We start from the raw sequence: 144,179 nt of genomic DNA, 5'->3' as shown, positions 1-144,179 counted from the left end.
GATGCACAGGCTGTAGTAGGAAATATAAACTGGAATATGCAGGTTGAGACAGAAAAGTACACTAGTGTTAGATAGGATTGAGCACCAAACTGAAGCAGGATGCAACAGAATACAAATCTTCTCACCTGGGAGCTGACGAGCACACAAGCACTTGTAGGAGAAACAGAAGGCAGAGCTGCTGAAGCTGGAACCAGGAACAAATAAGAACTCAATGCAAACTGGCAATTACCAGGTGATAAGTGAAGGTTTTTAATTTGGCGATGAGCGGGTTCGGATTTCTGAAATTCGAACCCCCCTGAGCCCTCCCGATTCGAGCCGGGAACCGAGTCCGGCTTGGGTTTTCCACCTGACTCGGAACTGAAATCAAGGCAAAACATCATCATTCTGCCTTCCGCATCTCGCAGGTTTTGGATTCTTTAAAAGGTCCCTGCGTCTGCACCATTTCTCACTCCAGCTGTGGACAGTGAAAATGGAGGGTGGGAACTAGGGCTTGCTGGGCTGTGTTGTGCTGCTGTTGTCCATAGGGGCTGTGTTCATAGGAGCTGACTGGGCTGTGTTGTGCTGCTGTTGTCCATAGGGGCTGTGTCCACACCAAAGTCTATAGGGGCTGGCTGGACTATGTTGTGCAGTGTCCCATGAAGGCTATAGTCCTAAAGGGGTGCTGTAGTGTTGTCCAGGGGGTGATCTGTCAATCAGGGGTGCTCCCCCAAACTGCACTCCAAAAAAAAAAATGTTTTCTGTGTTTGTGAATCGTGTGCGCAGTAGCCGCACGTGCATCAACAAAGTAACGCCAAGTGTGTGCCTGTGTCATAAATCAAGGGCCGGCTGGCTTGTCCATGAAAGGGTTCTGTAACCCCCAAAGTGCACTCCACAAAAAATAAAAAATATATTTTTTGTGTGTCTGTGAATTGTGTGCAGTAGCCGCACGTGCACCAACAAAGTAGCGCCAAGCGTGCTCCTATTTCATAAGTAAAGGGCCAGCTAGCTTGACCGTTAAAGGGTGCTGTAACCCCCAAAGTGCACTCCAAACAAAATAAAAAATTATTTTCTGTGTTTGTGAATTGTGTGCACTGTGGCTGCACGTGCATCAACAAAGGAGCAGTGCCAAGCGTGCACCTGTGTCTATAAGTAAAGGGCCGGCTGGCTCATCTCATAAAGGGTGGTGTAACCCCCAAAGTGCGCTCCACAAAAAATAAAAAAATCCTTTTTTTTTTGTGTTTGTGTGCGAAATGTATGTGCAGTAGCCGCACGTGCATCAACAAAGGAGCAGCGCCAAGCGTGCGCCTGTGTCCCATAAGTCTGTTAAAGGGTGGTGTAACCCCCAAAGTGCACTCCAGAAAAAATAAACAATTCTTTTTTTTCTGTGTTTGTGTGCGAAATGTATGCGCAGAAGCTGCACATGAATCAACACAGCAGCAGCACCAAGCGTGCACCTGTGTCATAAGTCAAGGGCCCGTTTGGACATCTGGTCCGGACTGAAAGACGTGCCAACAATTTCTGACATGTCTACTGTCACAGCATATGATACTGTCAACACTGACAGAATGGTGGAGGATTACATTGGTGACAGCATCCAAGTAGGGATGTCAGACAGTCCATATCTGTACTGGCAGGAAAAAGAGGCACAAACTGGCTCTATTTTACCTGAGTTGCCCCCCCCTCCAGTGTGTACTCCGAAAGAGTGTTTAATGCAGCTGGGAACCTTGTCAGCGAAAGGCGTAGGAGGTTGCTTCCACAAAATGTGGAGGAGATGATGTTCATAAAAATGAATTATCAACTCTTCCAGGGAGACCAGCCTCCAGAACGTACAGAGGGACCTGTGGTGGTGGATTCCAGCGGGGATGAATTAATATTCTGTGAGGATGAGGATGTACACCACACTGAAGAGGGAGAGGAATCGTGGATGAGGAGGATGAGGATGACATCTTGCCTCCATAGAGCCAGTTTGTGCAAGGACAGATTAATTGCCAGCTTGTTTTGTGAGGGCCCAAACGAACCAATCATTTCAGCCACAGTCGTGTGGCAGACCCTGGCGCTGAACTGTTTGGTTTGTTAAAGTGTGCATGTCCTGTTTATACAACATAAGGGTGGGTGGGAGGGCCCAAGGGCAATTCCATCTTGCACCTCTTTTTTTCTTTGCATTATGTACTGTTTGGGGCCTAGTTTTTCAAACTGCCATCCTGTCTGCCACTGCAGTGTCACTCCTAGATGGGCCAACGTGTTTGTGCCGCCCAATCGTGTCGCTTAGCATAGTCATCCAGCTACATCGGTGCAATTTTTTTGACTAAAAACAATATTGTGAGGTGTGAGGTGTTCAGAATAGACTGGAAATGAGTAGAAATTAATGTTATTGAGGTTAATAATAGCATAGGAGCAGAAAATCCCACAAATTCTGTGATTTTAGCTGTTTTTATGCTTTTTTTCCAAAAAATACAGATCCAAAACACAAAACCCAGAACCCAAAACACGGAAGGGTGGTTTTGGCAAAACCAATCCAGATCCAAAACACGAAGAAAAATCCAGATCCAAAACCAAAACACAAAACACAAAAAGTGGCCGGTGCACACCCCTAGTTTAAATAGGGAGCTCTTGACAGTCATGGGTAACACAAGTCATGTGGAAATTAATTCCTTAGTGATAGAACAAATCCAGATTCAGCTGGCCAAAGCAAGATGGCGACACCCATGCTGCATTGGCCTCAGGAAATATGGCAATACACAGATACTAGGTTGTTAGAGCATGTGCACTTTGGGAAGACTGGCCAGTGGGGATATGTCAGCTGATGAACTGGCAGTGCAGGGTGCGGTAACAGGGTCTGAGAGCCTGTTGTGTGACATTTGCTATGGGCAAAATATCTCCTTATTTCCACTGTATGATGACATTGGCGAAAATGGCAAATAAGTATATTCCAATCTATAATGGTTTCTGATCCTTAAAATGATTTGCATTAAAATATATTTTTTTATATGAGTTATCATATAATTGTGAGAAATGATTATGAACCATAAAAATATTATTCAAAGCTATAATATTAAAATTATATTAATACATGTACTGTATTCCTATTACACTTTTTAATTTTTGTTACATACTGTATATATACAGACCGTATAATGTTTCACTTGCTATATTAAGACCTGTTTAGTCCCAGTAACTACCTACCAACAGTTACAACTTTGTGAAGTTTTTTTTTCTATAAGTAATAACAAAAAATTGAGTTCATGGAGGTTATTGTAGCTATGGAAACTGAAGCTCTTTATCTGAAACTGCAGAAAACAAAGTGAAACCATTGCAAAGCTCTGGTGCTCATATAGTGCCCTAACTATGACCTCAGCTTTTCTGAAAATTCTCCGATCTCCAGATAAATCAGTTAGGATTTTTTAAGAAGGTTTAATACTAGTCTTGCAGACTTGCTTTTAATCTAAAAGTTAGACTCACACATTCTCATCTTGTAACTAATATTCTGTACATTACGCTGTAATTAGCTAGAGCATTTTATGAAAAATGAGCTGTACATAAGAATACATCAGGAACTTGGATGGAATTTTAAAATCCAAGACTGTTTTAGAAGTTTATTTGTTTAGCTGTAAAATGACTCCATTATATGAAATATGTGAATAAATGTAATTTTGCAAGAAAAATATAAATAATATATGAGGTATCTATAGCAGTATCTGCATTTTATGTAGCTTATGTACCCTGAAAAAAAAATTATACAAAAACTATCCATCACAGAAAACCCATAATTCCCTTTAGGGAATTCATATTTATCTAGACAAACACATTTGGCCACATTTTTTGATGTCCAAGTGTATCGTGTCTAAGCTTTGATTTGATCATGCTCGGCATAAATGTTTAGTTGCAGATAAAGGTCTTATTCATTTGTCAGATACTTGAGGTCACACATTGTATCACCATGCATGGTTCATATTTTTCTTTTGATGTGTCAGACATTCAGAAACAAGTCACTGTATACACAATCTTTATTTTTATGGGGGTCCATAGGCATACCTCCCAACTGTACTGATTTAGGTGAGGCAATGTTGGTTTGAGGGAACTACTGTATTTTGTCTTTTGTCCTGGTAAGCTGGGTGGCCTGTCTGCATGTCATCAGAGAGGATATCTCCACTTGCATGGCCCCATGGTTTGTACAGGTGCAAACTACTCCTCTTTTGCCTTTTTTTAAATTTGATCTCAACGGGATGTAGTCTGGATCCTGGCGTGCGAGATGCCAATGGTCAAAATACCAGCACCGGAATCCTGTAGGTTAGTATTGGGGTTTAGGGGAGGGTTAGGTTTAGGGTGCAGGATTATGGTTAGGCACTAGGGGAAGGGTTAGGGCTAGGCACAAAGGGGGAAGGGTTAGGTTTAGGGTGAGGGGATGGGGAGGTTAGGTTCAGGCACTAGGGGGGAAGGTTAGGTTTAGGCACCAAAAAGGGAGGGTTAGTGTTATTTGCACCAGCCCTAACTTTTGTGCCTGAGATCCAACTGAATCTGATGATTAACTATATATTTGCATCTAAGAATGGAATGCAACCCTGCGTACATGCCCACAATGCACCCACAGCAAATTTATTCTACATGTGAATGCCTCATTGTCACCCAGTTACATCCATCCAGCTACAAGTGAGATGTGACCAAGATTCATATGATTTAGAATTGCTCATAAGTACTTTGCTTATGCTGTCTGTCTACAACATATGCTCAGGATTGCAGTTCAGAACAAGATGCACACATATACTGCAGCGTTTTACAGAGATTATTCAGTTTTTCACAGCACTCAATGCTCCAGTGGAGCTTACACTCTACAGTAAATTCCATACTACATCTGCACACATATATGCTAGGGCAGCAGTGGTTCCCAAACTTTCTTGAATCACAGCACCCTAAAGTATCAGCATTTTTTTCACAGCACCCCTAGATCAAAAGTTTCTTATTGAGAAATTTAGCAAAAAATATTACATTAAATTGTAATAAAGTAAATTGTTCTTACCTGCCATCCTTAGGATCAGTTATGTGGTGGTGGACAAGGTTGTGCTTCTGTTTGTTCACATATTTTATGACTGGCAGCCACCGGCATTGGTTTTGCCTACCACATTGACCATGACTAACCTGTTTTGGTTCTGGACTACCAACCAGTGGCATCCCTGCAATTGCCTCAAGACACCCAGTTTGGGAACCACTGTATTACATTTTTGAAAATATACTGCAATCAATACAGTTTTCTATAATAAGGTGTAAAGAAACAAATAACAAATACGAATAATATATACAACAGAAATGAGGAAGACCAAACAGGGCTGTACTTAACTAAAATATGGAGTCAATAAAATCATGTAGAAGTAACTGTTTCCCTTTGTAACATATAAAGTTCCAATTTTTTAAAAAAGCTCTCAGGACTCTTCCTCTGGTAGATGAAGTTAAAACACTTGCTCATTCAGGGCATGATTTAGACCCGCTCGCTAGGAAGCGTTCACATGCAGAATGCCAATGTTTGCATTGTGCGCATGCGTATGCATCGCAGTGTGCATGTGCGAACCTGTCCATACGATCGCCCCTTGTGCATAGACACCTAGCTAGCTTGAGTGATAGTATGAGCTATTTGTGGGTGGTAACAGGGGTTGGTTGATGAAAACGGGGGTGTGGTGGTGCGAACGCAGGCGTGCCTGAGCATCTCAATGCCATTTCAGAGGCATGCATAATTAAGACGCAGAGTCATAGTACACATCACATTGCTGAATATTACACTGAAGCACTCGCAGTGCTTGTGGTACGGTATGGTTGACCACAAGTGCTGCGTTTGCTTCCGATTTGTACTCAATGTTACCGATGGTTGCATACACATCCTGGAGATGATGTGCATATGTGGGCATCTTAAGACAGGCTGGTGAGCATTTGCATAAACAGCATGATTGCATGTCAAGACATAGTGGGCGTGCTAATGACCTGCCGTGCAATCGCCTGCCTTGCTGTGGGTTTGCCGGATTTGCATACTCTGGCTGCGTGTGAATGCATCTATGGAGCGGGTCTGACTCGAGCCCTCAGTCAAATACCAGGTGCACCTCAAAGATAACAAATGAGAAAAATACACAATAGTATATATCATAAAAAGTACATCAAATGTATTCCAATACTTTACAAGATAAACACCACAAGTTTACCCCCAAATGGAAGCCTTGTCCAGGTAAGCAGATGAGGTCACTGCACACCAGACCAATGCGTTTCAGATACAATTCTTTGTTAGTTGTGGGGTAGGTTTGTAGGAATGCTCTTATACAGTGATGCTTGAAAGTTTGTGAACCCTTCAGAATTTTTTAAATTTCAGCTGAAATTTGGTCTAAAACTACCTCACACAAGTCCTAACAGTAGATAAAGAGAACCAAATCAAACAAATGAGACAAAAAATTAGACACGCTAATTTTTTTATTGAGGAAAATGATCCAATAGCATATCTGTGAGTGGCAAAAGTATGTGATCTTCAGGCTTAGCAGAAATTTTGAAGATGAAATCAGAGTCAGACATTTTCAATCTATGGGATGACAATCAGGTCTGAGTGGAAACCTGTATATTTAGAAGAAAAGGGATCTATCAAAGTCTGATGTTCACAACATGTTTGTGGAAGTGTATCATGCCACTAACAAAGGAGATTTCTGAGGACCTCATAAGAAGAGTTGTTGATGTTCATCAGGCTAGAAAAGGTTACAAAACCATCTCTAAAGAGTTTGAACTCCACCAGTCAACAGTCAGACAGATTGTGTACCAATGGAGGAAATTCCAGACCATTATTACCCACCCCGGGAGTGATCGACCAACAAAGATCACACCAAAAGCAAGGTGTCTAGTAGTTTGCAAGGTCACAAAGGAACCCAAGGTAACCTTTAAGCAACTGAAGGCCTTTCTCACATTAGCTAATGGAGGACACTTAACACCAATGTGTTTAATGGTAGGATTGCAAGTAGAAAGCCACTGCTCTCCAAAAACAACATTGCTTCCCATCTGCAGTTTGCTAAAGATCACTTGGACAAGCCAGAAGACTACTAGAACAATGGTTTGTGGACAGATGACTCCAAAATAGAGCCTTTTGGTTTAAATGAGAAGCATTATGTTTGAAGAAAGGAGAATACTGCATTCCAGCATAAAAACCTCATACCATCTGTGAAACACATGGTATCATGTATTGGTCTTGTTTTTCTGCATCTGGGCCAGGATGACTTGCCATCATTGATGGGACAATGAATTCTGAATTATACCAGAATATTCTAAAGGAAAATGTGAGGACATCTGTTCATGAGTTGTATCTAAAGAGAACGTGGGTCATGCAGCAAGATAATGACCCAAAGCACACAAGTCATTCTAGCAAAGAATGGTTAAATAAGAATAAATGTAAAGTTTTGGAATGGTTAAGTCAAAGTCCTGACCTTAATCCAATCAAAATGTTGTGGAAGGTCCTGAAGTGAGTAGTTTATGGGAGGAAATTCACCAGTTGAAGCTGTTTTGTATGGAGGAATGTGAAAAAAATCCTCCAAGCCGATGTTCAGTACTAATCATCAATCACCAGAAACGTTTAGAAGCAGTTATTGCTGCACAAGGCAGTCATACCAGATACTGAAAGCAAAGGTTCACATACTTTTGCAACTCACAGATATGTGATAGTGGATCATTTTCCTCAATACAAAAATGAGCATGTCTCATTTTTTTGTCTCATTTGTTTGATTTGGTTCTCTTTATCTACTTTTAGGACTTGTGTGAAAATCTGAGGTAGTTTTAGGCCAAATTTCAGCAGAAATATAAAAAATTCTGAAGAGTTCACAAACTTTCAAGCACCACTGTATAACCATATGAAGATCACATGATTCTGAACAGGTTGGATTGGGTTCAGTCCTGATACCTGTAACTTCCATATGGTGATTATTTTAACGAATGAATCTATCTAATACTGTACAAGGAAGGATCCTATCTCACTATACAGTGGCAAACATACTAAAATAAAATACTTAAAACTGGAAAAGAAATAATAAAATTAATGTTCCCTGGTAACTAGTAGCCTGATAAACGTGTGTAGAACACTTCCCTTGATACGTTCTTAATGGGGGAAAAGAAATAAAGAATATAAAGGCTTGTAACAGGTTAAATTTTATTTTCTTTCATATGGGTACCGGAAATTATGTCTAGCAGAACACAGCTCCATCATTCTGTTACTAGAGGTTAAGGATGCTGATAAAAATCTTCAAAGTAAAAAGTCCATTTGTCCTTGAAGTTAGATTTGAACATCTTTGTATAGCCTTATAGGATATTTGGTTCAGATGAGAATGGAGTTCATCTAGTTAAATGCATGGTACTTTCCGAATTGGTGGTACTCAGATGGTCTGATACATAAGAAATAAGAGACAAAAAGTGCAATAAAACAATGAACGCCCACCCAATATAAATATCTAACAGTAACTCAAAAGTAGTCATATAACACCAAAAGCCACTTTGTTTCAAAATCTGCATTTTTTCCTTTTGGAATCAAGGTGCGTAATTCATAGATCTTTCTCATCTCTAATCTTGCTAGCTCTCCCTCCAAATTTTGGTTTGTGACAATGTGTATTATGTTATTTTACTCACTGTACTTTTACATTGATCGCACATGGTATAGGTGCCACAGTGGTAAAAACCGTCAACATCTACTAAAGCTGGTGATCAAGGGCATAGAGGGTATAAGACAGGGCACCTAAAATAAAAAAAAAACATTTCACAATAAGAAAAAAACATCACCTCTAATAATAAAGGGAAAGTTTACTGCTAAAAAACATAAAAATATTTGAGAGTGGTGGTTCTAGAACTGCTTTCAGTCAGGCATTTTCTTCTGTAATCTCACATGATGATGCAACTCTCACTCAGAGCCTAGAAGTGGTGTCAAATGTAAAACCGACAAAGCAGTGCAGAAAATACCCACTAAGGCAGAAGAAAAAACTGTGTGTACAGAAACTTCACAAATCCCTGAGGGGAGCCTAAAGGTGTCCACGAGTGCTATCTGTGAGTCTGGCCTATAAAATGCATTTGTACTCAATATCCACTTATTCACAGATATGTGGACAAGTGGTACAGGTCAATCAAAAGATTACATGACTGTGACAGCCCACTGGGTAGGTGTATCATCTTCATCAGCAGTATCCAACACACATCTCCAGCTCATTCATAGGCAGGCTACACTCTGTATCATCGGCTTCACAAAGAGGGGCCAGCCAATGTTATTTTTTTTTCTGTGGGGGCCAGTCTATGTGTGTTTTTTTTTCTCTGGAGCCAAAGTATGTGCATTTTTTTCCTGTGGGGGCCAATGTATGTATGTTTTATTTGTTTGGGGCCAATGTATGTGTGTTTTTTTCCTGTGGAGGCCAATGTATGTGTGTGTTATTTCTTTGAGGCCAATGTATGTGGGGTTTATTCCTGCAGAGGCCAATGTAGTGTGATTTATTCCTTCGGAGGCCAACATGTGTTTTTTTATGTGGGAGCCACTATGTATGTTTTTTCATAGATCGCACATGCCACATCACCGGTTGGAGTGCCTTGCTAATTTTCAAATCTTGTGTGCCTTGAGTTGAAAGAGGTTGAAAATCACTGCTCTAACATATTACTAATTTGCAACACATTTTTAACCAAAAATAATGTATCTCACAAAATATAAAAAAAAATAGTAATATGTAAAGAGAATTATGGAGCATATTTTGTATTACTTAGTAATCTGAACAAAAAAACTACAAGGCCACATCTCAATATTCATTTTTTTATGAATCAATTGATCAATCTTTTTTACCTTCCACTACATACTCTACCTCTTTTCCCTGTACTGCCCTCGAGCCTATTGAGCATTTCCCTTCATACATGTAGTTCAGGGCTTGTTACCCAATTTGAAAAGAGGGGGAGGGTAATATGGCCAGCCTCTCTCGCAATCCTTATCAGGAATCCTTGGTTATATTAACATTGTATTCTATTATGGACTTTTTTTCTTTTCAGTTGCTGAAAGACAGATCTCACAAGGCCATGTCTCAAATTTTCTTAATCAATCAATCAATCAATCAATCAAACAACCAATACTTTACCTGACTTCCACTACATACCTCAATTTCCCTGCACTGCACATGGGCCTCTGATCTAGTTCTTGATTAATGAAAAAAAAATGATGGGGTTTATAGTTGATTAAACTGCCATCCAGTCTGCCACTGCTGTGGCACAATATTTAATAGATGTGCTATATTCTTTTAAACTGCCATGTGTTTGTGCTTCTGTCCTGTCCTGTTGCTTAGTTTAGCCAGCCTATGGCCAATATGGCTGTAAACAATATTGGAAGCTGTGATGTGGTCAAAAATGTCTGGAAATTACTGCAAATTAATTTTATTGAGGTTATTCATACTGTAGGAACAAAAACAGGCACACATTAAATGATGTTAGCTGTTTTTATCATTTTTTTAAAAACAAATCCAGATCCAAAACCAAAACATGTCAGGGTGGTTTTGGCAAAACCAAAACACGATGATGAATTAGAAGCAAAACCAAAACACGAGTGTCCTTGTACATCTCAAGTTTTTATTATACTGTATGATACAGCACTACCAGAATTTTTGGGAATAAAGACCTGGGGCCAAATGTAATAGGGTGAGAGTTTAGAAAAAGTGAGAGTTTAGCAGTAAAGTCTCACATTGGTTGAGTTTTATTTTCAAAAACACCTGGATGAGAATTTAAACCATGAGTTTAATGCGAGTTTACATGTCCTCGGACACTTTTATATTGGCCGAGTTTAAAAAGTGTGAGAGTTTACTGCTAATCTCTTACATTTTCTAAACTCTCACCCTGTTACCTTTGGCCCCTGGTGACTAACACACCATATATGATTCTTAACTTATTTTAAGGGTATAGAAATAAAAGTTATGTTTTATCATCAATAAACATTTTATAATATAAGTTTAAGTGTGACCCACATATGGCTCTGTTTCTTTTGCCTCTAGCAAAAATGTTGGTATATAAAGAGTCTATTTGTTCTCAATTAAAGTACTGCCTAGAACAAATTTTGTAAGTCTAAGTTGTAATAAAGAAAAATCTCTTTTTAGTCAATTGGTCAATGAGTTGCACCAGTTTCTCCTGTTTATTACCCATCAGTTCAAGTTGCCTGAATCAATCCTGTTCCTAGCTACCAGTTTTGCTTCCAGGCTATTCAGAGTCTGCAGTCCATTACAGCTTCACACTGCCTCACATGCCAGTCTGCACCCTTGCAATCCATGTTCCTCCTGTGGTTGTTTTCATTAGCACTTCTAGTGCTTGTCATGTTACAGGACTTTGCCTTATTACCACGGTTTACTGAATTTCAATTAAAGTCTGTTACCTTATGTATTACATTGCGAGCTATCCTGTTATATTATATTGCAAGTCAAGTCTGCTAACTTTTTATCCTGCATTATAAGTTATTCCTGCTCAGCTATTAACCCCTGGACCTATCATATTGTGCTGTTTCTGTCATCATTATCTTGTGTAAACCCTGGTATCTGTCTTACCCACAAGTGTATAATAAACCAGCTTCTGTTTTATTCCACATCTGCATCACTTCTTTGAAATACACACCTGTAAGGGTAATCCAAGATGACTCATGACCAAGTGAGTCCTAACATTATGATCTGATCAGTAAATGGTAACAGAGACCAGGTATTTAACACTCAAGCTGCTGAATCTTCTGGTTTCACAAATTCTGCTCAGCTTAAGAGATTCAGAGGAATGCTGGCTCAGTTGCAAGTTCATCTATCCATTATATTTTACATACTACCTGAGGTTTTAGAGGGGTGTCCAGAACCCATCTAGAAATATGTAGGAGTTCCTGCTGTCAGGATGTCCTCAGGGGAGAAAATTGTTTTGTATTCAGAGGCTGTGAGTTACAAGTACTTGCAGATTCCAGAGCTTTTCGTGAGCTAGGCTTTCTGAGGCCAAACATCAATATCAAAGGGACCACCAACTCTGCCTATACTGTGGAGGTCTGGGACATTTTATTCAGACCTGTCCTGTCTTTAAACTCAGGAATAATGTCCAACATCTAACAGGGGGTCTTGCTGCAGCTCACACTGGTCTCCTTGGGGTAGATGTTTTAAGTGTTGAGGTACAATCGTAAGTCCCATGTGCCAGCAGTCAGATCATTCTGGTGTCCGCCCCAGGAGAGGGCTCTGAGTTTTCATCCCCAAGAATGGACTTTAAAGCCTTTATCCCATAGAGGGGTTCTGAGTCTACCACCCCAGAAATGGGTTCTGAGAGTCCTGCCTAACCTGATTTGCCTAACAAGAATGCCAAAGCGCCAAGAGGGGTAGCTAAAGCCACAGCCCCAGGAAGGGTTGCTAGTGTTATATCCCCAGGTGGGGTTTTCAGTGTGCCAGATCCATGAGGGGGCTCCGAGTATTCAGCACCATGACTGGGCTCCGTGTTCAGCCTCAGAAGGGGTCTCAAAGTGTCCAGCCCCAGGAGGGGGCTCTGAGTGTCCAGTCCCAGTAGGGTACTCCAGCCACGCTGTCCAACTGGGGGACTCCAGCTATGCTATCCCAGCTATGCAAGTTCCTTAGTGTGAAAGGGGCAGTGTCATCCTCCACAGATTCCAAATTAGATGGATCATGGATGGAATCTGGTTTACAATTTTAGATCCAGGAGGTGGTTTGTGCTTTATCAAGTAGAGAATGAGGTATCCCCCTTAAAATGTCTTCCCCTAAAGAATGTTATGGAGAGACAGACTAGATGAGACATGGAGTTTCTGGGTGAGTAGATGAGATTTACTTCACATGCCTGCTGTGGGCAGAGAAGGGAGGAAAAAAAGGTGAGTATTAAGTTATAGTCCACATGTTGTGTTAGTAAATGAAATGAATAGATGGCAGCAGAAAGTGACCATCACTTGGCTCAGCAGGTTAATGCAAAAGAACTATAGGGGCTGCTTGTATTAAGGCAATCCTAATGGAAATACAGCAGCTCACAGTAAAGGAGTACAGAGTATAGAAATAGGCTCTGGAGAGGATGGGATGCTGTGGCTGCTCAGCAGACCTGGATTGCAGAATGGTCATCTACTCTTCCAGGAATCCATGGGACTGCTTAAAAATTCAGGAGTCTCCTGGATGTTCACGGAAAGCAGGTAAGTAAGGCTCATAGTGCTATCAAAATAGAAATGCCCGCTTGAATTTGTCATGCCAATGTGAACAGTGGCCAGTTGAGAGAGAGAGAGAGAGAGAGAGAGAGGAGAGAGAAAGAAATTCCTATACTACACTGAAACTTGTGACTGACACTCAGCAGAACACATGATGAGGGAGGGGGTGAGTACAAGTTCTGTATGTACTGTATAATATATATTTTGTAGTACATACAGAAACAATTAGTGATAATATACCCTACTTAATTTCAGAGTTTATTGTACTGTATTTAACTAACTTTTTATGGGCTTGTCCTCATTTGACATAACGAGCTAATAATTTTGGTAGAAGGTCTTCATCGGCTGAATGAACTGTTATTCCAGTAATAGAGGTATTACTTATTACTGCAATGTTAATTTATTTTACATTTTTGAAAGTTTATTAGGCTAATCAAGCAAAGAGGTTTATACTGGTGCTGCATTCACAATATGTCAGCCGAGATCAGTAAACATCTCATAAAATTATGTCTAGAGATTTATTTTCCTTTCAATCATTTTTTCAATTCATTTTTTATTTAGAAGAAGATCTAATTACCTTTCTATACTTGACACATAATATTAAACACACCCACATGTGTGCTCTTCTGAAAAACACTTTAGCAATTTTATGACTTCTAAGCATAGAATTTGATCCATATATCAATATTGATAGAGGAATAATTTATGTTTATTAAATTACCTTTGTGAACATTATGTCAATCAAGGCCTAACTGAATTCTTGTCAGTCTAGACTACAAAGCATGTATTTACTGCAAATGGATGAGTCATTCTACTGTCAGAAATTAATAACATGACTATCCAAAATGTGCTAGATTAACTGGATTTAAATAATCTAATACTTCATACTGAAATCTCATTATTGCATGTAGGCACTCTCCTAAGGACAAGGCACACTGCAGCTATCGCCATCTGGCCTGCAAATCCATGCATTTCCCTATAAAACTGCAATGGCCTGAAATGAACAAGTAAAGTCACAATATAATATTTGTGACTGTGGATTTGCAGTTTTGCATTTTTCCAGTTTGTGCATGACCCTAGAAAGATCTATCTATGTAAACAATTGTCACAATGATGTATTGTAAACAACTCACGTTCAACACCAGGCAAACAGTACAGATGTGTCCTGCTACATTGTTGCTGTGTACATAGCAAATTGCTCCACGCCGGCGCGAGGCGTGCACCCGTGAGTGGATACACGCACTGCGTTCGCACCCGCGCCTCCATAGAATTGCATGGTGCAATTGTAGTGCATCCCATACCATGCCTTTTCATATACTGCTGCGGGTAATCACATGGCACGATGCGTACGCATGTTTGTAGCGTGATAGGCAAAGATGTAGCAGGACACATCTGTATTTGTCCTAGAAGCTTGAGTTGTGGATGGAGCTCTTGTTGTTTTGTCATCTTATTGATCCAGTACCAGTCACACCAATATATTATCATCAGAGCTGGAGCAAGGTTTCAAAGAACCCTTCAGCCTACTGCCCCCGCCAATACCCACAGGTGAAAGTGTGGAGGCGGCATCTTCTAAATTCCACAACCACTACCTGTGTTAAATACAACAAGGATGACTATTTTAACTTTATAACAATAGTTGTGTAGAGATTGGAATCTGTAAATATATGCAATAAATTTTTGGAATACAGCCAATAAGACAACAATAAGAAGTTTCTCCTCACTTCTTTAATATTGGAATCTTTATACAGTATATGAATTGTCCCACACTGGCACCTTCAGTGATACCATGCATTCTTAATAGTTTATTGTTGGAAAAAACAACTTAGCTTAAACGCTATTAATCCATACAATAAGTAAAATAATCTACACATAATGATAAGTACTCAAAGTACAAACATCCAATTATACAATTGAAAATAGTAACACCCATAAGTGAATATCTATATAAACAGGTGGTGATCCCTCTTCCTTAAAATTAATGAATATGGTAATATACAGTATACCCTTTAGATAAGTATCCTTATGAACTGATGATGTAGAACACAAAGTAGAAATGCCACTGTTGTCAATCATTGTAGGTGGATATTATGTATTAGAAGCAAAGTAGATGTGGATCACCTCACATTTCTTGCCTCGGGAATTCAGCACTAATCGCTTAATTGGTGTACCTGTTTTATTCATAAAACAAAAAAGGAACAGAGAAAACAAAAGCAGTAGTGCAACACCTCCTGACAATAAAAAGAATTTAATGATAAAAAATACAATATAAAAACAGTAAATAGCATTTCAATACAAATACTGTACATTGGAAATCCCCCTGGAAGTGCTTTCTTATGGTGCAGATCAGACACCTGGTGGTGATAGCACAACATGAAACAAGCAAAGTCCCAGGGACCAGCAGTCTCAGTAAAAGTAGGAGTCCACAGTTCATAGATCAGCAACAATATCAGAGTCACTGTCACTTTGCTTAACGTGTTTCATACTTTGCAATTCTTCATCAGAATCATGATGAAGTATGTACCTGTTCTCCTTAAATACGCCTGTTCATTTCAAAATACCCACCCCCTGTGTAGGACTCCTGCTTTCTGTATCACAGTAAACATACAGGAATGGATTTGACATTGCTTGACAATACTAGAAGTAATATGGACAATTTTACTTCATTGTTTGTGCTGTAAATGGAAAACGCAGTGTATTCGTAAAAAATATTGTCACACTATAAGTGGAAACCTCACAATTTTACAATTTAATAACACAAAGTTAGCAATAAAAAAATACAACTTTTCACTTCTTTCCTAACATCATGAATAAATTATTAGTCTACATGCCGACTACAAGACCACACCAAAGTACTATATCATGTTACCCATTCTACAAGCTGCATAGTCTAACTAGTGCTTTGCAATCACTCAGATCAGCTGTTTGGATTTTAAAAAGTATGTTACCCATTCCCATCTAGCAAGCAACATATTGCTCTTACATTTCTGCATAATGGAATTTATTTCTGTTAGCAAAGATTTAGATGTAATGACTTGATTGTATTTTGTATTACCTGGGTGGGGGATGTTGTTCAGTGATGCCTAGTTTATGGTAGGATACTGCTTGTGTTTACACAAACCCAGTGCCAAATTTCTTCATTGATTAGTTAGCATTTGTGGTCAGCTGTAGCATGTTTCATTCAGACTTTCTTTAAGTTTAGAATCAGTATAGAGGCAGCCGTGGATGTCGATGGCAGCCGTGTATTATAAGCACTAAGTGTGTTATAACACAAAGTGTAATTATATAACAGTTAAAAAAAACAGTTGAACAAACATTGAACAACATCTATGACAAGGTAATTACAATATCATTCCTTACCAGTAGTTTGTGTGTTGTACATTATTGAATGTATTGCAAAAATGTATCAGAAACATCTATTAATGATCTCACTCCATGGAATCATCTCTAAGACTACTACATCCTTTACTCTCCCTGCAGCTCATCCTTTTGTACATATTGCTGCCTCAGTACTTTCCTCTTCTCTTACAAACACATATGAGCTTTTAACTTATCTAAACACATTAACAATAACATCCACAACCTCTCGCCATAACAAACATTCAGCCAAATCCCACAAATATATTTATATCTCGCTCCTGTTGCTTCTATTAGCTGGTGACATATCTCCAAATCCAGGCCCAACCCACATGCCACACCCACAACGAACTATAAATCCAGCTAACCTCATAAATATTGCATGCCTCCCTTCACCATCCAAGTCACTAAAATGTGCCTTATGGAATGCACGCTCTGTCTGCAACAAACTAACATCCATCCATGACCTCTTTATTTCAACCAACCTCAACCTTCTGGCAATAACAGAAACATGGCTAACACAATCAGACACTGTCTCCCCTGCTGCACTTTCACATGGTAACCTACACTTCTCACACACCTCCAGGCCTGGCAATTGTAAAGGAGGTGGGGTAGGAATATTACTCTCCCAATCTTTCACATTCACAGTTCTCCCACAGGTACCTTCACTCACATTTACATCATTTGAAGTACATTCTAACAGGACTTTCACCCCTTTCTCTCTGCGAGTTGCTGTTATCTATCGCCCGCCTGGGCCACCGCACCAATTTCTGGAACATTTTTCAGCCTGGCTCCCTCACTTCCTATCCTCAGACATCTCCACCATCATTATGGGTGATTTCAATATCCCCATTGACAGTCCACAATCTCCTCATGCCTCCAAACTATTCTCTCTTACCTCCTCTCTTGGCCTCTCCCAATGGACTGACTCCTCTACTCATCAGGAGGGCTACTGCCTTGATCTTGTATTTACGAGACTATGCTCAGTTTCTGATTTCACTAATGCTCCTTTCCCTCTCTCAGATCACAATCTTATCACCTGCACACTTTCCTCCATTACATCAACCTCAATGTCAGTGAAATCAACCAAACCTTCTAAAACCCGCAGAAATATTAATGTGATTAACTTTCAACACCTATCTACCTCTCTACAACAACAACTCTCACCAATTTCTGCACTCACTTCTCCTGAGACTGCTGCATCACAGCTAAACCAGATTTTAGTAAAAGCCCTCGATGAAGTAGCTCCAGCTACCCATCACACTCCGCGTAGACTCAGACGTCAACCGTGGCATTCTAACTTAACAAGGCATCTACAAAAACTCACGTAAAGTAGAACGTCAGTGGCGAAAGTCTCGCACTCCAAGTGACTTCCTCACATATAAGTCTATCTACAACTCTTATCGTACTGCTCTGGACACTGCCAAGCAAATATATTTCCAATCTCTTATCTCTGCTCAAGCCTCTAACCCCAAGTGACTTTTTAATACATTTAAACTGCTTCTTACCCCTCCCTCACCCAAGCCACCTGCTACTATGTGTGCACAAGATCTTGCTTCCTATTTCAAGGACAAGATTGAAAATATCAGAAATGAAATGTTATTCTCTTCCTCAGCTAGTGACCTACTCAATTCCCTACCTGAACCCTCTGGCACATTCTCTTCATTTGACCCCACAAATGAAGATGAAGTATCTACACTCTTCTCATCCTCCTACTCTATTACCTCTCCTCTAGATCCTATACCCTCACCAATTAGTAAAGCTCTGTCTCCTGTGCTCATCCCAACCCTAACTAAAATCTGTAATCTCTCTCTTTCTACTGGCATCTTTCCATCACTGTTCAAGCATGCAGTGATTACTCCCATTCTGAAAAAACAAAATTCTGACCCTAACACTCTCTCTAATTACCGTCCTATCTCCCAGCTCCCATGCCCCTCCAAGCTACTGGAGAGACTTGTCTACACCCGCCTCACACACTTTCTTAACACCCACAACTTATTGGACCCACTTCAGTCTGGCTTCCGTTCCCAGCACTCCACAGAGACAGCACTGACTAAGGTAGTAAATGATTTGGTCACTGCCAAGGCTAAAGGCCATTACTCACTTCTAATTCTTCTAGATCTCTCTGCTGCTTTTGACACTGTTGACCACTCTCTTCTCGTACAAACATTACAATCCCTAGGTCTTAAGGACACAGCCCTTTCTTGGTTCTCTTCCTACCTATCTGATTGCTCTTTTTCTGTTCGTTTTTCTGATTCTGCCTCCTCTTCGCTACCTCTATCAGGGAGTACCGCAAGGCTCTGTCTTAGGTCCTTTGCTATTCTCAATCTATACCACCTCTCTTGGCAAACTAATCCGCTCTTTTGGATTTCAGTACCATCTGTATGCGGATGATACTCAAATCTACCTATCCTCTCCAGATTTATCACCATCTGTATTGGTCCGTGTCACTGAATGTATTTCTGCCATTTCATCTTGGATGTCATCTCGCTACCTGAAACTTAATATTTCTAAAACAGAATTAATTATATTTCCACCGGCCAATAACAGTTACCAATCTGATCTCTTTATCACTGTTGATGACTCAACAATCCACCCCACCCCACAAGCTCGTTGCCTTGGTGTCATCCTTGATTCTGAATTGTTCTTTGTTCCCCACATTCAATCTGTCTCAAAATCATGTTACATACATCTAAAAAACATATACAAAATTCGACCATATCTCACACAAGACACTGCAAAAACTCTAATCCATGCACTCATTATTTCCCGCATTGACTATTGCAATAGTCTCCTTACTGGTCTTCCCAAAAACAGGCTATCGCCATTACAATCCATTATGAATGCAGCTGCGAGGCTTATCTTCCTTGCCAAATGTTCATCGTCTGCTCTCCCGCTCTGTCAGTCCCTCCATTGGTTGCCGGTTTTCTACCGTATTCAATACAAAATACTGTTACTTACACATAAGGCCATTAACCGAATTACACCAACATACATCTCTTCACTCATCTCAAAATATCTCCCAACCCGACCTCTCCGCTCAGCACAAGAACTGCGTCTCTCATCCCCACGCATTACTTGCTCCCATTTACGGTTACAGGACTTTGTTCGGGCTGCACCCACTCTATGGAATGCCTTACCACACACAATAAGACTTACCTCTACTCTTCAATCCTTCAAGCGTTCCCTGAAAACTCACCTCTTCAGACAAGCTTATCAGATTCCAGAACCGACCACATAACCTTCATAGCTTCCATGTCTTATCACAGCTTCTCCCACAGTCCACACATTACCTCACATATTGTCTTTCTTTCACATACTCCTGACATTTTGCCGACATTCCTGTGTGACTGGATCATGCAGCCCACCAAGAAACTCTGCATTCTGGCCAGACCAAATTGCAATATATATAGCACCTATCCTTGTGTATCAATGCCTGTTTCCCTATAGATTGTAAGCTTGCAAGCAGGGCCCTCTTACCTCTATGTCTGTCTGTTATTACCCTGTTTTGTTCTATCAATGTTTCCAATTGTAAAGCGCAACGGAATATGCTGCGCTATATAAGAAACTGTTAATAAATAAATAATAAATAAATGTGCATAATGTATTAAACATAATGACATCACAAATGCCTCAGATGAGATTTATATAAACATATTTATAAAAGGTGAAAGTAGAGGATATGATTTAAAAAATGGAATAAAGCAGCTGAAACTGATTATAGTGTCCCTACTCCCTACCCATGGCCCCTCTACCTGAATTTCAGAGAGTCAGAGGGGCAACTCAATGCAACTGTGTTCTAGAGTGCAACTGCTTCTCCTGTTGCCCAGGTCAGAAGATGTGTAGGGGGTTTGGTAATATGGAGTAAAATGGAGTTCACATCCACTAAAGTGGACATTGCATCCCCAATCTAACAGGGAGCACAGCTGTAATTTATACACAACACATGATGGGATGACGATATAGGCTTGGGTGCTGGGATAATTTGGGGTGATGGTATTGGCTGGGGTAACGATTTAAACTGGGGTTATAGGCTGGGGTGACACCTGGGCACAAGACCAGAAAAGCCACATCTTGGGTGTGGAAGTATTTTAACCCAAATCCTGACAACAGTTGTGAAGGTATCTGTGAAGGCATCTGTACCATTTGTAAAGCCAAAACTAGTAGAGAATCGAGATAGGGACCTTACTCATCTATGAACCTCCACCCTGTTACGTCATCTGCAGCGCATCCATCAGATGTCATCCTCATCATCCCCATCAGTGTGTTCATTCTCTTCTTCACACAATATTAATTGTCCCCGCTGGAATCTACCCCATTACAGACGCCTCTGTTTTTCTTTTTTACTTAATTGCTGGTAAAGGTCTTCCTCGTGGAATTTGTAATTAATTTTGATGAACATCATCTTTTCCACATTTTGGGGAAGTAGCCTGATAGGCTGATCAATGACAAAGTTCCCGGCTGTGCTGAAAACGCTTTCTGAATACACACTGGAGGGTGGGTAGCTCACATAAAGCAAAGCCAGTTTGTGCAAGGGCCTAAAAAATACCTTCATTTTTCCTGCCAGTAGTCAAAGGGACTGTCTGACATGCCTATTTGGATGCTATCATTACAATTTTTTAAATAGCCCTCAACCATTCTTTGAATGGTGACCATATCAGACGGAGTCACATTAGAGGTGTCATTATTTGTAGGCAATTCTGACCCAACCAGATGTCAAAACTTGGTTGTGTTGACTCATCTGCATCACCAGCTACAGCTGCAGAAGTCACCACTGTATTCCACTCCTGTCACCCAAGAACAGGAAATTGAGGCTACAATGAACACAGACTCACCAAAACCTAACAGTTGAAGATTGGAAAAATTACATCTGATGCGAAGAGGTGTTATACAAAATGTTAATATTCAACATGGTCTGAATATGAACATTGATGTTATATCGACATTTCAAATGTTGACATTCATAAATTCAACCTTGACATAATCTTGACATTGTTAATGTTGACAGTTGGCATGTCAACATAACTTTTTCAGGTCATTGTAGCCCTATCCCTACCCTAACTGCAGCTTAAACCTAACCCTAACAGCAGCCCAAACCATAACCGAACCCTAACAGCAGCCCTAACTGAACCCTAACAGCAGCCCAAACCCTAACAGCAGCCTATCCTTATCCCTAACAATAACCGCAGCCTAATCCTAAACTGAACCCTAAAATCAATTGGTAACATTTTTGTCTGTCCATGTTGCCATTGTTAATGTAGACATTTTTAATGTCGACATTCTGAATATCCCCAGAAAGACTACATACCATCTGAAGCATCTTGATTTCTTTAAGTGGCATAGAGATGATGTTGACGTAAACAATATGAACCCATGGATCCATTCTGAACATGAACCCATGGATCAATTCTGTCTTTTGTCAACAATTAAGGCTGGTGGTGGTATGATGGTGTGACAAATTTTTGAGCTTCCAAATTGGAATGGAGAGCCAGTAGAAGGCAGAGTATCCAGATTATTTATTGTCTATTAGCAAGCTTCTGAAGGTAAACCTTAGGTGGTAAGTGTTGTTGACCATAGGGGTATGCGATCTGTTAAAGTAATTAAGTCAATTGACCATGTAATGTACAGAGCAAAACAACAGATTGAGTAGTAAAGTTTATTAAACATGCTAAGGTGAATCTGAAGCAATCAATAGCACAGTAAACTAGATTCTGAATTGTCTTCATTTTGAGCATGTAGTTTGGCAGGATTTACTTATTCATTAATTTATTTCTATACAGTAAACCATATTAGTAACACATTATTAATGTTATGGTATTTAAATGCAAACCAAATGTAGATAATTTGTAAGTATGGAAAACAGTAATTGTCCCATTACAGAGTCTTGAGTAACCCCCCAAAATAACATGTAGGTGGATACAGTTTAATCCAGATCCCAATTGGGATCTTGCATATACAATAAATAGGTGTCAGCCACCTTTACTGCTTGTGTTCATATTACTAAGTACATTTGTTTAGCAGTAGAATGTCATCCATAGTGACAAAAGCTTGAGCAAAATGCAGGAGTAATATATACATCAGCTGAGAGAATTGCCCCTGTCCAACAAACAAACCCAACAAAAAAAGATGTGTCCGGCTCTGCATGACTAGTATATTTACTTATGCCAAACCATCATCATCATCATCATCATCGTCCTCCCCTTCCCATCTCTGTAGCATATGCAAAATATGCTTTCCTTTAACAGGTGTGTCTATATCTGCAGGTCTGCATGAGTTACTGTACATTAGTGTAAGCATACTCTTATTGTACTCTTCCTTTGATTTTGTGGGCATGGGTATTATGAATTTGCACAATTTATGCCACAGTACTGTAATATATTCAACTTAGCACCAGGGTAAGTTTGAAGTGGTAGAAGCTAGACCACAATGTAGCCAATCCAAACATAAAAATGTTAAAATGTTAAAAATAGCACAGAAATGTATGAGGCTCCTGTTAAACTAATGTGGGAAATTAATGGTGTCAAGCTCACCTCTACATAATGGCAAGGTCATACATCTAACTTTGTGTTCCCAAGTACGATGTTCCTATTGTCATTATAACACAATACACTTGAAGAGATTTGCTTATAATATATGCCATACACTTATACAGGTTTTTTTGTTGAACAGAAACGTCGCATCAACTTGCTGTACATATATTTTACTGGTAAATTTCTTCATAATCAGTTGAAATCATGAATCATTTGTCATTGTCCCTTTGCTTTGTAGATGATTCTTAGAAAAACAGCGCACTCATTTTGTGCCAGCATAACTTGTACACAAGGATACATTATGCTGTTGTATTCTGATCAATCTTCTCAATACTTTCCAACAAGAAACACACTGAATAATATTTGATGTTAATGTATTTATGTTCCCTTGTGTAACACTGCGGTGTAGAAATGAAAATGATTTATAATCAGAAGTGTTTTCTTTTAATTTGATAGATCATTGTCTGTTTTTTTCTTGCAATGCTACATTAAATGAAACGTAATGAATTGTTTCAAACTTACAAAAAGAAATTGTTGCATGAAAGCCCCGTCTTAACTTGATAAATGTGTAATCAGCTAAGTGACACAACAATTTTTGTTTTCGTTTGAGCATGGTTGATTTAAACTAACTATACAGTTATAATCAGTCTCTTCTTCTTGCTTGACAATTATTCGTAATTAAGTATGATGTCCTGCTGGCTACAAATATAAATTACTTTTAAAACTTAGATGATATAAAAACAAATGTTTTATCCACATCTGTATTGCAATATGACATGTAAAGGCTAACACTAGGCTTGAGAAGAGTTTGGTTAGCCCAGTGCTGTCACCTAAGGATAAGTGGAGAAATTGGCCATAACAACCAAACAGCTTCTACACCATGTAGACAAAAAGTGACTGGACACCCCCCGTGAAATGCATACCAGGAACACCATTGCATATGAGCTCTAAATGGCCACGAATGTGGGCCGGTTTCGACAGAAACACTTAGTAGGGAGGCCCATGCACTTGCAGTTCTATGGAAACAAGAAATGTTTTTATCTGGATGGCAATGCCACCTGTCATGTTTCCAGGGTGATGCTGAACTGGTATACAGAAAATTCAGCAACCCGGATGGACTGGCCAACTCAGAGTCCAGATCTTAACCCTATTGAACACCTCTGAAACAAATTTGAGGGACAGGTGTGTTCTAGGCTGACTCGACCTTCTTCAGTGTCACAGTTGGTCACTGTACTTTAGGCGTAATGGCAAAACATACCACCTGCTGTTGTCCAGGAACTTGTGGACAGTTTGCCAAGAAGGGTGTCTGTGGTAATCACTGCACGTGGTGGATCCACAAAGTACTGACATCAATAAATCTTGTTAATCTATTTGCTGTCAGTGTCCAATCACTTTTGTCTACATAGTTTAGCTATCATTTGTCTAGTACATTTTTAATGCTTGCCATGGGCAACTTCTTCACCTGTCCACTTAGAAGGTTCAAGATTCACAAAAAGATGAAGAATAGAGACAGATATGTTTATAAACTTGTAAATTCTCTATTAATGGTAAGTGCCTGTGATTGATGCAAATAAATCTTGATAATGATGACGGAGGCTGTCCTTACCAAAGCACTTTTGATTGACTGACTGGCTGATTTCAAATTCATCTCTGAAGTTTTCTTCATTGTGTGTTTTATTTTATGTTAGTGATTTAGCATTTTTGTCATACATGAGATGTAGAGTTGTGCCTGCTGTATTATATAGGCTTTTAAGTTGCACTGAAACTTTGAAAATTAATGAGTATTTCATAAGCAAAACAAATAATTTAAAAAGGGGTGTTAGTGTGCATGACAAATGCTAGATGTATACTGTGTGCATTGCGCTATATACACATGATCACATTGTCAGAAATATAGGATGTTTCTGAATGAGTTTTTTCAGTGCAAACCTTTTAAACAATAATTTTTGTTGGTATCTTTGAACTCTTTTTGTTTTGTCCTCAGGTGCATGTTGTCCCTTCTTTACTTGCCCATATTAAACCTGCCAATTTTATTTGATGCCTTATGAGTGAGAATTGTTTTCTTCAAATTGCTAGAATTGGAACATCTGTCTTCCCATTTGACCAGCACAATAGTAATCTCTAATTATAAAAAAAAATCCTTGGCAGCTTTAACATTATTGTCTAATATCACAGCAGTGCCCACACTCTCTGACCAATCAGCACAGCTTAATTCAGTGCTATAGAGAGTGCCTCCAAGTGACCTGGGAGCAGTAGTGACATTTATTTGTTTTGCTAAGATTCAGTGATATTACATGGACCAGGGAGGATGTGAACCCCTTCATTTTAAGTAAAATATTGGTAAATGATAGTTGTTTGGGATGTATTTATTTAATAAAATACTACAATATTAGGTGTGTGTACTGTCTTTGTGTAAAAATATTTTTTTTACAGGTAAATTACCATTGCCAGATACTGTTGATATCTGGGCATGACGTCACTTGTCATTTGACAAATGTCATCATGCCTGGGCAGGCTTGCTGGGACCTGTAGTCCACCTGTAAAAATTAATATTAGTTAAATGTTAGTTACACTATTACCTTCATACCCAAATATTGGGGAGGGGGGACCATTACTGTGTGCTGGCTGAATCTGAGTCAGACAGAGCTCTGTTCATGTAAAAGGTGAGTTATTCCATACAGCACATGTGCAAATGCGAATTAATACATTTTTGCCTATGTCAATCCTACTATGAGTTGTACAGAACTTGGCTAGATTTGTCTTTCTGTGAAATTGAATACAGGCGGCAACTGGGTGGCAACAATGCAAGCAAATGAAACTGCCCTATCTAGTGTCATGTTAGTGTCATGGGTATATGTCTAATGCTCCATGCGATTCTAAGTTGTGTTACCAGGAAAAGAAGCCTGTTTCAGATGGGTCTCTTGCTCCTAGCATGGGGCTGGTGCAAGTGCAGAAACTAGTGATGGTGGTTGTGGTGACGGGTGTAAAATCAATGGGTGGCAAGGGTTTCTGCTTGTAGATGCATAAAGCACACATTAGCCACATTAGTCTTATTGATTCTTGCAAATCATGGTTCAAAGGATACCAGTGATTTTCAACCTTGGTCCATGAGGCACACTAACAGTCCTGGTTTTAGAATTATCCATGCTTGAGCACAGATGGTTAAATCAAAATAACTGAAGTACTAATTAAAACACCTGTGCTCAAGTATGGTTAGCCTTAAATCCAGGACTGTTAGTGTGCCTTGAGGACCCTGGTTGGGAACCCCTTCTGTATACTGATGCTGGCTGGCATTTCATGTAGCTTCTGTGTGTGAGTCATTGATCTTGGTAAAAAGGTAAAAGACAGAGATGCAATATGAGTGACCTGCACCATGCCTCGTGCCATGCATCGTTAATCTCTACACCAATTTCTTTGTGTCAAGAATACTAATTCTAAGCACCCCGATTCTGAGTTGCATGCAAAGTGGCTGTATTTGCGGGCAGTCATGGAAGCCTGATTCAACGACTTCCCTGGCATTGTTGCATGGGATGCAACCAGAGGCCGCGGCCACATCACATTCAACTGCAGGATTCCGTCCACCCCCAGCCATCTAAGGAGACTCACCGAGTAAGAGGAAATGATTGAATCTTCCTTTAAGGGGCTGAGCTGTGATGTCAGCTGTCAGTGTGACCACCGAGTGATGGGCATACAAAAGTGGCTGGAGAGGACAGAAGTTCCCCTTTGTGAGCACCATATTGCAATCTGTACATTTAGCGCAGGCTGGTGTGTGATTATCAGCCCCTACTAAAGAGCCAGCGAGGACTGATACGTTTCCTCTGAGGTGCATGGTTCATGCTCCACTGCACTCTGCATACAGTATAAGAGAGGGGGTGGGAGAGTGTGGTGATAGAGGGGGAGCATATAGAGGTATCTATGCTCACTGGAGTGGGGTGAGGTGGGGGAATAATACTTCAAGTTGTTAATCAAAGTCTACAGGGGTATTGCGATCATAAAGGGATATTTTAGGCATGCCCACAGGGTGGTGCTAGACACCCTCTAGGAAAACAATTTTCAAAAATTTTATTAAATATGTTTATAGATACATTTTTTGACCTAATTAATTTTTTTTTTTCATTTATAATTTCTGGACCTTTTTGAAAATATTTATCTACCCATTGATACAGACAGCTTAGTTCCTTCTTTGAAACTATGTGTCAACATTGCACAAATAATCTTATTTTTTTAATGATGTTCATTTTATTAAGTATTACAGTTAAACAAAAATATATAATTTGCATTAATGAATTATTTTGTTTATTGTTTTTGTTCCCTAAATTAAGTCGTTAAGTTTGTGAAACAATCCTAATAGATAGCTTCCTTAAATTTGAATGGTATATGTTACAAGGAACTAGACACTTCACTGCCCTACACCAAAAAATCAATAGTAACTTTACTTATAGATATGTAAATAGCGCCACACATAGTTTGTGCATGTGCCTCCATAGGAATGCATGGTGCGATCACAGTGTGCATCATAGCATAGTGCAGCGTATGCAGATGTGGGGAATCACATGGCGCTATCAGCCACAATGTAACTGGGTGCATCTGTATAGATACATTTTTAAAAATCTTCCTGGATTGCATCCCCCATATTGTGTACAGTATAAAAAAACATGAAGGGTGTAAATTACTAGTCAAAGAGGGTAGATTTACTAATTTCTAAATATGAAAAGGGGAGATGTTGCCCATAGCAACTATGAGATTCTATCTATCAATCCTTTTTTACATTCTAAAAAATATGTAGTATCTGATTGATTGCTATGGGCAACACCACCACTTGTCTGTTTTAGAAAGTTTAGTAAATCTATTGAGGGGCTCCGAGTGGGGAGGTAGATTACTTACTCGGGCCTGGGCTTGTTGGTGTGGTCCAGTGGGGGCCCAGGTCAGCTGCTAATGGGGCTCAACATCGGGAGTCAGTCACGCCGGGATCCAGGGATCATGTGACTGAGAGTGAGAATGCGGCAGTCACAAATCCAACGGGGACCCTGGAGAGATTCCACACACCACACTCTGCAGCACTCACAGCATTCCCCTCTAGTGCCTGTGGTGCCCCCCTATAGTGTACACATAGTATTTTAAACATTTTTTGGGGATGGAGCATGGTCACTCTCCCAATTTTTGCCACATCCACATCCAATACCTGGGTCAATCCCACCTGTCTACAAACCTGATTCTATCCCAGGGAGTTGAGATCGTTAAATATTCACTGAGAACTTATTTTTTTCAAAACAGAAGGGCACTTGATTTCTTGTTAGGATTGTGTGTGTCAATAGTGTTGTATTTTTCTACCTGATATTTCTGCTAAATTGTAACTAAATATTAATAATATAAAAGAGAAGGAAAACAGACATAGATTCAGAAAGCTTATTTCCTTCTTTGAAACTGAGTTAATATTGCACAAGGGGTCTTATTTTTTTTAATTATGTTTATTTTATTAAGTTTTACAGTAAAAAAAATATAATTTGTATGATTGAATTCTTTTGTTTATTGTTTTTCTTCCCTAAATGGTGTATTGTTAAAACATAATAATTCACAGTTGTATTATATATTTACAAATATATATACAAGGGGAAAGCACTATAAAATCCCTTAAATCGGCCTATAATTTGGAATGGTCATTTGTAATATTCTTTTCTGTGTTTTTTTGATAATGACATATGATAATTCTGTTTTTGAATAATGTGTTAAAACACCGGTTAGCTGTTTGGAATATTGACCCTGTGACTTTTGGAACATATACATACATTCATGAATTTCTTTTTTGCTTTGTATTTCTTGCTACAGTCTTTATAAATATTGCTTTCATCTTCTGACAAAGCAACTTCCTCATAGTTTTGTTTACTTCATGTCAACAACATCTCAATGAATCCAGTCTACAAATGACTTGTGATCAATAAAAATACATTTTCTTGTGCACTATTTCCTTGGGAGTTCCAAGCTTATGTATTATATGATTATGGTATATTACTGTATGTGCACAATAGAAGGTGTGAGTCATATACCTATGAAAATAGATATGCTAGTACAATGTAGAGTTTAATTCAGGTTCTAGTACAGAGCTCAAACAACATTCAAAGGTGTGACTTAGGAAACTTTTATGAGCCTTCCTATAGACACCATTGAGGTCATCTGGACACATTACAGTAATGTGGTCACTAATATGAGATCGGGGCCATAGAAGATCAGTAAAAAGAAAATAAATCTATGAATCTATCAGGTGAATTTTAACTAAGGCACAGGAAAAGACAAATCACAGGTGCACAACTCAAAATTACTGATTATATATAAATACATTATGCAATAAAATTTTGCAATCAATAGAGGTTTTTAGCATAATCATGGCCAAGGTTATGGGCCTACCCACAATATCCAGGTAACCTCTTTAGGGTAGGTCCCTAACATACTAGGATTCAAATACAGAGCACAGGACACCCCTAAATTGGCGCAGCCGAGCCACCCCAGGGCATCGCCATAATGAGAAAAGTGAAATGTGAAGTAAGAAAGGTAAAAGCAGCTATGGCTGCATGGAAAGGTGAAAATACAAATATAATAAAAACAAACAGTAAAGTGTTAAAATAGTCCAAAAAAGAAAGAATGTGTTATAATGTGATACCCTGAAGCAGACCAACCAAAGCAATCCAGGGGACCCACGCCCCAAAAATCAACCCAAAGTTGAACTATAGTATATAATTTATAGGACTTACCTAAAATTGTGCCTATTACTAGTGTGCATATACAATACCAGACTCCATGCTTTTAAACCAATAAGGGAGGGGTGCTAGTCCAGGCTGAAGGCGTCTCCTTTCCTTCAGGTGTGCAATAAAGCAGATTAAATGGAGTGTATAGGAAAGATTCCAGGACACACATCACAGTAATGTGGTCACTAATATGAGATCTGGACCATAGAAGATCAGTAAAAAGAAAATAAATCTACTAAGAATCTATCAGGTGAATTTTAACTAAGGGCCAGCTAAAATTTGCAAGTTTTTGTCAAAATTTTGAAGGAAGAAGAAGCTGTCTGAATAAGAGCTAAGATATTTAAGAGCCAAAACATAAAATATTTTTACCCACATGGGGTCCGGTTTATTTTTCTTACAATGTGTGCTGCTACAAAATGAAGAAATTAGCTCCATTATCTCATAGTCATACACTAAGTGATCTACTATAAATGGATGCAAAAAGTCCTAGTTACAACACTGAAATACATGACATTGTTATAAGATCTTAAAATGTATTTTCATTGTAGAGTGAATTTACCATTTCTAGGCTAGAAATCATTTTCAGGCTAAAAGGAAACTCATGGCCATTTTATTTTGAAGATCATGAGTTCTTTTGGTTCATACAAGAATTTAACAGAGCTGAAATCTCATTATCTGTGTCAACTATCTAAAATCCTTGACATATGATTTATACTCTTCATACAGTATATACAGAAGGTAAGCACTATATGGGGTTAGGTACATACAATTTTCTTATAGAATAAATGAAGTTACTATTTATATCTTGTGGTAGGGGTGGGTAATTTATCATTGCTTTAAACACATAGCTTTTGAAGGTCTTTCCCTTTTACATTTAATGAAGTTATTTGTAAGCATTTTTTCACAAATCTTCAATGATAATATAATACATATTGATTTATTTACTATAGAATATATGATGAACAGACACATCACCACTTAGGTTACTCTCTCACTCCCTCTTCCAAGACTTCTCATGTGCTGCCCTTAATCTAGGAAACATTTTATCTGTCTCTATCAAATTCTCTTACAGCCTACAATACATTCCTTTGTATGTTCCCTTAAAACTAATTTATTCACTAAAGCCTTACTGACCACCAGGTAATCCCTACTAAGCCCTGTTGCATTACCCAATACATGTCTACCCACTGACAACATTAGCAGGTTTTCATCCAGGATGTCTCTGTACATTGCTGCATTCATCTTTCCCTCTATCCTGACTAGTCTCCTAGTTCCTGCCACTAAAAAACATTCCCACAGCATGATGCTTCCACCACCATGCTTCACTGTAGGGATGGTATTGGCCTGGTGATGAGTGGTGCCTGGTTTACTACAAACATAATGCCTGGCATTCACACCAAAGAGTTCAATCTTTGTCTCATCAGACCAGAGAGTCCTTCAGGTGCATTTTGGCAAACTCCAGGTGGGCTGCCATGTGCTTTTTACTAAGGAGTGGCTTCCGTCTGGCTACTCTACCATACAGGCCTGATTGGTGGATTGCTGCAGAGATGGTTGTCCTTCTGGAAGATTCTCCTTTATTCACAGAGGAATGCTGTAGCTCTGACAGAGTGACCATAGGGTTATTGGTCACCTCCCTGACTAGACCTTTCTCCCCCAATTGCTCAGTTTAGACGTCCAGCCAACTCTAGGAAGAGTCCTGATGGTTCTGAACTTCTTCCATTTATGGATGAAGGAGGCCACTGTTCTCATTGGGATCTTAAAAGCAGCAGATATATTTCTGTACATTTCCCCAGATTGGTGCCTCAAAACAATCCTGTCACAGAGGTCTACAAACAAGCTGTAGGATCATCTGAAGGATGATGAGTGGAAACAGGATGCACCTGAGCTCAATTTTTAGCTTTATGGCAAAGGCCATAAATACTTATGTACATGTGATTTCTTAGTGTTTTTTTTTTTATTAAATTTGCAAAAATCTCAATTTTTTTTTAAACATTGTCATTATGGGGTATTGTGTGAAGAATTTTGAGGACAAAAATGAATTTATTCCATTTTGGAATAAGGCTGTAACATAACAAAATGTGGAAAAGTGAATCATTGGGAATACTTTCCTGAATGCACTGTATATATACATTTATAACTAACCGCTAACCAGTGTAGCTTTAGAAATACCTTTCGCACATGCAAAATAGATAAACATATACTTTGTGTATAGGGTAAATGTTGGTGATTGTTATAAAATGTTGTAGAGAATGTAAAAAAAAATGCAAAATATCTTAATTAGAGCAATAAAAGTATAATATTTCTTGATTATACTTTGTGCGCATTTTATTATTATTATTATTATTATTATTATTATTATGATTATTCAACCATATCCATGCTAACTCAGAGAAAAAAAGCATGTCCTTCATAACTTTGTCTCCACTGCCTTTATTACTGCTTTATACCTTGGAGCAAAACTTTGTGGCACCTTATACATTTATTATTATTATTATTATTATTATTATTATTATTATTATTATTATTATTATTATTATTATTATTTAAACATTTTTTTAATAATGTTACTAGTAACTTTTTCTATCTTTCAAGACGATTTTATAAATGTAATGCTTATAGTAGTTGGTAGATTTGAACCTGTAAGATGTTTTTCTTTACAAACATACTGTGCTATCATATTATCTTATGACTTCTTATACTATATATGTATATTACCATATATGTATTTTTTATTCCATAACTGTGACATAAATTATTGATTATGTATCAAAAAGGGGAAAGAAAATTGACAGCCTTACTACTGTCAGTAGACATGTTATACAGTAAATAATATAAAGTACTGTGAATAAGAGATCCATTTCCTGTTCATGATTTTTTCAATTTCTACTGGCTATTATAGTATAAAGCTTTGCTTTGCCTTTTACAAATATTTTACACAGCTCTGCTAGAAAAGTAACAAATAAGATGCTAATGCAAAAAATTAAGTGCCTGATTCAGAGGCGCTCGTAAGCGGACACTCGTTCGCTATGAGCGATGTTCGCACAACTGCGCATGCATATGGGTCCTAATGTGCATGCGCAAACCAGTCATTCCGGTTGAAAATCGTGCACTCGCAAAATAGCGAGGGCCTGCTTATTTGATTGACAGAATGTACCGTTTGTGGGTGGTAACAGGGGAAGGTGCTTGAAAATGGGGGAGTGGAGATCCGAACGCAGGCGTGCCTAACGGTAAAAAGGCAGTTTAATTAATAATTAGTAAAGGAGCATCATCGACCACGTCACTTGGATGTCTTTTAGCCTGAACTGCTCGCAGTGATAGCGGTAGGAAAATCCTACCACAAGAATTGCGAGCAGTTCAGATGCCTTTCGATGTACCCGATTAATCTAATAAATACCGGAGATGATGTGTGATGCGAACGGCAAAGGGGCATCTTTACAAAATAGCGAGCGCACTTTTCGTTCGCTCGCTCTGACATAGAGGTGTCAACAAACCACAATGAGCGAGCGCTCAATTTAAATAGCCGGCCCCTTTTTTGGAATGACCGTCCGCAAATAGCGTCCGGCTCTGAATCAGGCCCTGAGTCAGGTTGCTACAATTCAAATTGGTTTGCAAACAGAGGGCACAATTTGATTCAGAGAACACATTTACATGTGCTGAATAATAATTTACTGACTAAAAATTTTATAAGAGAAAAACATAACAATTTTTTTATAAAATGCAGTCAAAACTATTGTGCTAAATATATATAGTTAGAAAATTATTATTTTATATTGCATTATTCATTATTATCAAGATGCTTGTGAAGTCACATTGTGTCTGTAATTTTCTTGTTAACTTCTTGTCATATGGCAGCATCAAATTTTGTATTTTCCCAGATAAAGCAGAAGCATTAATCTTAAACTGTGAATTGCTCCTCTAGTAACATATTATTGTCAAAATGGGATGGCAGTCAATGGATAGACAATGAATAGGTCGACACCAACTGGTAGGCAGGCAATAGGTTGACATGGTCAAAAGCTTGACAAACAAAAGGTCGACATGAACGACTATCGCCAGGTACAAAAGATCAACATAATCAAAATGTCGACATTGGAATGATCAACACAAAAATGGTTGACATTTGTTTTTGTTTTTTTAGGGTTAGGCACCTACTTGCAGTAATGGTTTACTTTGTTTATGTGTGTTGTTTTTCTGATTTTGAAACATCAACCAGTATTTATAAACAAGGGTTGCTGTTCGTACACATATATGTAATTTTTTTGTATAATCTTTATCATTATTTTTCAAGTGTGAGTATCTACAAAGGATGCTCACTGTGCCAATTATGTCTTAATATATTTTATTGTAAATGTATAGATTAAAATTACGTTTTAATTCTTTTCCATTTCCACATATCAGTTTTGTATGTTTATTTTGAAGTTATGCACCCACAAAGGGTTCTTCAATTTTTCCTCACAAATCTATATATTTTATTGTAAATGTATAGATTAAAATTACGTTTTAATTCTTTTCCATTTCCACATATCAGTTTTGTATGTTTATTTTGAAGTTATGCCCCCACAAAGGGTTCTTCAATTTTTCCTCACATGTCCCATCTCTCTGTAAGGATATCCCAGGTGTATTTAAAAAAAAACCATGTCAACCATTTTTGTGTTGACCATTTTAATTTCGACCTTTTGACTATGTTTATCTTATGTACCTGTCAATCTTCATCCATGTTGACCTTTGTGTGTTGACCTTTTGACCATATTGACCTTTTTGTACCTGTCGACCTATTACCTGTCTTCCAGTTGGTGTTGATCTTTTCACTGTCTATCTAAACAATGTACTGTAGGTCTTTTAATCCACACTTGTCAAAATTAACTACTGATTCTCTCTCAAATAAGTGTACTGTTGTACCTATTGTACGCCTATTGAAATCAAGGCATTCATTTAGCAACATTAATTTAGTTATATTAGTTTGTTTTTACCAGCAATCCATTAATTGTCACTAACATTCATGCTGAAAAAGTTATTTTCCCAGTACTCCATACACCCCAGTTCCACTTAGACCTGGAACTTTGTCTTTCTATATAGTGCATAATGTGTGGCTACAAATAAGCTTCACATCTGCTGATGTCAGCAGGTGCCAGATGCAAGAGTTTGCTTAGTGTACAGCATTGTTTCTGAACAACAACTTATTTGGGATGTTATATGATAATCTGGATTATTGTCTTCTGATCATCACGGTGTGCATGTGACCTTTACCTTCAAATTGTTTCCAGATATGTTGCATGTGTATTGCTGTCACCTTTGTGCTGTTTCTGACTACAGGTGTGCCTCCTTGATTGCTGATAATAGCTTAGTCAGCAACTACCTGTGGGTTTCCCACTGAAAATGCCATCTCTCTAGAATGGCCTGGTGAAGAATAGACACTTATTTAGCTTCAACTGAACCAAATGCTATTGGCACTGTTGTCACATGTATACAGGACATATTCTATAATCAGTGAATTCTTTTAACATTCTGTTGTGGCTGTACAATACATGAATGGATAGGTAAAAGGCTAAACAAGGACTCATTTTAGTTTCTTCAAAGTATGTCTATCCACCTGATGTCTAATGGAAATGCAGTTACAGTACCATTGCTAATTCTGTTTCTGAATCTGCACACCTGTACTAGTAAAGTCAGCCACTCACCACCTCTCACCACCTACTTACCTGTCACCAGTCACCCATATAAACTGGCCAAATAACCTGGGTTATTGCCATGTCAACCCGGTTTGCAGCTCAATTTAAAGGGGACCAGGGTTGGATTCCTGGGTTGCGTGACCCCGCAATCCAACTCAGGTAGCAATCAGGGTTGAACGTGGGAATTACCCATGTAACCCTGCAGTGTAAACGGGTGACCCAGTCATCCGACTTGGGTCCTATTCACGGCATAGGAAAATGAGGATTCCTGGTGCTCGGAGATTATGTAATCTCCAAACGCCGGCTGGAGAGAACCACTGCACCTGTGTGCAGTCTAAATGACTGGGAAAACATGGAATGGAGCCGCGGTCTGAAAGGGTTCTGTCCCTAGTCTGACCCGTGTAGAAAGCATGTTCCAAATCACAGATCAGACCCAGGACTTTGAAATGATACTCTTACCTCCTGTGAAGTTGGGAACAAACTAGGAGATCAATCCAATTAGGTGTGAGTTGGGTTCTGTGAGCTATTCTCATGGAAAACTAGAACTGTGAATTTCAGTTGCAATCCCATTGCTTTTTCAGAGGAAATTTATGGGCTTTGTTGTGTGCAGCTCCCTGAACAGGCAAAAAGAAAGGTAAAATATTTTTTTAAGGTAAATATGTCAGAAAACAATGCACAAAACCTCTGGTAAACCCCTCCCAAATGAATAATTGCTTACTTGGAAGGGTTTAAATATCACAATTTGGTCAACAAAGGCATGCCAGTTTTCATGTGAATTTCTCTAAAAGGCTCAATAATGGATTAAATGGTGTGGGGCACATAGGCGGATGGGTCATTGATGTGGGTAAGGAATATGGAGGTGTCAATGATGTGGGACAGGTATGTGGAGGTGTAAATGATATGAGACAGGTATGCAGAGGTGTCAATGATATGGGACAGGTATTTGGAGGTGTCAATGATGTGAGACAGGTCAGGTATGTAGAGGTAAAAATTATGTGGGACAGGTATGTGGAAGTGTAAGTGATGTGGGACAGGTATTTGGAGGTGAAAAAGATGTGGGACAGGTATGTGGAGGTGTAAGTCATGTGGGACAGGTATGCGGAGGTGTAAATGATGTGAGACAGGTATGCGGAGGTGTCAATGATATGGGACAGGTATTTGGAGGTGTCAATGATGTGAGACAGGTCAGGTATGTAGAGGTAAAAATTATGTGGGACAGGTATGTGGAGGTGTAAGTGATGTGGGACAGGTGTGTGGAGGTATAAATGATGTGGGACAGGTATGTGGAGATGTAAGTGATGTGGGACAGGTATGTGGAGGTGTCAATGATGTGGGACAGGCATGTGGAGGTATGTGGAGGTATGTGAAGGCGTCAATGATGTGAGACAGGTATGTAGAGGTGTAAATGATGTGGGACAAGTATGTGAAGGTGTCAATGATGTGGGACAAGTATGTAGAGGTGTAAATGATATGGGACAGGTACGTGGAGGTGTAAGTGAAGTGGGACAGGTATTTAGAGGTGTATATGATGTGAGACAGGTATGTTGAGGTGTAAATAATGTGGGACAGGTATGTGGAGGCATAAATGTGTATGTGGAACAGGTATGTGAAGGTGTCAATTATGTGGGACAAGTATTGTGGAGGTGTAAATGATGTGGGACAGGTATGTGGTGGTGTCAATAATGTGGGCAGGTATGAGGAGGTGTCAATGATGGGGGACAGGTATGTAGAGTTGTAAATTATTTAGGATTACAGGTATGTGAATGTGTAAGTGATATGGGACAGGTACATGGAGGTGTAAGTGATATGGGATAGGTATGTGGAGGTGTCAATGATGTGGGACAGGTATGTGGAGGTGTCAACGATGTGGGACAGGTATGTGAAGGTGTAAATAATGTGTGACAGGTATGTGAAGGTGTAAATAATGTGGGACAGGTATGTGATGGTGTCAATGATGTGGGACAGGTATGTGAAGGTGTAAATTATGTGGGACAGGTATGTGAAGGTGTCAATGATGTGGGACAAGTATGTGGAGGTATAAATTATATGGCACAGGTACTTGAAGGTGTAAGTGATGTGGGACAGGTATGTGGAGGTGTAAATGATGTGGGACAGGTATGTGGAGGTGGTGTATTGATGGGAGAGGAGAGGTTAAAGTATTTATTTCAACTTTGTACAAACTTGTACAAAAACTGTAGAAAATCAATCATTTTATACACATTTTTCAGTAACCCAACATGCGATAAAGACTTTAATTTGATTTCAATCATTAATAAAAAGTGCAACCAAACAGGCTTCTATATGGTCCTGCTATCTAAGTTGCCTTTTTTTGGAGTCCAAAGAGGTTCCCCCCCTTTTCATGCATTTCATCCAGGTTGCTATTTTGCAGAAAAGTATCACAATCTTGGCTGTGATTACAGTGAATTGGCATTTCTAATTGGATCTCACAATTCTCGTGTGTGCTCATTCGTGTAATTAATGCAAGTTTCATGACACAAACTTGTATTCGCAAACTTGCATCTAATTGAATTGAGCCCAATATTTATTACCACCCTCAAACCCACCAATTTGTTGTAATTATTATCTAAAAATCCATTCTACTCTTACAGTGGATAAATATACATGGTGTAAATCAAGAATGATACTGGGATTGGTAGCAATTGTTGTCTCAGTATGTAAAAAGTCACTGTGTTGATAAAAGTAGCAATTACAAGTATTCTTTTAATGCCATGTAAGTCAGATGTAACAGCTCAAAAAAGGATACATTCATTACCTGGAATGTAGTTTGTAACAAATTCTTAAATATTGCTCTGTGTGTTATACAGATCATTGCTTCACTATTAAGCCTTTTCATTATTTTATTTACATTTTACTTATTTTTTTTAATCTATATTTGGAATTAATGTCTTATCAACCTTTCTAGCCAATCAAATTAATTTAAGTATTAAGCATTAAAAGGGTCTGTTTAACACAGGATTATTAGCCATTAAGAAAATATAGTTAGTCCAAATGCATCTGTCATATGTGCTGTTGCCCATATATCAACAATACAAGGTGGGGTGATTGACATATACCATCATGCTACCATTTTGTTTAGGCTCTCCTACATTGTTTCATTCCTTTGTTCATAATATTAAAGTTTTACTCTGTAATAGAAAGTAGCACAGAAGGTTCACATTCACAGACTAATCATCCTCCACCATCTGTAACATTGTTTCCTACAAACATTTCTAAGAGAAATGTTTTGGTCTATGGGGCAAGAAGCCTTCATTAATAATAACACAATCGATTTACTATTTTAAAAATGTATTTGCATATACAATAGGTCCTTTTACTCCTACTCAGATGCATAGATCATAAAAGCTTTAGTTCAGACTTTAGTCTAGTGATTCCCAAACTGGGTGCCTTGGCACCCTGGGGTTCCTCAGAGCACTTGCAGGGATGCCTCGGGTTGGTAATCTGGCACAAAATGTTATTATGTATGATCAGTGCGATAGGCAAAATCAGGGCTTGTGGCTGCCAATCAAAAAATATGTGAACAAACAGAAGCACAACCCTGTCCAACACCCCATAACTGAACCTTAGGGTGACAAATAAGCACAATTTCCTAAATTTTTCTGATTTTCTCAATAAGAAATGTTTGGCCTAGGGGTGTTGTGAAAAAAATGTGCCATCATTCAAGAAGGTTTGGGAACCACTGCTTTAGTCCATTGTGTAAAAGTTATAATTGAACTGACTCAGATATAATCTGTTTAATAACTAGTTATATATATATACACAGTATATCTTGTACATTAGCTATTCCATATGTTGGTTGCAAGGTTGCAAGGAATGTACAGAATTTGCACATGTAGTATATTTATATAGCTTTCTTCTAGTGGTAGTTAGATCTTCAAATGATTGGTTGTCATAGGTGTACCAACAAGATAAATGAGAAAGAAGATAGTGTAGACTGTTTCTCAGAGTCTGCTCTACAGTATGTACTGTAATTGAGAAATCTACTCACGCTTTTCAAGTTGGAAACAAACGTTGGACAATATGTTAACATTGCCCATTGGTAGTTGCTCAGCAATGAAAATGTAGATAATCTTTGCTTGTAGGACAACATGGACTTCAGAACTCAAGACAGGGTTACATAAAAACCAATATGGTATGTACCAAGATTGATAGTAGAAGAGTCATCTCAGCATCAACAAATGTGTTACTTCTCTTCCATATGATGTAACTACACATTGGACACTTATTCAATGTCAAATTGGCTAATGGTCACTATGCCTGCAAGTGCTTGATATAGTATTAGTTGGAAACCTTTATTAACCTTCCCGATATATAGATGATGTCCTGGTGGGGAGGAAAGAAACTCTAGAGGAGTTATTCATCAACCTGAATACAAACACTTTTAAAGTGGAAATTTACTTTCAACAGTAGTAAAGAGGTAGTTGATGTCTTGGATGTGTCTATATAGAAGAGGGAAAATTGCACACCAAACACTTTTCAAAAACAACAGAATCCCACAGCTATATCCAGGTGGCTAGTTTCCACCATCCAAACTGGCTGAGCTCCATTCCTCTGAGCCAGAAGGTTAAGACAAAACTAAAATATATTAGGTTTATCAGGATCAAGCTAAAGAGATGCAGGCAACATTTGTTACTTGTGTGGTTATAAGCAGAGTTTGGGGACAAAAGTAGCTGAAGAACTAGAAAAAGTACCCATGGAAGATTTATTGGTACCACAGGAGAAATAAAATTTGGGTAAGGAATGTACCATTGTTGTATGGTCCTTTGTTACTACATACAACACAAACTAAACTAGTTAAAATTAGGGGTGAGCGGGTTCGGTTTTACCCGGATTTACTCGGATCTTTAAACGGCATTTTATTGGCTATCGCCTATCATGTGTTTTGGATAGCCAATATAATAAATCCGAATTTGCGGTAAAGTGGCGATAAGAACCGAGTAAATCCGAGTAAAACCGAACCCGCTCACCCCTAGTTAAAATATCTATCAGGAGAAACTAGGGAATTTAGCAAAAAGACCCAGTTACAGGTCATCTACTTCTATTGAAACATAAATGTATTTAGAGACATGACCTAACATGAGTACTAGACTAGTAAGAAGTATCCTGCCCAAAATACAGCCAGCATAAAGACATGAGTCCAAGGGATTTTATCGATGTGGCCCATGCGTGTACTGTACAGAAATTAGGGCCTGATTCAGACCCACTCGCGAGCGGCTGTCCGCTCGCAAGTGGGTCGATGTTATGGACTGAGCATGCGCACGACGGAGGGAGCTCCGTCGTGCGCATGCGCCAGACGCGACGAGCGAAGGAAAGTCCTTCGCTCGTTGAGTCTGATCAAAGGGGGCATGCTGTCGATGTTGATTGACAGCATGCCCCCTTTGGTAGGCGTGCCAGAATGGCCTGGTGAAGAATAGACACTTATTTAGCTTCAACTGAACCAAATGCTATTGGCACTGTTGTCACATGTATACAGGACATATTCTATAATCAGTGAATTCTTTTAACATTCTGTTGTGGCTGTACAATACATGAATGGATAGGTAAAAGGCTAAACAAGGACTCATTTTAGTTTCTTCAAAGTATGTCTATCCACCTGATGTCTAATGGAAATGCAGTTACAGTACCATTGCTAATTCTGTTTCTGAATCTGCACACCTGTACTAGTAAAGTCAACCACTCACCACCTCTCACCACCTACTTACCTGTCACCAGTCACCCATATAAACTGGCCAAATAACCTGGGTTATTGCCATGTCAACCCGGTTTGCAGCTCAATTTAAAGGGGACCAGGGTTGGATTCCTGGGTTGCGTGACCCCGCAATCCAACTCAGGTAGCAATCAGGGTTGAACGTGGGAATTACCCATGTAACCCTGCAGTGTAAACGGGTGACCCAGTCATCCGACTTGGGTCCTATTCACGGCATAGGAAAATGAGGATTCCTGGTGCTCGGAGATTATGTAATCTCCAAACGCCGGCTGGAGAGAACCACTGCACCTGTGTGCAGTCTAAATGACTGGGAAAACATGGAATGGAGCCGCGGTCTGAAAGGGTTCTGTCCCTAGTCTGACCCGTGTAGAAAGCATGTTCCAAATCACAGATCAGACCCAGGACTTTGAAATGATACTCTTACCTCCTGTGAAGTTGGGAACAAACTAGGAGATCAATCCAATTAGGTGTGAGTTGGGTTCTGTGAGCTATTCTCATGGAAAACTAGAACTGTGAATTTCAGTTGCAATCCCATTGCTTTTTCAGAGGAAATTTATGGGCTTTGTTGTGTGCAGCTCCCTGAACAGGCAAAAAGAAAGGTAAAATATTTTTTTAAGGTAAATATGTCAGAAAACAATGCACAAAACCTCTGGTAAACCCCTCCCAAATGAATAATTGCTTACTTGGAAGGGTTTAAATATCACAATTTGGTCAACAAAGGCATGCCAGTTTTCATGTGAATTTCTCTAAAAGGCTCAATAATGGATTAAATGGTGTGGGGCACATAGGCGGATGGGTCATTGATGTGGGTAAGGAATATGGAGGTGTCAATGATGTGGGACAGGTATGTGGAGGTGTAAATGATATGAGACAGGTATGAAGAGGTGTCAATGATATGGGACAGGTATTTGGAGGTGTCAATGATGTGAGACAGGTCAGGTATGTAGAGGTAAAAATTATGTGGGACAGGTATGTGGAAGTGTAAGTGATGTGGGACAGGTATTTGGAGGTGAAAAAGATGTGGGACAGGTATGTGGAGGTGTAAGTCATGTGGGACAGGTATGCGGAGGTGTAAATGATGTGAGACAGGTATGCGGAGGTGTCAATGATATGGGACAGGTATTTGGAGGTGTCAATGATGTGAGACAGGTCAGGTATGTAGAGGTAAAAATTATGTGGGACAGGTATGTGGAGGTGTAAGTGATGTGGGACAGGTATGTGGAGGTATAAATGATGTGGGACAGGTATGTGGAGATGTAAGTGATGTGGGACAGGTATGTGGAGGTGTCAATGATGTGGGACAGGCATGTGGAGGTATGTGGAGGTATGTGAAGGCGTCAATGATGTGAGACAGGTATGTAGAGGTGTAAATGATGTGGGACAAGTATGTGAAGGTGTCAATGATGTGGGACAGGTACGTGGAGGTGTAAGTGAAGTGGGACAGGTATTTAGAGGTGTATATGATGTGAGACAGGTATGTTGAGGTGTAAATAATGTGGGACAGGTATGTGGAGGCATAAATGTGTATGTGGAACAGGTATGTGAAGGTGTCAATTATGTGGGACAAGTATTGTGGAGGTGTAAATGATGTGGGACAGGTATGTGGTGGTGTCAATAATGTGGGCAGGTATGAGGAGGTGTCAATGATGGGGGACAGGTATGTAGAGTTGTAAATTATTTAGGATTACAGGTATGTGAATGTGTAAGTGATATGGGACAGGTACATGGAGGTGTAAGTGATATGGGATAGGTATGTGGAGGTGTCAATGATGTGGGACAGGTATGTGGAGGTGTCAACGATGTGGGACAGGTATGTGAAGGTGTAAATAATGTGTGACAGGTATGTGAAGGTGTAAATAATGTGGGACAGGTATGTGATGGTGTCAATAATGTGGGACAGGTATGAGGAGGTGTCAATGATGTGGGACAGGTATGTGAAGGTGTAAATTATGTGGGACAGGTATGTGAAGGTGTCAATGATGTGGGACAAGTATGTGGAGGTATAAATTATATGGCACAGGTACTTGAAGGTGTAAGTGATGTGGGACAGGTATGTGGAGGTGTAAATGATGTGGGACAGGTATGTGGAGGTGGTGTATTGATGGGAGAGGAGAGGTTAAAGTATTTATTTCAACTTTGTACAAACTTGTACAAAAACTGTAGAAAATCAATCATTTTATACACATTTTTCAGTAACCCAACATGCGATAAAGACTTTAATTTGATTTCAATCATTAATAAAAAGTGCAACCAAACAGGCTTCTATATGGTCCTGCTATCTAAGTTGCCTTTTTTTGGAGTCCAAAGAGGTTCCCCCCCTTTTCATGCATTTCATCCAGGTTGCTATTTTGCAGAAAAGTCACACAATCTTGGCTGTGATTACAGTGAATTGGTATTTCTAATTGGATCTCACAATTCTCGTGTGTGCTCATTCGTGTAATTAATGCAAGTTTCATTACACAAACTTGTATTTGCAAACTTGCATCTAATTGAATTGAGCCCAATATTTATTACCACCCTCAAACCCACCAATTTGTTGTAATTATTATCTAAAAATCCATTCTACTCTTACAGTGGATAAATATACATGGTGTAAATCAAGAATGATACTGGGATTGGTAGCAATTGTTGTCTCAGTATGTAAAAAGTCACTGTGTTGATAAAAGTAGCAATTACAAGTATTCTTTTAATGCCATGTAAGTCAGATGTAACAGCTCAAAAAAGGATACATTCATTACCTGGAATGTAGTTTGTAACAAATTCTTAAATATTGCTCTGTGTGTTATACAGATCATTGCTTCACTATTAAGCCTTTTCATTATTTTATTTACATTTTACTTATTTTTTTTAATCTATATTTGGAATTAATGTCTTATCAACCTTTCTAGCCAATCAAATTAATTTAAGTATTAAGCATTAAAAGGGTCTGTTTAACACAGGATTATTAGCCATTAAGAAAATATAGTTAGTCCAAATGCATCTGTCATATGTGCTGTTGCCCATATATCAACAATACAAGGTGGGGTGATTGACATATACCATCATGCTACCATTTTGTTTAGGCTCTCCTACATTGTTTCATTCCTTTGTTCATAATATTAAAGTTTTACTCTGTAATAGAAAGTAGCACAGAAGGTTCACATTCACAGACTAATCATCCTCCACCATCTGTAACATTGTTTCCTACAAACATTTCTAAGAGAAATGTTTTGGTCTATGGGGCAAGAAGCCTTCATTAATAATAACACAATCGATTTACTATTTTAAAAATGTATTTGAATATACAATAGGTCCTTTTACTCCTACTCAGATGCATAGATCATAAAAGCTTTAGTTCAGACTTTAGTCTAGTGATTCCCAAACTGGGTGCCTTGGCACCCTGGGGTTCCTCAGAGCACTTGCAGGGATGCCTCGGGTTGGTAATCTGGCACAAAATGTTATTATGTATGATCAGTGCGATAGGCAAAATCAGGGCTTGTGGCTGCCAATCAAAAAATATGTGAACAAACAGAAGCACAACCCTGTCCAACACCCCATAACTGAACCTTAGGGTGACAAATAAGCACAATTTCCTAAATTTTTCTGATTTTCTCAATAAGAAATGTTTGGCCTAGGGGTGTTGTGAAAAAAATGTGCCATCATTCAAGAAGGTTTGGGAACCACTGCTTTAGTCCATTGTGTAAAAGTTATAATTGAACTGAATCAGATATAATCTGTTTAATAACTAGTTATATATATATACACAGTATATCTTGTACATTAGCTATTCCATATGTTGGTTGCAAGGTTGCAAGGAATGTACAGAATTTGCACATGTAGTATATTTATATAGCTTTCTTCTAGTGGTAGTTAGATCTTCAAATGATTGGTTGTCATAGGTGTACCAACAAGATAAATGAGAAAGAAGATAGTGTAGACTGTTTCTCAGAGTCTGCTCTACAGTATGTACTGTAATTGAGAAATCTACTCACGCTTTTCAAGTTGGAAACAAACGTTGGACAATATGTTAACATTGCCCATTGGTAGTTGCTCAGCAATGAAAATGTAGATAATCTTTGCTTGTAGGACAACATGGACTTCAGAACTCAAGACAGGGTTACATAAAAACCAATATGGTATGTACCAAGATTGATAGTAGAAGAGTCATCTCAGCATCAACAAATGTGTTACTTCTCTTCCATATGATGTAACTACACATTGGACACTTATTCAATGTCAAATTGGCTAATGGTCACTATGCCTGCAAGTGCTTGATATAGTATTAGTTGGAAACCTTTATTAACCTTCCCGATATATAGATGATGTCCTGGTGGGGAGGAAAGAAACTCTAGAGGAGTTATTCATCAACCTGAATACAAACACTTTTAAAGTGGAAATTTACTTTCAACAGTAGTAAAGAGGTAGTTGATGTCTTGGATGTGTCTATATAGAAGAGGGAAAGTTGCACACCAAACACTTTTCAAAAACAACAGAATCCCACAGCTATATCCAGGTGGCTAGTTTCCACCATCCAAACTGGCTGAGCTCCATTCCTCTGAGCCAGAAGGTTAAGACAAAACTAAAATATATTAGGTTTATCAGGATCAAGCTAAAGAGATGCAGGCAACATTTGTTACTTGTGTGGTTATAAGCAGAGTTTGGGGACAAAAGTAGCTGAAGAACTAGAAAAAGTACCCATGGAAGATTTATTGGTACCACAGGAGAAATAAAATTTGGGTAAGGAATGTACCATTGTTGTATGGTCCTTTGTTACTACATACAACACAAACTAAACTAGTTAAAATTAGGGGTGAGCGGGTTCGGTTTTACCCGGATTTACTCGGATCTTTAAACGGCATTTTATTGGCTATCGCCTATCATGTGTTTTGGATAGCCAATATAATAAATCCGAATTTGCGGTAAAGTGGCGATAAGAACCGAGTAAATCCGAGTAAAACCGAACCCGCTCACCCCTAGTTAAAATATCTATCAGGAGAAACTAGGGAATTTAGCAAAAAGACCCAGTTACAGGTCATCTACTTCTATTGAAACATAAATGTATTTAGAGACATGACCTAACATGAGTACTAGACTAGTAAGAAGTATCCTGCCCACAATACAGCCAGCATAAAGACATGAGTCCAAGGGATTTTATCGATGTGGCCCATGCGTGTACTGTACAGAAATTAGGGCCTGATTCAGACCCACTCGCGAGCGGCTGTCCGCTCGCAAGTGGGTCGATGTTATGGACTGAGCATGCGCACGACGGAGGGAGCTCCGTCGTGCGCATGCGCCAGACGCGACGAGCGAAGGAAAGTCCTTCGCTCGTTGAGTCTGATCAAAGGGGGCATGCTGTCGATGTTGATTGACAGCATGCCCCCTTTGGTAGGCGTGCCAGAATGGCCTGGTGAAGAATAGACACTTATTTAGCTTCAACTGAACCAAATGCTATTGGCACTGTTGTCACATGTATACAGGACATATTCTATAATCAGTGAATTCTTTTAACATTCTGTTGTGGCTGTACAATACATGAATGGATAGGTAAAAGGCTAAACAAGGACTCATTTTAGTTTCTTCAAAGTATGTCTATCCACCTGATGTCTAATGGAAATGCAGTTACAGTACCATTGCTAATTCTGTTTCTGAATCTGCACACCTGTACTAGTAAAGTCAACCACTCACCACCTTTCACCACCTACTTACCTGTCACCAGTCACCCATATAAACTGGCCAAATAACCTGGGTTATTGCCATGTCAACCCGGTTTGCAGCTCAATTTAAAGGGGACCAGGGTTGGATTCCTGGGTTGCGTGACCCCGCAATCCAACTCAGGTAGCAATCAGGGTTGAACGTGGGAATTACCCATGTAACCCTGCAGTGTAAACGGGTGACCCAGTCATCCGACTTGGGTCCTATTCACGGCATAGGAAAATGAGGATTCCTGGTGCTCGGAGATTATGTAATCTCCAAACGCCGGCTGGAGAGAACCACTGCACCTGTGTGCAGTCTAAATGACTGGGAAAACATGGAATGGAGCCGCGGTCTGAAAGGGTTCTGTCCCTAGTCTGACCCGTGTAGAAAGCATGTTCCAAATCACAGATCAGACCCAGGACTTTGAAATGATACTCTTACCTCCTGTGAAGTTGGGAACAAACTAGGAGATCAATCCAATTAGGTGTGAGTTGGGTTCTGTGAGCTATTCTCATGGAAAACTAGAACTGTGAATTTCAGTTGCAATCCCATTGCTTTTTCAGAGGAAATTTATGGGCTTTGTTGTGTGCAGCTCCCTGAACAGGCAAAAAGAAAGGTATAATATTTTTTTAAGGTAAATATGTCAGAAAACAATGCACAAAACCTCTGGTAAACCCCTCCCAAATGAATAATTGCTTACTTGGAAGGGTTTAAATATCACAATTTGGTCAACAAAGGCATGCCAGTTTTCATGTGAATTTCTCTAAAAGGCTCAATAATGGATTAAATGGTGTGGGGCACATAGGCAGATGGGTCATTGATGTGGGTAAGGAATATGGAGGTGTCAATGATGTGGGACAGGTATGTGGAGGTGTAAATGATATGAGACAGGTATGAAGAGGTGTCAATGATATGGGACAGGTATTTGGAGGTGTCAATGATGTGAGACAGGTCAGGTATGTAGAGGTAAAAATTATGTGGGACAGGTATGTGGAAGTGTAAGTGATGTGGGACAGGTATTTGGAGGTGAAAAAGATGTGGGACAGGTATGTGGAGGTGTAAGTCATGTGGGACAGGTATGCGGAGGTGTAAATGATGTGAGACAGGTATGCGGAGGTGTCAATGATATGGGACAGGTATTTGGAGGTGTCAATGATGTGAGACAGGTCAGGTATGTAGAGGTAAAAATTATGTGGGACAGGTATGTGGAGGTGTAAGTGATGTGGGACAGGTATGTGGAGGTATAAATGATGTGGGACAGGTATGTGGAGATGTAAGTGATGTGGGACAGGTATGTGGAGGTGTCAATGATGTGGGACAGGCATGTGGAGGTATGTGGAGGTATGTGAAGGCGTCAATGATGTGAGACAGGTATGTAGAGGTGTAAATGATGTGGGACAAGTATGTGAAGGTGTCAATGATGTGGGACAAGTATGTAGAGGTGTAAATGATATGGGACAGGTACGTGGAGGTGTAAGTGAAGTGGGACAGGTATTTAGAGGTGTATATGATGTGAGACAGGTATGTTGAGGTGTAAATAATGTGGGACAGGTATGTGGAGGCATAAATGTGTATGTGGAACAGGTATGTGAAGGTGTCAATTATGTGGGACAAGTATTGTGGAGGTGTAAATGATGTGGGACAGGTATGTGGTGGTGTCAATAATGTGGGCAGGTATGAGGAGGTGTCAATGATGGGGGACAGGTATGTAGAGTTGTAAATTATTTAGGATTACAGGTATGTGAATGTGTAAGTGATATGGGACAGGTACATGGAGGTGTAAGTGATATGGGATAGGTATGTGGAGGTGTCAATGATGTGGGACAGGTATGTGGAGGTGTCAACGATGTGGGACAGGTATGTGAAGGTGTAAATAATGTGTGACAGGTATGTGAAGGTGTAAATAATGTGGGACAGGTATGTGATGGTGTCAATAATGTGGGACAGGTATGAGGAGGTGTCAATGATGTGGGACAGGTATGTGAAGGTGTAAATTATGTGGGACAGGTATGTGAAGGTGTCAATGATGTGGGACAAGTATGTGGAGGTATAAATTATATGGCACAGGTACTTGAAGGTGTAAGTGATGTGGGACAGGTATGTGGAGGTGTAAATGATGTGGGACAGGTATGTGGAGGTGGTGTATTGATGGGAGAGGAGAGGTTAAAGTATTTATTTCAACTTTGTACAAACTTGTACAAAAACTGTAGAAAATCAATCATTTTATACACATTTTTCAGTAACCCAACATGCGATAAAGACTTTAATTTGATTTCAATCATTAATAAAAAGTGCAACCAAACAGGCTTCTATATGGTCCTGCTATCTAAGTTGCCTTTTTTTGGAGTCCAAAGAGGTTCCCCCCCTTTTCATGCATTTCATCCAGGTTGCTATTTTGCAGAAAAGTCACACAATCTTGGCTGTGATTACAGTGAATTGGTATTTCTAATTGGATCTCACAATTCTCGTGTGTGCTCATTTGTGTAATTAATGCAAGTTTCATGACACAAACTTGTATTTGCAAACTTGCATCTAATTGAATTGAGCCCAATATTTATTACCACCCTCAAACCCACCAATTTGTTGTAATTATTATCTAAAAATCCATTCTACTCTTACAGTGGATAAATATACATGGTGTAAATCAAGAATGATACTGGGATTGGTAGCAATTGTTGTCTCAGTATGTAAAAAGTCACTGTGTTGATAAAAGTAGCAATTACAAGTATTCTTTTAATGCCATGTAAGTCAGATGTAACAGCTCAAAAAAGGATACATTCATTACCTGGAATGTAGTTTGTAACAAATTCTTAAATATTGCTCTGTGTGTTATACAGATCATTGCTTCACTATTAAGCCTTTTCATTATTTTATTTACATTTTACTTATTTTTTTTAATCTATATTTGGAATTAATGTCTTATCAACCTTTCTAGCCAATCAAATTAATTTAAGTATTAAGCATTAAAAGGGTCTGTTTAACACAGGATTATTAGCCATTAAGAAAATATAGTTAGTCCAAATGCATCTGTCATATGTGCTGTTGCCCATATATCAACAATACAAGGTGGGGTGATTGACATATACCATCATGCTACCATTTTGTTTAGGCTCTCCTACATTGTTTCATTCCTTTGTTCATAATATTAAAGTTTTACTCTGTAATAGAAAGTAGCACAGAAGGTTCACATTCACAGACTAATCATCCTCCACCATCTGTAACATTGTTTCCTACAAACATTTCTAAGAGAAATGTTTTGGTCTATGGGGCAAGAAGCCTTCATTAATAATAACACAATCGATTTACTATTTTAAAAATGTATTTGAATATACAATAGGTCCTTTTACTCCTACTCAGATGCATAGATCATAAAAGCTTTAGTTCAGACTTTAGTCTAGTGATTCCCAAACTGGGTGCCTTGGCACCCTGGGGTTCCTCAGAGCACTTGCAGGGATGCCTCGGGTTGGTAATCTGGCACAAAATGTTATTATGTATGATCAGTGCGATAGGCAAAATCAGGGCTTGTGGCTGCCAATCAAAAAATATGTGAACAAACAGAAGCACAACCCTGTCCAACACCCCATAACTGAACCTTAGGGTGACAAATAAGCACAATTTCCTAAATTTTTCTGATTTTCTCAATAAGAAATGTTTGGCCTAGGGGTGTTGTGAAAAAAATGTGCCATCATTCAAGAAGGTTTGGGAACCACTGCTTTAGTCCATTGTGTAAAAGTTATAATTGAACTGAATCAGATATAATCTGTTTAATAACTAGTTATATATATATACACAGTATATCTTGTACATTAGCTATTCCATATGTTGGTTGCAAGGTTGCAAGGAATGTACAGAATTTGCACATGTAGTATATTTATATAGCTTTCTTCTAGTGGTAGTTAGATCTTCAAATGATTGGTTGTCATAGGTGTACCAACAAGATAAATGAGAAAGAAGATAGTGTAGACTGTTTCTCAGAGTCTGCTCTACAGTATGTACTGTAATTGAGAAATCTACTCACGCTTTTCAAGTTGGAAACAAACGTTGGACAATATGTTAACATTGCCCATTGGTAGTTGCTCAGCAATGAAAATGTAGATAATCTTTGCTTGTAGGACAACATGGACTTCAGAACTCAAGACAGGGTTACATAAAAACCAATATGGTATGTACCAAGATTGATAGTAGAAGAGTCATCTCAGCATCAACAAATGTGTTACTTCTCTTCCATATGATGTAACTACACATTGGACACTTATTCAATGTCAAATTGGCTAATGGTCACTATGCCTGCAAGTGCTTGATATAGTATTAGTTGGAAACCTTTATTAACCTTCCCGATATATAGATGATGTCCTGGTGGGGAGGAAAGAAACTCTAGAGGAGTTATTCATCAACCTGAATACAAACACTTTTAAAGTGGAAATTTACTTTCAACAGTAGTAAAGAGGTAGTTGATGTCTTGGATGTGTCTATATAGAAGAGGGAAAGTTGCACACCAAACACTTTTCAAAAACAACAGAATCCCACAGCTATATCCAGGTGGCTAGTTTCCACCATCCAAACTGGCTGAGCTCCATTCCTCTGAGCCAGAAGGTTAAGACAAAACTAAAATATATTAGGTTTATCAGGATCAAGCTAAAGAGATGCAGGCAACATTTGTTACTTGTGTGGTTATAAGCAGAGTTTGGGGACAAAAGTAGCTGAAGAACTAGAAAAAGTACCCATGGAAGATTTATTGGTACCACAGGAGAAATAAAATTTGGGTAAGGAATGTACCATTGTTGTATGGTCCTTTGTTACTACATACAACACAAACTAAACTAGTTAAAATTAGGGGTGAGCGGGTTCGGTTTTACCCGGATTTACTCGGATCTTTAAACGGCATTTTATTGGCTATCGCCTATCATGTGTTTTGGATAGCCAATATAATAAATCCGAATTTGCGGTAAAGTGGCGATAAGAACCGAGTAAATCCGAGTAAAACCGAACCCGCTCACCCCTAGTTAAAATATCTATCAGGAGAAACTAGGGAATTTAGCAAAAAGACCCAGTTACAGGTCATCTACTTCTATTGAAACATAAATGTATTTAGAGACATGACCTAACATGAGTACTAGACTAGTAAGAAGTATCCTGCCCACAATACAGCCAGCATAAAGACATGAGTCCAAGGGATTTTATCGATGTGGCCCATGCGTGTACTGTACAGAAATTAGGGCCTGATTCAGACCCACTCGCGAGCGGCTGTCCGCTCGCAAGTGGGTCGATGTTATGGACTGAGCATGCGCACGACGGAGGGAGCTCCGTCGTGCGCATGCGCCAGACGCGACGAGCGAAGGAAAGTCCTTCGCTCGTTGAGTCTGATCAAAGGGGGCATGCTGTCGATGTTGATTGACAGCATGCCCCCTTTGGTAGGCGTGCCAGGGGCATGCCTCCCTGATGGGGGCGTTCCCACGGGAACGCCTCCCGTCAGAAGCCGGCCCACTGACATCACTAGTGATGTCATTGGGAGTGATTTTGGCTCTGATAGAGCCAAACTCACTCCGGAGCTTGCAGTTGAAAACCTCAACCGCAGGCTCCGGCTCACAATTTCGATGGTCGCGATGGTCTCGACCATCACGGCCATCAAAATGCACGCTCGTATAGCCTGTGGGTGGTGACCCACAGCTATACGAGCGTCCAGAAGGACGCTCCATTTTCATGGAGGCCGGCCCTCATTCAGAGCATGCGCTCTGCTCAGAGCGTACGGCTCTGAATGAGGGCCTTAGTGCAAAAGAGCAAAGCAACATTAGCGAATTAGAGGTCAATGGAAAAAAGTTTAAATAGGGATTTTCTAACCTGCAGCACAAAAATTTTTTGTATATGCCATTGAATGTGATTGTGGCTTATATTACATTGGACAGACATTCAGACACCTAAAAGTGTGAGTAGGGGAGCATTTAAGAAACATTAGAAAAGGGCTGAAGAGTTATGCACTCTCCAATCACCTTAAATTACATTATGGCTGCTCTATTTCTGCCATCATACATTCTGTGGGCATCTAATGGGTAAAAGGGCATTGTCGACAAAGATCTGGCTAGCCAGCTCGCTAGGGCAGAAATGAAAATCATCTATGAATTAGGTACAGGGGGTCTGAACCTAGATTTTGAAGTCAAATGGTCCCTACGAAGGCTTCTTATTATTTTTATCTTTCTTCACATTGTTGTTTTTGGACTTACCTGATTTTAAAGTATGTTTATATTATTTGATAACTTGTTATTGTTTTTGAATACCTGACAAGCATAAAAAAAATAATACAACTACGAAATCAGAGTTATGATGCTTGTTTATGTATTCCTAACATTTGTATGTCAATCAAGATAGAATAAATGGTGACCTGATATTTATACACACACCGGAAGACTGTCTGATGTCAGATACTGTAAGTAAGGACGCTATTGATATGAACAACGCTGCGATCAGCGAAAGCCAAAGCAATACACCAGACTGAGCATCACTGTTTCTATAAAAACTAAGAATGCTGGGGTTTGCCAGCCACTACTTTGTAGATATGCCGGATATGACGTGAAACGGTGAACACCTGAAACTCCAGCGAAAAACATTGGAGTTACCATTACAACTGTTGATGCATGCTTGGAAGAGAACTTGGCATGGCGCATGTCGAAGCTGAATAATTGGCTGAGACAAGTTCAGTTTAAAATTCAATCGCAGCGACACCATCTTGCGACTGGCCGCAAGACGCCATTTTGCGAAATGGCCGCCTAAGCGCCATTTTAGATAAACTCACATTTTAGTACATGTGGTGATAATACCATTAGCATCATATGAATGCATCTGTGACCATTATCATATGTTACGATGATTCACTAAAAGCCTATTTCATTACTTTACGTATTATAAAGGATATATTCCAGAAATGGCTTTATAGTATTGATAAGCAAGTGGCCAGGTGAAAACTGGCTTGTGTAGATAAGTTTCCTGCATAGTGTTTGCTCACTACGGGTGGTCTGGCTAGAATGTCTCTTGTAGTTTGCATTTTCACACAAGAGACCGACAGAGGTATTTTCCCTTTGAACACAGGAAAGGTGAGGGGGGCTGCTGACAGGACATGTAGAACTATCTTACCCCGCATGCCACACTGCTAAAATGTTCACTCAGTTAGAGACAAATGCATTTTCATACACACATAAAATATGTCTTTATACCAAACCCTGAATACCCACACATTTCATATTCATACATAAGGTTCAATAAGCTTTAAAGTGTATGATTCAAGAAGGTTCAGTTAGTTTAAATGCTAAGAAATAAAGACATTTGTTAACTAAGGAATTATACAAGATAAACACGTCATTCTTGTAGTTGTTCTAATGCATACTCTTTCCACAGTTTCCCGGTGCTATCGGTGAGGAGATCGCATTATGCATTCTCGAGTAATGGACCGCAGAACCTACAAGCAACCAAAATGTATATTTTAGATTCAACTGTTAGGATGCTGAAGAAGGCGTGAGGAGGAAGACCCCTAGCTGCTAAAGGCAGGGAAAGTCTGTTTAAACCAGCCTGTTAGATGCACTGTAACAGATGCTTCACCTCTGAGAACCAATGACATCAGCAACAGACATACCTTTTGTCTTGTTTATACTGGGGGGTATAAGTATGGGTGCACGGACACTATTTGGGAGTCTTTGTGCTGAATGCTGAATGAAGAGGGGTCTCTTGCTGAAGCCTATCTCTGGGTCCAGAAGCGCCTGCGTATGTATACTGTACTTGTGGTCTGTATGATTTACTTTTGCGCCTAAATTGTGTCTTGATCAATTGCGTGTAACTGTCTGAACTTTTACCTGAATATCACTTGTGCTTTGGAACCACAGGTTCTATGTCTAAGTCTTTATTTAAGGTGTGACTGTGTACGCAAATTAGCGTCATCCTTAGAGGTTTATAGGAAGGATTTTAGAAGGTACAGTCAGGGGTACATAGAGGTTCTCATCCAATATTGTTACGCACAGGATCATGGGACTTGTAGTTGTTATCCTGTATAGAGATCAGCTATGCCGGGACCAAATAAATCAAAAGAAGAGGTATTTATATGTGAGTAGGATGGACTATGGCATTCGCTTTCTTGGCTTACCTTGAGAAAGACCCAGGACGGTTGGAAATGCATGGGTGTCGTGTAGAAGCCCCGGAAGTGACTGTTCATTGACAATCCAGTGGGGATGGACTGAAGCCATAATTAAATGGAAACCTGTGACCTTTCTGCTGGGATGACCTGCATTTTCATGTGCTTAAAAGAACCATCCATTGCCAGTTCTTTGTACCAAATGGTTATTGTCTCTTTTTTTCAGCCACTTGAGGATATCTGACTTTATGAATACCAATTGCTTTTTATAGATGTATTTATATGTTTTTATGTGTCTTGAGAGATGTTTGTGTATGATTGTGTACATTAAAATGTATTACACTATATCTACTGTTTCCTCAATTTTTTGGACATTCTTTTATGAGTATTGGATTACGGAGTCCCCTATGCAGACCATACCTAAAGTGGATTGTACGACACTGTGCTGACTACAGCTGGGAATATAACAAACTTTCTATATTACTCAAAAGTGCTGGTGAAGTGAATCTTCCTTATTTTATGCCCTTTTAATGCCTGTTTATATTGTAAGTAGTCACTCAGTTTAGTCACATTCCTTTTGCTTTTTAATGTAGTCAATCAATGTATATAGATAAAAAGCAAGCAATAAAACATAACAAATATACACAGTAAAGGGACAACATACAAAACTACACGTCCTGCTGAATACTATTCTTTCACATATATAATGTCTCCTTCAAAAGTTTTTTTTTTTTTTTTCAAAGTCTGGGTACATATTTTGAAAAGAGTTATCAGTATAACACTGCTTGAAATAAATTTATAAATGTTCCGTGATAAAGGGCACTGAAAGTTTGTGATTAAGCTAACAGGAACTTTACAAGGTTATCCATCTCTCTCTTGATTATATGCCTTCTTTCTGCATGACATCTTCTTAGAGGTGATTAGTCAAAGTTGCTGGATAATCAACTTATATTATGTAGCTGTTAGACTTCAATCAAAGATGAAGCACTCCCAAAATTTGGTCAGTCAAACTGTAATAACTATCATGTAATTAAACTCTCCTAAAGGTATTTCTATTTTGGAGAATTTTTTTTTTTTTTTAATGTACTTTATAATTCTTCTATTTGCCAGGGAAACATTTTTGGTACTTACTTAAAACACAACCTCCAAACAAGTAAAAGACAAGTCAATATGGTGTCATTTGTGGTTACCACAATCTCAGTTCTCAGGTGAGGGGTCGAGGCAGCAGGACAAGATAATCTGACAGGACACACATCTATTAAAGCTGCTGCAGCCCAAGGTAGAGGAGAGAGTGTGCATGCTGCAAAGACAAGTGCAGGCATTTGGACAGGTTATTCATCCTACCCAAGAAGTAGCCAGAGTGCACTTCCAAATGTCTTATCAAGTATTGAGGTTTGGAAGACCCCACACCTGAGAACTGAGATTGTGGTAACCAATACCATATTGCTTTTTGCAAATGACACCATATTGACTTGATCCTTCTAACAAGGGGAGCGTTTATCCTGAACTTGTGTTTACTGTTACTTATATTTTTCGGGTGTCTTTGTGACCTTCACCCTTGGGATTTTTAGCTGCACCCCGCTGGTTGGTTTCCTTAAGCGCATTTGGTACTGATATTGTATTTTGTCAAGTAAAAAACAAATTAAAAATAAAGTATACTGTATGTACTGCATTAGTAAAGACATGCTGTCGATGCTCAGTTTAACCCATATGGAGAATGGTAAGAGATACAGTATGTTGCAGTAAAAATGCCATAAATACACAAAAGCAGAAAGACCGTTGTTGTTGGTGGAATCGCTACTACTGCAAATCTCTATCTAGCAAATAAAAGCATGGGGATTTTGTTCATATTTTGATCAAAACGTTTAAGCTAGCAACCCGTTGTCAAGAGACCCAGGGGCCTATTTATTAAAGTTATTTGCAGGAATTCCCCTAGCAAACAGACACAAAATCTAAGTATCGCTCAGATGTACAGTAACAAGCAGAGACAACAGTAGATATCTACAATATTTTCCATGGACCCTCCATTTCCAATTCTGGAAAATTTAAAACTTGGGGTTTGTTTTATTAGGTAGCTCTTGATCCAGGGTTCATCTGAAGATGGTGTAAACTGATGGGGCAAAGCAAAGCATTTCGGAATTTGGTACATAGCGGCCAGTTTATAGTCCCATTTGATAATAACAAGGACTGTGATCTGCAATTAGCCTTCTGTAGGAAGTTTCTGTGAAATCTCTTGAGAAATAGGCCCCTTAATATTACAATCAGATTTTGGAAAAAATACCATTTATCCAACAATAAATAACTATTTTAATCTTATCTTATTAATTTTGTAAATGATCAGCCTTAGGAATGAATCTTTAGCAACCATTCATTTAGTCATAACTTCTGCAAAGAACATTTTTCATGGCTTCTGGATGTTTTACAATTACAAAAATACACAGTGGCTTGTAGGAGTGTGCTCAGCTTCTGCTTGTGGTAGCTGTTCATCCACATGTCAGCATAGGTGGGACTGTACTGCCTGGGGGGGGTTGCATTTAGGGCATCCATTGGTTTGTACTGGCCCTAGTCCTCTATACTTTGAGCACACTAAAAGGCTAACATTAAAGCTGCATACACACACAATGATTTAGTAAATGAACGATTTTAGTAAACGATTTCCGTTCATTTTTTCAAGGGAAAAATGAATGAAAATTGTTAACTAAAATCGTTCATTTACTAAATGTAATGAACGATTTTTTTGAACTACAAATATTTTTGCATATTCCCTTACTGAAAATCGTTGAGTTGGTCAGTCTGACTGAACTACAAACTACAAACGTGAACGCGCATGAATGATAATCGTTAATCATTTTAACTCAGAAAGTGAAGATTTTTTTTAACGATTGAACGATAATCGATATCGTTGTCGTTAATCGTTCAAAAAATTGTGGGTGTATGCACCTTTATTCCTTACTAATTTTTAGAAACTTTTTTTTGTTGTAAGCATGTATCTTGAAGATTCGCATAGTTTTGTACGTAGTTTACTTAGCAGTTTGTAGATGACTTGCAATTGTGAGAATATGCAGCCCCTGAATTGATTATTTCACCATGGACAAATTAAGTATTATGCAATTACAGTATGTTGTAGAAAATCAAGAAATATACACTTACTGTATGTACAGTATATACATTGTGCAATAGTTTGAAATGAAATGCACTGCTTAGAATTACTGTTGGAACCCTTCCCAATGTCTAAGCTATGGATTGTCATATAAATTATTTCTTTCACATTGCTATATGGGAATCCTAGGACCCCTTATAAAGGTTGAGCCCAACAGGAGACTCCCTCAAATCTTTGGTGCTCTACAGTATATGCTGGGCTGTGAATGGACAGTTTGTATGCCAGGAATTAAGTCTATTATTATAAAATTTAATCCTGAAAGAAGTCAGATCATCACGCTCAACTGCATTACAACTTAACTGTGGATGTGGCATATTTACACACACCAAATCTAACATTCCCGGTGCCCACCTGAGCATTTACTATGCGCCATGCACATTAGGTGTGAAGTGCACACTCATGCCGCAGCAACGAGAAAGAAGAGTCCAGGACTGGGATCGGGAGAGGGGGGGTAATTATAATGGGGGCAAGGATGGGAGGGGGTGGAGATGCTGATGTGACCTGGCAGATGCTAGGTCCATTTATTTACTAGTAATGTATACTTGTACTGTAAAATTGAACGTGTTTTTGTTGTGTTTCATCATGTATGTAATTTGTTGTGTCTAGGGGAAGGAAGATGCACTGTCACCAGGCAAAACAGCTATAATTATGTGCAGCCTGTTACCGGTCTGCTGGGGTGGAATGGGGTAGTGACAGATTTTACTATGATGGTCAATGGAGACATCACAACATGATTATTTTTTATACATTGTATAAATTCTCCAAATTGTTGAATGAACCTTTGTCTGCAAGAAGAAACATACATCATGTAAATGTTACATTCCATTAGTTGCGTTTTTTCTTAAAATGGTTGTTTTGACTGTATTCATAAGATAACATGCTCCTAGTCTTCTGCAGATCTTCAACAAAAGGTTCTAGCTACTGTGAACCTAACCATTTTATATAGATAGAATACTATATAGAGCTTATGGGTCTGATTTAGAGTTAAACACAAACATACAGTAATTGAAAAATGCATCTTAAAAAAAGTCCCATTTTGTGAACAAATCAGAGTTGGGAATAATTGTGTCTTATTCTTCACATACAGCACACTCGACATAACCCACTCAACACAACTGAGGATCATTAACTGCTTGTAACAAATTAATTAAAATATATGTTGAATTAACCTGAACTTGCCTTGCTACTACTCAGATACAATCCCCAAAAGTGAGATATGCAAGTTACTGTGGGTATAAATGACTCCTTCAATATCCACTGAAACTTAGAACACATCAGTTTTGGTAGACAAAGATGGAAGGAAGGTCATACCCTGAAACATCTCTATCCTTGTTGTTATAACAGCAAAATGCATCGATCATCCATAACATTAAAACCACTGACAAGTGAAGTGAATAACATTAATTGTCTCATTGCAATGGCACCTGTTAAGGGTGGGATATAGTAGGCAGCATGTGAACAGGGAATTTTTGAAGTTGATGAATTGGAAGCAGGTAAATGGGCAAGCAGTTTGCAGTGTTTACTACCTACCAAAAGTGATCCAAGCAAGGACAACCTGTGGACCGGAAATAGAGTAATGGGTGCCCAAGGCTAATTGATGAGTGTGGGGAGTGAAGGCTAGCCCATTACAGAAGAGCTACTGTAGCACAAATTGCTGAAAAATGTAATACGTGCTATGATAGGAATGTGTCAGAACAATTTTGCAGTTTGTTGCATATGGGGCTGCATAAATGCAGACCAGATAGAGTGCCCATGCGACAGAGTGCCCATGCTGATGCCTGTCCATTGCAGAAAGTGCCTACAAAGGGTATGTGTGCATCAGAACTGGATCATGGAGCAATGAAAGATGATGGGCTGGTCTGATGAATCATGCTTTCTTTTCCATCATGTGGATGGCCAGGTGTGTTGTTTACCTAGGGAAGAGATGTTACCAGGATGCACTATAGAATGAAGGCAAGCCGGCAGAGGCAGTGTGATGCTCTGGGCAATGTTCTGCTGGGAAGCTTTGGGTCTTGAAATTTATATGGAAGTTAATTTGACACAGACCACCTACAAAACATTGTTGCAGATCATGTACCAAGCTTCATGGCAACAGTATTCCCTGATAGCAGTGGCCACTTTCAGTAGGTTAATGCACTCTGCCATACTTCACAAATTATTTAGTAATGGTTTTAGGAATATGACAAAAAGTTCAAGGTATTGATTTGGCCTCCAAATACCCCAGATCTAAATCTAATCACACATCTGTGGCTTGTGCTGCAAAAACAAGTCTTGGTGCCAGATACCACAGGACACCTTGAAAGGTCTTGTGGAGTCCATACCTTGACTGGTCAGATCTGTTTTGTGGCATGAGGATTACCTGTACAATATTAGGCGGGTGGTTTTAATGTTATGGCTGATGGGTGTTAATGCACAGGTGCCTTTGCTCCTATGATATTATGAAACTGGGATCTATAAGTTATCATAATTACTCATTGCAACATGACCAAGACAGCTTTCTACAACCTAGCACATTTGCTGATAACAAATTGATTGATGTATTCCTCTTCAATAACAATTGTCATGATGAGTAAAACCAGTTATTATATGTATCACTGTTTTTTTTATTGATAAGACTCAACATACTGCAGCATTTTAAGTATAATACTAACAAGATCACTTTGTCTAGGGGCATATTGGGAAATTAAAATGTCAGTACAAACTATTTATGAAGTGGCTTCATCTAGGTGGGGCCAAATCAACTGTAAACATGACCAATATATTGTTTGCACATCATTAGCCCTTGCTAAAAAAGTGGTAAGTATGATTATTGCCTAAAATGATATTAACAGTACAGGAATTATGGTGGCCAATAATTGGTCTGCTAGAGCATGCAAAATCTTGAAGTACCTAAAATCCCAACATGCACTAATTGGATTATTAGAAAGATACATAAGATCCACAAAGTACTGTAGAAAAGTTTATTATTTTACCATCAAACAAAAATCATTAATATCAGAATTTTGTGCTTATCTGCCATCCTTTGGTTTAATTATGTTGCTTTGGACATGATTGTGGCCCGTTTTTCCTCCATGTTGCTTCTTCTTGTGAGTCACCAACACAAACATGTCGACTAATACAGAAGAGAAGAAATTAATGTACTGTACGAAGAGGGGAGACATAGAAGATGAGGAAGAGAAGGTATGTTGAATGAAATGGAAAAGATTGGAAGTTGAGACAAATGGAGACATAAACAGAATGGGGTCAGAGGAAGGGAATGGCAACCAGAATGTGGAAACATCAACACACAAACAATTGTTGGGCATGGGCAGAGTGGAACTCAGATGGGGAAGACAGAGAGATATCAAGACAGACACCCTAATGGAGAGACAGACATACAGTGTAGAGAGATGCACACAAAGGGGGTTTGGCAGAGATACATATACACAAAGTGAAAGAACAGAGATGCACACACACACACACACACACACTAAGGGGGGGCAGAGATGCACACACAATGTCAATGCACAGAGATAAACACACAAAGGGGGAAGGGCAGAGGCACACATACAAAGGTGGTGCACAGAGACAGATACATAGAGAATGGGAAGAAAGGGAGGTGATAAAGACAGGCAGAAAGAAAGTTTGATGGAGACATACTGTACAAACAGATGGGAGGCAAAGAGCCTCAGATAAGAATAGAGTGAGACAAGCATGGGTGAAATGAAAATTGGGGGTGTGCGGGGGAGGCAAGGGGAAACTAGTTATATTCCCTTCTGCCTGGACTGTTAATTGCATAATAATCATGGCCAATGCAGGAAAATTAGGGAAGAAGGAAAAGATAGATAACAAGCAGAAGAGGTGGTGGGATAAGAATGGCCACTGCAATAGGCAACACATGCTGCCTCTTCATGGCACAGGTAACAGAGATGCCAGCCCAAATTATTTACTTACTGCTACAAAGTATCGCCATGACACCATAGGGAGGCCTAACAGGAAAAAATTAGCTAGTTCCTATGGTCAGACACTCCCATTGTTTCCACCATCTATCCTATCATTATTCACTGCCAATTCCTTTTACTATATTTTATATGCATTGTCTTAGTCTAACAAAGACAAGTGTGACTCACATATACAGTGCATGTTATTCTTCACAAAATTATATTAATGGTACTTCATCATCTCTTCTTTGATCTTTGCCTTATTGCTGTTGCTACTCTGTATGACATATACTTTAACAGACAGAAAACATTGAGAACAGTGTATAATTTACTTTGCATATATATTTATTTTATTGGTAGTTACATGATGCTTTAACGTTTTTACTGCAGAAGTGTTTGTCAAATATTGCACTAGAAATCATAATATACTATTTTTCAAATGTGCTTGGTGTGTAAGTTGTTTTTTTAAGTATTTTCCTGTATATTCCACCAAAGCACACTTGATATTATTTTAGTTTTTCAAGACAGGTAGGGCTTTCTTTTATCTGCTTGATAAATACATATGAGTCGAAATGCGTTGGGAGAAGGGTTGCTTTTATTCATACTAAGTGACCTATTGGATAAACTATTGATTCTGATGTGGTTCCAATTGCTTCAAGCTTGAATGGCTATTGAATGTGCTTGAATAATATCTCTATGGTAGACAGCCAACTTGGCCATTTTTAGGATTTATCTTGTTTTTGTGCGGTATATATGTTTGTAAGTGTATTGTTATTATCATTTCAAACATATTTAATCTGCATCCATATGAGGTTTAAATATCAAGTTATCTTAGATGTGCCTGCCTGATTTATGGGGGTGATTCAGCTTAGAAATTGCAAAGCTACACTTGCTAATATGCAAATGCAGCAAGATGTGTATGACACCCCTTGCTGCATTTGCAATCCCGGCACAGCAACCAAGGTCGCAGGCTGGGATCAACGGTGGATGGCGGTGGGCAGGCGGCCAGCTGAGTAAGCCTTTGCAGAATGGGTCTTGCGCGCACACAGTTTCATGATAATTGGGAATCTGCATTCAGCATTTCACATACATGCAATGCTGAATCAGCCCCTATATAGTTTGTAAGTGATTAACCATAGAGTAAATTAATCATTCACACCTTTTCTTCACCATGGTAGTATTTCATTCTGTTGGGTCTTGTGAATCATGTGCATGTATCCTATCAAATTACCTTATGAATTTATTGACTGTATTACTGTTTACATTATTGTGGTTGTATCCATATTTTATGTAACCTAAACAGTACAATTAGAGATGGTCCACACTTTTTTCTAACACATGTTTCAGAGTATCCTTCACATTACCATAGGGGTACCTGATTGTACGGGCAACAGCTTTTAATGCAATTAGTTGAAAAACATGGCAGTAATGCATTTTAACATATCTCTTCATTAATACATGTATTTAATCCTTCATTAAACTGGTGGTCTTTATAATAAAAGTACAGAAACCAAGTACAGCTAGCAATTCATTCAATAGGAGGAACCAGGTATTGGAAATGTATGTTAATATTCATAATTCAGTATTTGCATTAGGATACATTCCCATTACAGCAGTAGCATCTGATGGGCATATTTTTTTAAATATAATTGGGGGATAATCACTGAAAATACCCACTTTTGATGGGTACCCACAAATATCATGGATCCTCTGAATTTTAGGAAGGATCGCAAAGATATCTCTGATATAAAATTCTATGGGGGCTTGTAAGCAGTTGGATATACACAGCTCCAACCAATCAGCTTCTAACTTACATTTTGAAGTCTGTCTTTAAGAAATGATGGTTTGGAGCTGATTGGTTGATGATATATATTTCACAATTTTATCTCACCTCAAGCTTTGATACATATGCCCCTAAGTGTGATCTTGCCAACAGCAATAAAAAAACCCTTGTGCAACACTGTGAAAATTAAACATCTTGTGCAATTTACTTCCCACTTTAGTAGGATAAGTAAACAGGATACAACCTATAATTAACTGCACAGTAGACTTCATAAATGTAAAACTATTCTCTTACTTGCAGAGCATTTTCACCATGCTGTAGTGAAATGATTATACATAAAGAGCCATACATTCATAGCCTAGTAAATGTTCAAACATACTGTAAATACTGTCTATATACTAGGCTGTAGCAAGATGAGTAAAAAGGAGAACAAGCTTCCTCCCATGTGCCAGATAATGAAGTACACAGAATGAAAGCACCTTGCATGCTTGGGATGTTACACTTGGATTGTTCTGTGGAACTTCCTCCCAATATCTGAGACAGATTTATGTGTACTGTTACAGGGAAAGCTGCACTATATTTGTACTGTAATAGACATGCATTGAATTAACTTTACAGAACAGTTGCACATGTATTGTACAGTATGGGTCAATAACCTTGAACATTTTATTTTCCTTCTTGTATTATGCAGAGTATGGTGGGTTTTAATGGACTTGCACTTTCCCTTCATCATTTGTGTAATACCGTATATTATTGAAGAGTAATTATTTTTTAATGCAATACAGTCATTTGATAACACTTGAACAATGTGATCGTTTTACTTTACTGTGGTATCATGTGTTTCACTTTGAATAAGCCTAATCGTAGGCATTTTCATTACAGTTTGCTGAAAGTAATTTTTTTTATTGCAGTACTTGATAACACTTGAACATTATTGTAATTTCACTTTCATTTGCTTTCATGTGTTTCATTCTCAATTAACATAATCACCTAAATGTAATGTATGATTTGCTTAAAATAATTTGTACTTATTGTACTTATATAAAAGCATGATATTTTTTTAACAATTCACACAATTTGGTTGCTTGTGTGTTACTGTAATTAGTGCATTATACTGTACGATTTTATCAATATAAATTAAATTTATACTGCTAAAATAATTGCACTCACATTATATCCTGGAATATACTGTATGTAAGCAGAAGTTAATAATTATTCAGCATATTATTTCCTAACACATTACTTACTTAGAAACTTAATTCCACAGGATCTCTCCCCTTACTACAAAGGTGCCCAAGTGCTCAGTTTGTACAATGGGCAGGAGCTGAAATGCCTCCAATCCCATCTATACAGGAATAGTATTAAGATAACAGCTGTTCACACAGTACTGTAAAATGTGACTTTCAGTAGGTGACTGTGATATTTAGGGTATAGCAGTGTGATGAAAGCAGGGCATGAAGGAAACTAGACTGGAGACTGAAATGTGAGATACCTGATAACCACAGAGATATCATGCACTGTACATAATGTATCAAACCTTCTCCAGAGTGGACAAGTGGACAAGTAGAGAAGTGTGTAGCTAGAATTAGTATGTTCCATTCCATAATATGAGAGTTACAAGCTGATAGGTTGCTATGGGCATGTTGTTCACTGATCCATGTCTCTACTCTTTAGAAGATTTAAATACAGTACATCTCCCAGTGTTTTCGAAACACAATAACTAAGTAGTGTCCAACACCATAGGATAAGTTATAACACAAAAAAGCCTTTATTTATAGTATCATAGGTTAAAATGTACAATGTCTAACATGACACATTTCTCCTCCAGTGTTCTGTCTGGTCCAACTGCTATTTTAGGGGCTCAAGAGAATCAGCTCCCAACTGTCATTTTTCAAACTGATGACAGTTAGGAGCTGATTGACTGGAACACCATTATTATATGCAACAAGTTTTATCACTCGTTGGTTATGATAAAACTTTGTGATAAATAGGCTCCTTAGTCAAATATAAAAAAGGATGATGTGTACATCTGGCACTCCTCACCCGGACCTAAATTGTTCAAGGACAGGAGGGAGTTGTGTAGGATGTGGGGAAACGATAAGATGTATTAATAGCAGGTGTAAAATGAAATATACATCTTCTTGATTTTGATCCCTTTCTTCAATTCTCCTCACAACGTCCGATGAAGTGATGTAATGATCACATGAAATATAAAATACGAGTATATAACGGTGATCAGAAATGACCTGACCTCCCTCTGATAATGCAATAAAATATATCTAATAATTGAAGCTAGAAAAGAAGTCTAGTCCTCATCTGAAATGAATAGTCCCATACTTTAGGATGGGCCCTGAAAAATACATACCCTGACTCACATCCAAATAAATACTGAAGCATATATAATGGTACAGGTATCTCTCGAGGTATAACATCAAATGCAGTGCGTAGCCAAACTCAGAATAATAATTGTGTAACCAGACGAACAATGGTATCTTTAAGTGTTAATATTTTAATATGAAGATGGCGTACCAGTACTCATGTTTGGTCGCTGAGTGTCACTCCTGTAATGTTATCTTTCAGATGGTGTCTTTTCTCCATGTATAAAACTCATAAATCATGGTAAAAAATGGATAACATATATTGGATATCTCCATAAAATAAACAAAAATAAACAAAGGTTTCGCAGGATAGAGAGAAAAGAGCCTCATTTCCGTAAGATGTCTTTTGATCCGGAGAAGCAACAACCCAGGTGCGAAGACAATTGCCTTGTCCTGTGTGAAAGTCCTCAAAAGAATCCAGAAAAACACTCCTAGGCCGACATGTTTCGAGATAATAAATATCTTCTTCAAGGCATCATGCCTTGAAGAAGAAATTTATTATCTAGAAACATGTCAGCCTAGCAATCTTATTAATACATCACTTAGTTTCACCACATCCTACACAATTCCGTCCTGTCCTTGAACATTTTAGGTCCGGGTGAGGAGCGCTAGATGTACACATTATAGTTTTTTTATAATTATCTACAGTATGTTTTTGGGGCACGGGGATAACCCCAGTATGTGAACACAGGCTGAACCTCACTGTACAACATAGAGTGCTCTGTTTTTCTCCAACCTTTTCTATTTCACAGGCCCCTTAGTCAGTTAGGACCTTGATGCTGCTGTGCTGACAAGTAAAACATCTTCAGTCAATAAAGCTGAGTTCTACAAGACATCATGGTCTGTGATTAATTCGGACAAACATATCTTAGCAAACAGCACACTACTTACACCCCCTGTCTAATAATACAGGACAGAGGGCATGATGCATAGCTAAACCTTCAATGCGTTTCGTGAAACATATCTTGCATGACACTGCACATGCTCTAAACTCAAGAGTACACATTTGCATTTCAATTACATCTTCAATTGCAAATGAAGGGGCATGACCTGCCTGTAACGAGGTGTTCAGTGAGGGTGTACCAACAGAATCCTTGGCTATGCAGAGTTGGAGGGAAGAATAAATACACCTGTGTTCACGGGAGGGGGGATTCTCACTAGTTACATGCTAGTCCCATTGCTCCCTCATGATGGTGATGATGATGATTAGCAAACCAAACATGTGGACAGGGAGCAGATGTACTGCAGAGATGCATATAACTCTGCCTAGAGGTTAATATATGCAGTGTTTTTTTCTGATTTTACTCAACAGTATCCGCCTTTTTTTCCCTGTAGTTTTAATCCTTAAAACTGATCCAGAAACAGAAAGAAATCAATGAAATAATTTCAGAAATTAAGACCATAAGGGGGTATATTTATTAAAGTGCAGGTTTTTAGAAGTGGAGATGTTACCCATAGCAGCCAATCAGATTCTACTTAACATTTATCCAGCACCTTCTAGAAGATATCTAGAATCTGATTGGTTGCTAAGGGCAAAATCTCCACTTCTAAAAAACCAGCACTTTAGTAAATATACCCCTAAGAGTCTGAAGACTAGTCCAATGCATGGACATTACTATAAATCTTGTATCAACTTTTAACTTTAGTGGAATACCAGAACCTTTTCCTCTTTTCATTCTGAATCACAAAAATGGGCCTCTCATCAAGGGGATTGAGCTGGAGCTGGAGGGAAAAATCACTCCATTTGGTTCAAGACAATAATAACGTGAAAACAAATGATACGGCCAGAAGAAGATAAAAACTAGAACTAATAGCTTCCTAATACACCCTCTACCTTCAGCTTTTCATTATAGATCTGTCCATTTAATAGAAGTAACCCATATCACTTTCTGCAAAAAGGTTTATCTGCAAGCTGCATTACAGAAGCACTTTTAGAACAATATTATACTCATTTTTTAATAGCGAAAATATATTTAAAAAGTGCACATTACCATGTCTGATTTAATTTGAATCCATTTTGTCAGAATTCACATTACAGCCTCCACACTGTGCTCATTACTGCATGCGTAGGTACTGTAAGAAAATACAGCACGTAACTACTGATTGACATCCAGACAAGCACTTGTTCAATCTTCCAGAAAGAGAACTGCTACTTGGACTAAATAAAAAAAAGCCTATTTATTTTAACGTAATATTGTTTTGTTACTCAACTTTACCATGAGAAGAAAAGCAAGATTTAGTCAATTAAATATTGCTATTACATGGAGTGAAACTGGCAGAGCTTTGTGCCTGAAAGCTATGTCTTAGGCTGAGAATTAAACATCAATCTCCTGGCTGGCAGCAGCTATTGGGCAAACAGCCAGATCCGCGGAGAGTATGTATAACAAATAGTAGCCTGCCTGATTCATTTACACTCAGTGGAGATAGCATTACATCAAGGCACAGTATAAATACTTTTCTACTTGCTAAGTTTTGCATGTAGCAATATCCTTAATGATGTTGATCATTGAAAGATTAGAAAACTTGTTCTGAAATAAAGCAAATGAAGAATGCACACACATGCAACATTTTACAGCGATAAAAATAAATAAAATACAATAATAATCTCAATAACCTGGAAGGAAAACAAAGCAGTGTTATCATTCACGGGAGCTAAAATCTTCAAATATAAAATAGGCATATTTTTATTTTAATTGTACTTTCACCTATAAAATCAGTTTTTATATGAAGTTAATTTAAAAATAAAAAAATAACAAATGAAGAAATGATATGTTGTACTACTGTAGACTTTTATCCAAATCCCAAACATGTCCATGACTTTGGACAAGTTACTGTATTTTTTTCTTTACTGCACATTTTTAAAGAACATATGACTATTAATGTATAGTATAGTTAGAAAATTAGAAAATATTATTTAATGGTGTTATGTTGTGTTTTATACTGTTTAATACACAGTGTTATAGCACAGCCTGAGTTTTTCTTAGAATATAGGAGGGGACAGTTGGAATCAGGACTACTTTATTGCATGACTCATGTAAAGCTGTATTCTCTCAAAAGCAGTACTACGCAAGCAATCACCGGGTGCGCAAGGTGTCAGTTAATTTTCTTAAGGAAAGACCATGATCCTTCACCCCTATATATGGCAAGACATCTACACCAACATACTATTTTATAACGCCTTCAGGAAAATGGCAAAACTGGTCAGAGGTGATGCCCTGTTTTATTGATCATGGTATTGGGGACCCTACTCAAATAATCTCCTAGATACCTTGCAGCCAATTGGGACATTCATTGTTGAGCTATCTAGCCTTGTTTAGCATGGTTCTAGCAGCTGCTACTACTGTGACTCATGATTTTCTGTTTTGGCGCTTACTTTCATACAGCTATTCACAGCATTGAGACCAGACGTGGTTGGCAGCCGCATACAGTAATACCCCGCAGAGCGGTCACAGTTTACTGGACATACCACGGGACCCAAAGAATATAACCGGCTTATATTGATAAAGTGGACCCATCTCATGTGACAAATGTGTGAACACTATTTACATTAGCCAATTACTGGGACTTTCAGGTCCTTATTTTTCATTCAGACATTTACTACTTTCATTTACTAATTTGTTTTTACAGTTTTATACGTTTAAGTGCATAAAGAGCTCTATATAGATTTAAATTCTATCCTGAGACCTGTAGTTCATCTTACTTTTTTTTACTTCCATTGCTGTTTTTTACTCTTTATATATAAAGGAGATATATCCAGGAGGTATGCATGTCTCGGCTGGTACATCAGACCAAGTTTGTATATTCACAATTGAATGCTATTTATTTCTATGTGCTTAACTATCATGTGAAATATTTTTTTATATATTTTTCTTATGAAATATAAAGATAGAATCTATATGTTAATCTTCAGATGTGTCTTGAATTTGACCTGCCATATCAGTATCATTGGAAATTGACGCCAGCCTCAATGAGTATCTCTTTTTGTGGAGTAAAGCCTGGCATGCACTATGCAAATCAGATAAATGCTCTGATCCTCAGAGTGATTATCCAATCAGCATGTACCCCATATACATGGATATATTTCTAGCTTAGTCTGTACCCAATGCTGCAGCTAGACTTATCTTTCTCTCACCACTTTAAATCTGTCTCCACTCTCTGCCAATCCCTTCACTGGCTCTCCTTCTTCTACAGAATCCTCTTCAAACTCCTAACCATAATGTACAAGGCCCTTGTCACACTTCAGGATTTTAGACCCTCTTAACTCAGCCACAGTGGGTGCATGGGTGCAGCCATCTTGCCTGAATTCAGCTGACACCATTGCATCCTCTCACGAAGACTTACTTCTCACATGAATTCAGTGTCCAATCTTGGTGCAGAGTGCCCTATATAAACCATTCCCAGGCACCTGTGCTTTGCCAGTTCAACTAGTCTTCTAAGGAGATTACTGGCTCCAGTGTCTGCATTATCCTGAACAGCTTCCAACACTGCTAAAATACTTGCAGCTCGACTCCTCTAAGCTTTCCTGCTGCAATCAACTCTCAGCCATCACACATGTGTGCTGTCTGTCTTCTACAGCAAGTTCTGCATATCAGCTACAGTTTCATTCTGTCCTTAGTCTGCTGTTACCACACTGCAGAGTATCACTCAAGCCTACTGAATATATCTTCTATCCCTTGTCACCCTGTCCAGATGCTGCTACCGATTCCAGCCTAGTCTCTGTTCTGGTTCCACCCAGCCTACATACTCCATTCTGGTCCTACTCTGGCCCAAGACAGTTACGTACCTTGGTCTTGGGATGCAGTTCCAGTCCTGTGCCTTTAACAAATTGAGGAACCTGGCAGCCCTCTCCAACTCCACAGCTACCTACAGTACATCTTCAACCTCATCCCCTTACCACTCCCTCCCACCCGCTCCAGTTAGCCAATGACAGCCACCTTGCCTCCCCTCTTATTACCACATCTCACTCCAGAATCCAATATTTTTCCCATGCTGACCTCACCATTGGAACAATCTACCTCATTCCATCAGACTATGCCCCAGCATGCCTTGCTTCAAGCAGGCACTGAAAACGTACCTGTACATAAAATAAGATTGATTCACCATTTAACCATGTCACCACATAGTCTACCTCACCATCTTGCACTCTTCAATTCTCTCACCCCTGCCCTTAGCTGGCTCACTCCTTAGGTATTCTGTTTGTCTCCCACTTCCAATTAGACTGTAAGCTCCATGATCAGAGCCCCCTTTCCTCCTGTTCTCATTACCCACTTCTCTTGCACACCAGCTACACTCTACACCTCCTCCTTGGGATCTTTGCCCCTGGACTCCACCCCTACCTGGACTAGTTATCAGCAGCCATGCCAATAGCTTCTGCTTTCAGCTTATGATGAATATTTCTATTGCACCCCTTGCATCAGTGGCTGTGCTCAGCATTGTAGTGCTAATTGTTACTTGTCTACTGTATTATACAGTATTGCCTTCTTGTTTTTCCCATTGTACAACTCTGCAAGACCACTTGTAGCACCCTTTACATAAAGACTTATAATAATAATATGTTCTTCAATGAATTGGGATGTCAGGCATTTTAAATATTAAACTGCTCATAAGATGCGACCTCTCGAACCCAGCTTTCAGAAATTTTTGCTCATGCGCTGTTATAAATAGTCACTTAGCTATGTGAATATGAGCATTGTGTGTGGATTTCATGCATCCTAGAATCAGGCCCAGTGTCTCCTACTTAAGTCTATAGCTATAGAGAACTGCATATCTTCAATCCTACATGTTTATCATGTCATCTAAAGCATGAGTGGTTGTAACGAGAGCTTGAACTGGATTTGGACTTTAATCTCTCACCTCAAATTAAACAATTTCTCAAGCACTGCATCTCATGCACATCAATGATGCTACTATAACACCCTCCTGCATCTTCCCCTGGTAATTCTACCCATTATTGCATAACATTTTGTATTACTACTGTTACTACTACATTACTGCAATCTGTCCTCACTCACTTAGCAGTATGTCAACTTTGTTATGAATCTGTTGCTGCGAAGTACCTCTACCTGCAATACACTGACTGCTTTCCATATCTTTCCATACTGCCCCAATAAGCTCCCCCTTCCTTTTTCTACTCAACTCTGTATCAGGTTCATGGTTTCTGTATTTTCTTCAAATCTAAATATCTGTGTTATGTTCATGATTTCAGGAAAGTACAATGAGTCCTTGTGGAGAAAATTACTATATAAATAAAATTATTATTATTATTATTATTATTATTATTATTATTATTACCTTTCTATGTATCCTTCTCTTAGTCAGGTTCACTCTGTAATTTTGTTAGATTTTTGTTGAGAGTAGGAAAATTATACATTTCTTTAAATGTTATTGTATAAGCAATCAGAAATCAATGTTTCCATTTGCTTCATCCATTTCAGCTTTTCCTCTTTTCTGTCCTCATTTCTTGGCAGTGTGGAGGCCAGTAGCTAATGCATGTGCATGACGGTCTCGAGCACGTTGGATTTGGTCCGTGTTTCTTGCATTTGCATAGCAACAACGATGATAGACTGCTTGATGTGCACAGAGTGTATTTACTGTACAGCTTAGCAGTCGTCTGTGAACTTCAACGTAGTTTGCATCATGAACACTGGCCCTCTCTACTACTACGTCCAGCACACGCTGGTAGGAGTCTATCCGTGGATGTAGCACCAGCTGTCTATTGTCAGCACCAGACTGACAGAGCATACACTGCTTCCAGTTGATAAACTCCAGAGCTGGACATGTAGCCCCTTCAGCAGCTTGTGGTTTGTCACTCATGTTTAAAGCTTACAACACAGAAAACAGAACAAAGAAACCATTACAATATAATATAATCCAACAACTGCTGTTTACTACTATATGTAAACTATACTATAATAAAAGAACTGCTGTAACAATTGTCTCAAAACATTTGCAATGTCCGCAACTAGGAGCATTTGATTCTTTGGCCCTGAAAATGGTAGCTCAGCTGTGAAAATGAAATTTCTATGTTAGTTAGAACGCGAGTTATAGATGAAAATATTGTTTCAGGCAGCCATTTTGTAAATTCCAAGATGGCGGCCATGTATGTATCAAGACAAATGGAAACATTGTTTTTCTGATTGGTTATACAATGATGTTTACAGAAATGTATAGTTTTCCTACTCTCCACAAAAATCTAATTCATACGTAGTGAACCTGACTATCTACAGTATCTCCAAATATAACCCATGCTGTCCATTTAGTTTTTGCGCTGGAATTACATTCCAGTTACTGAAAATCAATACTGTGCTGATCATAACACATGCCTGGTAATTAAAAGGAAATGAGTATGATAAACAGATTTGGGCAAAATTTGTGGGAATAAGCAAGTATATTTTGGTGGTTTTAACATGCATGGTCTAAATTGTTCTGAACTTTTCTTTTTTTATTATGATCAGACTGGAAATCAGGCTTTAAAACATAATCAGTTCTCTGTTTCAGGTACTCAAGTGACAACTTCTACATAGTGTAATTACAGTATTACAGTATTATTAACAAGACTCCCTCACTAAGATTTCAATTATTGTAGCAGTCAAGTAGCAATGGCTTAATATTAGCCTGACAATTCTTATCAAAACAATTCATATCCTGACAAATTCTGGAAGTCATTAATGATGTATTTATGCACTTTTGCTATAAGGAACTTTCTGCTATTGATCAGAAGTATGCACTGATTCCTGACAACAATACTATATAGCCAACACATTCAATGAATATTTTTGTGCAATATTTTGTATTGGATGCAATGTGTCTCCTGCAACACATAATCATAACCAGAATTCTAATGTCCTGCTTGAACGTATTCACCTCTCCCAGCAAGATATGATCACAAATTCACATTTGCTTCAGTACATGGGAAAAAGGCTACACTTGAAATATATACTGTAAAATTAAACAAACTACACTACTGTATGTGGTCTGTACCAGTTCATATACCACAGTGTCCCATCATTGCTAAACCTTTGTCAACTAACCTCTTATCTGATCTGGTCAAATTACCAAGGGATGGAAAACATCCAAGATCATTTAAACCCAGAAAAAATTATCACAGAAACATTTTTAAATTGTTTCAATCTAGAGATGTGCTGTTTGGTTCTCCAGAAATCCAAATCCAACCGAATTTCATGAATTGGACAGATCCGAGTAGCAGTTCTGATCTTCCCATGGTTTGGAATTCAGATTTTAAATCCGAATTTCAAGTTTTGGATTGCATAAAATTACATCATTTTAGATGGTTTTAGAAACGTTTTATACTTTAAAAAAAAAAAAAACCCAGATTCAAAACCAAAACCCGAAGATGAATCCAGATCCAAACCAAAACCTGTTTCAAACTATTGACCTGTTTCTTTCCTATGTTATACAAAGCTATAGAAAAAGTGTTCATTCCCATATCTGCAAGGATTAAGTATGATATACCGCCGGCCACAGAGGAGGAAATCCCGATTGTCCTAAGGTACATATAAACAAACCTAATTCCCCCCCCCTAACCCTAACCCTCTCTAAGGGGTGCCTAACCCTAACCTCCCCCCTAAGTGCCTAACCCTAATGCCCCCTCTAAGTGCCTAAACCTAACTCCCCCTTCCCCGCTGCCTAAATCTAAGTCCCCCGGGGGGGTGCCTAACCCTAACCTCCCTCTGGGGGTGCCTAACCCTAACCCCCCTTCCCCTAGCATAAACCTAACCTCCCAGGGGGGTGCCTAAACCTAAGTCCCCCTGGGAACCCTAAACTTAACCCTCCCCCCCACGACTGGCCGCGCCAGTTGCCCGGCTTACATTCAATTAGTAAGCCAGGTTTCGGGCTCCCAGCGTAGGGAAAATGAAAGGTGTCAGGATTTTGACACCTGTCATTTAACCCTTGCCGGGATTATACAGTCGGGAAGCCGGCGGTTGGGATTCCATCCATTGGCTTCTCGACTGTTTCCCATCTGCAACTTTCATAATACAACACAACACTTTTCTTTAGTTTGTTTCATTCTTATAAAGGAAAAATGGTAAAAATCGACTTATAAAATAAAGTAGTAATTCTTAAATGATATGTATCAGATAATATTGATATGGGCGAAAATACTGAATGCACCCCCTGGTAAAATATATCTAGGTCACAGACCTCCAGGTATATACACCATACTCCATAAAGTGCAACACCAATCTCCATATACTGAGTTCTTATACAGAGATAATATTCACATAAATATATAAGGAAATCAAAAAGTCTAAATACAATATATCAAAGCAGAACGTGTTCCTTTGTTCCTAGTGGTCACATTTAATATGCATGTGCACTATACAATAATTGCTTATAGATCAAACATAAAGCTCATATAACTTCCTATATCCAGCTGACAGGAATAAAAAAGGAATGTCTAATAATAACACCTTCTATGTAGAGAGATCACAATAAAAATGTCATGTACAGCCTGTCAACTCTTAATTCTCTGAATTAGAGACTCATGAAAGGAAGAAAGAACAGTCTGGGGTAGCTGATAATACGTCTGAACACTTCCACTTTCCCAAGTTTGAATCCTCGAACAGGGGATGAGAGAGTGACAGACGTTAACCCCAGAGAATTTGTACAGATATAAGTACCCTGATAGCGCTGATTGAAGATAAACCTAATTAAAATCGGGATACATAAATAGGAAATCCCTGAGTAAAAAATTATGTCACTTTATTCATATTTATACATAACATACAAAGAAATAAAAAATCATGAGATATAACATGGAGGAGACAAGGTGCTTTGCTTGAAAAAGGATCCTTTATTGATCCGAAACGCGTTGCAGAAAGGTGACTATCGGAGGACCAGGAGGGATACGATTTGGGAACCCAGCCACGTTGTTGGACCTTACACATAATCTGCGGTGGTGCTGAGTCATTAAGGCCCGGGACCCTTTGCATATTCAGCACTTGCCCACCGCAGCACCTTGTTTGGGTGAGAAATTATTGTATGGAACCCTTTTCTCCTCCATGTTATATCTCATGATTTTTTATTTCTTTGTATGTTATGTATAAATATGAATAAAGTGACATAATTTTATACTCAGGGATTTCCTATTTATGTATTCCGATTTTAATTAGGTTTATCTTCAATCAGCGCTATCAGGGTATTTATATCTGTACAAATTTTCACTGTGGAGGTGGTATTACTCCATTTTTCAGTACCATTGAAGCTGAAAGATTGTTTTTTGCGCACTAAAGCATTACTTATTTCTTGGAATATGGTTAACCCCAGAGAAACAACAGATGACGCTTCTGCTGTTTGGAATATCAGTCGTGTCTCTCCCCTGTTACCAGTGACAGCATTGCAGGGGAGGTTGCTGGCATCAACCCAAATGAGAGAGCGCAATAGAGGGATAGATAAATACCTCCAGTCCACTTATCCCTGGAGTAGGAGTGATTGGAGTGGTGTGGTGGTGCTGTCGCTCAGAATGCGGCTTGTGGTCCGACGCACGTTTTGCCTGAGGGCTTGATTAGGCGATCAGGTGTGACTATCCTTGAGTAATCTTAGGCTTACTCAGAATGGCATTTTTAGCCTTCAGACGCTTCCTGTGGCATTAGCATTTTGAGCATCACTGCTGCATCCAAAGACACAGCAGCAATGCAAATAGCTTACAACTCTGAATCAGGCCCAATGAATAGCCAAAAAAAGTACTTGCAATGTTCTTCAAACTTGTTGAAGCAGTAATTTAATTAGATTTCAATTACATTTAACAGAAATGCAACAAAGATCACATTTCCCTGCCCTAACAACCACATCTTTTAACTACACAAGTCTCAGCAACCCTAAAAAGTCTTTATACTGTAAAGGAAAGTATTATTTCTAATACTGCAGGGGAATGTACCAAGAGATAAAGTGGAGTTGCCCAAAGCAGCCAATCAGCTTCTAACTGTCAGTTCACAGCCTATATGCTGTAAATAAACTTACTCTGTTTCCAGAGTATCAGGTCTTCTGTCTATGTTTCAGCATTTATACTACTCACATTCTAATTGAACCTCCATGTACCAACCCCAGCTTGTCTCTTATTCTGATCCTCTTCCTGTGACCTATGCTTTATTCTCTAGTGTCAATCTGTGACTGTGACAAAGACCTTTTGCCAGCTTGATTATTCTCCTGTCTTCTGATTCTGCCCTATTGATATGATGGTGGTACCTTGGGGTGACTCCAATAATGTGACTGTGGATGTTAGGCCACACATATTTCCTTAACCAAGATACTGTGTTTATTGGTAACCACAACAGTGGTATTAAAAGGGTGGTAAAAGTGGTACACAGTAGTAATACAACACTGGTCACAACAGCGGTAATTGCAGGTAATCAAAATCTTAACACGTGGGAACTAAGTATTGTGCTTTGGTACAGTACTGTGACACTCTACACAGAGACACACACTAAGCTGCACATGCACAATGATGTCACCAGGTCAGAGGTCAGACCTCCTGGTACTCTGGGTCCTAGTGTCCCGGATGTACGCAGGAGATTGTGCTCTTTCACATGTACCATGTCTACACTCCCACATAGTTACCTCTAGAGTAAAGGTAGAGGTCCATAACCTATGGACTCCCAGCATCTCACCTTGCAGGGGTTTTTGGTCAATACTGGGGGTCTATTAAAATCTTCCCTTTTTGGGGGTTTATGAGGCATTGAAATTGTGCCTACAGGTGGCCTGAGCCCCTAATTACACTGATCTGCTTCAGGCATAAATTGAGGAGAATTTTTTTTTTGCTAGACTTATGAGTTTATACAGCCCATGTGTTCTTCCTGTGACTACAACAATTCGGATCTCCAGTGTGTGCATTTCTACATTGACTGGCGCATTAAGATAAAGTACACTCATTTTATCAAATGTAAGTTTCTGTATTTATGCAAACAATAAGAAAAAAACCATTATCAATAGTCACTTTGCTGCTGGCAGCCTCTTTCCCAGCTTCCTGTGGATATCTGCCAAATTATTGTGTCAGTTTTAGTGAGTGTCATTGTGAGGAGCTAAAGGAACAGCAGTGACATGACTTCGGGGAGGAGGGGTTAACAGATCAGCCTAGCAGTAACATGTGGTGAGGTACATGGCTGGGGAGGCACTGGCTAGTGTCAGAGTCAGATTTACACATACATATATGAACCTGAGGGTTCATGTGGGCGTTATACAAAGGTGCAGCAGTATATAGTCCTGGAAATTTGGTGAGTTTTGATCAGGGATGTGCATAAAGCTAGACAGGGGAGGCAGTGCCTCACCTGCTATACACTTTTTGCTCCAGAGTTTTGGCTCTAAAAATTATTAAAATAATACAAAGAAGATATTTATTATATTTTTCTTATAATTTTTATAGTCAAAACTCTGGAGTATACCTAAGTATGACTGGAAAAGCTATGTCTCACCTGCCTTACCACACATCACTGCAGCCTAGCGCTCATCTACCACACATATAACAAGGTGGGAAGGGACATCTACCAGGAAGTGAACCAGATTGGGTCAGTCATGGTCTATTAGTGACTGCCCCTGATCAACCCATCCCACCAGTGGATAAAGAGAAATAACATAAAAACCACCCCCAATAGCAGCTAGCCTATGGGGAAAATTGTAGGTAAAGTCAATCGCCCTTTAACATGTCATTTGTCAAGCAATTAACATACTGTGTGAACAGGGAGTCAAGTCAAGATTGCCAAGAAACAGAATATAATCACTGATCCAACATATGGAAATACATCATAGTCTCTTTTAGAACAAAAAATACAACAGCTGATAATCCAGATGGCAGCTCAAGCAAAAATAAATGTTTACATGTAAATTGTACCATTAGTATGGTAGCCCTTGCTGATGGCGATTGAAATATGATCTCATGGAACTGAGTTTGCACCTGAAGTGAATTTTGATTCAGTTAATGGAGAACTATGTCAATGACCTAATATTTGCATAGAAAAAAATCAATTCAGTCATTGCCACCCAGCCTAGATTGAAAAATATGGCAGAATTCATATTAGCTCTCTCTCTCCTTAAATCAATAATTTGTCTATGATAGCAATTAATGACATTTCAACCTTCCCAATTCCTCACCTCCCATCAGTAAGGAGAACTAAATTTAGCGTAGGAGAGGTAAAAATTTGGTATCACAATCTCTACATTTTAGAGACACAAAAAGAATGACATACAACAGTTGTAGCAAGTGGGTCTTTATGTTGTGACAGTGGTGCTATGGATTAACTGTAGAGCCAGAGGACATTATTGGCTACTGTTCCCCCAACCCTCTGCTGATGTACTGCTTTCCACTTTTTTAATGCAAAAACAATCTCTCATGTAACTCCATCCACCCTTATGTTAATCCAACCTTGCTGCACATGTGTTCGAGAGTTCCTGGTTTCTACCACTAACATCATGTGATGCTGTAGCAGCAGAAGTTCCTGGAGAAAGAGATTTCTACTATTATGCAGCCAAAATTGTGAGGCTACCATAATCAGACCTGTATCTGTTTGATTCCACAGTAAGGATAGAAAGTGTACTGCTCATAAGTAAACTCACAATCTAATGGGGAAAGGAGTACATGTGTGGTTACAAGTGTTACAAACAAAAGCTGTAAAAATATTGGGAAAGTAAAATGTGATAAATTACAACAATGTTAAGGGAGAGAGATGGATAATATGGACAAAATTAGAGAGTGAGGGCTGCGGGGGTATAAGTCATTAGCTGCAGTATGGATAATGAAGAATGCTAACTCCACGTTCTTGCCTGTTTCTGCTCCTGTTTCTGAGCCAGGAATGTGTCAAACCGATCTCATATTCCAATGTGCACAGGAAATGGGGAGGCTGGCAGAGACCAATATCATCTCAAAGAAAAAAAGATAAGATACAAGGTCCAGTGCCCATTATTGGGTCTAATATACCCTTATCATGTTTTCTGAATTATTTGTAAAATGTAACCTTTATTAGCTTATTCTTAAAATATGGTATACAGATATGGTGAAATATTAAAAACATAAGAGTGAGAAATGTGTGAAATAAGTGATTAAAACACTTCCTGTTGCTGCCAGTCTGTTGGATCTACCTATCTTCCAATATTAATTAAGTGGTAAAGTTGTCAGTGTTTATAGCACTCTAAATAGTCTTTGGATATCTCTAAGTTATATATGATATCCCTTCTTAAATATATGTTTTCTATTTAGTGAGTTTTCCGAAATGGACACTTTGATACTATTACAGCTGAAATGGTTAGAAGGTTCCTTTGCAACTGTTGTGTTCATTTGGATTATTTTAGGGGATATATTTTAATAACATGAAACAATTGTTACAGTAATTCCTATAACAGTTACATAGCCATAACTATTGAGTGTTAGTAAATAATCGTCTGAATAAAACATGGACTGTAGGGTGCTATGCTAGCTTCCAAACATAAGTGAGGTTGCTGTAATAGGGATCATAGAGCTGGTGAAGTGATCACAGCAGAACTGGAAGTGCAAAGGGAATGGAAAGTTTTGAGATGCAACAAGGAACATGGACAGATAGTGGGGATTGTATCAGCCCCAAGAGTTGGGTGAGATGTCATCAACAGCCATGAGAAGGAGCTGGGCAAGACAGCTACCTGTGTGAATGCATTGTGCATGTGTAGACTGACAAGTGTAATAGGTGAAGGAAAAATGATAGCAGAGGGAGAAAAAGAATGCTGTAGAGAGAAAAAGAGTTTGGAGAGAAGTGTGGTGACAATGAATAGAGGTAATGGAGATGGTAATTTAACTAGGTGCGTGAATCAGGTGATGTGAGAGATGTGGATGATTGTGAAAGCTAGGGTAGGTATTGAGAAAGTGAGGAAAAACCAATTACCCAAATTGTGTAGGGCAATGGAGAAGGTGGAGGCTCCTTTACTACACTCTGGCTGGGATATTGAAATTGACAGTCTCTACAGCTTGGGCAAATGGTCCTGTGTACTGACAGGCAAACAGATTTCAAAAGTAATTACATGGGATACATGGGTACTCCATGTCAACAGGGTACATGTCAACATGTTCAGAATGTTGACACCTGACCCTAATGCTGAAGCTAACCCTAACAATTCTATTATTGACATTTTGATTATGTAGACATGTCATATGTTGAAATTTTAAGAGTATTATCAATTTAAATGTGTCAACATGTTGAATGTTAACATTTAGACATGTCTGCATGGTAAAATTCCACATTCTGGTGTCGACACGTTTCTCTGCATTGTTAATATAGACATGCTGACTACAGACCTGATTCAGAGTTATATAGTATTGCACAGCCGTAGGGTAACACAGCATCAGATAATCTGAGTACCATCAGCCGGCTATGGTGACCCATGTGGTCCCGCAGACGGCCACCGCAGTTTAGAGGAAGAGGCCAGGAAATCTCCGTCACACAACAGAGATCCTGGTTCTTCCCTCCCCTGCAACGGCGGCCCCACCCCGTCCCAAATGGCAGCAGACTGTCAATCACACACAGTCTACTGACAGTTTATGTGCAGGCTCACAGACCTGTTCTGCACAAGCGCACAGGTCTGGCATCTGCGCAGATTCCGAACATTGGGAATCTGCATTCAGCAGTGCACTAGCATGCACTGCAGAATTAGGCCCTTATTGCATATACTTTATTTTCTGAGAATACTATTTTTAACCTTGATTTAATCCACAGGTTATGATTTGACAGTACATTTTTGTAATTTTCATGTTACTTGAAAATATATGGTTTTGTATTTGTAACCATATAATAAGTATTCTCTGTCTTTTAAAGTTATTAGACTTGCAGAGACACTAAAACAATTTTATCACAATGAAATCTTTTACCTTGCCCTCCAAAGAGCATAATGTTGCTCAAGTTGATTTCTTTAATAATAAAGCAGATATTGCCAAAATTGTATTATTCTGTCTTTTCTATATGTCTTCTGTCTGCACAGGCTACATTTTCTGAAGACAGTAAATAACTATATTCTGTTGTTAATTCACACACACAGATGCACACCATACTTACTGACTAGAAGCCGGAGAGGACACGCATTTGCCCACTTCGGGGGGTGGGGCAAAGTTTCTCGAATCATGGAATCATGAGGAGCGGAAGGAGCGAAAAGACATGGTTTTGTATCAGTCAGCTCCGCCCCCTCATAACAGTGTTGCAATTCCCGCCCCCTCATAACAGTGTTGCTATTCCCGGCAATTATCTCCCCATCCTGCCCACTTCACTAGGAAGTGGGTGGGATGCAAGAGATTGGGCCACTCTTCAGGGTATACGCGGGCCTACCTGAAAATTTGGGAGCCTCCTGCAACATCTGGGAGATTGGGTAAGTAATATGCACACATAGACAATACAGTGTGGCTTGGTATAGATTCTACAGATATGTTCTGTTGCATCTTTGCTGCTTGTGTGCTGCGTTCGCACCCGTGACTCCTTAGGATTGCATGGAACGCAGCGTGTGGCATGGCGTACCATGGCGCATGTGGCTAATCGCATGGTGCGATGCATGTGCACCTTTGCAGCGAGAGGACACATCTGTACAAATGGATCTAATGTTTTAGGAAGGACCTATCACCAAGACATATTGTATTACTGCTTTGTTAATAATCAGCAACCTCCAGAATCTACTATATGCAGTTTTCCAAGTTGATGTATTTCGTTCAAACTTTCATGACTACATCAAATGAGCCACTACAGTATGTGCCTCATATCGCCATACCTCCCAATTATGAGGATTTGTGAACCACAAAAGGGTCACAGTTTTTGCATAAAACAGTGTTTCTGTTGGTTTGGGGTGGGATTTGGGAAGATCTGTGCAGAGTTTGGGCAAACTAAGGGCTGTACTTATTTTGATCTAATTTGGCATTTGTAAATGTTGGGAGGTACATAGAAGTATGTTATAAAATATAAGCAATCCCATATTGCGCATGAATGCAAAATGACATATGAATATGCATTTGAGCATATCTTAAATGTGTGGCTCCTTTCACCTGGAGAAGTGGAACTGGGGCAGACAAGTGTAAACTGAGCATAGTAACGCTGAGAAAATCTAAGTGTAGAATGCCCCCGTCTGGAGATGCAACTTAATTTGGACACATCCTCAAATATGTTGCATAGGATCCCAATGCTTTGAGAAATACCTGGTATAAAGATGCAGGTGATGATAATACTGTACCAGAAACATTATCTAACTGCTTTTTATTGGCTGCTTGTGTATTAACCTCTTTAGCTAATAGTGTATCATTCGATAGTGACATGGCTATATAATTATATATATATATATATTTATTGGATATTCAAAACAACCACAGTCAGGTGCATATGTATCAAAGCTTGATGTGAGATAAAATTGTGAAATATATATCACCAACCAATCAGCTCCAAACTATAATTTCTTAAACACAGTCTGCAAAATGTAAGTTAGAAGCTGATTGGTTGGTGATATATATCTCACAATTTTGTCTCACATCAAGCTTTGATACATATGCCCCTAAGAGTGACAATAAAAACTAGACACAACCAGTGCAGTGCCTTGCTGGCAAGTGGCAGGGCCTCTTAGCACCCCCTCCCTCCGTTTCATCACTCTGGGTGCATGCCCACCACTTCCAGAGATGCTGGGCTGCCCCAGATTTTTTCCCCGAATGCCGGCTTCTCCTCAGTGGCCAGGAGCCAAGCTCTGCACACTAAATCATAGTGTAGTTCCAGGTTTCTGGTCACCGAGGAGGAGCTGACATCTTGGTGTCACCTCCTCGGAGGGTGACAGCCACTGCTATCCGCACCCTCTGAGTGATGCCACTGCTATATTGAATAGGGTAACACCTCATAAGCTTATCATAACATTCACAGCAAGACATTTGCTGTGGATCAAATTTTATTAACATATTTACAGATAAATCCAGGCAAAGGAAGCCCTTTAGCAAAGTGTATACTGCAAAGTGATAAGTGTCCCCAGAAGCAGTCTGTAACTTCCTGCACCTTTAGACACCAATGGTAAGAACAGTTACTGAACACATTTTGTTGATACTGTTGCGACTTCTTCTGAGTGAGTGTATATGGGGCACTTATTATTAGCATCATCATTATCTCATACTTGCCTAATCTCCCAAAATGGCTGGGAGGCTCCCAAAAATCAGGTGGCATTCCGGGCCACCCAGAAAAGTGGGCAAGCCTCCTGGCTGACTGCCACCTGCCGCATATCCCCGGGATCCCCCACACCCCTACACACACACCCCACAGTGTGCATCATTGTGCCCCCGCCCCCTACTTCACAATGCCAGTAATGATGCAATCTCATGGTTACGCTCTGCCCCCAATGATTCGTCATGTCCCTGCCATGCTCCATTTATGCCACACCACACCCCCTGCTGTGGTGATCTGGCTGTTCCCTCCCGAAGGGCAGCCAGAATGTCAGCAAGTATGAGTTATCTGTGTAATTTTGACTAGTGCTTCACTGAATAGCTTCAAAACAATGACATTTGTTTTATGACTTTGTAAATAAGAAGACTATCATGTTCCTTATTAAAACTGAATGTTAGACCAGATGACCCGTTACTATTATGAAAAATACCGTAACACAATATTATTATAAAGGACTTGTGACTTACTCATATTGTTGAATATATTTGTTCAAAAAATATAAAAATGATACGAGCCTGTTGAGTAGACTAAATATATCAAATGACATGAATAAAAAGTATAATTAGAATAATGATACAATATATTAAGATATATAATGAAGTTGATGGCATATGTATCCTGATTGTTCAGATAAATTTTCCTGCACACTGAAATAAAAATCAAATGTTTGTCTTATTCACAATTAGATACTAAAAGATATTTTACTCTCATGTGACTTGTCCGTCACTAGGATACCAAAGCGCTGAGCATATTCACCAATGCTGAATATGTAATCCACTGTATCTTTACTTATTTGTATGTTTAATTACAGAATAGCTTTTTAATAAGACCCCTACTGCTTTCAAATGGTGTTCTGCATCATTTGCTTTGGATATTAGTATTTCAGTATTTGGATGTAAGTGTATGTGGCATCTGCTTGGCATAAATTATGTGCAAGTGCTCTGGTGCTGACCTGCACACACAGCAGCTTTACAGATATACACAATTGCATGTTTTTTAGAGAATGTACCCTAGGCCTGCAATTATTTGCGCAATTGCAGTCAACTCTGTCTCAGTCCCTGAATGATCAGCTAATATTAAATGTAAGCTGGTGCAACATAGAATGAGACCTAGAACATATTATTCATATATAGTCTAAATAGGAGGCTCACACTTTTATTAATATTCTAATATGTGAAACTGAATGGGCTCATATAAGTCTATGATCCTAGATTGGAGCCTCTGTCTATAGGAGACTCCAGGAAGGAACCGAAGAGCAGAAACAGGCAGGGGAGGAACAGAAGCAAGGGATGAATAAGAGCCCAGTTAAAGGAAATAAAAGAGAATAGAGAAAAAGAGTAAAAAAGTAACCCAGGTAAGTGTATGTTTAGTAATGTAATATTTTATTTATGTTTTATAAATTTATTTAGCTGTTGAAAAAAAATTGTTGCCAAGGAATTCCTTTATAACTGAACTACTATATTTCCTAACATAGGGTTCTGGTGGCAGTGCAGGCAGCTGACTAGGGCCCATCGGCAATCTGCCCTTCCAACGGTATATTCATGTAGCACTTTTATTTGAAAATTTCATATAGTGCCATGCAGCCTGTGGTCACGAGCTGTGAATAAGGAAGGCAAAGGAGATGGGTGACCATGGATGCTCCAACAGGGTATCTGGCAGGGATATAGTTTAAATCCCGGCTGTCTAGATGCCAGCGCTCAGAATTCTGGTGCTGGAATCCTGACTGCATCTTGATGGTAAGCAGTGTGGTTAGTGTTTAGGGTTAAGGTTAGGCACTAGGGAGAAGGGTTTAGACAAATAGGGGGAGGGTTAGGGTTAGGCTCTAGGTGAAAGCATTAGGTTTATGCACTATGGGGGAGGTTATGTTTAGGGTGTGGGGAGAGAAGGTTAGGTTTAGGAGCAGGGGTAGGGTTAGGATACTTATCGACAGGTGTCGTTATCCCAATCCTGTCGGGATGCTGATGTCAGGTTTGGTAGATAGAAAGTAAGACTATTTAATTTAACTCAATGTTAAAAATATAATAGTTTCAGGTGGGTTTAATCAAAGAGATCCCAGGTGGATAGATTCCCAGAAAAGGTACTTCAACAAACAAATTCAATATAAAAGTGTAAATATATTATACTACTTATCTACAGCCACTGATTAATTCAGTAGATACAACAATCACATCAGTAAATACAATTGATATTAGTATACAGATGCATCCAGTTACATTGCGGCTTATCACACCACAAACATGCGCACGCATTGTGCCATGCGATTCCCCGTGATTCCATATGACATGGTACGGTATGGTGCACACTGCTATTGCACCATTCATTGCAATGGAGGTACAGTCACGTACTCACTGCGCATACCTGATTGCGGGCGTGCATCTCACGCTATGCGAGGCGCGATTTGCCACACCATCATCAACTTTATAAGTGGGCATATCTGTAGGTAACCTTTTATATAATCATAAATATTCTCTTTCATCACTACACTGAGGATCTATTCACACCTTCCCAAATAAAATGCCAGGTCCTCCAATCCAGCTTTTGAGCCAGGTCATTCTTCCGAGCCTTCATAAAATTATCAATGTAATCTTTCAAAAAGGATGTTCACAGAAGTTCATAAAGTAGAGATATTGGGCCAACTGAAGAACTTTTGAAGCACCACTGATCAAATAAAGTGAGTAGGTGAGATTCCACAAAATGAACTACTAACAAGCCCAGTGTAAGAAAAATTCCTGTTACAGCAAAATGTCTTGAAATCCACAATCTGGATGTTGACCTGTAAACAGTATACTCAAGAGACACCCTTGTTCCACCACAGGGAGAAAGCCTGGTTAGTATAAACCATGAGACCAAAAGGGTCTCCACAAAGAGAAAGCTTACATTGGTAGATCAGATATTACTTCTGGATGTGTCACTCAAGAACATACCATACATGGGGCCTGTTTCAGAGATGTACACAATAGCGATTTTTACGCAGAATGAGCAATTATTTGCTATTGCACATTTTTCATAGTCTCACTGCTCATGCTCAGTGAATGTCTTGCAACTCTGCATGCACAGAGAGCCCATTCACAAAGTGAGTGACAGGTAGACAGCATTGGGGGAGGTAATGGGGGGAATGGTTAGAAAAATGCAAGTGTTTCTTACCGGTTAAATGGTGTTACATGTTTAAATATTCCATTGCGACCTCCTATGCAGATTGAGAGCTCTCTGCTTGTCAGGAAAGCCACTGCATTTTAGACAGGTTAGACCTGCCACAAGGGCTGCATGGCTGGTCGATGTGCGTCGATGTTACTGATATTTATGCTGTTAAGCAATGTCAGCAGCAGTGGGCATCCCTGTGCTTGGGTGAACTTTGAATCTCTTAGCATATTTTCACAGCTGTGGGCTGTGCGAAATGGCAGCTGCGATCCCTTTAGCGTCCATCTCTGAATCAGGCCCATGGGGACTGTTCAGAGATTTATGCAAACTCTATGGTTTGCGTACATCTCTGTGGGCCGGTGGACTGTGCATGCACATGACCCATTCTGCGCATGTGCAGAACATGCCCTGCGAGATTGCTTGCATTGCCCCCAAGGCTGCAGCACGGTTGACATGCTGTTGCCTTTTGGGAGCGGAGAGGGGTTGGCAACAGAAGCTTAAGCTTATTCAGATGGTAGATGACCGCTGTCATTGCAACCAATGGTTGCAATTGTGATCCAATGCTGCATCTTCGGATAAACCACTTGGATCTGTGATGCTGGCATCATCAGAAGCCTCCTGTTGCATTAGCATATGTTAGCATAGCTACTGCGTCCAGAGACACAGCAGCAATGCTAACAGCCTCCATCTCTGAATCATTACAATGTTCAGTTAGAACCCATGGAATCAATGGTGTTAATTCCATTGTGCGATTTATAGATATCAGTTAGCTTTAGAACCCCATCTGCTTGGATCTGAACAGTATGTAGCAAGCTACTCTTGGATTTTTTTTCCTGTCAGACAAATTGCATAATGTGTTTATGGATCAGTTCCAGATCCCGTTTAGATATAGCAATAGGCAATGTCTCGAAGTAATAAAGCATTCTCAGCAAAGAAGTAATCTTCACAGCTGTTATTCTGCCAAACCAAGAAATTGCATATTTATTTCAATACTATTTCAGATTTCTCTTAACAGCTTAATACAGGGATGGCTTGTTACAGTAGCTTTATAGATCAATGAATATTCCCTGGTTAGTTTAATTTCCACATAAGTAAAGGATCTGGAGTCCCATCAAGTTCAGTTGGAACAGTTTAACTATAGGTGCTGAATAATTAATATTCTGTATTGCAGATTTACAGTATATTTTGAAGCCTGATATATTGCTAAATAAATGTGTTGAAGAATGTCCAAATTCTTGTTCCGAGAGTGTGACAAATATGTAATATTAAAATTGAAACCTATTAAAAGCCATTAAGTTATAACTAAATGACTTGATTTTTGTGGTCTTTGGAATAGTAAGGGATTTTAAGCTAAGTAAACACCTATACAATTAGAGGGCTAATCACCCAATATAGATTGTAACGCCCGATAATTGTATAGGTGGGTATGCAGGAGTGTTAGCAAATAAACAGCTTAAAATGCTACTGCAATCGGTCGGATTGGGAAGTCGCATATAATGAGCAGTTTAATATTTAAGATGCCCCACCTCACAATCCTTTAAAATTTGTACACGCTGAGCTAGCAATAACTTGGGGTACACACTGATCGAATAATCACTCTGAGGATCGGAGAATTTATCTGATCTTCCTAGTGATCGGCATAGTGTATACCAGATTTTACTCTTCCAGTGTTATCTCAGGTTATGCGCCCATTAACAAGTCAAAATTGATCAGCACATACTGTATTATTCATCTGAGCAGACGTTGGAGAAGATAAAATAGCTACCAATCAGCTTCTAAGTAGAAATGTGCGGGTTCGGATTCTTAGGATTGAACTCACCCGAACTTAGGGGTTACGAATTGAACCGAGCTGAAGCTCGGATCTTTCCACTTGTTCGGCTCTCAATACAGGGCAAAAGTCATCTTTCTGGCATTGGATTTCGTGTGTTTAGGAATGCATATTAAAGTCCCTGCCACATGATTGGGTGCCATTTCATACTGGAAGGAGTGGGTGTGAGTAGTATAGGGGCTCTTTGTACTAAGTAAAAAAAAATGATTAGGATCACTAAAGGCTCTGTGTACCGTGGGCTGACTGCAGCACTCTGTGAGGCACAAAAAAACACCATAGGAGTGGACTGCGGCACAGTGTTGTTGTTTGTTACAAAAAAAAACCTACTGGGGCACTTCAAAAAAAAAAAAAAAACAATTAGGAGCACTGTGTTTAATGGGCACTGTAGAGGCACTGAGCCTGATTCAGACCCAGATGCTATGCTGCGCTCGCATTAAGCGATTTTTCACAATCTGCGCATGCGTATGAGTCGCAATGCGCGAGCGAGAACCAGTCATTGCAATGGGAAAGTGCTCGCCTGTAGCCCGCAGTCGGGCCGCTATTTTGAGTGACAGATAGTGCTATTTGTGGGTGGTAACAGGGGAAGGTGCTTGTAAACGGGGATGAGGATGTGCGAACATAGGAAATCATCCCGCCACCCCCAAACGATGCTCTGACATGGAGGATCACTATGGGTACCCCCGAATTGGCCTGCTAAAGGTAATTCGGGTTTTTAAATGATCGCGGCAGGCGCCTTTAAACAAGCGGTGAAGAATAGCATTTTGCATATTTTTTGGGGAAAAATAACTTGTTCCATCACATTTGGGGTACATAAAAATGGGTGCAAGCATATTTTGAAGTCCCTAAAGTTAGTTTTTAAAATTCCTCAAAATCCACCTGCCACAACCACCCACATTCTAAAAAACACCCGCCGCATACATGGGGACCCCCCCTGACTCTATTTCGCTAGTTTTTAACTTTGTTCCCCATTTTTTTTTTACACCCCCAAAACAAAAACCCTATTTTTAGGGTATCCTAGGCTACTTTTTTTTTTTTAAAAATTGACACAGATTATTTTTAGGGGACATTCCAAATGATGCAGGCTACTTTTTGAAAGTTTGCACCCCTAATCCCCCAATTCTGCACTTTTTTTCGACACCTATTCTATGGTGAAAACTTATCCCCGTTTTTTGACAAAGATTTTTCGCACCTGTTAAAAGTCTTTGAAATTGAATATGGGGATAAGTGAAAATGAAGATAACAGACTTTTCGGATCTAATTGAATATGGCCCTAACAGTTCTATACAAAATAAAAAAAACACAAATAAAAAACACAATAAAAAAAACACACAAACTATGGTTTATTAATAAAATGTAACATTTTTTATTAATAATGTGCTTCAACAGAAACATTCCTTAAAATTGCTAGTTTTCAAATAATTAACCTTGAACAAAGTAAAAGGTGCAGAACATAAAAACATAAATAATACTTAATAAATATATAAATACATATGTACTATATATGTATATACACAGTGTGTACACACACACATACAGTGTATATATATATATATATATATATATATATATATATAATTCATGACATATTAAGCCTGGACTTGGAGTCTCTTTTATATGCCTTGAGTGCCGTACCTTCCCCGCTTTGTATCTACCTATTTGTGAAGGCACCGGCAGAAGCTGACACGTGGTAACTGTGAGTGCCATTCTATAAAATTTATATTTATTATATATATATATATATATATATATTTTATTACACACCCACAAATATATAGCCTGACAATAGCATTACTAACACTGAAACTTTATTATATCCATTTGTCTATGCCTGTTATTGGCCGAGTGCCGCACGTTACTCTGCTGCCTATTTTGCTTTTGCTGTGAGGGCACCGGCCAAGGTTACATTGTGATTTGGAGTGCCGGACCTTGGACATGTGTATGTATGTGTGAATATATATATATATATCTATATATATATATATATATATATATATATATATATATATAGATAGATATATATATATATACACACACACACACAATTTATGTGCTGCATCTTGAGGAAGGGGTGTGTTACCCCGAAATGTCGATGACTGATTAAACTTGGTATTTTCACAAGACTCCGAGTGCTGCCTGCTGTGTGAGCTGTATGGTGGGGATGCATTCTCCTCTTACAGGAAGGTATCGAAGCACATAACTTTACTACATTGAGTACCCGATCATTGTTGGAGTATGTATATATATATATATATATATATAAATACACACACACACATAATTATTATTATTATTATTATTATTATTATTATCATCGTTTATTTGTATGGCGCCACAAGTTTTCCGCAGACCCTTACAAAGTACATAAACAAATAGATTGATTTACAGTGACTTACAGTACATTACAATACATTACAGGACATGGATAATATACATTGCTACATTCACGACCATAACACCCAGATATGCATCAATGCAAAGCAATCAAGTGTTAGGTGCCCTGGCAGGGAGTAAGAAGTAGATGAAGGTATAGTAAGGAGATGCACAAGAGGGTAGAGGGCCCTGCTCATAGGAGCTTACATTCTAAGGGGGAGGGACAGACAAACAGGGGAGAAACTGATGGGGTAGGCAGGGAGGAAGGAGTATGTAGCAGCAAGTTAAGATGAGAGCTGGAAGGCTTTGATGAAATAGAGGGTCTCGAGAGCCCGTTTGAAGGATTGTAGAGAGATGGAGAGTCTGATGGGGAGAGGGAGAGAGTTCCAAAGGTGGGGAGGAGCGTGGGCAAAATCCTGGAGGCGGGAGTGGGAGGAAGTAATCAGCTGGCATGAAAGGCGGCGTGCATTTGTTGAAAGAAGAGGGCGGACAGGAGAGTGAAGGGAGATGAGATCAGAGATGTAAGTGGGAGAGGAATGGCTGAGGGCTTTGTAAGTCAGCATGAGAACCTTAAATTGGGTTCTAAAGGGGAAGGGCAGTCAGTGGAGGGCTTGTAGGAGAGGGGAGGCAGATGCAGAGTGTTTTGAGAGGAAGATGAGCCGAGCAGCAGTTTTAAGGATAGACTGGAGAGGAGAGAGATGGGATTTGGGGAGGCCCGATAGGAGAATGTTACAGTAGTCCAATCTGGAGATGACCAATGAGTGTATGAGGGTTTTAGTGGCATCCTGGGTGAGAAAGGGTCTAATCTTGGAAATATTTTTAAGATGAAAGCGACAGGACTGTGAGAGATTCTGGATATTTGGTTTGAAGGAGAGGGTGGAGTCCAGGATAATTCCAAGACAGCTCACTTTGGGGATAGAGGAGATAGTTGTGCCATCAATTGATAAAGAAATGGTGGGAAGTGTGGTTATGTAGGGGGGAGGGAAGATGATTAGCTCAGTCTTAGACATATTAAGTTTAAGAAATCGCTGGGACATCCAGGAAGAAATGGCAGAGAGACAGTTGGAGACATGAGTGAGGAGAGAGGGAGAGAGGTCAGGAGAGGAAAGGTAGATTTGAGTATCATCAGCATAGAGATGATATTGGAGGTCAAAGGAGCTGATGAGTTCACCTAGTGAGGATGTATAGAGTGAGAAAAGGAGAGGTCCAAGAACAGAACCTTGGGGAACACCCACTGTAAGAGGCTGTGGGGGAGAAGAAGAGTCATGAGAGGAGACAGAGAATGATTGGTCAGAGAGGTAGTAGGATAGCCAGGAGAGGGCAGTGTCACGCAGACCAAGGGAGTGAAGGATTTGCAGAAGGAGAGGGTGGTCCACAGTGTCAAAAGCAACAGAAAGGTCAAGGAGAATGAGCAGAGAGTAGTGGCCCTTGGATTTAGCAGCAAGGAGGTCATTGCTGACTTTTGTGAGGGCAGTTTCAGTGGAGTGGAGAGAACGGAAGCCAGACTGAAAAGGGTCAAGGAGGGAATGAGAGGAAAGAAAGGTTGTAAGGCGCTTGAAAACAGCACGCTCAAGGAGCTTGGAAGCAAAAGGGAGGAGAGAGATAGGACGGTAGTTGGAGAGAGTGTTGGAATCAAGGGTTGGTTTTTTTAGTATCGGGGAGACAAGGGCATGTTTAAATGCAGACGGGACAGTGCCTGATGATAGGGAGAGATTAAGGAGGTGGGCAAGATGGGAGCAAGCAGGAGAGAGGTAGCGGAGGAGACGTGAAGGGATAGGGTCTAGGGGGGAGGTGGAAGGGGGGAGGACTGGATGAGGGACATGACTTCCTCTCCAGATACAGGGGAGAAGAAAGTTAGAGTCGGTAGAATTGAAGGAGAGGGGTGATCTGGGAAGAGAGCAGGTGGATAGCAGGGGGACTGGTGGGATATGATGTCCTGATGTATGGAGTCAATTTTAGATGTAAAGTAGGTAGCAAAATCAAGGGCAGAGAGCAAGGAGGGGAGGTGAGGAGGGGGTGGGCGGAGGAGGGAGTTGAAGGTGGTGAAGAGACGTTGGGGATTTGAGGACTGAGAGGAGATGAGGTTCTTGAAATATGACTGTTTAGAAAGGGAAAGGGCAGCACTGTAAGATGAGAGCATAAATTTGAAATGGAGAAAATCAGCCTTAGAGCGTGATCTTCTCCACTGTCGCTCAGCAGTTCGCGAACACTTTTGCAGGTATCTGGTGCATTTGGAATGCCAGGGTTGAGGTGTAAATCTACGGCGGTGAATAGTGATCGCCGGAGCAACAGAGTCCAGAGCAGAAGTAAGGGAGGTATTGTATAGAGAAATGGCTTGTTCAGGGCAAGAGAGAGAGAGGATAGGGGAGAGAAGTGAGTCAAGCTAGGAAGAAAAATAAACGGTGTCAATAGCATCAATGTTACGCTTAGTGATATTGGCCATAGGATGTAGAGGAAGGGAAGGAGAGAGGGATAGGTTAAAAGAGAGAAGGTGATGGTCTGAGAGGGGGAATGGGGAATTGGAGTAATCAGAAATATCACAACGGTGAGTGAAGACCAGGTCAAGCGAATGCCCACTCACATGGGAGGGTGAGGAGGTCCATTGGGAGAGACCAAATGAAGACATGAGGTGAGGAGTTTGGAGGCAGAGGCTTCTGTGGGGATATCAATAGGAATATTGAAGTCACCTAGGATAATAGAGGGAAGGTCAGAGGAGAGAAAGTGAGGAAGCCAGGAAGCGAAGTTGTCAATGAATTTGGAAGGAGGGCCAGGGGGATGGTAAATAACAGCTACTCTAAGGTGAACTGGTTGGAAGAGGCGTATAGCATGAACCTCAAATGTAGAGAAAGTAAGAGATGGTTCAGAGGGTAGGAGTTGGTAGGAGTAACCGGGGGATAAAAGGACCCCTGCCCCACCACCATGGTGACCCCCAGGCCGAGGGGTTTGAGAGAAGATGAGGCCCCCAGAGGAGAGAGCAGCAGGGGAAGTGGTGTCAGAGGGTGAAATCCAGGTTTCAGTAATGGCTAGGAGATGCAAGTTTTTAGAGATGAAAAGGTCATGGGTGGGTAAGAGTTTGTTACATACTGATCTGGCATTCCATAGGGCACAGGATAGAGGGACAGTGTTTGAGGGAGAAATGTGAATTAGATTATGTGGGTTGCTGTAGCTAGAAGGTGAGTTTAATATGGGTGGCCGAGATGAATTTAGTGGAGAGATTATGTGGGGACCAGTGCTGGGAAGGGAACCTGTAGGTGGTTGGCAGGGAGGGAGATTAATATGATGGGGTTGGTATGAGGTGACATGGAGAGGAGGTTTGGAGGAAGGATTATCAGTGTGGTAGTAGGACAAAGGAGGGGTAGAAGAGAATGAAAGTGTAGTAGTGGGAGAGGAGAGGGAGGATGGCAGACAGAGGAGGGGAGATAAAGGAAGGAGGAGGTGAATGAGACAAGGGGGAAATGATATAGGAGGAAAAAGGGGGTAGAGCAGAGTATTAGGTAGACAGTGAGTGGAGTGGGAGGTACACATGATAATGGTGTGGAAGAGTTAGGTAGGGGGAGGAAAACTAGATGTAGGAATAAAGTATGAGTGCAGAGAAGCAAGTAACAGTACAATGGAGGAAAATGTGCCTGCAAAATTACCAAACTATTATTGAGCAGAGGAAAAGAGGAGAAATGGAATATTAAAGTAAACTGAATTAGAAGACAGATGACAGGCTAGGAAAAGAAGAGAGGTGGGAAGATATTATTTCTAATACATATACTAAAATTGGCACTGAATACAGTAAGCAATGAGTCGTTTGTGAAACGAGCGAGTCAGTACAAATAATAGCAGGTGTAAGTTCATATAGTGAGCAAACAGAGGCCAGTGAGGATTGTCCAGGTGATGCAGACAGCAGTTGCTTGTAGTGTAGATATTGTGAACTTACATTTCTTGATTATACTTTGTCCATATGTTCTTGTTAAAGAATAGTTTCAGGTTAGAGTGGTCTCCTTCAGTTTAACTTTGGTTTAATGCCGGTATAATGCTAAATCGGTAAGAAATGCACTTTTACAAATTATGCACTTCTAATAATTATGCCCTACTCAGCCCAGGTCCCTTCAGCCTTGCTATGAACTTAAATAGTCAGTGCTTGCATGTGTATGCAATGAATCCAATCATCCCCCAATACATACATACATACATACATCAAACGGACAGGCACTCCTCTGAAGACTCAAATTGCTCCAGTGCCATCAGAACAAATGAAAATTAATCAGAACAAAAAACTGCGGCACTTCTAGACTGATGTTAATCAAATATATTAAATGGTGCCACAAAAAGAATTCAACATTTCTGAGGTCTGTGGCTCCTCTGTCAAGGTGTTCACACACACACACACACATACACACACACACACACACACACTCATACACACTTACATACAGCACACACTGACATACCTACCCTGCTGCAGAAGAGCCAGCTCCCGACGCTGGATGCAGAAGAAGATGCAGAAGACAGTGCTGAGGAATGCGAGTAATTAAGGACTAATTAAGCTAATTGGATACTTCCAATTGCTTAATTAGTCCTCAGGGGGGGGGTGCTCCCGAGGGTGTCAGAGCAAGTCCCAGTGATTTTTCCTTAAATCATCGATTTTAGTAAAAATCACGCTTGCTCAGGAGGTGCGTGAAAAAAACCTCCCGGTGTGTGTTTTTTAAAAAAACCAAGCACCTAATAGAATAGCAAAAAACCCGCACCTGCAGGAAAAACCTCGCAGGTGCGGGTTTTTTGCTATTCTCACACACAATTGAATATGTCCCTATGGGAAACAACAACAGTCGAACATATAGGTTCCCAGTTGAACCGAGTCGAGTTCTGAATCACTTTGGGGTACCGAGTCGAACCAAGTCCTGGTTTAGATCTTCCCACAATCCGGACCTTGGATTTTAAATCCAAACTTGGGTTTTTAAATTAATGCTAACAGTTCTAAATGATGTAATTTTTTTTATTTTAGTTATTTTTTAAAAAATACAGATTTAAAACAAAAACATGTGAGGGTGGTTTTGCAAAACCAAAACATGAATATGAATCTGGATCCAAAACACGGTGGTTGGCGCATATCTCTAGTTAAAAAATATAATGTCATTCTTAGGGTGCCACCCGTCTTATACACGGGTCACTGTGAGACAGTTTGTTGTGTGTTCAGGGCCTTCAGGCACTGTTACAAAAATGTAAATATAAAAAAAAAATTGTAAAATATATAATGTAATTATCAGTGTGCCACCTGGCTTATACTAGGAGCACTGTGGGGCAGTTTGTTGTGTATACAGGTTCTGTTAAAAAAAAATTAATAATGAAAAACTTGTGTGTTAAAAAATATAACACTACATGTATTCAGTCACTGGTTTCAAAAATGAAAGTGAAAAAATACTTGTGTGCTAAAAATATGTCATTAGGGCATTACCCTTAAACTAGGAGCACTGCAGTTGATATGGCTCAGTTGATAGAAGAGCAGGAAAAGCAATACAGTACTAGTGCTGCAGCTGATGGCAGCAGTCATGGTGATACTTCAACATCTACTAAAAGTGGTCCAGGGGAAATACATAAAGGGCACATGAAATGTAAACAATATTTCACAATGTTAAATAAATCATCACCTCTAATAAGAAAGGGAAAAGTTACTGCAGAAAAACATAAAATTGTCATAATTCCATACACCATAGGCAGTGGCAAGGAAAGGCTCAGACCATGGACTTTCTTTGTGAGTGGTCCTGCTACTGATGTTTCATGCACTAGAAGGTCTATTGTGGAAGCCAGGGCCAAACATAGTAAGGCATCTTCTTAAGTATTACATGCAACTCCTTCTCAGTCTACATATTTTACCTTTAAAACAGGAAAATTAGGTCACCAAAACAAAACTAAGGCTGAAGAATAAAATGTGTGTCCACAAACTTCACAAATGCCTGAGGATAGTCGAAATGTGCCCATGAGTGCTATGTGTGAGTCTCACATTTCTGAAACTATACTTTTAAAGAAGCCTCCTTCCACCATTTCTACACCCTCTGCAAATGTGAGGATAAGCAGCAGAAGTAAAAATAGTGACATATAAATTGAGGATACTACTGTGGAAGTGCTATGGAGTGGGGGGAGGGGTGTATCTGATGCTGATGAGGATGTTGATTATGAGGATGAGCAGTTCTTGCACATGATAAAAAAGGCCATTGTCATACCAGGGAAAAAAGACCAAAAAAGACACCTCTTTTGTGTGGAATGTTTTTACCCAAATCCTGACAACATTTGTCATGCCATTTGTAAAGTTTGCAAAGCTAAAGTAAGTAGAGGTAGAGATGTTAACCATCTAGCAACCTTCTCTCTGTTACATCATTTGCAGCAAGTTCATGCAGAGTTTTTGGAAAAATCTGGAAAAATAATAACAAGCAGTCCAGCATCAGCTAGCTCCCAGCATATTCATTCTCCACCACCAAAACCTTCATCATCAATCTCCTCATTAATGATTGGAGGTAGTCATCCTGCATCCAATTTGCAAAGGGTGATTACTCTCCTTTCTAGGATTCCCCAGAAAAGTCCTTGCATACTAGGGCTTCTGCTGCTGGGGATTAATCTTCATCCCAGAAAGGGAACAAGTAGACTAGTTTTAAACAACAATTGACTGTGAAACATTCCTTTGCAGGAGGAAGGAAGTATGAAAGCAGCTATCCAGTTGTACAGTAGATCACTGAAGCCATGACGGCAAAACTCTGCATTAGATCTGCATCCAATATCCGCCATCAATGCATGTGGTTTTAAACAGTTAATTGAGGTCCTGAGTCCCCACTACAAATTTCCATGTCAGTACCATTTTTTAAGAATAGCAATTCCTCACCTGTACTGGGCATTAAGAAAACTACTGTAGTTCTTGGCCTTCAAAATTTTATTGTACCCACTATCCACTTCACCACAGATATGTGGACAAGCAGTACTGGTCAAATAATAAATTACATTACTGTGACATCCCACTGGGTGGGTGTATTGACCAGCAGCATCTATCACACAATGCCAGCTCATTAACTCTCTATATTACAGGCTTTACTACACATACTGGTGTCAACCTATTTTGAAAACTCAGAGATGTCATAACTGAATGGCTTACCCTGCTAGGACTCTCATTAGGATTTGTAATTTCCAATAACGCATGTGACATTGTAAGAGAGTTATAACTGGGTGAATTTGAACATGTCCCATGTTTTGCCCACAAAATAAACTTGATGGCACAAAAAAAAAAAAATGAAAGCGGCATGCAGGAAATGCTGTCTGTGACCAGAAATATGTCTGGACATTTTTAGCTTTCAGCAACCACATATATAAGATTGCAGCAGCTGGTAGAGCAGTTCAATTTGCCACGCAACCAACTGAAGCAAGAGGTCATGACCTGGTGGAAATATATACTTCAGTGAATAGAGAAACAACAATAAGTCATCCAAATCCAACAAGACATGACATAGGGAGAGATGGGGAAATGTACCTTAGTCCAGCACACTTTCTGTTTTATGCAAACTACTGAAGTAGTAACTAATTAAGTGAGTTCAGACACTGCCAGCTTGAGTCAGGTGAATCCCTTAATAAAACTAATGGAAAAACAGCTAGAGAAACTGAAGAAGGACATGAAAAAGTATGTTGGACTTCCAGAACAACTTCTTTATTCACCTTACCAGGACCAATGGGTTGTCAGTATCTTGCAATTGGATCACTATATTTGGCAACCGTGTTTGATACTAGGGTTAAGTCATACTTAAAATATTTGTCCATAATTATTGACACCTCTACCGTGATTTAATCTGATACACTAAGTATAATTTCACATAGTGCCTGATTCAGAGCCGCTCGTAAGCAGCCGCTCGTTCGCTCAGAGCGATGTTTGCCCAACTGCGCATGCGTACGGATTGTTATACGCATGCGCAAACCAGTCACTGCGGTCGAAATTCATGTGCTCGCAAAATAGCGAATGCCTGATAATTTGAGTGACAGAAAGAGGCTTCTGATCTAGTTCTTGATTAATGAAAACATTATTTCAATGGGGTGACATATTGAAGTTTATTAAACTGCCATCCTATCTGCCACTGCTGTGCTGCAATGTTTATTAGATGTGTTATATGCTTTTAAACTGCCATGTATTTGTGCCGCTGCTCTGTTGCTTAGTTTAACCAGCAACTCTTTGGTCAATATGATTGGAAATAATGTTTTGAGCAGAAAGGTGGTCAAAATTGCATGGAAATGACTGGAAATTAATGTTATTGAGGTTACTAATACTGTAGGAAAAAACAGGTCCATATTACATGATTTTAGCTGTTTTTATCAATTTTTAAAAAATCTAGATCCAAAACCAAATTTTTTTGGCGAAACCAAAACACAATGATGAATTAGTACTAAAACCGAAACAGGAAAGTACACACACATCTCTATTTTTAAACTGTAATTTTTATAGACTGTGATAGTTAAATAGTAGCTACAGTAGAAACTGATTTATTGTTCACCACTTTATCTCTCTTGAAGGTTTGAATTCTCTCCCATGTCTGTGTGTTTCATGATCACAGTATTTCATTATTCCCTATGTGGTTGCAAATTGCAAAGTCACAGTTATATAATGAAGATTCTTACTTTCACAAACATAAGGGGCAAAATGTAATAAGGTGCAAGTTTTTTGTGTGAGGCAAACTCACACATTATCGCACATTTAATAGGGTGCGAGTTTCAGGGTCCCTGGAAAACTCACACCTTGTAATGTGACTTTCATTACAAGGATGAGAGTTGCACATGGGGCATGCAGATCAGCGAGATCCATGCATGCTACTAAGAAGAAAAAATTATTAAATATGTAAAATAAAAATAAAAAAATTGATGTTGAGTCCCCCCACTAAGAGCACAGCCAGCACTGGATTTTTCTGAGCATGTCATGTTTGTCAATACACGGGGAAAAAAAAGTCAAAGGGTTCCCCCGTATTTTTATCAACCAGCACCAGACTCAGTGAGCCAGTCCTAGTTTTGGAAATATTAATTCTAAAATACACCCATAAATTCATATAGAATAGGTAACATCAATATACGTAGCACTATCATCATTATCATTAAGTACTGTATGTCACAAATGTGGGATTTAAAGACTGTGTTCCTGGACTGGGCCTTGGACCTGTATCACTTGGCGCAGATGCCCGCAGGAGGAGACTTGGTTTAATAAAGTTCCTCCGCATGAGAGGAAGCAGTGAACTAATAAGGAATTTGAGTACTGCTAGAAGTGGTGTGGTAGCTTGGAAGTCACTTGGAAAGACTGGATAGCCTTGTGTGGACGTTAGGAGCTGAGAAGCTACGTGGAGAGGCTGGATAGCCGTGGGTAGACGTTGGTAGCTGGGTGACTACGTGGAGCGGCTGGATAGCCGTGGGTAGACGTTGGTAGCTGGGTGGCTACGTGGAGCGGCTGGATAGCTGTGGGTAGACGTTGGTAGCTGGGGGGCTACATGGAGTGGCTGGATAGCCGTGGGTTGACGTTGGTAGCTGGGTGGCTACATGGAGCGGCTGGATAGCCGTGGGTAGACGTTGGTAGCTGGGTGGCTACATGGAGCGGCTGGATAGCCGTGGGTAGACATTGGTAGCTGGGTGGCTACGTGGAGCGGCTGGATAGCCGTGGGTAGACGTTGGTAGCTGGGTGGCTACGTGGTGCGGCTGGATAGCCGTGGGTAGACGTTGGTAGCTGGGTGGCTACGAGGAGCGGCTGGATAGCCGTGGGTAGAAGTCGGTAGCTGGGAAGCTACGTGGAGCAACTGGAGCACAGTGGGAAAGCTCACTAGGAAACTAGTTGCACTGGCAACTTGTGTCAGCATTGGGGAACCTTATATAGTGGACGCTGGGAGATGACAGGCTGAGAGAGAAGGAGATGACTCCTCACTGGTGGTAGCGTGTCACATGGGCAATCCAAGATGGCCACGCCCATGTACCGGAGGACATCGCTTCTCAGAAGAAGTCAGCGGGGACCAGCGACCAGCAGGAGCCAGCGTGGGAGCAGCAGAGCAGCAGGACCTTCCAGGGGACAGCGGAGACTGGCCAGAGAGAGAGGGAAGCAGCGCACAGTGCGGGAGCCAGAAGACAATGTGGGTCAGCACCCGCAATGTTAGGTGATGGGGTCTGATTCTGGGGTCTCCAGGGTGGCGTGTGACACTTTATGTATTAGCACCATCCTTCAGGCACCCCATGTGATATGGCTATTGATAAGCATATATGCATCTCTGAGCCTTATTCAGAGGTGGACATTAATCTGTGCCCAGCTGCCATTCTATATGCAATGGTTGTCAGAAAATTTGCAAATGTTGCAGCCACTGGGATTTGCATTGAGATGGACATTAGTGACAACTGATGTCTGGCTTCTTGAATACACAGACACACCATCAGTTGCAGCATCAATGTTTTGAGCAACCCTATGGTCACTGAGAATGTCCTTCGGATGTAAGCGGCCAGTGACTTAGCTACAGTCCCAGACACAGACATGCCCCAAAACAGTTGCAACATGCCTGCATTTGAGTTATGATAAATTTTTATGAGGTGAGGGTTGCAGTCCCTGTCCACCCTCTCATTTCTTCTGAGCATGTACAGGTGCATCAGGAGTAAGGGGGTATCTGTTTATGGGACTAAGGCTATAGTGCAGCCGTGTCGCCATTATATTGGAGGGTGGCCTGCAGGCTTGGCCACCCTCCAATATAAGTCCCTGTTAGACATTCAGGTTGCACTGCATACCTTATAAATACTCAATTGGGAATGAATTTTTGGAACACTGAACACTGGAACAGGGTTTCACTGAGGATGCACTTGCCGTGCAGAAGAGAAACTTTTACTGTACCCTATAGCCTTCATACATCCAGTGGTGTGTATACCTCCCTGATATCAGAGTAACTCTAACATGTAGCCAGTCCATTCCATAGTGCATATCCACACAAACATATTTTTAGGTTTATATTTCTTTAGATTATTTGCTGTTACATAACATTTCACTAAATATGACCTAATGTTTTCTCTAAGCATACCTTTGTGTAAAGGACAATGGAAAAAAATAGGTCACCTGGAGCCCAGAATAAAGAATATTGTTCTAGGCATTTCGCTGAAAATAAATGTCATGGAACTATAGTTCTGTAAGTGACAGTCTATTGATACACTCTGTTTAACACATTACTCTTGCTTTTATTTCTGCTTAAACTTTTTGTTAAGAAGTTCAAAGATTTGCCAAAGTCAAATTAGTTTCTACTTAACAAAAACTTACTGATGGTAATACAACATGGCATAAATATCTAACCTATGAGGTCTGTTTTTTATCCTTCACATCTCACAGTTTAAATACTTTTTCCATTTCTTTATTTGGTATCTGCACTCATACTTGCCAACAACTTAAAAAGTGCATTGATAATATGGTATTAAAAGACCTTCTCGAGAAATTGGAATTTCACTTGTGATCAAGTCTATTTATTAAGCCTTAGATGGAGATAAAGTGAACATAGATAAAGTACCAGCCAATCAGCTCCTAACTGCCATGTCACAGACTGTGTTTGAAAAATGACATTTAGTAGCTGGTTGGTTGGTACTTTATCTTTGTCAACTTTATCTCCATTCAAGGCTTAGTAAATCGACTGCCAAGTGCTTATCTATTGGTAATGTAGCTACTAAGTACTAGATTACAAACACTTCACTCACACAGTATATGTATCATTATTTCAGAATTCTTCATACTGTACATCAACCTCTTCACTGCATCTTAGTTACTGCAGCTAGAGATTACACCACTAGTGATTCAGTGCATAGAAGAGTGCTGCTGCACCATGGGCTGGCACTCACTGTCCATGGTGCATAAAATCATGGTGTCACACAACAAGCGCTGGGTGAGTACTAGGAGCAGGGTAATGGGTGCTGGGTGATCTTTTATATACTGACTCTGCAGGCACCATGCAAGGTGGAAGGATTTTGATAGAGAATCTACCATGTTGCCCCCTCTGCCTTATGCCCTGCATGGTGGCAATGGTTGCACACCTATCCAAGCAGCCCTGAGATATGCTTAGAATTAACTTCTTACCCAGTGAATCTCAGTAGCAACTTATAAAAATGCTTTCTTAAAGTGCATCTTGGAATCTAAAATGAAAATAACATAACATGAAACAAAATTCCCATTAATAAAAACCATAAACTGCACACAACAGCTGACAGGTGTAAAATAAAAATCATGGATTCTCCTTGCCTTCTCTATATTGACAGCCAGTCAAAACTGGTCAGTATTGGATATTCCTTGTGATTGCCTAGTTATTTTATATATAAAATATATATATTTTCTCCATTTGAACTAAAAAAGGAAAGTTATTTTACAAAAGAGCTACTCTAAGTGACGTCAGGCAATGAAAAATTAATTCTTAGGAAGTAGTCGCAGCTCTGTAAAATATATAACCGTGAAGTTATAGGAATAGTTTATTCCACACATATTATCTGAACTGTCTCTTGGTGTATCTTTCCCCCTTGCACAGAGGAACCATACTACTGGTGTACGGTTTGATTTACAAAGCACTAATATCACCTAGTCTAGGTGTGTACAGCCTACACTCCCGGAACAGCCTGAGACTCCCAAAAATTGGGTGAAAAGCCTCCCCAGACCCTCCCCATACCACCCAACACCCCCGCAGAGTGTGTGGGGGGGATGACACTAAATCACGTCACCATGGCCCGGTCTCCAATGTACTAAGCCTTGGAGAGAGATAAAGTGGATGGAGATAAAATACAAAACAATCAGATCCTGTCATTTTACAGTTTTTGAAAAATGATGATTGGGAGCTGATTGGTTGGTACTTTATCTCTGTCCACTTTATCTCTCTCCAAGGCTTAATGCATAGACCCCTTTACCACTTGTGTTACAAAAGTCATTCCTACCGGTAGCGTATCTCTATAATCGATTATGAAGATACTACCAACTGACAAGTTGTGGCAAAAATGAAATAAAATTAAAGAAAGTAGGGAAATGTCTTGAACGCCTATAAAACTTTAATTTGAAAACTGAATTACACTCTTTACAAGCATTTAGTTCTTTGTTTTTAAATGTTCTCTTGAACATTACCTGTACATCACAATAAAACTTTTCAAAAGATTTCTAACATGTTGTGCACTACGAAGAAAAATTACATTTTAAATTAGCTTTTCAAACACTGCCAATGTATTCACTCACTAGGACTTCAAAAATATATGATTTGAATCATGAACTAATTTAGTATTATTCATTTTGACATTACAAATGCAGATACAATCTGCAATCAAAACAGAATGTTGCAAAGAAAACGTTAATTTGCAAATCAACTAAACCTTTGTGTTTGCAATGAGTCTAGATGCTGTTGAATTGGAGCCAGTGAATTAAAGCAGACGTTTACAATTTATAATTAAAAGATACATACACATGGTGGACAGTCTCCATCGTGCGCATGCCCTGTGGACCAACATCGAGTCGGTTGCGAGCGCTCAGCGCTCGCTACCGACTCTGAACAAGGTCCTCAGTATCAATGCTAAAAAGGTTGAGGTATAGGGGTAAAGAAGATAGGGCCGTAACTAGAGGTGGACGAACAGAATTGTTGCAGAAGGGGCAGGGCCCTGGGGGTGGCACAATCACTGCCCCATGGCCCCTGCAGTTGGCTTTCTTGTAATGCTGCTACAGAATTGTTAGGGGCATCCTTTGGATGCTCCGGGCATGCATTTTGCAGTCTGTACAGCTGCCCAGAGCATCCTAGGTTGGTGCAGCATTACCTAATGCCAGCGGCCCTTCACCATCAGCATGACATCATGCTGTCACATATTGGGGGGGGGGAGCTGGCCCTGCTCCAGTACAAGAAAAATGGATATAGTTAATGTCCACAGAAGGAAAGGAGTGTCTGGTAAAATTACATAACTGTTGTGGCAAATAGGCAATATACATTAGGGTGTGTGCATGATGTGTAATCACCAAAACACAGAGAGAGCTCATATTAGCTCCACCACCTTTACACAGCTATCAGTAATCACCAAAATCACACAACAGTATATATATATATATATATATATATAACTTCCTTTAATGGGTGCACAGTATATTTTATTGTCTTTGCACCTACTGAAATAAGCTGGTAATACACAATAGTACATACAGCCCAATGTTGAGTTTAACTTACATAGGATTATTAGGGTCCTCATTCAGAGTCGGTCGAATTGGCCGCTTGGTCGTATGGGAAAAGGGGCCGTATATGCAAATGATTCCCTCGCAAGTTGCGTCCCTAAATTCGGATCGGTAGCTGGCCGACCAAGGGGAGGAAGCGGTCGGAAGACAAAAAAATACGCCCCCTTCTCGTATGCATTACACATCATCTCCGGGCATATAAGGATTAATCGACACCTTCGGGAACCATCGGAACTGGTCGTAGAGCTTAAGGTTGACAATACCCTCTCTTAAGCTCTACGATCATGTCAGTGTAAAAACCTCCCATGTCACATGTGCCATGATGCTACTCCCATAAACCGTATGCACTCCCACAAAACGCCGTTCGCATAATTAGGCATGCCTGCGTTCGGATCTCCACTCCCCCGTTTTCAAGCACCTTCCCCTGTTACCACCCACAAATGCCTAAATCTGTCACTCAAACCACCGACCTGGCTGTGTTCAAGGAGAGATTAATTTCTGATCATAGCGGCTAGTTTGCACACGCGCATTGCGAACTTTACACATGCGCAGTATAGCGAACATCGGTGGCGTACGACCGTGCGGCCGTTTCGACCGACTCTGAATGAGGTCCTATGTCTTGGTAGTTGCTCAAATTTTCATTGCAAATGCCTACACAGAGATTGCAGGTATATGCGCCAATGCATGTATTTTTGTCTCCTTATGACTGGACGGGCAGAGCAGGAGAGAAAAGGGGCGTGCAATGCCACCTGAGTACAGAAAAGGCATGATCCACAGAAACACACATAATGCTGGGTAGGAGAGGTATCTTTTGCACATGCTATAGGACAGGTGCAAATACACTCTGGTAATGATGAATAATGGTGGGGTACACCAGGAGTCACATGCATCTCGAGATGTGTACAGCTTTGCATGCACAGTATGTGCAAAAATACACTATTGTGGCATACATTTTTTCTTCATAATTTACGCACATTTTTCAGTAGGTTCTGCATTAGCCCCATTGTGACTATTGGGTGAATGAGCAATGATAGCTATGTTGAGATTATGGCATTATTTGTATTCATCATCTGAATGGTTTGGTAAGGTTACCTAATGTAATAATGTATTTTCCTGGTATCTACACTGAGCACACTTTTCCAAGCTTAACACATTTTTATTTTTACAAACCTTCTCAATTTATTTTCTTTTTGTGAACATTAAAAGACAAGAAAGAAAAAAAGTAGAAGAAAAAAATAGTACTTGGTCCCACTTCAGTTTGCCTACACACGGGATGAAGAGTAGCAAATGCTACAGTATGATACCAGCAGCATCAGAGTCTCCTTAACTCTCTATTATTGAAATACAGTACACCAGAAGAGTGATAACCTCACTTCCAAATCCTGCCAAAAATTATTTGGAGACTGTCCCTTAATTAAATACAATTATTTTTTTTATTTACAATAATATTAATATTATATATTTGTACACTTCACTTTTCAATGAAAGTGGTATTTGTGTACCAATATATGTGCATGTTACCATTTAAATAAAATCTGGATGGTGTGTGAGCATTGGCAGGGGTCCTGAGAGGAGGGGGGAGCGGGTACTAATTACCCGGGCCCAAGCTTGCTGGAGGGGCCCGGGTCCGGCACCGCTCCCCCCTCTTACATCACAGCAGCCCAGCACATGCGCCCCCCTCCCCAGCACGCAGCGGCCCTGAAAATATGATTTTATTTTATTTTTTCTAAGGGGGCGTGGCCACGCCTTCCGCGATTAGGCCATGCCCGTTGTCACCTGGGCCTGGTGTGGCTGTTGGCAGTCTTGGGCATAGGGTGGTCATGTTCTAGGAGATTATGAACAGAATTATGAAATATCTGGGGAAAAACTCAATAATAGAACTCTATTACTCTGTTCCAGATTGTATGTAATAAGTCACTGCACCATTTAGTACAGTACATAATTATGGCAACAAATGTCTGCCATATTTAAGGAGAACAATATGGCATGAAATACTGTTATTTTGGAATGGCTAACGCAATACAGATATACCTCCTCTCAACATATTAACTTTGATTTAGTGTGACTCAGCATAACTTGGTATTTTAACAAAATCATTCTTTTTTTTAATAGCATAAAATTCACATCTTATGAAAAGAAGGTTATTCCATTTTGTGAGATTTTCTCATAAATTACTGTAATCTTTTCTTTAGTAATATTTCATTTACTGACTTTTACAATCATCAAAGATCTATACAGAACTGTCAGATTTAAAAATTGGGATTTATGCTATATTTTACATATTTTACAGTAAATTACTTTGGATTTTCCATTAGAGCAATTTCATTTCCCAGAATAACTTCTATTACTCCCCATTAGAACTACACTAAACTAAGTTAATCTTTTTATTCTGGCAAATGTTTATATTTTTTAATAAATTCTAAAAAAAATGTGCTATAATGTTACTAATCCTCTGTGCCAACTTTTATAGGCATTTGCTGGTTTTCTGCACACCAACATTGTCTCCCCATTCTCCAATTGTAGAAGGGTAATTTCTGCCATCACCTGTCTACATCATGGCAACTGGAGCCACTCCCACTTTTTGGACACTAAGTACAGCATCTCTTTGTTAATTTCTCTGGCTGAATCTTTCATGATGGCTTGCTGTGGGTGATGACTGGTGTATACCATTGCTTTCAGGAATGCTGTGCTCCAAACAGGATAGCCAACTGTGAATTAAAGAGCTATTGTCAGAGTGCTGGTGACTACCATTAGAGATCCACTTGAAAAGGGTAGCTATCAGAGACACATCTGGACAAGCTGCTTTGTCCTGAGAGGACAGGTCACGAGGGTGAATCTGTAGTCAATGGATTTGGAGAGACCACAATCAAAGCTGAGATTGATGCAGTGGAGAAGCTAAAATAATTGAGTTGAAGTCAATGAACAGTTCAATGAAACAGGACTCCTTGAAGTAATGGCAGTGAAATACAATAAAAACCTTACTTGTGCAAAGCATGTGTGGTCAGTGCAGGAAGTATTGTAACAGTATTGCAAACTCCTTTACCATAGAATATCCTACTTACCCTCCTACCCCCATACCCCCAATAAACTCTAACATTGCCTTAATCCAGAACCTATTATTATCTTCTTCCCCACATGGTCATTAACATTCACTCACTATACTGACATTATTTGGTAAGTAACTACAATTCAAACCAATAGTTAGTCAATCAATAGTTCACAACCGAAGTTTGGCCACTCTTTTGTTGGTGCACTTTGTTTAGTTTTATTGTTGGGCCTGGGCCTTTATGGACTGTAATGATATAACCTGTACAGTAGATGATTTACTAAATATCTCCTTGTAATTTGAAGTTTGTATGTTACTCCCAGATTCTTTGCTAAATTAATTCAGGTTATATAAAAAGAGACTTTACTTTCCTGTTATTTATCACTACAATTGATTTGAACTTATTGTGGATAATAGGCCTGATTCAGTATGGATTGCAATTGCGATTGCAGCTGCGTAATTGCACTCAATGAATCTGTGAAAATATGCTAATAGTTGTCACAGCTCAGCCAGCATAGAGATGCCCACTGCTGCTTTCTCACATCCGTCTTACCTCGCAGTCCTGTTTATACATTGGTAACATTGAAACTCATTGGTTCGTCATGCACAATTACAGCAAGTCTGACCCATTGCAGAAATTGTAAGTCTCATCTCGCATGCAGTGAGTACTCAAACTATGTATGCAATCGCAGTGGTTAATTTATGCACGCCCATACAATAGCATTCAAACAGACAGACAAGCCTATGGTTTTGCAACCACTCTCCCGTCACCACCCCAAAAGCTCACGGCCTGTCACTCACTCTGTGATGGATTCCTATATGTATGTGTAATCACAGTACGATTGCAATGCACACACAGTGCGGCTCATGCACATGCACAGTAGTGAACAATCAGCCAATCTGCATACATAGTTCAGGCCCAATGTCTCTCTGCTTCCAAATCCTCTCCCTGGCACTGGTATAATGGATGCAATATCTCACTGTTTTCTTATATACATCTGCCACAATTCCATTCTTAAATGTTAGTTATCACTGTCCCACAAATGTTCCTTATTATCAGCCACTCATGATTGCTGTTCTTTAGTTCTGCCCACCAGTCCTGGCAAGGAGGTAAGGATCTCTCTCTGCATGTCTGATTAGTAACTTTGGCCTCCCATTCCACAACAATTACTTATGGAGCATACACACGGTCAGATTTGTCAGACTTGTCAGATTTGTCAGATGAACGATTGAACGATTAAACGATTTGAACGATTTTACCAAAGTTTTGAACGATTTGAATGATTGAACGATTTTTGACTGCATTAAAATGAATGGAATCGTCCAAGTCTGACTGCAAACACATCAGATGTCAGAAATCGTTATCTGACCATCGGGAATGCGCATCGTTGATCGTCCATCTTTCAGGCATGTCAGATATGAACGATTTTCCTTCAGATATGAACGACTGAACGATTTTTAAATCGTTATCGTTCATATCTGAAGGAAAAATCTGACCGTGTGTATGCACCATTAGACTGACTTTCTGACACTTAGATAATATCTCTGTACAAATCTAGTCCTTGCATCCCTTACTAATCCTGCTTAAGGCATCTGACCCCTCTCAGAATTTTCTGTATTTCATGCTGGCTCTTCTACTGGCTACCTTGCGTGCTTCTGCTTGTTTGCACTGCCACTGTGACTTAAGGTTAACCCCTACGCTGAATTTGGGGTAGGGATTACATTTACATAAACTGTACTATAACAATACAATGACTAGCCGTCCTTTAATACAATTTTTTGCATGTCTTGAGGTAAGTAGAATAGTCCCAACCCGCTAAACCAATACTGATCCCTTTATTTCCCATATGGGTCAATCTTGAATATTAACAATAATTGTAGTGCAGGTTATAACCAACACCCAGTTTGCATGCATCCATAAGCCAGAGGGCTAGGAAACCTCTGGGCATGAACACCACTCTGGACTGGTATATCTAATATTTAGATTTCTAACCCAAACTAACTTTCCAATGTCACAAAGGCTTTGTGTCACTTCAGAGCCCAATTTGTCCACCTGGGAGCAAGACCTTGGTGTTACAGCCCTGCAGTGTTCACAGGTGGAGCCGGTTGGGTGTTTGTCCTCCTTGGACTTACAGTACAGCAGACAAAGATCATTACAGGTTGAATAGAGACTTACAGGATGGGGACCTCCAACATTGTCAATGGGCTTGGAGCCTTAATAGCAGCAGCCTAACAGCACCAGGTCATCCCTGGGTCTTGCACACCACTATCTTGGTACAAATACTTTATTATATGTACAAGGAATACTGCATCTATGAAAAAAATTAAATCTATCACACCAATTAAATGCACATGGCCTGGTGGAGGGGGAACTCAGTCGCTCTCATTTTAAAATGAAAGATATTTATTTATTTTTAATTCCACAGGTTCAATGCAGAATTGGAAGTAAAGGCATATTGTACATTGCGCAAAAGAAGCATGCAGTGAAATAAAACAAATATAGTATACTCGCATATACGCAGGGCTTTATGTATCTCAAGATGGACCCACATCTGTCTGTAGCTTATGTTCCTGGTTGTTACTAGTCAAGGTGCACCGGTCCTGTAATAGCTTCATAAGATATTCTTCCCAAAGGGTATATTTGTGCTTATGTCCAGGTCTGCATAGCCCACATTTGCATGTACATGTCTTCACTGACCTACTCCTACTTGAGAGTGTCTCTTACAGATAGAGTAGCGCATAGACCCCCGAGGTGGGTTTTGTTTCTAAATCATCGTCATGTTTTGGTTTTGGCAGAACCATCCTCAAGTGTTTTGGTTGAGTTTCGGGTTTGGTTTTGAATTTCTTTAAAGATTGATTAAAGCAACTAAAGTCATGTAACTTAGACCTATTTTTGTTCTTATAGTATTATTACTATCAATAACATTCATTTCCAATAATTTCCAGTCAATTTTGACCTTCTCACAGCACCTGAAATCACGTGGGAGGGACTTACATGAGACCCAGTTTTTAGATCTGAGTTTTGAACTTTGCGAGAAGACCTGAGTCGGGACTCATTTCTACTTAGAACCCCAAAGGTATCTGAGCCAGGACTCGGTTTGCCTCAGAAACTGAAACTTCGGTTGTTTTAGGTTTTCAGCAAAACTGAACCACTCATCCCTAGTTACAATGCAGTTCTGCCTCCTAGGTCATAAGTGTAGATGCGATTGAAATGAGTGTTACTGTACATTGCCTGTACTTGTGGGTGTTCATTTCTGAGCATGCAGTGTGAGGTCACTAAAGATACACTCCGCAAATGTGTGCAGGTTCAATGCTGTAACAGCCCCAATACATTTTTATTACTCAAAAGTAGTCTCTCAGCCCAGTTTTAAAACTTGACAAAATGCTCTTACTTTTAACTAAAAAAATTAATTGAGACAAATATATATATAAAGTGACTCATCAGTATAACAAGACAAGGTGATTTGATATACCAACAGTCATTACACACTTATTATATAGTATGTGAATAGTATAATAGATGGAAAATAGGGCAAGATTCACTACGGATCGCTGTTGCGATCGCATCTGCGATTATACACAGAGGTCTGCTGCAAAAATATGCTAATGACTGCAATTGCAAATCTGTCACACAGCCAGCATAGAGATGCCCACTATCGCTATCTCACATCTGTAATACCTTGCAATCCTGCGTATACATCGGTAACATCGAGTAACATCGGCCCTTCTCGCAGAATTACAGCAGCACTGACCTTACTCAGAAACTTCTAACCTCGTTGTACACAATGAGCTGTGTATGCCGTTGCAGTGGCTAATTAATGCATGCTCATGCAACGGTGTTCAAACGGACAGGCACGCCTTAGTTTCTCCATCCACTCCCCCATCACCACCCCCAAATGCTGACCTCTCGTCACTCACTGTGATGGCTTTCTTTCTGCATGAGTGATGGCAGAGCAATCGCAATTCCAACTCACGTACATGCACTGCGGTGCATATGCATGCGCATTATGCACCATCGAGCCATCTGTGATGAATCAGGCCCTTTGACTTAAAAAGCTATCTATTTATTCATAAAGAATATTTATGCTTTGATGTTCTTTTTTTAAAGTAAATATCAATAAGCAACTGACTATCCTTAGTATATTATTGTTATCATCACATAGGCACACGCAGGGGGGGTTTCCGGTTGCCTGGAAACCCCCCTCCCCAGCCCATAACCACAATAGAAATTGTAAAATAATAGAATTTTACTGCATGTTCTTCTCAGAATCACAAATGAAATAAATAGCACCCCCTGTTGATCTTTTAATATGTGTCAGCCAGTATTAAATACACCTGTGCACCAACTAGGAGATCTGGAAAACATGCAGTTAGGGGTGCAATGCTATAGACCATCAATAGGGTAAATTATTAATATAGTATAATACACTATTCAGTGCATAAGAAGACCAATATGTACATATATGCCCAGGGTAGTGCTAGGTTCTTCTGCTGCACCCCCAGACTCCCAGACTTGCTCCAATGCTCTGGAATGGAGCCCCCATCTGAAATAAAAATTTAGCTCAGACAGGATGGCCCTAATGCCACATTTAATGGCTTACTGGGATCACTGGTCTTGGATATGCTGGAATTATGATGCACATTACACTTTGTATGACACATATTAAAGATGGTTAAGTGCTAATTATTCATGGACTGGCCACACTCACTCTAAAATCAAGCATTTGGAAACCCCCTCTAAAAATCCTGCGTTTGCCACTGCATCAGTTTATTTTTAAGACACCAAAATAGTTTTCAACAACACAATTAGTGACCATGTGCTAATAAATAATATACTAATATATACTGTAGGAGAAATAAACTGCGCAAAAGTGAATGTAACACTAAATTGCATAATTAAATTATTATAGCTGCATATTCCAAATGTGAGTTTGTGTGCACTTACAAAACATTTAGCAAAAAGATGTCCAATAGCGGAAATGTGCTTATGTACATAAAATAGTTTCTGCAGCACCTTACAGGGAAAATACAAAAAGAGAAACTGAGATAACATTGGTACAATGACTGTAAATTGACATAACTGTGGTATAGTTCAGTTTGAAAATATAGTAACTAGATATGACGCAGAGGTGAGGGAAGGGTGACTCCCTGTTTCTTGATGGCAGGTGTAGGAGAGTTTGGGGGGAGGGGGGCAGTTCAGCATATAATGAGACTGCATCCGATGAAGGGCGATTATAGAGTGTCACTGAAAAAGACTAGGAGATGAGAGATAAGGAGCACTGGAAGCAAGCATAGTGTAAGGCCCTGCTCATGAGAGCTTGCATGCTAAGAGGAGGGATGAACAGTTGGAGGATGAATTGGGTAGAGGCATAGGACCAGGTAGGAGGGAGTAGCAGATAATCAGGTGATGGAATATAGGCTCTGAATGGTACGGAGGGTATACTTTTAATACATGCAAACCAAAATATGCTGAACTGCAAATTTGTTTTTATTCATATACTTTTAGTCTACTTACATTGACAACTATGTCCCTGAAAATAGCGTATACAGTGTGATGATGATGATTTATCTCTGAGTACATATACAGTTTAAGTCATACACAATCTATGATAATCTGGACATAAAATAATTAGCTCACAAATAGGGTTAAAAAAAGGCCACCAATGTACTATTGTATATATCTGAAGGTTAACCTACTGGGTATAAATCTTTGGATTCAGAGGTGTAACTCTATTTTTGGGTACATCAGAAGCACCTTGAGTTATATTTGGAGAAGGAGTACTATATAAATCAAATTATTATTATTAATAATTAGAGATGTGCAGGTTCAGTGATTTTCCCGCCAAATTTGGATCTTTCCCGCCAAATTTCAGATCTCAAAAAGAGGCAAAATTTCATTTTTCATGGACAAACATCATCTTTCATTGACAAAAGTCCATGAAAGATGATGTTTGTCCATGAAAGATAATGTTTTGCCTCTTTCTGAGATATGAAATTTTCGGGAAAGATTGGAATTTGGCAGGAAAATCTGAACCAAGCCTGTACATCTCTATTATTAATATTAATGAATTGTATGGGAGGGGATACGGTCAATATCCCGACCATGAGGATTCTGGTGGTCAGAATGCCAACACGGACTCTCAACACTAGTCAGAATACCAGTGCCGGAATCCCAACCACTGTGATCATGAAAGTAAGTACCAGGGTTAGGGGGAGGGTTAGAATTAGGGGTTAGGCACCAAGGGGAGGATTAGGGTTAGGCACTAAGGGAGGATTAGGGTTTGTCACCGGGGAGAAAGTGTTACAGTTAGGACAGGGAGAGGGGGAGTGTCAGTATTCTAACCATGTCTGGATATTGGCATCGTGATTCTGACTGCCAGGAACCTGTACTCAACCCGTTTTGGAGTCTCCTGGTTTAAATCCACCATTGAAGTTCAAATGTTGACTGCATCTGTTTGTAGACAATGTGCCCAATTTTATGCAACACATATATATATTTTATATGTGAAAAAAATGGTGGCATTTGCAGGGTGTCAACGTTGAGCATCTTCTGATGGTTGTAAATTGCCTAAGCAGGAAGTGATTACTTACAGTATATGGTATTCAAGCATTAGAGATGGTGTATTTGGGTGAGGGCATTCCCTTTTTGGTTAGGGGCTTCCTTCTCCCTGTAAAAAGGACCAATACAACAAAAATATTCAAACACAGAAATGTAAAGTAATAAAAGTGCTCCACTATTTTTTGACTTTTATATTTAATTGCAGACTTAAAAGGAAGCTAAAGAAAGCAGCAGGAGAAACATATAAATGTCAAAATTAATGATAGGGGTGTCCTAAAATCGCAAAGGCAATGATTCTGAGTGACACACAAGTCAAATGTGCAAGGATTTCTTGGATTTCAGCATACTCTGTATGTGCTAGAGATAGATATCGGCTTCTTCACAGTATCAGACATCCGCACATGGACAACGATCACTAATGTATACAGATTGATCTGTCCATCATATTGGCATTTCTGGGTGGTAACTGGGCAAATTTCAGAGAACTTCTGTGTTGTGCTAGTGTTATGGGCGTGTAAGCCAACTTCTTTGCTTAATCATAGTGTGTATTGGAGATGGGGCGAGCTTTTGTTTCTGACAGGGGTCTGATGTGTGTCCCAATAATAACTATGACAGCTGTGAATGTAAGAACATTGGGCAGTATAGGCTTCCACATGCAGTCGCACAGATTTTTAGTTTACACGGCATATTCTCGCATTGGCATAAACTAGTAAGCAGGCTGCCGCGCTCATACATAAGAACGGCTGCAGATGTGTCCAACATATAATCAGAGTGTTCTTTGAATCAGTATTTTTCATGTCCAACCCACAAGCTCACAAAAGATAACTCCAGTTATTATAGATATATTAGTGCAATGCCATTTTATTTAATAACCTTATACTGTACGTCTTCATAAATTGCAAACCATACTCTTTTATACAAAGGAATAACATGCCTTTAATTAAACATGGCTATTCAAAACACACACAGATAAAGCAAAGAGAAAAAAATTGTGCTTTAAGTTAAGTGACCATAAATTTATATGGGTGACAGTCGATTAAACACGTCCACTGATGCAAAAATCAACTACAAATTAACCCCTTTTTAGATAAATGATGTGAGTTCTAATTCATCTGTGGCTGTGCTAGTCATAAGGTCTATTTTCCAAATGTCATTCTTGTGCATGTTTACTTCATTGGGTAGGCATGGCAACAGTGATGCTAGCTGCTCTATACCTGGATCAACTCTTTTGTTTACACTCAAGGCTCAAGAATAGGGAATGTGCATTTGTTGTTTGTAGTGATGACTAGAGAACCTGAGAATATACTTTATCATACACATGCACAGATTCTATCAATATCCCCTTGTTGCTTTTCAAATTGCTTCAGTATAATTTAATGTATTAAATTGTGGCAAAACATAACTGCAGACAAGTACTAAGTACATGCAGCAATCTGCATATGAGGAATTTTACATAGACTGGTGTTAAAAGAAATGACAGTAAAGACAATGAAACTAAGTTATGGTAGGTAATTTAACTTCAGCCACAGCCATGTGCACTCTATGAGATAGTGGACCTGATACTGGGGCTGATTCTGAAATGGATGTATCGGCTGTCAAATTTCCACCCTTCTGCGGCAGGCTACTTGCTAATTTATGCTAATGCAAGTGTCCGCCCAAGTATGTTGATTATCTGTCTGTCTTAATGCAGAAGGCTGCACAATCCACTGTTTTTCTATCTGCAGCTGTCATCATTAGTATCTGGACTTACTGTACACCCAGCTCATGTTGGGTGTAAAAGATCCTTCAGCAAAAAGTGTCCCATCTCCATCCACATGCTGCAAACAAGCATGAAATTTGGCCTACAGTATATGCCCATTCCATATGTTTCAATTTCATGTGATCGCATGGTCACCACCCAGTTGCCACCAAGAACTTCCCCTCCTTCAAAGTAATCTGAATGTCCACTCTTTGAAGCCATGTCAGTTTGCCAGGTGCGGCACATAAGCAGTCTGGAGTTACGTCCTGTGGTGCATGCACAGTTTGCAGATATCTACAGTATCAGATTGCATACTCTGAGTCAGCACATTGTTCTCACTCTATGCATGCTCCGAAGCTCAACACACACAACTGCAGTCAGTGCTGAGTCATACACAACTTGCAGATGAAGGTGTGTAACTAGATGGTAATTGGGCATCTGCATGTAGGCAAACTTCAGGGAAGGCATGTTAATGGTATAGGGCTATGCAGAGTAGTGCATACATGTAATTATAATTAAATTCAGATTATCTTTTGTACCAGTGATAGGGTTGGTGCAAGTGAGCACTGATAATGATGATGGCTATGAAACCAAATGTATGGATTGAAAATGTCTCATCGCATAGATACATAAGGATAAGAACACACATTCAGTTTTGTGCACGCATTGCAGGAGCAATTATGTCTGACATGCATTCAGGGTTGGACTGGCTCACAGGGGTACAAGGGAAATCCACGGTGGGCCCCACTGCCTGTGGGCACATCCCCTCCTCTAGTTGACAGGTACCAGACCTCAAATTATAGATTGTTACATTATAAGACGGTCAGATACCTGGTGGAGCAGAACAACTGATCAGCGTGGGGGCTTTCTTCCCTTCTACAGAAAATACATGAAGATTTGCCTAATGGTTAGCCAAGCATCTGTGGTGGCTGACCACACGCCCTCTGGTCAAAGACCATACCTCTTAACCATGGGCACCTACCACTGCATTCCACAGGGGGCTCTTCATGTCCCAGTCGGTGGGCTCTTCATGTCCCAGTCCAACACTGCATCCATTCAAATTTACATGAACTCAGAAACTTTTAAAATGTGTTTCTCTACCCAAGTTTCTTCCTCAACACATAATTATGCTCCTATCTTTTCATGCCTTTGTAGCCTCTTCTTCTCCCAATGAGTCCAAAGGTATGAAAATGAAGCAGTTCTTATGAGTTCTGGTTTTAAAAGAAATCTACTTCATGCAAACGATGGGTCAATACAAGAGTTTTAGGAATAAAAATGGTCCAAGGTCCAGCTAGAAAGAAGTTGCAGATGCAGGCAGTGGACATGTAGATGCCAGCAATGGGCATGTAGACATGGTCGAAATACAGTAAGAGTGTGGTGTGGGCATGTATTCATGAAGTGTGACTTTAATGGCAGACGAAAAGCCACAAACAGCAGCACTAGTGTTTTACACTGCAGAGCAAACTCGTTTGACACAAATTAATAAGGATTCATACAAATATTATATTTGCTTATTATTCACTTTATATGCTGCTTGATCCAAGCCATATGGATACTTATTATCTTTCCTATTCAGCCATTTAGTGTAATGCGATATTATTGTGTACTGTGATTTTTAGCAATTTTAGAACTCACTGTGAAACTAACCTCCAGTCATTCTTCAGCTGCCTCATGTGACCAACTCTGAATAAGTAATAAAGATGCTTTTTTTAAACAAAACAAAGTTCCCCAGCACTCTGCAATGGGTCAGCAAAAGAGACATGCATCCTACATAATAATAAAATGCAGAGGACTCACACACATTTGCAAACACATGCATACATGATCCAAAGTGGGAGTATTATTATGTAGTGCAGGATCACCTGAGCAGAGACAACTTCATGTAATGGGTGGCCTTTCATATATTTGCAAATGGGCAGGTCCTCCCTGATTTTATTATTATTATTATGTAGGGCGCATGTCTCTTTTGATGGTTGATTGAAGTGCGCTTGGGAACTAATCTAGATTAACCCCTCCCTTACACGCATGTGTAATGGGCCAATAAATTGATTATGAGCAACTTACAATTCCATTTACTTGCAACTCTGAATAAGGCCCAAAGTTTGCATTTTTTTTGTAAAATCATGGAAAAACAATTAAAGAAAGCATGAAAAACCACCTTTAGCTTGTCCCTCACATACCAATTATTGTCAGTTTATTCCTCATATATCCCTTTTCTTCCCAGTGTGCAGCACATTACCATTTCCTCTTACCCAGTTTTCCACCATTGCTTTCAACAACATACTGTAGCAACATTTACAGCAGCTGCCTGCACTGTATACTATGCAACTACAGCAGTCACATATCTGAGACTGAGAGAGACTGAATGGTAAGAAAGGCTTCCCTAGTTACTCTGTCCATGTAAATGCTAGGCCTGAGCATTCTATTTAATGCTTTAGGCACCTGCATGGCTGTGCTACTTTTGTGCTTGCTAGTAACACTGTGCATGGAGGTGGGTATGGAATGGCATTAGAGTAATTCCATGTCAAGTAATCTAATGCAAATTACACCTACAGTACCATTTGCTTTTACTTTTGTTCTTGGCACAGATTCCATGCTATAAAAGACTACCGCAAATACTGCATGCATTTTCAAGAAAACCAAAAAACATATTGTTCAAAACACAACAGGCTTTAATTTGTTTTACCACAACGACTAGGTTTAAGGAAGTCAACATATCAATAGACTCAAAGAGGTAAGAATCGTGTCCTGTCCATTTTCAAACATGGGTAGGAATGATCAGAATAGGGAGTATTTTTTAAAATAAATTTGGGAATTTAACAAGCTCCCATGTTTGTAAGGATTGTGTTTCCCAATGGTGTATGTGATCGTTCCTACCTGTGTTTAATCCACATGTTTCCTGCCTGTGTTTCCCTCCTGAACAATCAGCCTGCATATATCAGTGAGATACATACAGGCTGCTTGTGTGTATGAGTCTAACTAAATGGTTAATGTTTTACAAAGCATAACCAGCCCCAGAATCCTGACCCAGTCCTGGTTTTAAAAATACGGGGAAAACATGTAGGGTTTTAAAGCCAGTCTTGGTTTTAAAATAGGGTACAAATATGCGTGAACATCTGGTAGAAGGTAAGTATGTGTGAGTGTGTTAGGTATGTAATAAACTTTTAAATTCTATGGTGTGTATGTACTGTCTTTTTTAACTAGTTTTTACAGTGGGGGTATGGGTGCCAGCTATTCTTGACACCAAAAGGACAGGCACACTGGCACCTGTAGTTCTACTGTAAAAAACAATAGTATCATTCAAATTTTCACACTATTACCCCTGAACCCACCATCTAGGGGTGCAGGGAATATCCCTGGGATTCAGTGTAAGCCTGGGGTGCTTGGGAGAGGGGGGCCCTTTTATTGAGGAGGTCCCCACTTCCCCTGAGATCCCCAGCTTGTGATGACTTGCTTGGGGTGTTAATGCTTTGGTTGGGTAGACCTGGTGATAGGGTCTCCTGCCTGTGGCATTACACCCTGGCTAATTTGCATTCGGTGCTGGTTTTAAAAATAGGGGGAACCCCACACAATTTTTCACCCCTATTTTTAAAATCACGACTGGCTCTGGGAGCCCAGTGCTGGTTCCTAAAACACGTTTTTTCCCCATATTTTTAGAACCAAGACTGGGTCAAGAGCCTGGGGCTGGTTACGCTTTGGTGGGCTGGACCCACATCAATTTTTTTTTCAATTCACCATTTATTGAACACCAAAAGGCAGAAACATTCAGAGATCACTCTGATCTGTTTATGTTTGTGCTAGGAGGGGGTCTGTTTGTAAGTTCTCTTTTTACACCGTGTTTGGTTTTATTACACCCATGATTCTAATCACAATTTTTGGTAAATTCTCATGTTGTATTCCTGTCTATAGAAAGTACTATCATATTTAGACGATGGTGTATTCATTTCGGGTATTTTCGGGTGCATTTTAACTTCAAAATCTGCCGCAATCACCTCTAAAGATACAGAAAATACCCCAGGTTCTTGTGTTTGGAAAAATGGCAATTTCCCCCTGCAATTGCAATCTTGGACCAACATGATTCTTAGTAAATTTACCCCAAACAGTTAAAAACAGAATATTAAAAATACATATGGTTGAAAATATTCCAGAACATTGTGTTTATTTTTATTCCTTGATGTTTGAAGACTGTCCAAACCAAATTTCAAGTTGGGATCTCAATGGGATCTTGCATTTTTAATATTTTTGATTATAGCATTGTGAAACTTTCAGATTTTGTACTATAGGCCTGATTCAGAGTTGAACACTGTTAGCATCGCTGCACGGTCTTTGGACGGTACTGCGACACTAACATATGTTAATGCCGCAGGAGGCATCTTATGTAAACAGATGCCTCTTGCCGATTTCTGTGATCTGCAGCTGTGTCTGAGGATGCAGCAGCAGATCACCATCAGGCAGCCATTGGCCATCTCAGTAAGCCTAAAGTTACTCAGGATTGCCACCGGATCTCCTTTTCCGGGACCAGGAAATTTACATCAGAAGAATCAGACCCTGGCCTCCAAATCCCCAGAAAATAAGAGCATAATTTCTCCGATTCCTGGGATGCAGCAGCGCACTGCAGCTTCCATACATGCCCAGTCAACCCACCATCAGAGATGTACGCAAACCTTTGCTTTTGCAGACATTTTTGAATCAGGCCCTATAATGCAATCAAATATACATGTATATAAAAAAAAGTTTCCATTTTTTTGGCTTATTCATTTTTAAAAGGATATTTAATTAGATTGTATCAACATTATATCCAGTAGAAGGGTGGTAGTGTACAGTATGAGAAAAAGGGAGGAGTAATCACATTAAATAATATGAGCTGGGCTGTAATAAAGTACATTACAGAATAACTGACTCAAGAGAAACATAGAAAATCCAGTGAAATTACTTTCTTCATAGAAGTGTTTTTTTTTTCATAAAGTAGTGTAATTAACTGTCTTGAGAAGTCTTTTTTCTCAGAAATTGAAAAAATAAAAATTTGGTAAATTATTAGGGTAATTTATAAATCATAAGATGAATAGTTTTAACAAATATAAATGCTGGAAAATCCAGGGCTCAGGTGTTGGTCGAAATTTGGTCTTGCATGCATTGGCAATACATTAATTTGGAAAAGTGAAAGAATTGACCATAGGAACCTATAAGATTTTATTGTCGTTTATCAGTGTTTAGCGGCTATGGCCATTTCGCACTGCCAAGACCTCAGATGTTGGGACATACAGTATGCATGCAATGTAAATTTGTGTTTTTTTATTTATTTTGAACAATAATTACATTATGCAGCAGATTTTTTTTTGTGATAAAATGTCAGCTTTATTGCTAGAATAGGTATGGTATACTGTATATGATTAAAATATTTTGATGTGTGTGGTATGACTTGTCAACATTCAGAAAGTCGACATTCAGAATGTCGAAATGGACGTAGGTAGACAATTTATGTCAACATATCCTTAGGTTGACTTAGTTAAAATGCTGAAACATTCATAATGTAACGTCAACATTTAACATATCAACACCAAAATGTCGGCATATTGTTTTTTGCTTATTTTAGCCTAACCCTAAACCTAACCCTAATCATAAACCTAACCCTAAACATCAACAAGAAAACATACATCGACATTCGACATGTTAAATGTTACTATTCTGAACATGTCGACATATCTGTATGTCAACATATTAGTTATTGACCTAACACATGTCGACAGTCAGAACCTGTCAACATTCTGAATGTCGATCTTCTGAAAGACAACTAGCTAACCGGATGCCATATCATATATCATCACATGGGTAGTTTATTATTCAGTACAAAGGTTTGCTTTGGTATTTCATAATGAGGATACGGTAAGGTGAATATGGGTGGATGCAGGTGTACAGCGACACATTTTAAGGCTAGGGAGTCTAGGGGTAATGTGGGATTTACACCTTGACACCAAGTACATCAAAACTTGATTTTGTCCAGGAAAATAATGGCCCTGATTCAGAGCCGGACGCTCTGACCAGAGCGCTCGCTCTGAATCAGGGCCCACCTCCATTAATATGGAGCGTCCTCCTGGACGCTCATATAGCGGTGGGTCACCACCCACAGCATATACGAGCGTGCAAAACGATGGTCGCGATGGTCTTGACCATCGCGACCATTGGAACTGCGAGTGAAAGCCTGCGGTTGGGTTTCTCAACCGCAAGGCCAGGAGTGATTTTGGCTCTATCAGAGCCAAAATCACTCCCACTGACATCACTAGTGATGTCAGTGGGGCCGGCTTCAGACTGTCTGCATTCCCTTGGGAACGCCTCCATCTGGAAGGCGCGCCCCCGGCACGCCCACCAAAGGAGGCGTGCTGTCAGTCACCATCAACAGCACGCCCCCTTTGATAACACACTCCGAGTGAAGGAAAGTCCTTCGCTCGTCGGGTCTCGCGCATGCGCGCGACGGAGCTCCCTCCGTCGTGCGCATGCGCAGTGGGGAACATCGACCCACTTGCGAGCGTACTGCCGCTCGCGAGTGGGTCTGAATGACCCCCAATGTACATTAAAAAGTGTGCAGAAAAACCCATTGCTGTAGGAACATTTCATGCACAATGTACTTATTGCTCAACTATTAATCTTGTTATTTATTATTCATAGAGTTTTAATATAATCTTAATAACTCAAACTACCTTGCAATGAATGTAACTACTGTTTGCTAGCAAATTATCAGACTTTATTGTAAAATAAAACACAATTATTGTCACAGTGCAGTCTGTCTCCCTCGCTCCATACATCTTTTGATTTCTATCTCCCCCGCAATTAACAGTTTTCTCTTTGATTGTATTGTGTTATACACATAATTGTGAATGTCCTGCCAGTGCCTGTTGTGTGGAGCATCCACTTTAACCAGCTTACATGCTTCAATGTCCCTCTATCCGGGGATCTCTATCAGTGAGATGAACTCAATTTGTAATTTAACATCATTCTGTTCTTATTCTGGGCACAACCTCTTTTTTTAATGACAGAAAGAAAACATCACTATTATATCCCAGGCAATCATCACCACAGCTTGCATTAAGAAAATAAATATTAGTATTTCCGATAATTCTGTTGTACTAATGAAATATAATTGATTTAAATGTATAAAAGGCTGAGGCACTGTGTACAGCCTTGAGCTTTGAAATGTCTTTGTCACTTTCTATTTTGAATTGTTCAGGGCTAACTTGAAACAATTGGGAGGGTAACTGTAGATTCTGCATTTGTATCAAATGTTGGAACGTCTTCACTAGGCAAGAGCTCTTAAAAATGTAATAACTACAAATTACTCTGAACAATTGATGTTTTTCTATAAGTGAATCACAGTCTAAATGCATAAGAAAACAACCTTCTATAGGAATGTTCACCTTATTGGAAGATTTCCTTCATTCATTGATTTTAACTTTCATATAGCTGATGATTTTGTCTGCTTTAAAGTATTGTTGGACAGTCTGTAGCATTCTCTGTGCACTCTGATACTATAGGGAACATTTAATAAGCAGCAGGTTTGGTGTCATTTTAAAACTGATGAGCATCGCCAGAAGATAGGGAGGTCAAAATCCAGTATTAATTAACCATCAAATCTGACTGTGTTTTGAATGATCCCGTCATTGCCCTTATTCCGCTACAAATCCAGCGCCAATCTTTCATGGTTTTAAAGGCTTCTACATTAAAAAAAAATATGTGAAATATGCAGAAATGCAGACAATAAAAACCAGTGGTTGGATCCCCCCAAAATTGTTAACCAGTCCTAGGACTTTAAGACTAGGCTGATAGTGATAAAATCAGTAGATAAAAAAGTGTGGGGGTCTACCCAATTTTCAGCTGTCTAGCACTAGGCTTGACCAGTCATGGCTGGTGTAACTTTAGAGGGTAGACCCACAGTCTGGTTGTCCCCCCACCATGGTTCCAATAAGTCTCTATAGCCTATTGGCACCAGGACTGGCTTACCAGGAAAGTGGGGGAGGATCAGGCCCAAAAAAGAATATGCAGTGCCAATAGTACTAGGACTACTCCCTACATCCCAGGGCAATGGGTGTGGTGTTAATAAATACTTATTAATACGAATAATATTGTCTTTTACTGGTGCACTACAGATCCCAGCAAGCTCTGTCATGCCTAGTTTTAAGATGAATCTCAAGTACCAGCATGCCCTTGCAGAGAGGACTCACTGGCAATCATAACAAAATTAAAATAATAACAGGATATAAACACTGAATTAAGAAAAAACTCCCCAGACATCTCAGTCACCAATTTAATACAAATCCCATGGGAAAGGTTCTCTTCACTACATGTAGACACACAACATAAAGTTCTTGACAAATAAACATCATGACCAACAACAGAACTTCTCCCTATGTGTCAGCCAGATGATTAGGAATGAATGGGACCACACTGATTGGTCAGAGCATGGGAGCTCTGAGAAAATATTAACCCAGACACCTAAATGTGGTGGAAAGAACTCAATTTTGATTAAAAACTAACTTGGTGGCGATCGCTCCCCCCTGCACAACAGGCAGACAGGCAGAGGAGACTATTGCTGTTCAGAGGTAGCAGCCTCCCTGGGCCCACTGCAGCCCCGCACACAGAGAATGTGCTGGGTTGGGGAGAGAGGCTGCTGCTCAGTGGCGCATCTATAATGGGTACAATGTGTGTGGGGCACACGGGGCCCCGCACTGCACACACTGCACCCATTTGTCTTTTAAACTTACCTGTCATTGGTCCCGCGTCCGGGCTCAGCGCTGCTCAGAACACCGGAAAATGGCCATCGCAGCCATTTTCCCGGTGTTCTGCTTATGCGTAGTAGACTCCGGACACTAGAGTGTGCCCGGAGTCTGCTGCGCATGCGCAGAACACCAGAAAATGGCCGCAACGGCCATTTTCTGTCATTCTGTGCATGCGCAGTAGACTCTGGGCACACTCTAGTGACCGGAGTCTACTAAGGCTCTGGTGGCTGTACAGCCGCATCAGTCGGCTGCCAGCCACCAGGGAGAGAGAAGGGGGCCCCTCACGGTGAGTGCACACGGGCCCCCTCCTCTCTTAATATGCCCCTGCTGCTAACAGAGCTGGGTGATTAACAAGCCCAGGCCCAAGTATTTAGTACATGCCCTCTCCCTCACAGCACCCCTTTTGGAGGTAAAGAAAAGCACTCAACACAACATCAATAAACTCTAGCCCAACACAATCTTAAACAATTGGATATAGCTGTCAACCTACTGTGTGCACATGACAAGGATAACCCAGTGCTACCACAATCAATGGTGTTGAGATGCAATCCATGGGTTAGCTCGTTCATGGAGCTGGAAATCCCTTTTACACAGGTTGAATATACAGTACATTATTTAGCAACCAGACTTCCAGCAACTGCACACTTTAATGCTATAAAAAAAACCTGTTGGCTGCTTCCTTAGCTCACAGCATTAAGCATTAACTGTGTTGTGCAAAGCTTGAAAACAACTCCAAATTGGTATTTCATTAAACATATGGTATCCATATGGGCTAACCATATACTAATCTTAAGATGTCCAACATGCAAGTAAGTACCGTATGAGCAAAATCAACAGGTTAGATGCTGGAAACCATCTTTGACAGCAACTACTGTAAGTTCTTAGCCAACATAGCCAATGGTGTTGCAAATTTGGAAGCTACAACTAGGCAACTAACCTGAAATACCACAAAAAATTCCATTGAAAAGGCAAAGCAAAACAAAATAACTTCAGTCCCATCCAATGCAACCTCCCTATCATGGCTTAGCAAACACTCTAGCAATTTGATGTCAATAAGATCTGATCATCACATGAATAGGCCAGAATGATTAGCAAAAAATCATCTAAATAGTGAAAAACATGTTCATGAGTGTCTGCCATTATACACCAATGTCAAAATGAATAAGAAGTGAAATTATCCCTAGACAAAAATTTAACAAAATAATAATGATCAATTAACTAAAAACCCATTTGTCACAACCGGGGCTTAGAGGCTGCAGAGACCGCAGTCCTTACCAGTTCGGGCGCTCTGGCGGGGGCATTCCGGCTGGGGTGCAGGTTCCTGGAAATCAGCGCTGGTTCCGGAGAGTGAGGAGCTCAATCAGGAAGCAGGTGAGAAGGGGCGAGGCTGGCAGCGCTTCCACACTGTAGACTGCTGGGCACCGCCATCTTGGATTTGGGTCAGGTGACTGGTTGGGCCAATCCGGTCACAGCATGGCTTGGGAGTTCTAGCAGCCAATCCTGCACTAGCTCTTGGTATTTAAGGGCTGTCAGGAAGTCCTTTTAGGTACCAGTGCAACATCTTTCACAGTGTATGCTGTGAGTGTTCTCTGTGCTCCCATTCGTATCAGTGCTATTGCCTGCAGTTCCAGCTAGTATCCACCACTCTGGTCATTCCACATCCTGCTTCATATCTCTCTGACTCCTGGTTGCTAGAGTGTGTCTCCTGATTCCTCCTTCCACTGGTTCTCCTGCCGACCCCAGTTCCTTGAGTTTTGCCGGAGTCTCTACAGTTGTTTCCTTGCTCCACGTGCACCTGCTATCAAGTCTGCTTCTTCACCCTTACCATTCATGAGTTATACCCCTCTAAGACCGGCTGCATTTCAGTACCAAAAGGCAATCCTACGAACACCATCCGACTCCACTCTGGGTCCAAGCTCAAGTCAAAGGGTGACACCTTTATTTTACAACTACTCAGGTGTAAAGGAATGAACATACTGTAAATGCTGACTCAACCTCAATCTTATCTACAGATGTGTCCTTCAACATCTTTGCTCCATACACCACGTAGCGTGCCATGCTATTCGCACCGCAGCTTGGTGTGCTAAGTCGCATCTTGCTGCAGTAAGTTGCAATGTAACTTACTGAAGCGCTGGAAAAGCCGAAGTGTGTAATACAACTTTCTGTCCACCAGATGTTGCTTATACTAAACTGCACTGCACATGCATCAAATAGCCAATGAAGCTTCTGTAATGCTGCCTGTTGATTGGCTGACGGAAACTGTCATTTGTTAGACTATACTGAATTTTGTAATGAATTCAGTGCTGCAGTTAACTGTATAATAAAGGAATAAATTATTTGGTGACATTATATACATTGTTTATAATGTATATTATAGACATTGCATTGTACTCATTATGGACCATCCGTACGGTATACTGTTGGTACATGGTGTAAAGACATCTGGCTTATAGTCGCACGGGCAGTTTTTCATATGGAGAGATAATTTCAGGTTCAATACTCTTTAAGTAATCTGCTCAACTTTACGTATTGCTCTGCATTTTTTCATGCCTTATGACACCCAGTACCATTAGATTATAAACTGCTATTGTCATTGTATTGTACATGTTGGTGTACAGATGCACGCCTGACATGACAACACAATAAGTGTAACAGATGCTATGGCTGGCTTGTGTGTGCGAGTGGGAAATATGAACTCTTTCCACAGCTGGCCCTCAGGTTCGAGGCCCAGAAAGTGACAAAGTAATTTTGTTAATCAGTATTTTTTTCTTTTAAATCTACAATATAAGATTAAATAAAGGACCGAATCATTTGAGTCCTGTGTTTTACAAGAATACATATCTGCATTGTTGTGAAGACGCACATGCAGCATTTCTTAAAGAAAGAGGAATACAAGTTTATAATTATTGCAGTACTCTGTTGAACTTAGGAGCTCATTAAGACCTGCTCGCTAGATATTGTCACTTGCACCCAGTGTATGTAAATCTGGCACACACTCCGCAAGGCAGACGATTGCATGGCAAGGCATAAGCACGCCCACTATGTCTTGGCGTGCAATCACTTTGTGCATGCAGATGCCCACCAGCCTGTCTTAAGATGCCCACTCAGCACATCATCTCCAGGAAGTGTAAGAACCCATCAGTATATCGAAGACCATCGGATGCGATTGCAGCGCTTGAGGTTGACCATACCCTGCTGCAAGCACTTTGATCACTTCAGTGTGAAATACAACCAGATGACGTGTACAATGATGCTGCCTGTTAATTATGCACGCCTCTGAAACGATGCTAAGATGCTCAGGCATGCCTGCGTTCACTCCTCCACTCCCCTTTTGTCAATAGTCAGCCCCTGTCATCACCCACAAACGGCTTCTCCTATCACTCATACGCATGCGCAGAATGTAAAAATTGTCCAGCTACGAGTGAATGCATCCTAGAGAGCGGGTCTGAATCAGGTCCTTAATACATTACTCCAGACTTGTGACCACCTTTCATTTGTATGTTATGCCACCAAGCTGAATTTTACTGCTATAGACATTGTACTATATTGTACACCCTATGGGCCATCCATACTGTATAGTTTTGGTACATGGTGTAAAGTTGCTTGGCTTAAAGATGCACAAGCAGTTTTTCATAAAGAGAGATCATTTCAGGTTCAATACTTTTAAATCCTCTACTCAACTTTATGCATTGTTCTGCACTTCCCCTCTCCCTTCATCTCTATGTTATGACACCCAGCTGCATTAGACTCTAATCCACTACTGACATTGTATTTTACACATTACTTGGCTTAAAGATGCATGCTAGATATTACATACATATACAATAGGTGTAAAGCTGCTATGAGTGAGGGGTGAGTGTGTAAGGTGAGTGCTTTCCACAGCCGGTTCCTTGGGTTCAAGGTCTGGAAAAGGACAATGTAAATTTGTAAATCAGTATTTTTTTTTCAGTCTATAATACAGGATTAAATCATTTGGTATGTGAGTCTTGTGTTTTATAAGAATACATATCTGTCTTGGTGTGAAGATGTATGTGCAGCATTTCTTAAAGACAGAGCAGTTCAAGTTCAATATTCTTAAGGAACTGTGGGCCTGATTCAGAGCCGGTCGCTCTGAAAGAGCGCTCGCTCTGAATCAGGGCTGGGTTTTTTTTGTTAGAACGGCCTCCTGGTTGCTCACATAGCTATGGGTGACCACCCACAGCTATAGCGAGCAGCCAGGAAGATGGTCACGATGGTCAAGACCATCTCAACCATCGGGCTTGCAACGAGACCCTTGTGGTAGGGTCTCGTTGCCGCAAACCACAGAGAGATTTCGTCTCTAACAGAGCCGAAATCTCTCCCACTGACATCACTCATGATGTCAGTGGGGCCACCCCCAAACGGAGGCGTTCACATGGGAATGCCTATCATTTGGGGAGCGACTCCCCCGGCCCACCCAGGAAAGAGGGCGAGCTGTCACTCAACATCGACAGCTCGCCCCCATTGTTACGAGACCCGGAGCAACGGAGTGCCCATCGCTATCAGGGTCTCGCGCATGTGCACGATGGAGCCAGCTCTGTCGTACGTAGGCGCACTGGCCCACCATTGACCCGGTTGCGAGCACACAGCGTTTGCGACCGGGTCTGAATCAGGCCCTGTATTCGGCCATACTAAATACATTGCTCTGAACTTGCCACCACCTTTCAATTCTATGTTATGCCACCAAGCTGCATTTTACTCTAAAGCGCTATAGACATTTTATTTTATTCATTACAGGCAGTCCATACTGTATACTGTTGGTACATGGTGTAAAGATGCCTGGCCTAAAGACACATGGGCAGTTTTTCATAAAGAGAGATCATTTTAGGTTCAATACTCTTAAAGTATTCTACTCAACTTTAGGCATTGCTCTGCAGTTTCCCTCTCCCTAGATCTTTGTTAAGACATGCAGCTGCATTAGACTCTAATCCGCTATTGACATTGTACTGTACACATTACTTGGTGTAAGCATGCATGACGTATTGTACACGTTATGGGCTGTCCTGCTTCCTGCGTCCTTCTATGCATACTCAGTGCTGTCAAAATGGTGGTGAGGTATAGACATTTTTTTAAATGAGGAGCTGCTGATCCTCCTAGGCTGGCGGTACAAGCTGCTCACCTGCAATTTTTAAAAGCAGCTGGCATACATGAAAGCCCGCCATGAAATTAGGGCCAACAATGGCTGGTCCCGGACAGTTCACTTCCTCCAAAGGAGGTGGAGCAACCTTGTCTAGAGGTATCCCCGGTGGCTGCAGAGTCCACATCAGAAGTAGTAAGTACAGTAATGTACATTATTACGGGCCATTAAATTAAGTTAAGTATAGTCAATCAGTATCTGCTGTAGCGGCATTCTGTTTGGCTTAATGTAAATAACAGTGAGGTGCAGTGAGGTCAATGGCTGGAGTAGCCCTGGCTAGTATCAGAGACATTTACACACATACTGTACTGTATGGTACAATGTACTGTATATGATTTGGCTGTTAGTTTTGACTATAAAAAATATTAAAATAACACAATGATGAGCTGAATAATGCAAATATGATATTGATATTTTAAGTTATCAATAATGTATCTTCTTTGTATTATTATAATCATTGTTATACTCAAATCTCTGGAGTGCACTGGAGCTCTGCTTCTTGACATAAAAAGTAATTTAATATATGTTTAAATAACACAAAAATATACAGATGAAAATAAATGAATAAAAATAACACACATACATAAAATACTAGCTGGTACTCAGTATTGATATTGTCTCATACAGTATCTGTACATAGGAGATCCACATCTGCAGAAGGTGTCTCCTGTAACAATATGTAACCATCAATTTCTTTGGTTTCATAAAAATAAATATTCAGTCTCTGTCATCCGGGTAAAAAAATTGGAGTGTCGCCGATAGTAACACGGCTTATAGTTCAAACACCTCAGAGTGTTTTAATGATATTTGTAACTAAATGTACACACATCAATTTCCAGCAAATGGACTGTAGCAGGTAATCAATTAGCCTGTTGGAATAATCCGTACCACTGGCTCAATGATAACAATTCTATCCCAATGATTTGTGGCACCATTCAAAACACATGAGTTTGAAACTGGTTTTCATATGTTAGTTGAAATTAGTGACTGCTTACCGCCGGCCAGCTATAGGGGAGAGTATCACAGTCCATCAGTCTGTGATCAGATGGAACTCCACATAAGTCACTCGTGGAGCTGATGTAGCTTTATAATTGCAGTCTCATATATAGATCCCCATCATTTGACAGGAGCGCTGTATGTAGACCAGCTTGTAGCTTGTAAGGAAGACCCTTACTCGTTTCTTCGCTGTAGATAATGGCGGTTTCGTCAGACCCTCTTTATTTACAGATAGACAGGAATTAGATGTCATGACTGGAGTTCCTAAGAAGGCCGGTGGTGGAACAAATGATGCAGGGAGAGCTGAGAATCTGGTTGTTGCAGTCTTTAAGAACCGATAATGCGGCTAATGCTGATGGTGCGGCCACTGGGCCGATGGTGTGGCTAATGAGCCAATGAAAGTGGCCAATGGGCCGATGTTGTGGCTGGTGAGCCGATGTTGTGACCGGTGGGTTGATGTTGCGGCCAACGGGCCAATGATGCGGCAAATAAGCCGATGATGAAGACCAACGTGCCTAAGTTTCGGCTAGTGAGCCAATGCTGTGACCATTCGGTCGATGTTGCAGCCAATGGGCCAATGATGTGGCTAATAAGCCGATGATGACTGCCACTTGACCGATGGTATGGCTGATGGTGCTGGAAAGCGATGGGTGCTGCAGCTTGAGGAGCCGATGACAGCACGAGGATGCAGGAGCTGTGATGATAGCCAATGTCCTGGAGGCGCTGCTGGTACTGCAGCGGCTAAGTGCCGATGATAGAACTGGGTACAGATGGAGGCTGGAATGGCAGCGCTGCAGGAGTTGCTGGGGGAGTCAGTCAGGAAGCTGAGTACTCCCTAAGTGTCAGCCGACAGCAGACAACAGCTGGTGCTGTGGCTAGGAGAGCTGGAGGCAGCATGAGGGCGGCCGAGAGGAAGTGTGTCCTGGAGTGGCCGAGCAGTCTGAGGAGACATGGAGGACTTGTAGCAAGTAAATAATGCTGACCATGCAGCAGAGCCAAGCGCTGAAGTAAATGCTATAGCCGGTGAGGCAGCAAAAGTTCAGTGAGTTTAAATAGAGGAATGACTCATCAGGTGATATGGGAGGAACCCAGCCCAGGTCTCAGACGTCCGGATCTCCTGGGGGCAGGTCCAGTGGGAACAGGATCAGGAGCAGGAGAATCTTGAGCCATGTACAAGTCCTGGACTGGACTTTTAACAAAGGCAAACTTACTATACATTACAGTGTTTGTTTTTTCTTACAGGACATCATCAGCGGGAAAGGCAGGTGTTGGAAAGGTGCCAAAACTGCCTGGTTTAAGTAAATGTCCGCCTAGGTTTAAGTAAAACCTCCTTTACTGCTTGGTTATCAGGAAATATTTAATTTTTAAATAATATTACCATTGATAATAACTTTCCCCCATTTTCTGAAATTCAAGAAAAGGTGGCTATTCCTTCCAAAGATTTCATATCTGCAAATTAGGCACTTCGATTCCAAATTTAGCCCAACTCTGACTGGAGACCCAAGACTATTGACCTTTTTTGAGTCTATATGTTGGAAATGCCCCACTACCAGGGGGTCTAATCTCCACGATCTATTCTTTATTAAGTGAGGAAGTAATTCTCATGAATTGGCATGGGAACTAGATTTGGGACATGCCCTAGATGGTAAGGATTGGATGGAGATCTGGGACAATGCCACCTCAAGCTCTATTTGTGTCAAAATTAAGGAAAATATTTAGTAATTATTATATTAATGGTTTTATGTACCCTCTTGGGTAAAAGTAGTGTTTCCCAATGTTTCTGATAGGTGCTGGAGGGGATGTCAGGATGAGGGTACCTTTTTGAATATACAGTCAGGTCCATAAATATTAGGACATTGACAGAATTTTCAGATTTTGGCCTCTATTCACCACCACAATGGTTTTGAAATGAAACAAACAAGATATGCTTTAACTGCAGACTTTCAGATTTAATTTGAGGGTAATTACATCCAAATCAGGTGAACGGTGTAGGAATTACAACAGTTTCAATATGTGCCTCCCACTTTTTAAGGGGCCAAAAGTAATGGGACTATCAACTCAAAAGTTATTTCATGGACAGGTGTGGGCTATTCCCTCATTATTTCATTATCAATTAAGCAGGTAAAAGGTCTGGAGTTGATTCTAGGTGTGACATTTGCATTTGGAATCAGTTGCTGCTGACTCTCAATATGAGATCCAAAGAGCTGTCACTATCAGTGAAGCAAGCCATCATTAGGCTGAAAAATCAAAACAAACCCATCAGAGAGATAGCAAAAACATTAGGTGTGGCCAAATCAACTGTGTGGAACATTCTTAAAAAGAAAGAAAGCATCGGAGAGCTCAGCAACACCAAAAGACCTGGAAGACCACGGAAAACAACTGTGGAGGAGGACAAAAGAATTATTTCCCTGGTGAAGAAAAACCCCTTCACAACAGTTGGCCAAATCAAGAACACTCTCCAGGAGGTAGATGTATATGTGTCAAAGTCAACAATCAAGAGAAGACTTCACAAGAGTGAATATAGAGGGTTCACCACAAGATGCAAACCATTGGTGAGCCACAAAAACAGGAAGACCAGATTAGAGTTTGCCAAACAACATCTAAAAAAGCCATTGCAGTTCTGGAACAACATCCTATTGACAGATGAGACAAAGATCAACTTGTACCAGAGTGATGGCAAGAGAAGAGAAGGAAAGGAACTGCTCATGATCCAAAACATACCACCTCATCAGTGAAGCATGGTGGTGTTAGTGTCATGGCATGGGCATGTATGGCTGCCAATGGAACTGGTTCCCTTTTATTTATTGATGATGTGACTGCTGACAAAAGCAGCAGAATGAATTCTGAAGTGTTTCGGGCAATATTATATGCTCATATTCAGTCAAATGCTTCAGAACTCATTGGACAGCGCTTCACAGTGCAGATGGACAATGACCCGAAGCATACTGCAAAAGGAACCAAAGAGTTTTTAAAGGCTAAAAAGTGGAATGTTATGCAATGGCCAAGTCAATCCCCTGACCTGAATCCGAATGAGCATGCATTTCACTTGATGAAGACAAAACTGAAGGGAAAATGCCCCAAGAACAAGCAGGAACTGAAGACATTTGCAGTAGAGGCCTGGTAGAGCATCACAAGGGATGAAACCCAGCGTCTGGTGATGTCTATGCGTTCCAGACTTCAGGCTGTAATTGCCTGCAAAGGATTTGCAACAAAGTGTTGAAAAAACTGAAAGTTAGATTTAGGATTGTTTAGTTTGCCCCATTACTTTTGGGCCATTAAAAAGTGGGAGGCACATATAGAAACAATTGTAATTCCTACACCATTCACCTGATTTGGATGTAATTACCCTCAAATTAAATCTGAAAGTCTGCAGTTAAATCACATCTTGTTTGTTTCATTTCAAAGCCATTGTGGTGGTGAATAGAGGACAAAATATGAAAATTCTGTCAATGTCCCAATATTTATGGACCTGACTGTATGGTGTTCCTGTCAAAAATTGGCTGTAATATGACAGGAAGTCATCAATCTCCTCTTGCATCTATTTGAGACACCTCTCCCTTTTGATCATAAACATTTTCTTTTTCCCTTGAGTCTTCCCACTCTCTCTCGGCATCAAAATAAATAGTTTTGACACATCGTATCTGCTATGACCTGCCAAATAGCATTTGACTGGAAAAATCCTACTCCTTCTCCAATGCAGGCAATTTAACACGTACTGTATCTGGCATGTCTATAAAATATTTGACTGCTGTACCACGTCACATCCTCCCCCTTCAACATTTTATTTTTTATTTCATTTTGTCTGTGGGCTTCTTGACTAGAGTTCACCCCCCCATAGCAACATACCTTTCCCCTCTCCTTTTGTCTTTTTTTCTGCTCTTTCTTTTTTTTTTTCTATCTCCCTTTCTTCTATATATTTTCCCTGACAGTTGTTGCGAGCTAATTTTCTAGCTTCTATGTTTTCTTTAAAAATTAATCTCTATATTGGTGTTTGAATTATTTCAAACCTTTTATTATAAGTATATTATGTGTTTTTTGTATTTCAGAATTTTGTCTGTATTATATTATTGTGATTTGCTCAATAAAAAGTACAGTACATTGTGATTTACTAAGAATGTCTCTCGTCCTCCTGTACTATTCCTTATTGAAAGCATAGATACTGTACTGTAGTGTACAGTATACAGTACTGTATTTGACATTTTCTAACACATGCCCCCTTTCACAGTACCTTCTCTGGCCAAAATGATATGACATAATCTCTCCCGTGCGTCTTTAGGTCAGGTGTCTATACACCATGAAGCGATAGTATACAGTATGGATGGCCAGTAAAGAGTACAATACAATGTCTATAGCGGTGAAATGCAGCTGGTTGGCATAACATAGACATAATAGGTGGTGGAAAGTTTGGTGCAGTGTTTTAAGTTCAGAAGAGTACCTTAATAATATTGAACTTGAATTGCTTTGTCTTTATGAAATGTCTTCACACCAACACAGATATGTATTCTTATAAAACCGAGGACTCACATACCAAGTGATTTAATCCTTTATTTAAACCTGTACAGTAGATTTAAAAAAATAAAAATACTGATTTACAAAATTATATTGCCCCTTTCCAGGCCTCGAACCTGAAGCGCTGGCTATGGAGTGCTCACCTTACCCACTCGCCCATGCAAACCAGCCATAGCAGCTGTCACACCTGTTGTGTATTTCCTGTTAAACATGTGTCTTTACACCAAGTAACGTGTACAATACAATATCTATAGTGGCTTAGAGTTTAATGCAGCTGAGTGGCATAACATAGAGATGAAGAGTTGTGGAAAGTGTGGATCAATGCATACAATTGAGTAGAGTACTTTAAGAACATTGAAACTAAACAAATTTCTCTATGAAAAACTGCCTGTGTGTATTTAGGCCAGGCATTTACACCACGCAGCGACAGTATAGAGTATAGACGGGCCATAATAAGTACAATATAATGTCTATAGCAGTTTAGTCTTGACACAAAGTGGAGTCAAGAACCTGGAGGAGTGACTGTTTATACTGCCTGAATGTGATTGGCCAGCCATTCATGAATCATCATCCACTGCTATAGTATTGCACTCAGGGCCTGATTCAGACCCAGACGCTACGCTAATTTTTGCAATCTGCGCATGCATATGAGTCGCAATGCACGTGCGCGAACCAGTCATTGCAATGAGAAGTGCTCGCCCGTAGCCCACAGTCGGGACGCTATTTTGGCAGTGCCATTTGTGGGTGGTAACAGGGGAAGGTGCTTGTAAACGGGGGTGAAGATGTGCGAACGCAGGCGTGCCCGACCTTCAGAATGGCGTTTAATGGATGTGCATAATTAGCAAAGTAGCGTCATTACACACATGACTAAGTTGTATTTTAGCCTGAACTGCTCGCAATGTTGTGGTGGGAAAAGGCTACCACAAGCGTTGCGAGCAGCTCCGATGGCTCTCGATGTTCCCGATTAATCCTACAACTGCCGGAGATGACGTGTGTTGCGAGTGGCAAAGGGGCGTCTTTATACAGGTGCGAGCGCATAGTGCGGCAGCTCGCTATTACTTAGTGGGCTGCTTTACGCGACGCAGTGCGAGCACATTATTTAAATAGCTGGCTCCTTTTAGCCAGCGAGCGGCCGCAAATAGTGTCCGGGTCTGAATCAGGCCCACAGTACTGTAGTTTTCATCCATGGAGCATTCGCCATCCAGCAGTTAAACTGTGTACTGCAGAGGTTCCCAAACGGTACTCAAGGTACCCCAAGAGTTCAGATTTTAGAAATAGCCATGGTTGAGCACAGGTGCTTAAATCTAATTGGTTACCTAGTTGGTTGTTATAAGTGACAGTGGAATGTGAAATGGAGGTTAGTCCACACATCAGTACCCAACTTTGTCTATGCTGCATTACTGTATATTGTTTAGCTAATGTGTGACTACATTATTGTGTATTAGAGTCACATGGAAAGTGTCACTTTAGTACCTGTTAGCAATTAATTGAGCCATAGTCCAGCTTTTATTGACTGAGCTATTGATAATTATTTTAATATTGCCTTAAGTTAGATCACAACTAGATGACAGATTACCATCCGCTGTATTGTATACCCACTTGGTACTATTGTTGACCTTTGTTCAACTTATAAGGGATGTAGTGGCTGTAGCGACTGCGACTTTTGTAACAGTCATTATGCTAATGCAGAGATCAATGGGTGTCCTAATGAGACACTCAAAGGCTATGGTACAAATCTGCTGATGTGCTCACAAAAATGCACTATTGGCTGGCGGTATGTGCAGCTGTGTCTTTAGTCCAACACAGCCGTGACACTTAGCCACCCCCAAGTTACTGTATAGAAACACCAATCAAAATTGCATGGATCTCCATGTAATTTCTATCTGCATCTCCCTGGCAGAAAACAAACATTAGCAGAGGTAAAGCTCCAGATGCTTTACTTGCATCCAGCACTGAATCACATCCATTATGTCGTTGGCTTGCATTTTGTTATAAATACAGCTATAGACATCCAATTGTCATCCCTGTAAATCCTCTGTGCTAGTGTAGTTGTAAAAAGTGTGGCACCTGTGTATGATACTGTACAACAAGTCTCCCAAGTCATCCCTGGTGGAATAATCAACATCCCCACAAGTCAAGATTAAGGTGGAGGCACTGGATCACTTGAGGTAAGGGGCACCACTCATACACAGCCACGACACCCCTTTCTGGGCGAAGGGGGTGTTACAATATTGTACATACTGACTTTTCTTCACATCTGACTTCAGAGCTGCAATAATACCTGAACCAGTGTTTCTGTACTTACTACTAACTACTGTATATACAGTACATGTTTAAATACCCCTGTCAATACATTGATTGATATTGCAATCTTAAAAGGTATATTGCTTTTACAACTTACTCAATGTCACAAAACCAATTTTCTGCACTTATCATTAACATTGTTTATTATCTAAGTGTAAAAATACCCAGAAACGCATAACCATCTACTCAGCTGGTGTTTTACTGTGTTACACACTAACTGTATCAACACAAAATGTGTTTTTCTGGTAGATGCAATTAGTGGCAATAACTAGAGAAGTGTAATTACCCATGAAGAGATGAGATACATTTTCAGAGTAAATGTTAATATTAGAGTTGTTTCATGAAATATGCTGCTAAATTTAGTATATGGCCACAAAGCTTTGCACAATTTGTGCTTTATGGGGTATTCAATTTGGGAGCGAAAAGACCGTGCTGGATAAAGTATTGGGCGCATGCCCGCTTTATCCCCGTATTCCATTAGAAATCAAGGAAAACAGGAGCCGCCAGAAAGGTAAGTTTCGCCAAAAAATAGGAATTTTTGGGAAATATTCCAGGGACCCCCCTAAAGATGTCTAGACATGGGGGATCACTATGGGTACCCCCATTTTTGCATGCTGAAGGAAGTTGGGGTTTCTAATAGCCACAGCAGGTGCATATTTGCAGGCTATGAAGAATGGGTGAAGAATATCACTTAGATTTTTTGGGGTAAAAATAACTATTGCTATAAAATTTTGGGTACATGAAAATGGGGGTAAGCATTTTTTTAAGTACCTAAAATGATTTTTAAAAATGCAGCTGCCGCTATTCCCGCAATGAAGAAAAACACCTGCCGCATACTTGGGAACCCGTCTGAATTTAATTAGGCTATTTTAGAAGTGTGCTCCCTTTTTTTTTTTACCCCCAAAATCAAAGTAATTTTTTTTGGGATGTCCCGATTTTTTTTTTTTTACTTTTATTGACATTTTATTTTTAAGTGACATTCCCAGGGGTGCAGGCTATTTTTTTTTTAAGCCTGCACCCCTAAACCCCAATTCAGCACTTTTTTTTGCCACCTATTTCAGTGGTGAAAAGTATCCCCGTTTTTTTTTCAAAGACTTTTGGAACCTGCGAAAAGTCTTTTAAATTGAATAATTGAAATAGGCGAAAATGACATCATTTTGCTCCAAATTGAATATGGCCCTTAGTGTCTCCAGACCTACCCCATGCACACCATTGAAATATCAGTCAGCAGGCCTGATTCCAAGATTTATGCAACAGCAATCTCTTACTATCGCAGTTACTGAAATATGCTAATACCTTCTAAAGCTTACCCGAGCATAGGGATGCCCACTGCTACCTTCTCGTATCCGCCCGAAAATGTACAACAGCATAAACATCAGTTATACCTCTTTTCCCCAAAAAACCCAGGTCCGACCTGGGTTTTTGGACATGGTTCTAACCCTGGTCAGACCCAGGTCAGACCCATTTACACTGCACCTTTGATCTGGGTTACTCCCAGGTCAGCCCTGTTCACACTGAACTCAGGTCTGCCCTGCTAAACCTGTGAGGTCATAAAAAGTGGGAGGTGAATGCTCCACAACCACCAATACGCTCATTTTAGGCATGATCCAGGTCAGATAACCCGGGTTGCACCGTTTACACTGCACCATTACCTGGGTCCATCCTGGGTCCAACCCTGGTAGCTACCTGGGTTGGATTGCAGGGTCACTTGACCCAGGTTATTTTTCAGGGACCCTTTTACACTGAGCTGCGACCCGGGTAGACCCAGCAAAAACCCAGGTTTTTGATCTGGTGTAAAAGGGGTACAACATTGACGCAGATCAGGCAGCCATGCAGCATTTAAGTCAAATTGAACCAGCTGCAAACCCTGCGGCTCTCCTGACATGCTGACAGCTCTCATGCAGTGAAGGGGATTGCAATGGCTAATTTATTCATGCCCATGAAACAGAGTGTAAACGGTCCTGACACACCTGCGTTTGCCTAGCCACCCCCTCCTTTACCCCTCCCCCCCCAACTGCTGACTACAGGTCACTCACTTTGGAAGCAAATCCTCTGTGCATGCGTTATTGCAATACGATCACTGTGTGTGTGTGCAGTGTGGCATTCACGCATGGGCAATGGCAAACAATCGCTCGATCTATGTAAATATTGTTTCTGCATAAATCTCAGAATCAGTCCCAGTGATTTTTTACTGATTGATATTAAACTTATATTTTTTCTGATGTAGTCAGTCTTTTCATGCTTTTTTCATGGTGAAATCACAATACCTAGTGCTAACTAAACACAAAGGGACAATCACTTTAAAACACTAGTCCTTTGAGCTGAAATACTGAAAAATACTGGCATAAACAGATCTCCATTGCTCCAGACCAGATACACTTATACACCTTTTACACCAGAGCTAAAACCCGGGTTTTTGAAGGGTTAACCCGGGCAGCTCCCTGGTGTAAAAGGGCAGAGTGACCCGGCGATCGAACCCTGGTAACTAGCAGGGCTTAACACTGGCGTAGCCCGTGAAACCCTGCTATGGGAACAGCGCACTCCGGGTCACGATGACCTGGAGTGCGCTGCTAGCTGGCCGATTGGTCCAGCTTCAGTGGCGCTTGGAGATGACGTCATCTCCAAGCGTCCACTTTCACTCCGCAAAAGCCAGGTCTATGCAGACCCGACTGCGGTGTGAGCGGCGCTGACTCGGGAATATCCCGAGTCAGCGCCGGCAAAATTCCGGGTCTGATCCGGATAGGAAATTTGTTCCAACTCCGGGTCAGACCCGGAATTTAGGTGGAAAAGGAGTATAAGGTGAAGGGGAAACACTCCTCCCTGACACAGAATATGATGCATCTCCCTCCACTGCAATGTGGCATGATGCAAATGATGGATATCTATAAATGCTAGTGTATTTGCAGTCTGTGCAGCCTGTCTGACCATCCTTGCTCTCAAATTATAACAAAATAAAAAGTTCAATACTTGCTCCTGCCTGGGAAGTGTTAGTCACAAATCACTGGGATGCACCTGGGAGTCATCAATGATACATTTTATGAATGAACTGCAAAAAAAGACTTAAGGACGTATAGTTCAGAGGATAATAAATAACACGTTTTGGGATTGTTATCATTGACAGTATTACTAATTTTTGAGTGATTATACTGTGGTAGTTTGCATTCTTGGGAAGGAGCGGATTTAGAGTATTGAGTTTCTCTAGTATGACTTGCTGTTAATAAATTAAAAATGACTTTGGCACTAATAAAAAATTATTTAAGAATGTTAAACCTAATGCAGTATCTATAGAGTTAATTCAATCATCATTAAATTAAGCTGCAGTATCAAAATGTTGAGCTTGTGAATGCTCAGCTGACAAAGACAAGGCAAATAACAATATGAGGAAACTACCCTAATTTATTTGTAACAGATATATGAAATGGCAGAATACAGTAAATATCAGTCGGAACTCCAATATATTTATATATAAAAAAATACATTTAATCACATACTATCACTGACAACACTTGTCTTTTAGATATACTAATAAAAAAGTTTTTTTGTGCACTCAAAAGTATTATCTCACATAAATGGTAAAATGTCCAGCATTCAACATAGCAGCAATAGTCCTCCTTGAATAATTATTATTAATGAGTCCCTTTACCAGTAAACGAACTGGCTCAATATATATCTCTCCCTGGGGCGCTATTATGATCTTGTATAGTGCACTGCAAGGTGTTAAAGCAAGGTCACAAATAAATGTATATTTTAAAACCTGCAGCAGCGATGGCAAATTGAAGTTGCTGGGTTTAATCCAGATATTTACTCCATCCTAGCTAAGCAATTCCCTTCTGATAGGAGTCCGTATGTGTTTGAGGTGATCCCTCTCTGTCAGCACAGTTAGTGCATCCTGGATGTGCTGGCTGAAGACAGAGGGCTCGATTGAGAACCGCTTGCTAGATGCTTACGCTCGTACCCAGCGTATGCAATGGCATGGCAGGCGATCGCACTTCATACTTCAAGAAGTGGTGTCACTTCAAGACATAAGCATGCTTTGTGTCTGTAGATGCCCACCAGCCTGTCTTTCTTTAGATGCAAACTTACGCACGTCATCTCCAGGAAGTATATGCAACCATCAGTACATGGGGTACCATCGGAAGCGAATGCAGCGCTTGAGGTTGACTATACCCTACCACAAGCACTGCGAGCACTTCAGTGTGAAATACAACCAGGTGACTTGTACTATGTTGCTGCCTGCTAATTATGCACGCCTCTACAATGGCGTTAAGATGCTCAGGCACGCCTGCGTTTGCACCTCCACTCCCCCGTTTCTAGGGGTCTACCCCTGTTACCACCCACAAACGGCTTCTCCTACCACTCACTCTGCAGGGCAGTCTATGCGCAGCGAGCGACCACTTTCCGATCTCTTGCACTGGTTCCCACATGGGCATCCATACACAAGCACAATTGGACACCAGCAGAAAAGAGTTTGCTGTTCATGCAACAGTAAAGACCCATATGCAGCGCAGACTCATCAGTCAATAACTGAATACTGACACCATCAGGGGTACAGACTATGGGGGTCCTCTGACACATTTTACCTCTTATAACGAGAGGCCTTTTCAAAGAGTGACGATGTATTGTTCCGGTTGTACTTAAGTTGACCCAAAATCAATCTGATTGGATAGTTTTTTGATCTTCATTAGTAGATTCTGGTGCATTGTGCCAAAGCCTGAAATGAAAACTCCATCCACGCTAATGAATTTGTATAAAAGCTTCTTGTCCACAAAGGATCTCATATTACATTACATTAAATATAAAAATATATAGAGAGACAAACACAGATTAATCACTCACCATTCCGCTGCAGCAGACTATGGTGCACCACCAGGCAAAGTAGCATAAACAGTCACACAGAAGGGTGACACTCCAGTATTTGCAGTTACAAGGAAAAACTGGGCAAAACCACTCGTCAGTTCAAGGAAAGTATGGCACTTCACCGCTCAGCAATAAGAGCAGCGTTTGGGGATTAAAGACCAAGGCCAACTGGTCACATGACACTTTAAATAGCTATGCCATGGGCTGGCTACATTAAAATACAAAATTATACATTGTGTGCCCCCATCTATCAGAGATGGTGACAGGGCTCAAGCCCTTTTATGGTTGGAGACCAAGTGGATCTACACTCTGAACACTGTGTCTCCTGCCGGGCTTAATGAATCATTGTTACTGACATGTTGTCAATTAATTCTTGCAGTCGCTTATT

The sequence above is a fragment of the Taudactylus pleione genome, unplaced genomic scaffold, assembly GCF_031769625.1.
Source record: "Taudactylus pleione unplaced genomic scaffold, aTauple2 ptg000302l, whole genome shotgun sequence".
Lineage (NCBI taxonomy): Eukaryota > Metazoa > Chordata > Amphibia > Anura > Myobatrachidae > Taudactylus > Taudactylus pleione.
This window is presented reverse-complemented; position numbering follows the sequence as displayed.